Source organism: Hetaerina americana, unplaced genomic scaffold, assembly GCF_022747635.1.
Source record: "Hetaerina americana unplaced genomic scaffold, ioHetAmer1.1.p SCAF_7, whole genome shotgun sequence".
In the NCBI taxonomy this organism is placed as follows: Eukaryota; Metazoa; Arthropoda; class Insecta; order Odonata; family Calopterygidae; genus Hetaerina; species Hetaerina americana.
The window spans coordinates 7,550,049-7,652,530 of record NW_027287316.1 but is presented as its reverse complement, the minus strand read 5'-3'; the positions used below and the strand labels follow the sequence as shown (position 1 = coordinate 7,652,530).

At 37.5% G+C, this 102,482-nt stretch overlaps 6 protein-coding genes across 8 annotated transcripts; 3 read left to right on the top strand and 3 right to left on the bottom strand.

The window, feature by feature from the left end:
- Nucleotides 1–1,730: 1,730 nt before the first annotated feature.
- IFT54 (intraflagellar transport 54) lies at nucleotides 1,731–23,697 on the bottom strand. Its single transcript, XM_071595309.1, has 12 exons — nucleotides 23,450–23,697; nucleotides 23,258–23,377; nucleotides 14,032–14,129; nucleotides 13,340–13,438; nucleotides 11,353–11,570; nucleotides 10,521–10,964; nucleotides 8,200–8,566; nucleotides 6,075–6,266; nucleotides 4,623–4,653; nucleotides 4,358–4,497; nucleotides 4,040–4,254; nucleotides 1,731–1,911 (listed from the first exon to the last, which is right to left on the bottom strand). The coding sequence occupies exons 1-12, from the start codon at nucleotides 23,592–23,594 to the stop codon at nucleotides 1,731–1,733; spliced, it is 2,250 nt and encodes a 749-aa protein (XP_071451410.1). The 5' UTR covers nucleotides 23,595–23,697.
- A 224-nt stretch (nucleotides 23,698–23,921) lies between these two features.
- On the top strand, nucleotides 23,922–30,258 carry LOC139696518 (uncharacterized). Its single transcript, XM_071595308.1, has 7 exons — nucleotides 23,922–24,035; nucleotides 24,474–24,539; nucleotides 24,764–24,838; nucleotides 26,536–26,856; nucleotides 28,184–28,377; nucleotides 29,882–30,061; nucleotides 30,157–30,258. The coding sequence occupies exons 2-7, from the start codon at nucleotides 24,515–24,517 to the stop codon at nucleotides 30,256–30,258; spliced, it is 897 nt and encodes a 298-aa protein (XP_071451409.1). The 5' UTR covers nucleotides 23,922–24,035; nucleotides 24,474–24,514.
- su(Hw) (suppressor of Hairy wing) lies at nucleotides 30,250–58,209 on the top strand. 3 transcript variants are annotated; one of them, XM_071594730.1, is made up of 12 exons: nucleotides 30,250–30,416; nucleotides 31,065–31,165; nucleotides 33,644–33,812; nucleotides 37,107–37,225; nucleotides 39,627–39,783; nucleotides 40,626–40,877; nucleotides 42,959–42,973; nucleotides 44,715–44,894; nucleotides 47,457–47,533; nucleotides 48,425–48,692; nucleotides 51,172–51,478; nucleotides 55,905–58,209. In XM_071594730.1, the coding sequence occupies exons 1-12, from the start codon at nucleotides 30,296–30,298 to the stop codon at nucleotides 56,077–56,079; spliced, it is 1,941 nt and encodes a 646-aa protein (XP_071450831.1). In that variant the 5' UTR covers nucleotides 30,250–30,295; the 3' UTR covers nucleotides 56,080–58,209. The 3 variants fall into 3 exon arrangements, with proteins under 3 accessions (XP_071450831.1, XP_071450833.1, XP_071450834.1); XM_071594732.1 differs by lacking the exon at nucleotides 42,959–42,973 and having other exon boundaries at nucleotides 55,905–58,208; XM_071594733.1 differs by lacking the exon at nucleotides 44,715–44,894 and having other exon boundaries at nucleotides 55,905–58,208.
- A 92-nt stretch (nucleotides 58,210–58,301) lies between these two features.
- On the bottom strand, nucleotides 58,302–63,107 carry LOC139696139 (vesicle transport through interaction with t-SNAREs homolog 1B-like). Its single transcript, XM_071594735.1, has 4 exons — nucleotides 62,856–63,107; nucleotides 62,583–62,672; nucleotides 61,436–61,640; nucleotides 58,302–58,724 (listed from the first exon to the last, which is right to left on the bottom strand). Exons 2-4 carry the CDS (start codon nucleotides 62,650–62,652, stop codon nucleotides 58,550–58,552), a joined length of 450 nt encoding a protein of 149 aa, XP_071450836.1. The 5' UTR covers nucleotides 62,653–62,672; nucleotides 62,856–63,107; the 3' UTR covers nucleotides 58,302–58,549.
- Nucleotides 63,108–66,445: 3,338 nt separating this feature from the next.
- On the bottom strand, nucleotides 66,446–68,374 carry LOC139696138 (centrin-3-like). The gene is made up of 3 exons (XM_071594734.1): nucleotides 67,747–68,374; nucleotides 67,426–67,617; nucleotides 66,446–66,942 (listed from the first exon to the last, which is right to left on the bottom strand). Exons 1-3 carry the CDS (start codon nucleotides 67,994–67,996, stop codon nucleotides 66,899–66,901), a joined length of 486 nt encoding a protein of 161 aa, XP_071450835.1. The 5' UTR covers nucleotides 67,997–68,374; the 3' UTR covers nucleotides 66,446–66,898.
- Nucleotides 68,375–77,029: 8,655 nt separating this feature from the next.
- Nucleotides 77,030–102,115, top strand: Cdc42 (Cell division cycle 42). The gene is made up of 7 exons (XM_071594840.1): nucleotides 77,030–77,137; nucleotides 85,436–85,690; nucleotides 89,523–89,595; nucleotides 91,585–91,694; nucleotides 95,672–95,869; nucleotides 97,906–98,066; nucleotides 101,745–102,115. Exons 2-6 carry the CDS (start codon nucleotides 85,586–85,588, stop codon nucleotides 97,993–97,995), a joined length of 576 nt encoding a protein of 191 aa, XP_071450941.1. The 5' UTR covers nucleotides 77,030–77,137; nucleotides 85,436–85,585; the 3' UTR covers nucleotides 97,996–98,066; nucleotides 101,745–102,115.
- Nucleotides 102,116–102,482: the final 367 nt, after the last annotated feature.

The window sequence follows — 102,482 nt, the reverse complement described above, 5'->3', positions numbered from 1 at the left end:
TTGCCCTGAGGTCCAGTGGCTTTGTATGTCATCTAGCCCTTGTGTGAGTCAAGAAAACTCGGGGTCGTTAAGGTTAGATGCACGAGACGACCTTTGGCAGATATTTGGTGAATCGTCGTCCGCCGCTTCTTATCATCCAGCGAGTATATACAAAGGTCTCATTCTTTTAGCCGTCCTTGGGGGATACTTAAATTTTATCTGAGTGAAAACAACGGGACGGCTTACCCTCTCTGAAGTTCCCGAACCGAACAGATCAAGTGAAATGAGTAGTTCCAATATAAATTTGAATTCCTTGAAGCGCAAGATAATCAAATAATATGATTTTATTATTTGATTACGAATTGAATACAAATAATGTGAAGTTGCATATTGTGCTAAAATTTTCCATGCATGTTAATCATAGTGGTTTTTACGTCAGGCTCTGGGAAAAACCAATGAGAGCCTAGGCGTAACATCCAATTAAATATATGACGTTTTCGCAGCATAGTAGATGGTAGTTATATTTTCGTCCTCTGCAGAGGCGAAAAATATCGACCCGCATTGTTGACGCAGACGGAATCACCGTTACTCCGAATCATTTCGACCTCTTTTGAAAAGAGCCCAGTATAAAGCTTTGCACTCCGACATCATGCGGTATATCGTCTCGGAATAATTATTTGACCCATTCGATTAAAATCGAGCAATTTATTGTATCAATTTTTTGGGGTGCCTTATTTTTTAACCCCAATATAATTTCGTTAATTTTTTACAAAATATGAATTACATGCCCTTCCTTTCCATGGTTCTCCCCGTTCCAACTTTGTCTTTTGTTGATAAATCTATCCAATATTTTCCTAATCGGTTCCTCGTGTATTTCCCAATTTGTTGGACGTTATGCAAATATCCAAGGATAGCTTCCAGTTCGCTTCTTTCCTTCTTCATCATGCATTCACACGTCCCCTCCTTATTTTCCCTATTTTCTTGATGTATGATCTAAACTCCCCATGTCCTGTTAAAATTTGCGTAATTCCTATGTAAGTTTTAAAGTTGGTCTTCATTATTTCCTTCATGCTAGGTTGGAATTGTCTGGTTGATTTCCCATTTTCTAATGTTTCCCGTTCCCGTTTCTCCAGGAAATGCACTCTTATTAGCTTCCTGTCCCTGCTCCATTTCACGGTTAGAGACCAAGTTACATCTCATCGTCTAGGAATGGCCGCCCTGCAGACCTAGCTAACCAATATATCTAATTACATCTGGTGTCCCTTAGAGAGCTTGAATAATTAATAATATTATCGGCCGCCCCAGGTAGGATCAGGAAGTGGATAGTTCTTGGTGCTCCTTTATTCTTCGTTGACCATATTGTACCAAGAATAGCCAGGATGAGGCCCAAGACCATAAATATAACTTTGCATATTTCAATCTAAAATGGTTTTACATTGACTGACATTTTGGTCTCAAACAGTTCCTGCCAAGATATCTGAACAGTGACTAGTTGAGTGTGTCTGGCAACTGGGAATATGAAAGGAGCTAAAGGAGAAATGGTGGGCTTTATCTATGAGTAAACTCAAAGACAAGAACTGCTACCTTGTACTTCACATTATTTTAAACTTTTTTATCGCCATCCAATCACCAAGTGAGTGTTTGTAAAAAAAATGCTTGGCACTGGGAAAATAATGCAAGAAATTACAATTTTTTGAGAGTCTATTACTGTAAATATATACAAATGTAGGAAGTAAAAGTTGTTTCTAACCCTATGACACTTGAGCTACCTGACCCTGGGGGCTCCCTTTTGGGTCCAGCATCACATGAATCCGCCGCTCAGCCTTGAGAACACGAGCTTTGGCAGCAGACACAGCTTCCCTCTCCTCGATAACTCTCTGTTCCACCTCAGACAAGACTAGACGAAGGGGCTCCAATTCCAACTCCATCTGTCTGTGAAAGGTGATAAAGGAGTAATTCAGTCTAGTAATAAACTTTCCTTGGATGGCAGTTCCTCCCAATGGTGCTTTGGAAAGTCACTGTAATAGGTACGGGATGAGATTAAATCTAAACAGAACAAAGGTTATGTGGTTTTCCAGAAAGAGAAAGGCTAAATTAAACTTTAAAATATGAGAGCAAAAACTAGAGCAGGTAGAACAGTTTACCTATCTCAGAAGTGTTTTAGTCCAAAATGGCCAAAGTAGTAAGGAACTAGGGAGAAGAATTGCATTAAGGAAAGAAGCTTTTATAAGGAGGGAATTGATGACAGGTATGTTGAGGAAAGGATGTTAAGAAAAGGCTTGCCAAAACATTTATGGAGTGTGGTTTGGTATGGCACGGAAACAGGGTTATTGAAGCAGGATGATAATAATAATAATAATTATTATTTTATTTCCCCAATTGAAAAGTACATACCTGTAGTATGGAATAGAATATCATACAATTATGTAATTTTATAGGGTACGTCAAGAAGTACAGTAACTGGATTACTAGCCAGAGAAAAGAAAAATAAAATTACACCTGTGCACATAATGAAGAATTTACACAATATACAATTCAGAATTACCCAGAACTGAAGAAGTCGTAGTAGTAGTTTTTGAGGGGAGGCGACCGACAGCTGAGGTCATTTGCGCCATAGGGGATGGATAGGAAAGGATGAAGGGTGGAGAGAAACCCGGCGTCGGCATTAGCCTACTCTTTACGAAAGGCGCCAAGGGGTCCGCGGCTTAACGTCCCATCCGACGGACGGCGTACTCACTCAAAGTGCCCTCCACAAAGCACCTCAAGCAGGGATCGAGATACCTCTGAAAAATATTCAACACCGCCGGGATTTGAACCCGGGCCCTCTGGGTGGGAAGCCAGTACGCTAGCCCCCGCACCATCTCGATCCCCTGAAGAAGTCGTTCACACTGTAAAAACATTTTTCATTTTTGTACATAAATAACTTATTTTTTTAAATAGAGTGTGATTTCTCATTTTTTAAACTAATGGGAAGCCTGTTGAATATTTTGATGCCCAGAGAACGAGGTCTCTTGGACATCATTGTCATGCTAGCAGTCACTACACACAGATGATTTCTTGTCCTAGTCCCTTAGGCGTGTGTGCCATTATTTGATGGGAATAGATGCATGTTCTTTTTTACAAAAATTATCGAATTATAAATAAAAACATTAGGGGCTGTTAAGATGCCAAGGCTTTGAAAGAGAGGTCTGCAGTGGGCTCTATAGGGTTTATTGCACATGAACCTAAGCAATTTCTTTTGAATAATAAATATTTTATTTAACTTAGCTCCCACTTCCCCAGATTATGATACCTTATGATACAAGAGAATAAAATAGACCATAGTAGAGTGTTTTTAAAACATCCATACTAACAGTATGTTTCAGAATTGAAAGAAGATAGTACACGTATGAGTGTTAGAATAGTACACGTATGAGAGTTAGTAATAGAGTGTTGGTTTTTGAATGGTGGGGATGGAAAAGGTGAAGTAGACTGAAAGGAAAACAAACAAGGAAGTGCTTGGCATGGTGGGGGAGGGGAGGAGATATATGGCAGGAAAATGTAATTATGAATGCTAAGGACAATCCATATTGAGCGAGTAAGAGAACTTAAAATACTTGAATGAACCAATGGCTTTTGCCCTACTCATAATAAGCTCATCATCAAGCATAATCAGAAAATACCCCAAGTGAAAATTATAAGAAATAAGATAAGTAAATTTCATTTAAGAAACTCTGAGAAATTACATGTACATCATGTTTTGTGAAATATATTTCAAAGTAATGTTGCAGCATGATTTCCCTTGTGAATTATATGATGAATTTGTTTGAAATAAGGATCTTTTTAGTGGGACTCGGGTGAAAGATTTCACGTGCTCTCTACTTAATTGGCCAATGAAATTCACAAAACTTAAACACTAGGGAAATTTTAATAGTGCAAGTGCTTGCAACAGTAATTTTCTTCTATTTTTGAAGGAGTAAAACCATTCCTTCGCGAGGCGCATGGGTTCCTCAGGGAGAGGGGGGAGAGAGTGTGAGTGGAAGGGGTGTGGTTGGGGGGGGGGGGAGAGTGTGAGACTCACTTCTCCTCATCCTTGAGCTGCTTGAGTAGCTGCTCACCCTCAGCTCGCCACTTCCCCGTCTCCGATCGCATTGAGTCAACATTCTCTTGCAGAATTGCGAGCAGGGACCCAAGGGGGTGTGCGGCGCGCGCTATGGCCTGCACCATAGACTGGAGGTTCTCCGCCTCGCCCAATCCCCGGCGCCGACGCTCCCTCGCCTCTTCCTCGCCATACTCCTGTGCAATAGCATGAAATTATGGGCAAAATGACTTGAAAATTTCTAGTTATTGTCACATACAATCACAGTACATCATATAATGGAGGCCCCTACTCACTCACACACTCAAACGCATCTACTGCCACACTCTCACAAACATTCACATTTATTTTTGTTGGCCTCTTGACAGCACCATGGCCTCCCACCCTCTTGTGTAGGCAGCTGAAGAAGTGCAAGGCTGTGATGAACTCTTGGCAACATCCTGCTATAAAATTCACAATGGAAGTTGAACAACATTGTGTCCTGACCTTTCTGAATGTATTGGCCAGCAGAAGACCTAATGGTACCCTTGGCCATGCAGTGTATCGAAAGAAAACCCATACTGACCAGTATTTGGATGTGCGATCACACCACCATCCTGCCCAAAAGAGCTCACTAGTGAATACATTAGTTCATCATGCCCACAGTATCTAAGATGCCAAAATCGCTTCCCTTGGAGACACGACACATGATCTCAGTGCTGGAAATTAACAGATACGCGGAGCAAATGGTCCTAAAAAGGATGTCAAAGAAAGAAAAGGAACTGGTGAAAGACCATATTCTGGCCAGGAAAAAGACCCAAGGAGAAGTCTGAAAAGAAAAAACCGACTGCGAATGCACTATCCCATATGTCGCTTGAACAGTGGAAAAGATAAGCATGCTACTATGGAAATATAACGTGGTTACGAGGTTCTCCACAATGAAGAAAATCGGTGATATCAACCCATAACCTAAGACTGGAGTCCAATCTCATGTATGGAGAAAAGTATGGAGAATCCTACCTCGACCATACACAGGAAGGTCAATTAGATGAAGAATTAAGGAGCATCAATGGGCCACAGAAAAGGAACAGTGCCAACTCTCGGCAATGGCTGAACATGTGTGATCGGAACATGGACACAAAATTGAATTTTACCAAACAAAAGTGCTGGCAAGGGAAATCCACTCTTTCCCAAGAATCATGAGAGAAGTGGTAGAAATAATGAAGAGTCCAAAGAATGCCAACCGTGAGGATGTTTGCACCCTTACTTAGACGTGGAAAAGGGAATTTCCCCCTCACTAAGTACAGCCAAACACTCACTCACTCTGGGCCAGCCAGCGACTATGATGTATAGCGGTCAAATTGAAATAAAGATTACTTTGACCTTAAGATGCCTCCAGGACTGGGGGCAAAACTGTTGTCTAACAAGCCATCCTACAGGATGGTAATTCCCAGTAACAGCGCAGAACATCCATCAAACAGATGTCGCAGAAGTCTTTAAGATTAATGAGATAATGAGTTTTCAATAATTACCTGATCAGTAAGATAATGGAGTCATTACTCGTAGCTTATTTACCAGCATGATCAGGGACTACTTTTTTCTTGACAAAATTGTTCTTCAAACAATCTTCAATTCGGTAAAAAATTGCCTGACATTATGGAGAGAACACTGAAACAGAGTAGAATCAAAAATCATTTGACCATAGGACACCCAGTTGATTTGGCATGAAGAGGACATGCATCTGAAAAAGAGGGAAGATGAGAGAAGCAGGCAGTTGGAAGGGAAAATCAGAATAGGCTTGAGTGTGAAATGGGTGACTGAAGAGTATGTTTAGGTTGCTGGGGGTGCATGGTGTAGGTTCCAGACCAGGATGGAAAGTTAAGGGTGAGAACATTCAGGCCCAGTCTCAACTGTGGGTGCCCAGGTTTAAGACACTCTTCAGCAACAAATTGGATGCATCGAAGTGAGAGGGCAAGGCCTTGCCAGTCCCCCTACAGGTGGGGGACATAGTGGGGTGGAGCCTCGGTGGATTACTCACAATCTCGACCCTCTTGGCTTGGCCCGTGCCATGGCGGCTGCTGCTTCTGCTTCCCTCCTCGCCCTCCTCCACACCCGACTCCAGCTCTTTCTTTGTCTCAAGAATTTTGGCGACCAGGAGACCCTGCTGCTCCCTGCCCTGCTCTCCTGCAACCCCACCTTCCCGCCCACCCTCACCGCCACCGGACTCCATCTGCAAAGGGTTTATGCCAACTGTTAGGGAGCAAGGGTATGGGGACACGATTCAAATGCTGCATGGGTCAGTGGCACTCCTGCAAGGATTTAAAAACTATGTGCATCTGACAATTACTTAGTGATGCCAAGTAGTGACAAATTAAAGTCAGTGTTGGAACAAACATGAAGACCAATGCAACAATTTCAGAGTGTAAAAATCATTTTTACCCTCTGGTCAAGGTGAATGATTTTTAAATTCTAAAATTGTTGCATTGAAATGCATATTAGCAGATGGCTCCGTTAAAAGTTACTGTTATGGCAACTACCGCAGTTTTTTGGAAAACATGCAGACATTCACTTTGTGGGTTTCGGTAAGGATTCTTGGGCAAATTCCCTTATACAAGGGATTTCTAAAAGTTGCATATGGTGGTAGAATACCACTACTGACCAGAGGGCCTACATTTCATTCCTAGTGATAGCTCTGGGCACCCTCTGCTTAACCCAACGTAGAGCAGTGTGTGTCCATGATGTTTTGGATACCAATTCTTCTTGGAAAAGTGCAAGCAGCACAGGACTTGCCCTCCCTCGCCCGATTAATACTCCCTTCAAATATAATTTTCACACACTATTTTGGATTTGGTGAATTTGGATTTTGGACTCTCAACACATATAAAATCAGCCTTTGGGTGATTAGTCGCGGTGGTTAGTCGGGTGGAGTAGAGTCAGGTGAGTAGTCTGGTTGTTCAGATGAACAACCAGAAAGTGTAACTAACTATCTAGATAGTTTTGATATCTTTTGCATTTTTAGTTTTCATTATGTTTGCATCTTACATGTATTTCTTTTTCTGAAGATTCCTTTACCTGCATGCAGTGCATATATTTTCTGTGGAAAATAATAAGTAAATATCAAGCTAAACTACCAATCAATCAGGCAATGTCTCCAGTATACCAGGCTTATTGTAAGCATATCCAAAACACACATACTCACTTGAAAAGTCTACACATAAAAGGGATTTGGACTATAGGTCATAGCCAACCAGCAAATTCCATCAACACACAAAGAGATTCTCCGGTAAGCCAGGTCCACTGCAAGAAATTTCCTAAAATGCGTACTCATGAGGAAACGTTTGGTGGACAGAGGTCACTATAAGATTTCCGAAGAGCATTCACATGGACATCTTTTGACTGTAGAAATTTTCATAAATATTTCAGTCATAATCAAAAGCAAGTAATATGTAGGAGCTTCACCTACAAAACAGTCCTCTTCAAAGAGTTAAAAATACCATTCTGAGGGTTAGAGAAGTATGATTCAGTGACCATCATCAGAGCACAAATATATTAGTCTGAGATGTAAAGAATAAAGGAAAATTTTCTGTGTTGAAAAGCTTTTTGCATAAAACCATGCCCAATTGGTAAGATCATTATCATCTGGTGGAACTTGTTTTATATGAGCAAGCTCTCACATATCATGATAGCTAAATAGTAGAGGGAAAGGCAATGGAAGTGGTTGGGGAATGCAAAGTAAGGGGAGTTCCTTCTTGACTGGCATTGAGCCGGAGTTAATTATTGAAGAAAATAGGAAGTGTTTGCATTGAAACTGTAGTGTAAACTAAATTAGGATCTTGGCCAACCTAAGATTTTCGTTGTATGAAAAGGAGAAATGCACCAGAGAATTTTGGACCCACTTTCATACCAGTCAATACGTATTTGGGGATGAAATGCGATTGTGTATTGGAGGAAGCATTTGATGAATTTTACGGGTAATGAACGCAACCTATTGTGAGGGACTTTCCAGTAGGGACAAGAGTGGTCCCCAGTATGCGTGAAGTCTTTACTAGTTAGATTGGATATCACTGGGACACTGGAGTAGGTATTTCCCTTGGTTTTGCTTATATCTACCCCTCCCAGTGACTGGGATGGAGTGTGGTTAGGTGTCTTCAGCCAAGATTCACCTGTCTGATGGCTGCTGATGGTGAGGGTGGCCTCGCTTCTTCCACGAGGAACTCGGCTGCATCAGCATCTTCCACTGTGGCATCTGCCATGAGCCCTGCCACTTCCTGCTCCCCTGGGCCCCCTTTGCCCCCTGATGATGATGACGACGAAACCCTCCCTCCTCCCTTGGGGACGACCACGCTATCTGCTTCCTCGGCGGGGATGAGGCCACCGAGGGCGGAGCGCAAGCGTGGTGCATGGGGGCGAGCACTTCGGGGCCTGGACGCAGCCATGGACATGACGGACGCAGGGCGCACCACTGGCGTCGAAATGGCCACCCTCTGTACCGAACTGGCAGCAGATCTCAAATCCTCATTTGGCATGGCACTGTGGTTGAGGGAGAAGGTATGCATGTACTTCATAGAACTTTCAAGAACAAACTTCTTGGTTCCCATCTTTCACCCAATTGTGACCCTCTCATTAATTCACTCTCTCAAACCACAATTCCTGAAAAAACTTTTTTAAAGTCTTAATTGACATTATAGCAGTTTTCCGTCAAATAATGTTTGCATTAACCAAACCTCTTGAACAAATTCATTTAGGTTACAACAATAAATTCTATCATGCAATAAATAAAAAAGCTTGACATAATGACAGTTTAAGATCCCCCCCACCTCTTGTTTCAGTATTTTGATAACTCTTACAGCTGCCTTGCTAGGGTCACCAATAGTAAATAGATTACAGGGTAAGGGCCAAGCATGAGGTAGTCCATGTAGCATCTATTCCTCAGTGAGTTGGCTGCAAAGGCTTCAAAAAGTGTAGTCTGATCCTAATGCGATGGTCATTTAAGTGATGATGTCACATCACAAACCATTGCGAGGAAGGAGACAGGAAATATACTCAATAATTTCTCTCTTAATATTGTGATGAAAGCAAATGTGAAAATGTGTCCTGGCAATTATGGGACTCAGATCATAGGAGTAGGTATCATTCCCAGTTATCATCTCATGAATTCTTGCACAGATGAATTGACAGTGACAGCAAAAAGGAGAGACCATAAGAGAATTGCAGCTGTTAGAATAGGCGCTTGGAATGTTAGGCTGATTTCGAGGATAGAGAATTTAGAAAAAATCAAGCTCTTCCAATTCCTATAAAACCAGCCTTTGGGCAGTTGATTGTGGATCAAGGTATTTCTATAATTGATGGTAGGCTCCAACAAAAGTGTGAAAAAATAAGTAATTAGGTTGAAATTTAGGACAGGAAACCTAGGGAAGATCAAGTAGGAGATGGAGGGAGGAAATATACACATGATTGTCATGTGAAAGGTGAGTTGTAAAGATTACTAGGATTATTAAAATGATGGTTATAGAGTTATACACAGCAAAGAGGAAGATGGCCAAGCATAGAGGAAGTGAGTGATAGAATAATATCATAAGATATGCACATACAACTGATGAATTTGTTCTAATGCATGTTTATATGCCCACAATAAATCATAGGAAGTGATCATATTGTACAGTAATAAAAGATAGAATACTTAGTTCTTTTTCTTAGTTCACACAAATGTGTATTGAAAAGAAATATCTTTAATTATAAGCATTTACCACAATGTTCAACCCATTGCATATCATTATACTGCATGGTGTACTAGATCAATGATAGGAAATGATGGTGGGTGTTCCTGGAAGAAAAAATTTGATTGAGGTTGTTTCACTTTTATTTTTGGATGAATTCACTTTAAAAGATGAATAGAATAATTTCTAATTTTTAATGGATTTTTTTACAGCTAAATGGGTTGGGTTAGTTTAATTTTCTGTGTTTTCATTCATTGCAATGGAAATCAAATAGGTCTTTAAAGTCCAAAATATTTATTATCAACCTCCTTAATTGATTAGCCAACGTTCCTTCTTCTCTAGTGGACTGTTACATTTCAATTTCCTTTCATCTTACCAACCATTTCAGTGGCTTGGCGACCATTTTGTACCAGACCATTTTCAAGTTTTGAAATGCTCGCTGGCGATATACTTGTTTAATTACCTTGACAGTATTTAAAAAATATTACTTTGCTGAAATTTACGGAAGCATTATTTGTCATTCAGTGGGACAGAAGCAGGAATACTTGGTGGACTGTAAGTTGCCACTCAAAGTAGACCAACATCTTATTTCACCTGCCACCCACCTGTCCTCTACCATCAAACGCAACACATCTTCACCTGACTTCCTTTCCACCCAACATTCCTTTTACATTCTTCACTAACCTGGATTTTAAAGGCATCATCCACACCTAAACACCTGGTCACTATTAAGCAGCACACCAAATTTGAGAGCCATGAATACTTACGTCATTGCCTGCCTTCTCTTTTGTGAGCCTGTTCTGCTGGCGTTGCTGTCACCCATGGTGGCTCCATCCCCATGCCCCTCGTGGCCTCTTAGGGTCTCCTGAGCATTTGCCTGGGCATTGTCCTGCTCAGAAATGGGGGGTTCAAGGCTGGCAAAGGCATCTTCCACCTCTGCGATGTCAATGGCATCCAAGGAGGCTTTCTTGGTGGGTGGCTGCCTCACCATGGCCACGTCCTCCTCCACTACCATGTCTGCCCCCTCCCCCACAGCCTCCACAATGGTCTCCTTGGCAGCCTCAGCACTTGCAACGGCTGCCGATGACCCCCTCCTGCCCCTCTCGGATGCCTTCCCACTTGCCACCACTCTCCCCGCCTCCTCCCCTGCCTTTTTCTCCCGTTCCTTGGGGGCCCTCTCCTGGGATTCATGCTTTGCATCTTTGCTCGCACTGCAAGGGAGGCAGGGGAAGAATTTAACCCTTGTTTTAAATATTATTAAACATGCATCGCCCATTGTGTACAATATTTAGCCACTAAATGTACATTAAACTAAAAGAACTCTCTTTACAGCTCAAAAGTACATATTTAAAATTCCTGGCATCATAGATGGCACACAAATATAACCAAACGTAAACAGGGAAATGTAAAATATGGATAATTTTATGAATTTCCAGGTTCGTTTCATGCATCTTGATGTATTAATATTAGTGTTATAGTGTTTGAAAAGAATGAATAGTAGAAGAATTTCAGCAAAAAATGCATATTACAGAAATTTTGCTGAAGTAAATAATATTTCTGAGAAACATTATAGGAAATGGTTAAGTAATGCTCACTCACGCCACTTGTTTATCTTCACTCTTCTTTGGCTTCTTATCTTTTGTGGCATTGTGCAATTTCTTACTCTCTTCTCTATTTGTGGCAGTCGGCTTTTTCTCCTTTTCTTCTCCTTTGGCAGCTGTTGGTTTCTTCTGCTTTGAAGTATCACCCCCTGCTTTGTCCCTGGGCTGTTTCTTTTCAGGGGGTTGTGGCACTACTTTTTTTGTTTTCCCTTGCTCCTGAATAAAAACAGTATTCATAAAATTAAAATAAAGCAGTTCAACAGAAACCTTACCTCTCATTGTACAAAGATTATGCTTGCTTGGAGACTGTTGAAAATTTATTTCCAAGCAAATAATAAATTCATTATCTATCTGGATTATGTATCTAAATGAAACGATCAGTAGGAATAGACTTACTTACCATTAAGTCCTTGTTTATCTAGTAAGTATTCCTCAAGGAGTTTAGATATCCAAGAATACTATTGGTACCCATGTACTGCTATTTCCGGCTGTGCCGTGAATGGGTGTGTATGTATTTGGCGTCTATTGCTAAATTATCAAGTTCTTTCAATTAGAAAAGCCAATAACTGCAAACTCTAGAAAAGTAACCCTTGGATTTTTTTGGATGATAGAAAAATGAATTTCCTAAATTAATGTTATTGTTAGCCACTGTGATGGTCAAGGTTCACAGTTCCAGGCTTGATATGGTGGAAGGGTATCTTAGTGTAAAGTCAAAAGATAGATTGCAATTTTCCTCTTCAGGAAAATTGCATTTTCTTTTATATAGAATCATGGTTATCAGTTGTAATTAAAGCTGTTTCCGGAAGACCACTTGTTCATAGATTTTAATTTCACATTTTTTTAATGTTGAATAATAGGTAATTTACAATGAACTAAGACGTTTCCATGACATTTATTCGCAATAGTTAAGGCTTTCAGGCCATACTCTGCGTCAGGGTTTCTCTTGGTGAGAAGTTTCTCCAGCCACGCTGCTGGCATCTTCAGGTCAGAAGTGACGCTGCATCAATTCTGACCAAATTGGAGCATCGTCACTTCTAACCTGAAGATGCCAGCTGTTGGGCCAGCTTGGTGAGAAGTTTCTCCAGTATGGCTGGAGACTCTTCTCGTCAAAAGACACCCTGACGTTGAGTACGGTCCAAAACTCTTAACCATTGTAGCTGTTTTAAAGGTTTTTTACAGCTATCTACTCTTGTGCATATTATGTTGTCTTTTATGCAGCAAATAATGAGTTTGTATCTAAATGAACCGATCAGTAGGAAGAGACTTACTTACCATTAAGTCCTTGTTTATCTAGTAAGTATTTTGAACTGAAGTAATTTTTGTCTGCAGGAGTGCAGTTTATTTTATCAAGGTGAAGGAAAAAAGTTGACTGATGGTGACTGATCTGGTATTTGGGAGACAAGGTTTAGGAAAGATCTTCATCAGGAGACTACAAATCAAGAATTCATTGGGCAAACACACTGGCAAATCTTACATTTTCCAATGTTGCAGCGTTGTTATTAATAACTGTATTAAAGTTATGAAAAACTATTCAATTGGCATCAATGTTAGAATTCTAAAATTTGAAATTAGTTGTATTACTTAGTTATAGATGGATGGATGTAGTAAATAGTGGTGACAAGACGGCCAAAAGTAATAGGAATATAATGAAAATAATTGAATAGAAACAAAAGAAAATAAATAATGTAATTACAGAATGTAAGAATTCTTCTCTCACTGGATTCATACATCCTTTGGGGTTGCCATCTTGCGCACTACTTCAGATGACAACACACACCCTTAATGTAAACTTCAGTCACCATTCAAGACAGAATTTCAAAGTCTCACGAGTGTGACTTAACCTCTAGTATTCAATAATATAATAATTACTGAATTATTGTCAACATTCGAGAATATCATAAACAGATGCCAGACTATGATTGGTATGGTGTCCATGAGACATATATTGCTCCAAGACCCAAACTAAACCTCGATGGGAGCATTACCTCTTTCTTTGGGTGAGATTTCTTTGCAGTGGGCTGCTCTGCTTCTTTGGAGCCTTTTCCTTTGGCCAGCACTTTCTGGACTGCCTGGGATGAATCCATCTAAGAAGGATATACATTGTGTGCTAAATAGGCTATTCATATATAGCACTGGACCTCCTCAGTGTGTGCAACATAGCAAAGGAGTATTACATATCTTCGTCTCTGCATACTAAGTGGAGATACTTTGTATTATATAAGGGGTCACTCAGAACTATATGAAGTAAGAAGTGTTGTAAGCATAGCCAATATCAATGAAATACGTTAATTTCCCTCTCCAGCACATAGGACTTCTATTCATCAGTTCAGATATAATTAATAATTTAATGTTCGCGTTTTCGTTTACTTCCTTTTATGTACTTTTATTTTCCTTAATGTTTCTGGGTGTGTACCCAAACCAGAGGAAGTTATCTCTACTTTAATCAATTAAATCAAGGCACAGTAATACTTTTTGGTTGAAACACTTTTTCATTCAAAGGTATTGTTTCATTGGTGATAAAATAAAACTTAAAGAGCAAAGTTTATAATTAAATAATCAAAAATAGAGCTTGTAACCTTGTTACATGAATGCTATCAAATAGCACTGCTATTAATTTAGAGATAACATTGATGAAAAATATAATGTATGACCTGCTGAATGAAAGGAATGTTCTCACCTTCTTTTCGATGGCTCTCCCAATGATTTGTAGTAATTCATTTGTCTTCTCGGGCTCATAGCCAGCCACAATTTTTGCTGGTCTGACTGCCAGGGATACTCCACATGCAATATCTGTGACAGGATTGTTATGATTTCACTATGTTTTTCCACTATCTATGTACTTACTCAATACATGGCAATAAGAGCACGTTAGCAAAAATGATGTGGGTCATTATAATAATATGAATATCCACAAGGAAGCCAGTATAGAAAATGCTCTCTCGGGCCTTTGCTTATGACCATTTATTGTTTAGAGGTCTATTTACCAGATAGGGTTGCAGTCATCATTTGTAATGTTCACAAATTTATTGATATCCAAAAATTTATTACAGATAAGCGTATGTCGAAATGTGAAAATGTGTACTGTTGGTCTATTTACCAGATAGGGTTGCAGTCATCATTTGTAAAAATTTGTAATATTCACAAATTTATTGATATCCAAAAATTTATTACAGATAAGTGTATGTCGAAATGTGAAAATGAGTACTGTTGGCCCCTTCCACTGAGGATTGGCAACGCCACCAATGGAAAACCACTTGCCCAATGGGCATCAACAGCACAGAATGCAAGTATTCACATGAAGATGCATCCAAGACCAAAAAATAATAGTCTAAATACCCAAACTAAGTCTTTTGAGTGGGAACATTATGAACTAAGCAGGGATGTCTCACTCTAAACACTAGAGGCACATAGGTTAATCAAATTGGATTTAAGCTTAGGTTTTTAAATAAAAAATTGTGATATGACTTATATGTAGTTAAACTCCTTAGCAGGAAAACTCTGCAGATGGGCTTCAATGGGAGTAAAACAATTTTTTTCACCACCCAGCTTGATTAATCTGTTAATTTTACTCCAACATGTTATCCCAGTTTAACAGTAAATGCTCTAAATTCAAAACCAATATTATGTGATCAATGAAGTCAACTAGGGCAATGGGATGAATTGAGCTTCTATGCTGCAATAGGAATACTATTTACATTTCCGTTGAATACTTCAGCAGTATAATTGGTGGTTTCCGGCATAAATTTATGAAATCGATTCATATTGGAAATGAAAAATGGTAACTTTGTGATTCCACTGAAAAATTATTTATTATTTTTATTCCGAGACCACCTGGGTTTCAAAGTTATCATCAGGTGACAACTTTGACAGACATCCATCTATATATATTACACTCTGGTAGGGGTGGGGAGGTGAGAGGGTGGGTGGGGGAGGGAATTGAGCAATGATTGTTGGAGGGAAGGGTAGAAAACATGAGGCACCCTTTGAGGAGCATTCCTCATTACAGCGGAGGAAAGTGGGTGGGTTTTAATGGTTCATAGACATAAATTCAAATATCTTTTACACATCTCTGAGGTCAAGGGAGGGTGTGGGGGAAGTAGAGGGGTTCTTACCCTCATAAGCGCAGGTATCAAGAAATGGTAAGTTTAGGAGGGGGGAGTGGGAGGTGTACAAAAGGTCATTAACAATATTCTCTTTGGAGCATACACTTTTTAAAATTTCGAGCTGCTCTAAAGCTAAGTCTAGACTAAGTTCTTTCTTTTCTACATGTAAAATTTCAAATTCAAAGCCACTACCATGGTTACATTCCAATGAATGTTTCGCAAAATGTGGCATTAACTTTTTGTTCTGCAGGCTTGGTGCTCCTTCACCCGTTCTTGAAATTTTCGACCCGAGTATCCAATAGACACTGCATCACACTCACATCTTAACTTACACACTCCACTATTTTGAACAACCCAATGGCCTAGCCATGGGCTCCCCTTTGTCCCTGCTACTGGTGGATATTTACATGGAGCATTTTGAAAAAGGTTAGTTCTCCTCTCAAAATGGACTGACCAAAAATGTATTGTGTTGGCATCAATATGTAGACGAATGTGTTTTGGGTGTGGGTAGGTTCCAAAAGGCAATTTGAAATGTTTCTATCATATCTAAATTCATTGAATCACAATCTGGTATTCACTTGCGGAATAGAAGATAACAATTCCCTCAACTTCCTTGATTTCAATATTTCTAAAATCAACAACCACCTAGAGATCTCCAGCTTTCAAAAAAATTCTTATACTGACCAAGTGATTCAATTTCACTCAAGGCATTGTTTTTCCCAAAAGTTATCCGCTTTTCACAGGTTGGTGAATATTCCCATGTCAAAAACCAATTTCGAAAAAGAATTAGCTACAATAAAAACAATAGCCAGAAACAATGGATACAATGAGCAGCTCATTTTGTCATTTAAAAAACATAATAGGTTCACCCAAAGACAAAATTGAAATAATGCAACAAAGCAGGGTTTATAAACTCAATTTTGCAGACTGCAATGCAATCTAGATTGGACAGACAGGGAGGACATTTGATATTAGGATCAAAGAACACCAATCATGCTTCACAAAGAAAGACAACAGATCCCAATTCGCCAAACATCTCTTAGATAAAAATCACTTCTCATAAGTAACTTAACAGCAGACATTCTTCACACTGAAATAAAAGGACACAGGTTGAATGCTTTGGAGGAGTTGGAAATTTGGCAATCCCTTCAGTCTGACAGATTTGATGTGGTCAATGAAACAATATACCTCTCCCGTTCCCCCCTCCTAAAATTCTTAAAAGACTCCCAATGTCTTTCCATACCAACCCCACCCCCACCAAGGCAGTGATGATCATCGACCGTACCTTAATAAAGGTCAAACCATTGTAGACAAACACCCCTCCTAGTTAAATGTAGGACACAATGTGTTTTTTTTCCACCGCTATTTCTAAGAGTGAAGTGTTACATTGTGTTCTTCATTTAGCGATCATTTAATTAATATAAACTTTCACAAATTAGAGCCAGTAACCTTCCAATACATACCTTCCCCCTCTCCTGGACCACTATTGGGTTGCCACAACTGCACTCAACTTATCCCCTCTTTGAGCCTGACTATATAAGTTGAAAAGATGTTGATTTATGAAAACTGATGATGATACACAGCATCAAACCCATGGTCGTGAAATATTAAATCTTTATTGTGGAAATGTAAAGTTTCTTTTCACCCTCATAATGAAGGAATTCCACAAAGTTAAGCCTGAAACTATTATGTCTAAACTCTATCAGTTTCTGTGCAAAGATTAATGCTATACTTTGGATGAATTCATGTCTCTCGCTATTGATAAATAGTTTTATTCTTATGAATGCTGTTACTGCTGCTGTTTATTGTTTTCTTTTTTTATTTGCCATTATCATTTGTATTCAAACTCCAATTGCGTTTCCGCAATATTTGCAAGCTATGTGATCTGTTCATACATGTCTCAAATGCGTCTTTTAATGACTGATAAACAAAAATCAAAGCTGTAAAAATTGACCCAAAACAGCTGAAAAACACAGTGGAGCTCAACTGCTGAGGAACTGGGGTTGCCGAAAATGGATTCCAAATGTATTACTGGCTAGTAAAAGAAAAAGGAATATTTAAAAATTTTTATAATAATATATATAAATATTTTGATTTCTACAAACCAAAATTAGTAGACTAATTTCTTTACAGTCAATGAAAGAAAAATATGTGTTTCTAGGTGTTTGTTGAGAAGGGTTATTTTAATTTTATTCTGCTCCATTGCAACCATCACGAACTCATCAATCATTGATTTCTGGAATATGGAACATATGACCATGGGAAACTTGGAAAAACCGTACCCATCTAAATTTTTTATATCCAGCTGCCCTATATTTGAGTCTCCCGTTAAGGGATATAGGCAATGAAAAGCAACCAACCTAATGCACTCTCCCTAAAAATATGCAGATCAATGGACAGCTGAGGTCGAATCAAATCAATTTGACATTTTAATGAGCATGACGATTGGAAAAAACTATCACTGTATCTATTCGCCATGTGCCCTTTTCCCAAACAAATACTTTCGTATTGTGATGTTCTGCAAACAAGTATTTGACATCATATGTGTTTATTTGCAATCAGTGTGACATGTTTTAGGGACCAATAACTAGCATCATTCATTTCATGCAAGTGAAGTCAATGCGTATAGTTTTAAATCCATCTAGAGGTGAACAAGCACTTGTACAACGGAAGAATATCGCATCAATTAATATGAGTGACATACAAAGTGATAGAAATTAGAGGTTCAAATCAAATGCATCCAAAATGAGTGGGGTGAAAAAGAATAAGAGCCAAGGAGAGTGATATGAGAGGCAGATTTTTGCAGGATATAAAAAAGCTTACTCCAATTGAAACAAAGTAATCTTTAATGCATTTATTTGATAACAATGTAAAAGGTTTAAAACCAGTGCACTTGGTGCAGATACATGCAAATGTGTAAATTTTTACCAAAATAGGCACACAAGAAAGAAATCATTTAAATACTCTGAGATTCAAACTGTTCTAAAATTCATCATATGAATGCCATACCGTGAGCTGAGATTGACAATGAAACTAGTTTTGCACATTATACGGGACAACTCACTGCAATTAACATTTCCAACACAAGAGAAATGCCTTTAACAGAGAAACTGGTGACTCATGAGGATACAAATTCTGTGGTGAATTTACAGATCCAGTGAAATCACAAGTCATTTTGAAAACGGCTTGAGGATATCAATGACTTAAATTCACCCACACATGGTTACCATTTGTATAGGAAAGCAGAAACATTGATTAAATTAATATAATAATTAAAAAGGAAAAGTTTCACCACCAAGACTCCCCAACTTTATAATGGCGAGTGGCCACCTAACAAATTCCTCGATTAAATTTAAGACTAAGACTATAGTAAATCAGTATATTGCAAATTATTTCACAGTAAAATATAAATAATTCTTTGCTTGACTTCTCATGACTCATTTTTTTTATTAGATGTGATAGTCACTTTTTGGAGATATCACAATTATAACTTCAAATTATAATTACACGTGCCAATCACGCCTATCCCTATCTGGAAAGACTAAGTAAAAAATTCAATGGTTTCACAGGTTCAACATTGAGAAATTGAATAAGAAGATTCCATGATATCTTTTCACAACATAACTTATTTCATTTCATTTGCAACACCTTCAGGTACAAAGTTTTCAACAGGACATGGAGGTGCATGAATGAGAAAGACAAGGGAGGAGAAGAGCTTTTAGGGAAGGGTAATGGGAGTGAAGGTGATTATGGAGGGAGGGAGAGAAGAGAGAGAGAAGGGGTGGGTTAAGAAAGGATGTCCTTGGAGTTATGTGGGTGAAGTTGAGGGAAATGAGCAGCTAAAAAGGGTGTTCGGAGGGTTGAAAAGGGAATGGTTGGGCATCAGAAGGCAGGGGGTGGCGGAAGAAATAACGTCAGCCAGTGTCACCTAGGCTCTTTGCTGTCTTTGAGTCGGATGGGCATAGAGGAGACGGTAGGAAATTAATGAAATATTTTGTCATAAAAACCCTCAAATTAAAAAGCCTGATAAGAAATGATTCCATGAAACTTGGGCCATTTTCCTAATTTATTCCATACCACCCAATCTTGGCATACTTCTTCTCCCTCTGTCACACTCATATGTTGTTTCATGCATACTCTTCCCTTACTGAGACTACCAATAACCTTGTCTTGAGCATCTCTTCTATTTGGTGCACACATTCCCTCTCAACAGCATCAGACCAGCAAAGCACGCTACCATTATATTTGTCCATCACCAGAACACACAATCCACATTCTCCCTCAACCCATTTATTCCACACCTCTCCTTATCATGCGATGTCTTACATGCATGTCTGAAACATGTCTTTTAGGATCCAATACACATGAATCAATCAAATTCATTTGCTTTTAATGGTAATCACGCAACTACCACATTTAGTAAATATTCAAAGGTATTCTGGCATTTCCAAGTTCCACTTCTATACAATAATACTGGGAGGAGAACCTGTTTGTACACTACCATTTTTGCTGCCTGAAACACATTCATTTTTTGTTACAGCCTCTTCATACACTACCAATGACCTTTCTGCTGACATCCACATGCCCTTTAATATCTTCATTTATCCTGTAATTTGGCCTAGATATTAAAAAAAACATCAACTTGTTCAATTATTTTGCCAGTTACACTCACAGTGCAATTATTCTTTTTGCTGTGGTAACCTATGTTTAACATGTTCCCTCTCGGTTGGAACAGGAGAGGTGTGACTCAAAATGGCCCCTCCCACTCAAACGTGAACCCCTCAACTGCATGGCATCACCTGTTCCCGTTCATGATGATAGAGTAACTTCTGGGAGAAGAAGTTAACCCTCTATCAAGGCCTGACATAGGGTGAATGATCAGGTAGACGTACAGGGGATCTTGTTGCCTAGTAGATGACAAATGCCTCCAAAGAGAGACAAATCTGTAAGGAGAATTAGGATGGTGGCAATGGGATGCTAACCTGTTAAAAGCTCAAAATATTATCCCTTGAAAGCCTAAATGTGGTCAGTACCGAAAGAAAAAGTAAATCAATTCTTCACAAAATAAATTGTCCAGACTCCAAATTGTTTCCCATAAGAATCTTTTACAGTACAGTTTTGTTAAGAATTCAACAAAAAATGATATATGGCACATATTATTGAGTGTATATAAAATTGACAACTTTGAGAGAAAAATAAAACTATGCAACGTGGATCTGATTGGAATACATCAGACATGGAGAGAAGGTAATGGAGTGAGATTTGTACTCTTAAATTACTCGGGAGGTAAGAAAGGATGGAATGGAGTCATAATAATGCTGAATGGCATGATCAGAGAACAGTGTAAAGCATTAAGCACAAAACAGATGATAAGGAGAAAAAGGCCCCCATGGATCTATTGATAATACGTACAGACATATGTGCCCGCATCTGAACTAATGGATGTAGAAGATGTACTAGATGGTGGAGAGGGCATTGAACAAAAGAGTTTTTGTATTGGGAGTCTAGAAAGTGCTGGTCGGAGAGGAAAGATATGTAATAGGAACATATGTATTGAGAAAGAGAAGTGAAAGAAGGGAGAGACATACTTTGTATGGAAAAGAAGATGCAGATGGTAGCAAGCACGTGCTGCAAGAACCACAAATAAGATTATATAAAACATGAAAGGCTCCCAAGATGGAATTAGAAGGCAACCAAATAGAATATTATTTCTGTTAAAAGAGATTTTTTGCCACTTAATTACAGCATCTACTTGAGTGGAACAAGGGGAGTAGTAGTAGTTTTTAGGGGAGGCGACCGACAGCTAAGGTCATTTGCACCAAAGGGGATGGACAGGAAAGGATGAAGGGTGGAGAGAAACCCGGCGTCGGCATTAGCCTACTCTTTACGAAAGGCGCCAAGGGGTCCGCAGTTTAACGTCCCATCCGATGGACGGTGTACTCAATCAAAGTGCCCCCCACAAAGCACCTCAAGTAGGGATCGAGATACCTCTGAAAAATATTCAACATTACAGGGATTTGAACCCACGCCCTCAGGGTGGGAAGCCAGTACGTTAGCCCCCGCACCATCTCGATCCCCCGTGGAACAAGGATACTTAGTTCAAACTCTGTAGATGCTGAAACTAAGTGGCAAAAAAAAAATTCTTTTTCTAAATGATCAGCCCAGAAAGGTTATTGCACATATGACAAAATATAAAAAAAAGAGCAATTTTTTGCAATAAATCAAGCCTTATCAAGCTGCTTTCACACAACAAATACCAAGTGGAATAACTGACGTTCATCAGTTTAAAATCTAAGCTGGGTGGGCATACTGAATTGAATAAAGGAGGGAAAGATACAAAGGAGAAGAGGAAAGGCACTGGATGGGCTGAAAGGGTGGGAAGAGGCAGAAAAGTTTGAATTGATGGCCCTAGAGAGAAGAAGTAGAAGGATGTCGGGGACCAACCAGAAGGCAGAGAGCTATGGGTGGAAATAGCACTGGAAAACTGAAAGCAATAAAAATTGGGGACACTTTATGACATAATGAGAAGTTTAAATGGTTAACACACCTCATCACAGAAAAAGTTATATGAAAGAGAGGTAGTCCACTAAAAATACAGAGAAGAAAATTCAGGACACAACAGACAATAGTAGAAGTAGCAATTGAAGAACTATAATTTTTAACTTTGATAGTAACAGTAACTGTAATCAGTGCAGCAATACTGAAAAATTATGGAATTGACTCCACATTTAATTTAAAAAATGACACTCTTTCGACATTTACACGCATTTTCTTCGTTTCAAATGGGATTCATTGTCCAAGGCAAACCCACTGAAGTAGCAGCTCAAATACATTACAGGGTGGATGAGTTCTTTGATGACGAACTCAAAAGGAGAATCTTCAGTAATCAGTATCTGTAATATTATTACCTCCAATTATCCACTTTCCTATGTCATGTAAATAGTCCAATAATGAAAAGTTCTAAATCTTTTGACCATATACTATTATAATGCCTTGAACTGTAATATGGATTGATATTGATTATCAAATTGCATTGGTCGTACTAGACATTGGTTTTCCCAAAATTTAACTTAATTACACAAATCCTCTGATGTGATTGTTGAAAGATTTTAAAATCTCTGAAAACAGCCAAAGAGGCCCAATGCATGACAAAAATACAGATTGCATGTAAATTTATATTGATTGTACAACGAGTGCAAAACATTAACTACATAATGCTATTAAATTGACAGCTTCTCCGAGTGACGACATGAAAGCATTTTGGAATTTCATTAGGACCTCGAGAAAATGTGAACATTATCCAATGATAATTATCTATAGCGTTTCCCCTTCGAATTACATCCAACGTCTACTTTCCTCTAGTCCTGTGTATATTCCATTACTAAAGGAGAGCAAGATGAAATATTTCTTGGACGTGTATGGAATTCGGAATTCACCAAAATAGGTGACTACCCGGAAGAGTGATGGTCTAAGTCTTCGACATGACAATTGAAGCCGGCATACTACCATGTCAAAATGAAGATAACGTTGATATGAACTACATGAATACCAATTATTAACTTTATCGACTGCCAGATTGCCCCACCATCACTAGGTAATTTGCGTTGACCATCATTGTATGCATACTAACTCCGCTAGTATTAACGGAAGCACTTTAGAATATAAAACTGCGGCGGTTATTACTTAGGTTATCTCAGACAATGCAGTGCCTACTAAATTTGGCCGATACAACTTATCTGACCTTTATTACTACTGTTGTAATTTACCACGACAAAATAAGTGCACTCATAGGAATCAAACACTTACTAACTACATCGATCACTTTTTGTAAAAATGCCATTTTGCTCTCCTTGTCTGTCACATTTTCTGAGTTCATTTCTTCATCGGTGAATAGACCGTCAAAAAACTTAGTTTCGCGAACTACCTGTAAATAATATCATCCATTTAGTCCTCCCTCTTAACAATTTATAACAATATATTAAGGAGGTAAACTTGCCGTAGTTATTACGTCGTGTAGAAAGCGAAATGGTGGCTTTCGTAGAAGCTTTTCACTCAAAGGAGGTCTCTTAATGAATTTCCCTAATGTATCTTGGGTCTTTTTGATAACAGTTGGTTTTACTTCATCTCCCATCTTCATCTTAAGATATGTGCCTAATGCCGCTTGTTTCTTACTCGTGAATCCTTACCATTGGTTCCCGCCATAACATTCATTCGTTGCCATAGCAACCAAGACAAAATAATCCGTGATATTTACTTAAGTGATATTACTTCATAATATGACGATTTATAATTCATATTTAATTACAAGTAACTAATGTGAAATTGAGAAATCGCACTTATACACAACTTATGCCCCTTTTAATGATTTATCTACAGTCTTTTGTTTCGGGTGTAGGAATACACTAAAATAGCTGTAGGTGCTCCGTATTTCTGCGCCTGGGAAGTAGTCCTTGACAGTGTTAGAGGCGACGCGTAGGTTGACGACATTTCAGGGGCTTTGATAACGGTCCACAATATTTATACTGCATCTTTATAGGCCGTTCTGAAGTATGATTAGTGGTTTACGTTTTTACCCCAGGTATATATAAAAATTTCTTCTTGCCCAATACTAAGTTTCGGAAACGTACTAGTGATTGGTGTTGATCGCAACGAACGTTAGCAGTAATAGAGACGCCCTTTTTTGTTGGCGGCAATTGATGCCAATATAGTGAAATTCCTTTTGTAAGAGTTGTACGAATGATCTCCTTTCAAATAATCACAGAATTACAATGTTTCGTCTTGTTGAATACGAGCCATTTCTATGACGTAAATTATGCAGCTACCATTACATGCGTGCATGGTTGGGTTGTGGGCATGCGGATTTTGTGTAATTTTTCAGCTGAATTATAGTTGAACGTTTTATTTGACAAAGTTTCAAACAGCAGTGATATATAAGTTATTGTATTGGAATGATTTGGTAATAAGTTAATATTTAAATATATATGTTTTATTTTTATTTTGCTTTGTTTTTTTTCAGAGTTTTGATATTGTGAGACTTTTGTTTTGATAAAACAGACGATGGCGGAAAAGAGGAAAATGCCCGGTAAAGCCAAGACTACTTTTTTAATTTTATGATTTTATTATTGAATCTCTTAAGATGCTGCCATTTATCTGAGTTAACGTTTTATGTGCTTAGTGTTTTCTTTTGCTTTGCCTTCTATCTAAACGCTGATTATTGACTATACCAACCATAAATACACGATTATATGTACGGTTATGTGACTTTTTATAGCAAATCAAAACTAAAATGAATTGATTGTGTTACAGGCGAAAAGAGAAGTAGTTCTGTTGGAAAAGCGTTGCTATCTCCAACTAGATCATCGCCGAGAAATAAGGCAAACAGTAAGTTATACAATTGTACTTTATGGCTTGTAATAATTTCCCTGTGGACCTTTTATCATTTAAGCATAGCAGTGGAAATTGGAATTATTAGATTCTGTAGTACGGGCTTCGGTAGTGTTGAAAATTTTATTAACATTACAAAGGTAGAAAAAACATTACCGATTCACGCTCATGTTATGACTTTCTCATAGGTGACAACCTACTGAGGAGATGACGACGATTTGAATCTCTTGAGAAATACTTCTGTGATTTAAATACTGTGTGATCAGAATGTATTTGCTTTATTAAATTAGCCGAACTCTGGGGGACAATCAGGATTATTTTGCATATAGTAATGTATGAAGATATTTCAGGATTGCTCTTTTATCGGTTATCTTAGAAGATCGATGAATAAACTTCCAGTTGGATGGTGCTTTGGTACTTTTCTGTGGAAGTGTTGCCTGGAATGCAATGCAGAAGCAAGCAGTATAGCTGTAGTTAATTATCTTAAAGTACTGCCTAACTATGAGTTTCATGTGTGAACATTTAAATCGTGAAGTGAATCAATGAGTTAGGCGTGCATTTTTTCTCAATGCAAGAAAGGTCTGACATCCTCAGGTCACTGTCGTTAATTTTCTTCCAATGGCTCTTATAAAAAACCAAGGAACTGGTGGAATTCACTCATATGTATCTTAACCTCCGTATTAAGTGACATCATTTTCAATCGGCCACACTTCCGTCAATATCTCTCTACTCCAATTATTCATTGTGAATTTTTCAAGCAAGATATTGGACTTTTGCTCAGTTTAATTTCCCCATCTCTAGAATGAAAGTTGAAAGTGATTGTTGTTATGCATAATATGCTCGGTAACAAAGTGTGATTTCTTTTTGCTGAGTTCATTTTTTATTTTGTATATTTTTCATTACAATTTTCTTTATTAATCCGTGGTATAGTTTCGGTATTGATGGGTGCCATAATTTCAAATTACAATAAAAATTCAAATGCTATCTTTGCCCAATGCTTTGATTAAAATGGAAATATTAAAGTGAGTTTGTTCCAGAATTAAATTAAGCTGTTTTTCAGGCCTGGCATTAAATTTAAAATGATTCAATGTGTACTGTGTTGCATATGGTGACTGATGCTCAACCTTAATAATTTTAAGTTTTGAAAGTGTTTGCAGAATGAAGTGACACCTATGATTTGGTATTTGGAAGGGAGATTGGAGACATTGTAACAATAATATAATGGCATCAAAGGAAGAAGGGATCTGGCCAAGTCTGAAAGAAAAAGAGTGCAGTGCCATTGTGTGTGATTATGCCTGTGTTGTTAATTGTCCCTAGTTGAGTTTACTATGCGACTTCCTGTCAAATGGTATTGTAAAGACAATCTCATCTTTTAATGTAACAATTACCAGTATATATTACAATTGGCTGTTACTTGGTGGTATATAATATCGAATATATAGGTTTCTTTCTTCAAATACTTTATTTTTCCAAATTACATGCCTACAGCTTGTGAAGTGAATTTTCATCATCACTCACATTAAGGTGATTTTCAGTTGCCAATTGTGTGAAATTAGCAATGGTTCAATCAGGAAAATCCATTGTCTTAGGAAAATAAACTTGTTTGTTATTTTCCCATTATTTCTTGATTATTTTGATACATTTATGACTGTAGTCAGTCAACCCTCCTGATGTTGTTTTACACATTTTTGCAGACACTGAGAACGCATCTGCTGCTGAAGTTGCGAAAGAGGCCAGTAAGAGTAAGAGGACTCTGATTGATCACTTCAAACCGATGCCACGCACAACTAAAAAGCAGCCAGTCCAGGAGCCAGTGCCGGCAGTTCCCGACCCACCTGCTGTCACGGAGAGTGATGGAGGAGCTCCACCAGCAAAGAAGAGGGGCCGGAAGCCAGGACCAAAGAAGGCCAACAGTGAAGCCGTGGGGAAGGTGGGGAGCGGCAAGGATGATGGAGGGGGGGGGCCCAAGGGGGAAGTGAGCAGTGGTGGCAAGAAAGCTGACAGCGGTGTCAATGGTATGTGTGGTTTGCTTCCCACGTCATTGTATCTTGTGCTGTAACGCAAAGAAAGGATCTCTGAAGGGTTTATCTCCCTATGATCACACTTGCGCTATGGGCTACAGTACCATAGCATATTTCATACGGTCATCGCATTGGATAATTGAGCCTTTCATTGAAAGTTGGATACTATTTTTCTTGCTTTACTCTGTACAATTTGAAAATACATTACCTTTCCACTACTGTGTCGTGTTCATAAATATTAATAACATTTTCAAAGGAAATGTGGGAAATGAGTATAATTTGACTTATTTACGATTGAAATGAAGGAAGTACTATCATGAAAAAATTCATGAAATGGGTATAATATCATACAATCCAGAACATTTAGTTTTATGCATCTTTATTTCTGTACAACTGATGTATTAATTTGGTGTAAACCCACTTCTACCCCAGTAATTTATCTCCCCTAAATGTCATTCATTTAATTCATGTCCTTAGAACTTCTCTCTCCTCACAATGACATCCTATGACTTACATTTGATAAACTCCTATTACATTAATTGATGATCAGTGTAAATAAAAATGGTGCATGCATTAAGTTTAAAACAAAATTATAATCATCAATAACTTCAAAATGAAATAATATGGACCACATCTGTGAGAGAATAGTGAGAGGCAAATAAAAATACATTCTATATTTGCCCAATGATAAATATCCCAAAAATACACTGTTTCGTATCAGTCGGCTCATGTGTAGAAGGAGCAATTTCAACACATACAAATTGGACAATTTTAAAATGAATTTTCAAAAAGTAATATGTTACAAGGATATGAGAATTATCCCAAGAGGTAAATAAATATACTATTAACTCAAAAATCATAGAGGAATAGCACTTATGGTTTATCATCTAGCCCACAAAGTAATGTATTATTTAGATCGTAGATTGAGAAATATTATGGAAGGTGACACATGGCCATCTGGTTGCATTTTCAATGCTTTCCCTTAGAGTTGTAATGATCCCCAAGGAATCATGCTATATGAGGTGTGGACATAATATTCATCATAGCAAACTCTCAATGGGACAGTATTAAGTTTTCATATTGTATTTTCCCAAAGAGGAGCCACCTAAAAGTTAAACCTTGACCAAATCACTTTGTTGGCAAATGCTATGAGTCATTCTGATGCATTCAGCCTTCTCCATTCTGTAGTTCTTTGAGGAGCAATACTAAATTAGGGCCTGGTGTTCTGTATTTTTTTAATTTTTGATGTGATCAATTTATCCAAGACAGGAAAATTTAAAAGTGAAAGATGTATGATGGGCCAGATTGTCCTCTTTCCCAGGAGTTTATGAAAACATCATTTGGGCGAACTGTGAAGGTCCCAAGACTGCTCGAGGACCTGGGAAAAGAGCACAGCCCATCAAAGAAGCTGAGAGTTCATTGGAAGAGGCTGCTGAGGCAGCAACTGGTCCAAATCTGACTTACCCTGGCGACCTCAAGTGTGACTCCTGTCAGAGAACATTCAGTAATTCATCGGTGAGTGTTATTTCTTCCGCTTCCTTCGCTGCATGGCAGTAGATGCACCAGGGCAACTGTGGTCGCTTCCCACACAAAGAGGAGCCCAGATTTGATGGGGCACCTTGATTTTCAAGGGGTATAAAAGTGCAGTGCTAGGGATTATAATTATCTTTACTCAATTTAAGATGGTTACATCGATATTGTCTTGAGTATTAGTAGCACAAAGCAAATGTGTGCACAAATATGAGTTTCCACTTGCATGTGGATATACATTTGTTAAAGTGCACACATACATGACTTATATAGAGTGGAAACCAGTTAATTCAAAATTTATGTGGTCAATCCATAATTCATGGCAATGAGTTCCATGTGAATCAAACTTCTTGCTATCAGAATTCCATCCTAAATTTTCTGCCCCTTTTGAGGCACATGTTTAGGGCTGTTGTCAGCAGTTAATGCAATTTTTTGCTTTTGCTATGAAACAGCTGTTCAATGTGTTCTCCCAGTCTGTGAGAATGTTTCTTGCCAATTTTCCCTTGTGCCGAACATTTGACCTCTTTTGTATTCCCTTTCCCTGATTCCAGGATGTTATGAATGAAACGATTCAATTGTCTATCTTAAACCCATACTTGTAATAGCAGGGTATCTTCTTACTGTCAATAATGTATTGCTTAGGGTCATATGTTTGAAGGTTTTGCAGTGTATCCATGTCAAAGAAATCAGTGTATAATTTCTTATTTGACTTTATACTTTAGAGCTGTTTCTCTTTTCCTTCCTGGGGCAATAATATATTGCTCATGATCACGTCAGTTGTGTTAGGATCCATTTCTTAGTAATTAAAAGTGGTGCTTTGATTTCATTCTTTGCCTCCAATCGATTAGCCTCCCTTGCAAAAGTGAACAAATGCCAAGCACTATCACTACTAATTGTACTTGTGTCTGTGTTTCCAGGTAGTTATTTGAAATCCTTAATTAAAATGTTGCAAATCATAATTTATAAACTCTTCGTGTATGTTAATAAAGATATTTTTTATGTGAGGATGTTTGAATAATATAAATTAAAAATATAAATGAGATGGGAAACATCTCTTTCTTTGGGTATTTGGCCTGGTCAGGCATTACTGCAAAGTAGTTTCAGTGCCATACGAATTAAAATTTACAGGCTTCGTTCATGATGGGGTAATGCGTTTGCCTGTTACCAGGTGATAAGAAGCATGATTCTTATCTTAAGTGTGTTTTAGATAGTCACAAAATACCAACCTTTGTCTTGGTTGTTTTTATATCTTGTTTAGAAGTCCACTGTGGGCGTACATGGTTAACTATGGATTTGTTGTCAAATAAAATTAAATTCTAAATTAAAACAAAGGCTAAATTTATATCCAAGGTAAAGGATCACATCACCAAGTTAAATTTCATTTTTTGTAGAGTAATCTGTAAGGTTTAAAATGTTGCATAATGTCTCGTCACCTCTTAAAATGACTGTTATGAATCATGTGGTCCTTGTTTGTGCCTTTTCCTTGCAGGGTTTCAAGCGCCACCTTAAGTTTTGTTTGGACGCAGAGGGTCCTCCAGTTATAATGAAGATAAAGAAACCAGGAGCGAGTCCTGTGGTGAATGGTGCTGTGGGTGTCGGCAAGAGGGTCACCTTGATTGATAAGTACATGTCCAAGGTGAAAGGGGCCAGAGAGGAGGGGGGCGATGAGGTGATGGCAGGGGGGAGGAAGAAGGCAATGGGCAGTGGTGGAAGGACGAGCGTTCAGGGAAAGCTGGACACATTTGGGTTTGTGGATGCCCGGAGGAAGAAAGGGGGAGAGTTGGCGGAGAAGGGCAGTGGAGACGTGGGGGGGCGGTTCCCGAGAAGGGGCAGGAGGAGGGGTGCCAGGGTGGCAGTGGAGAGTGAGAAGGAGGAGGAGGATGACCCAGACGATTTTGGGGACATGGATGACTCTGAGGATGACGAGGGGTTGACGCTCAGCGACCTGGAGAACATGGAGGATGACGGGGAGTTGAGTGAAGGGGGGCAGGGCACAGAGAAGTCTTTGAGGGAGAAAATGAAGGGTAAGTTGGCTCGCCTTCTCCATTGTCAAGTGCTGGGGGTGCCACATTCTTTTGATTTCAATATGAGCTGGCTTGAAATGAGATTAATTGCTATAAAATGTCGAATCATTTTAAAATTGTCCTTTATTGATTGTGCATATTCATTTGATATTTTTACTCAATGTATTAATATTTTGCCATTAAGGTGGGTGGGGTCACCTGGGTGAAATTCTTAGTTTTTAATTCTTCTTTTTTGAATCTTATCCCTCTGTCTATGGTCAAGAGTATGTGACTGATGCTGAATCTTACAAGACTGATCTAACTTTTACCCGAAGAATAATTAACTCCTTTATTTGCTGTAATTTTCAGATGTTATTCATTCAATATGGACAGCATCTGAATTTTTTTCTCTGATGCCGAGAAAATGTGAAATCTTATGCAATGTAATGGGGAAAATAAAAAAAAACAGGCATTATGCTTGTGCATCATGGCTTTCATTGTTATTTGAGATACATTTTAATTCACCTTTGCTAATTCATAGCATGAATATTTCAATGCTAATGGTCAGGCACTGCATTTTCAACGAGTAACTAGTTATTTTTAATTGATTGGGATTGAAATAATGAGCTGTGACTGTGTGGTGTAATGGGGAATATTTTCTTATTCCAGATGTGATGTTGATCAAAGTGAATGAGCTAATTGATGAGACGTCTGCCACTGCTCCTGGAAAATGCCACTGCTGTGGAGAGGACTTGGAGACAGCACATTCGGTGAGTTGTGATTGTTTTGGGTAGGCCAGCAATGGTGAAACGTCACGGTATGAGGCCTAAACATGAGAGGGGAATAGGCTACCGGAACTATACAATGGAAATCAATGCTCAGCAGCATGTAGGTTGCAAGACTAAATGCTCTCAGGTTCTCTGTTTGCTTTCCATGTGGCATGCAGCCTTTGGTGGTGCAAAAGTTGATTACAGTATTAGGGAGTAATTGATAATAATTATCCCCAACTTAAAGTGACAGTCATTTAGTAGTCTTGGCGGTTGGCTCTCCTATTGAACCACTTCATAATGAACTAATGGTATATTCAAAATCTTAACGTGACGATGACATAATGCCTTGAAACCTAGGTTGTTGCAATTAATATTCACTGTGGCATTCACAAAGTTAGTTTCATTGCTGTCATTAAAAATCATGTTTGAGGCTGGTTACTGCTGAGCCTTTAATGTATTCATCAGGTGATTATTAATTATTCTTATGAATGCCATATGAAAATATTGCTTTAAATGTGTGGCGTTTTCTCAAAAGGGAATAGTCTCTCCTCTTCTCCTACTTACAAAATGTGATGTACAGGTTTGAGGAGTTAGGTTTATTCATGAAGTGTATTCAGATATTTGACCTCAAATTTAGCTTAGATATAAATTGTATGAAGATTTATGAAATTAGTTGACTCTCAAATTGCATGATTTTAAAGGGACTATAACTGCAAGTTGCAATTATGATAAGGGTTGTATAACTAAAGGAATTATTCGTAAATTTTTAATGTTGAGAGAAAAAAGCTACAGGGAAAGCAAAAAAAGATGTTTTGTTAATGATTCATTATGTTCATGTTGATCAAGATTCATTTACTCTTTAAATTATTGGAAAAGAATCCCTTGTCACCCTCCCCTATAATTTTAATATGGTATTATATCAGAATCTGAACTGAAAAAGCATATATATATAATATTTAGCTGCCTTTTGGAAATGACACGTGTATCATATTTTGTTAATTGTTGCCGTATTTCAAATTGGCTGACTATTCAATGAAACTGCTTGAGACAGTCGCTTTTAAAAGAGTCCTTTGCTAAATGTACAGTACACTCTGAAATTGGTGCATTGGCCGACTTTGATGAACTATGGTGCATTATCTGTCTCTGGCAAAATGCTTGTATTTTTAGCTTTAAACATTTAATTTAGCTTTGTAAGAATGATGCTACTTTACAATACCATGTGTTTAATACACAAATATCTGCTCTTCCCCGAATCTCATGTTATTACACTTGATCAATTGTTAACTAGATAAGAATGTCCTTGCAAAAAAAAAATTAACAAGTTTGATGATTTGTCATTTAAGAATCATTAAAATTTCAATTTTTTGGAAGAAACACTGCTTTGCACATCTTAAATGATGCCATAAATATAAATGTCATTCCTGAAAGCTCATGGTATCACTATTAGCAAAAAATATCAAAATAACAAGGAGTTTAGCAGGGAAAACTCTGATTCAGTTAGTCAATTATTTAACAATTCGAATAATTTATGATGTAATAAATTGTCATTGTTTGATATGCATGAAAATTGCTAAAAAGCATTGAGAATGAATTGAAAAAGCATTGAATTTTCTAACTTTACCTTGTCTGTATATTTATTACTTATGTATGTATGTTAAGGAAAATATGAAACAAGTCACTAATGCTCAAGTACATGGGCATAATACTTGGCATTGTTGATGTTCATTTATTCTGCCTCTCTTCTACTATGTTTAATAAGAGTCCCATTCCTGTGGCCAGCAAAATTTTCAACTCTCTGCCGCCAGGCATAAAATCTGCTCCTTCTAGGTGTACATTAAAGAAATATCTCAAGCATTTTCTGATAGATAAATGCTATTATAGTGTGGAAGAGTTTCTGGAGTCTTTGGAACTCTAAAACAGCTGATTGTTTGTTCCTTGACTTGTCCTATATTTGATTTTGTCAAGTCCTTGGACTAATAAATATTATTGTTATTAATGACTGGGATGACTGACAGCATGCGTAAGCATTTGCAAGAGGTTGAGTCGGAGGCCAGTGAGTCTGATCAGGGACACTTTCACATAATGCTCACGCTCAGAAACAACCTAATAGCATTATTCCTTGGGTATCATGTGAAGTTTAACTCATTAATTTGGTTCCTTAACAACATGTGAATTTGTAGTATACGTTCAATGTGTTTCAGTGAGGTGAATCTGTAAACTGATAGTGCTGGATGTAAAACAAAATGAGAAAAATGTGAAACCCCATGTTTTTTTCTTACTTTTATTCCATTTTTTTTATTTTTCCTGTAAATTTAATCACTCTCCCAAAGGAAAATCTCAAATATTATAATTAGAAGGGTATTAGCCAACTTATTACAAATACGCAATTGCTCTCGCGTGAATCTCTTGTTTCCAGCCCCCTCTTTCATGTGCTCCATTTCTCTCATCTTTCATTGTCATCGTGCGTGCATTCTGAAGGGTGGTGAGTTTGAATGTGATGATTGCGGGAAGCACTTCAAACTGCGAGCCAGTCTTGACCGCCACAGGCGTGTGATTCATCTCCAGGGCGAGACGCACGCTTGTCCCGAGTGCGATGCAAGGTGCCCAGACAAGGGCTCCCTAGCGAGGCACATGTACACACACACAGGTGAGTACGTGCTTACTGTGTCCAGTTGTCATCGCTTCTTGGGCTGATGGGTTTTTTTATTGGCTCTTGTGCTCATCCCCATTTCCAGACTTGATAATATTTTCCTATTAAAGGATTTCATTTTTTTTTCATTGATAAAATATTATATTACTTTTTTTATCAATTAAACAGAAAGAACACTTCATGTGCTACTGCTATTATCAAATCCATTATAATAATGTTAGATATTTTCTTGATTGACTTGAGATATTAATTGAAGTAATTGATACAAAATGATATCATAAGCTCATTATCAATTTATCTCTCATCTAGATTAATATGTAATATGTTTACAAGAGTACAACATTTTATGTTAAAATGTGTTTTAACACTTGTTATGCCTAGTTTTGTACTATTTTGAGCTAAAACTTTAACTCTAATCTGGATTAACTCTAATCTGGAAGTGTTTTTCTAGGGATTGAATTTGTACTTGTGCAGTTAAAATGTAATTTATCAATTTTTTGGACATAAATATGAATTTTATTTTGAACATACGTCAAAGCACTCTTCCTTCACAGTTAATATATTGGTACTCATTTTTAAATAGTGCATAAATTACAATGACATATACATACTACCTTGATCAAAAAGTTCCCGGAATAACCACCGTGTGGCGCTCCCATCGTTCCGATTTGAGTTCTGTTTTATTTGTTAAATTGGTACATCTGTTGTTGATATTCCCTTTAAATCTTAGTGTCATAACTTGACATTTGCAAAAGTTACGAGCCAAGAGTACATCTATCTCTGTGTGTGTTGGCGATTTTTTACAATTTCAGAAATGGATTTAAATTTGCAACAACGAACTTGTATTAAATTTTGCGTAAAAAACGGATTTAGTGGTGCACGGATGTTGGAAATGTTGGAAAAGTGTTTCGGCAACGATTCTCTAAAAAAAACGGTCGTTTACCAGTGGCACGAGCGGTTCAGAAGTGGTCGTGAGTCAATCGAAGATGATGAACGCAGTGGCAGACCATCGACATCGAAAGTCGGTGAAAAAATTGATAAAGTAAAAGAAATGTTGGTCAATAACCGCAAATTAACCATCAGAGAAATAGCGGAGGACTTGAACATTGCCTATGGATCCGCCCAAGACATTGTGGTTAATGATTTGGGTTTCCGTCGTGTAGCATGCCAAAAGACCTCAATTTCATGCAAAAAAGAGACCGTGTTGACGTCGCAAAAGACATGATTTGCGAGGCTGAATCCGATCCCACATTCATCAAAAGGATCATTACTGGAGACGAGACGTGGGTTTATGAGTACGACACGCAATCCAGACATCAGGCAAGTGAATGGCGTTCACCAAATGAGCCGAGACCAAAAAAACCACGTCGTTTTCAGTCAAAAAAGAAGGCAATGCTGACGGTTTTCATGGATTACAACGGTGTAGTGCATCATGAATTTTTGCCAGAAGGCCAGACAGTAAACAAAGAGTATTATTTGGGCGTTATGAGACGTTTGCGTGAAGCAATTCGCCGAAAGAGACCAGAAATGTGGGCAGAAAACTCGTGGATTTTGCACCATGATAACGCACCGTCGCACAGTGCTATCATTATTCGTAATTTTTTGATGAAAAATGCAACAAATACCATCCAACAGCCACCGAATTCACCTGATTTGGCTCCCTGTGACTTCTTTCTGTTCAATCGAGTTAAAAAACCATTACGGGGAACGCGTTTTAGCAGCCGAGAGGAAGTAATGGAAAAATCGCAGGAAGCACTGATGGACATACCGAAAACCGAATATAAAAAATGTTTCGAGGATTGGATCAAGCGCTGGCATAAGTGTGTTGCAGTCGATGGGGATTACTTTGAAGGGGACAATATAGATTTAGATGAATAAACTTGTATTTTTAATTTTCTGAATAAATTCCGGGAAATTTTTGATCAAGGTAGTATTCTACTCCAACTTCTTATCACATGATTAAAATGTTTTACCAGTTTCACCGCTGCTCTGTCATTCAATATTTACTCTCTGAAAGATTCACACGGGCATCTGCAGCTCGTCAAATAAATCAGTTGGCTAATTTGACTGCCTTGTGGCCATCATTCTCAATTGGTCAGCTGCAGAGTCTTTTGGATGACTTAAAACTCTTTAAGTAGCAAGTTTGGGCTATGCATTCCCTCTATGACCTCAAAATATGTCGATAGCCTCAAACCCAGAAACTCCTGAGTACGTCCCCTGATTCCCATTTCTCTTGCTTTGATATGCTGATAGGTGTCATCGTTGAAGAAGAAGTCGTTTCTTGAGAATTAATTCAGTCAATTTAGTAAGGAAAATAGTGATTTGACTTTTGAGAGAGTTTGGTCAGACAGACAGTGGAATAATGAATTCAAGCATGCACCATGGGAGATTGATGGAGCCTCGTGGACTACCATGGCCATGAGGACATTTATATTGGTCGAGTTTTGGTATTTTTGAGGATTTTCAGGAAGTGGTAGTAGTCATAGACATGAGAAATGAGACTTGTGTTCAGGAGTTTCAATGGAATTTCATATAGGCCATGATGTGCTCAGTAGAAAAATTCCTGTACACTTTATTACATTAGCTGAATTCATCCTGATGGTAAAACACTCCCTCTTCAATCCCAAATTTTTTAACATATCAAAGGAGGATGGCATTTAAAAGTTTCTCTCTTATGCCAACCCATTGCATGACGTGAAGAGAACGTCATTGGGCTACTTTATAACTTGTAACGGCTGCTGCTGATGCTATGCTAGAGTCAAATTAATCATGCTAAAAATAAAGTAAATTAACATTTTTCCTTGATAAGTTATTGTTAGTGAAAAGTTGATGATCACACTTTATGGATCAGACCTCGTATATTGGTTGCTTTGCTGATAGGTGTAAAATCAGAGTGATGAATCCCTGGACCAGTATTTTTGGCGGCGTTTCTTTTACTGGCACCAATGTGTTCAATGGCCACAAGTTAAAAGTTCCCCACCATGCTCTCTGGCTGGATCCATATGGCATTAGGGACGTTTTTATGCCAATTTGTGTTGAATATGATTTTTATGTTACATCCTTAGTTTAATCATGCATTAATGCAAAATGGACATTATACATCCAGATGTGAGACTTCCATGCATTGTGATGCTAAACGATTTTACTAATGACTTACTTCATGTTTGGTTGTTCCATTTAAATGCGCAATGGTCATTAGGTATTTTTGTAACAACTTAATTGACTTAGCCTCTGAACATTTATCATGTTTCTATTTTTAATATTTTTTTTCATTTCTTTTAACTGTTTAAGGCCTCAAGCCTTATTCATGTGTCCGCTGTAAAAAGCAGTTTAGCAGGAAATATCATCTTGAGAGGCATATTGTCCAAACAGGCTGTGATGGCAACCCCAAACCCACATATCCATGTCAGGTATGTCAAATATGCAATTTCATTTTAATGCCTTCTTTATCGATGGAAAATATATAATAATTGTCAAATTTACTGTGTGTGTGACTTTTACAATTTCATCCAGAGTTCTTTGTACGTCTAGTTAAACATGTCTCTGTTATCTTATTAATATGCACACCTTGTCTTAAGGAACACATTGCGTGCAAGTGTGCAGTAAAACATATGACATGCAATGGAATCTTGATAAAAAGGTGTTTGCACAACCCAAGGAATCACTTGCTACATTGAGTGCTCATAACTAGGAAAACTAGCAAGCCAAGGAAAGCCTTTTAGGGTATGCCCAGAAATTGTGAACCAAGACCAGACCAAGGCAATGGAAAATACGTAGCTGTCAATTATGCGTGCATTTTTATGATTTCTCAGTTTACATGAATATTAAATCACTTGTAATACGAGGGTCATCCGGAAAGTAGTACCCGTTCGTGCCGCATGAAGTGCTGACGACGCGAGTAGCCGCTGGACGAGGTCAGATAGCTTCAGTGGCTTGTCTGCCTTCTCTGAGCCAAGTTGCGTGACGCTAGCATTGCCTGTGTTGTTTCTGTGATTGTTTACAATGTTTAAAAAAATTGAGAACGCCGCCAGTTGTGAAGTGAGGGCAGTGATTAAATTCCTCAATGCAAGAAACGTTCGCCCATGTGATATTCATCGCCAATTAAAGGAGGTGTATGGAGACAATGTAATGGACGAGTCGTCTGTTCGGCGGTGGTGTCGCAACTTCAACATGGGGAGGGGGAACACACACGACGATGAGCGTTCGGGGAGACCGTCTGTCATTACAGACCAACTGGTGAGCTCAGTTGACGAATTCGTGAGGAACGATCGGCGCGTCACAATTGATGACATCTGTGAGCATTTTCCCAATGTTTCTCGAACAATTGTTCATGAAATTGTTAAACACCATCTGCATTATGCAAAAATTTGTGCAAGATGGGTCCCTCGCGTATCTCAATGAGCTGGCGGCGAAGGACTATGCAGCAGGAATACAGAAACTTGTCACACGTTATGACAAATGCCTTAATTTGCTTGGAGATTATGTTGAGAAGTAGTTTAAAGTATCCTCTTTCAAATAAAATTTTTTATGTTTGTTAATATTTACTTTTGTGTCTTTATTTCACGAACGGGTACTACTTTCCGGATGACCCTCGTATTTAATGGCCAACATTCGTGCATTATTACTCCTCATCATACCAAGATTCTTGTTCAGTGCAGTACTCATCTCAGGATTCCATTCAACACCTGAAAATTACGGGCAAACTAGTGATTTGGAAACTTTATGCACTTGGTCTTGAAACATGGATGCATTATTAATTTTCCACACATATAACAGCACTTAATCAGTGACTGCCACAATTGGGGCTCATAATTATCATCGTAAATCTTAAGGCAAAAAGATGTGCCTTGGACATTATATAGTAACTCCTTGACTTACTATAATATTTGAAGAAACAATGTTACTTACAATACTACATGTGTTATATGATCTTGGTTAGAGCATTGGCCCGGCAGGTCAAAAGAGCCATGTTTCAAGTCCCAGTCGAGTAAATTTTTTTGCGCTTTTGATCTGCTCGTTTTCACCTTCCCCACTTCTCCTGTGTTTGTCCTTCATGTGTGTTCCTATCCCTTTTACTTATATGGATATCCATGTGAATGAATATGCTTGTATATATGAATAGTCTGACCTGAAGAAGGCCAAAACCTCAAACTTTCTAAAATGCATCCTTTTACATGTTTTCTATTTTATTTTTGTGCTCTGTTGTGCCGTCCAAATGGTCTATTGCTTTCATGAGTACTTCTACATCATCGATATATAATATATATATGCGCACACACACACATTTATATAGTGGGTCGCGTTAGTCCAGGGGGTAGAGTAGAGTGTTGGACTACTGACCCGAGGGGCCCGGGTTCGATTCTTGGGCAAGCCTTTCTGAGCACCCTCAGCACCACCCAAGATTTGTGATTTTTCAGGTATCAAGTCTTCCTGGGAAACCATAACTGGTACAAGGAAAGGAACTGGCCCCCCTACCATGATGTGTGAATTTCACATGCCTTCAGGCTTAGTACTGGGTGAACTCTACATCACTTACCAAACTGACCTTTCGGGTTGATTACTGTGCTCATGGTTTCTTTTTACATATATATATATAATGGTGCTGCTGAGGGTGCTCAGAGAGGCTTGCCCAAGAATCGAACCCGGGTCCTCCCGTCAGTAGTCCAACGCTTTACCCCTGGACGACTGCTATAAATACATTTGTATATTTTGGGGAAATATCATAATGTCCATTTTCTATCTGTTTTCCAATGTTTATCCTCTGCTAGAGAGTTTCATTGGTGGGTTCAGTTGAGAATTTTTTATTGTCAGGTTTGTGGTCGGATGTTCAGCCGCAAAGACAACCTGCGTGAGCATCTGCGTGCGCATGCAGGGCAAGTGAAGAGGAAGAAGAAATACTCATGCGAGTACTGCTTGAAGGAGTTCCATGGTACTTCACTCCTACGCATCCATGTTCGGACACATACTGGTATGTACTGAGTATTGTTGTGTTGTCACAATAAATTAGCCAAAATAAGCTAGTATCTATGGTTGAGATGATTCCTTTTTTGTTTTCTGTATTCACACAATTTCGAAACATATTAATGACTAATTTTATATTAAAAGGGTAGACTTTCTGAATAAATTCCAGTAATGGCATGGTTTTGGGTTTGACTGCTGTATTTCATTGGTGTGTATTGATCTAATTCTATTTAGTATATATCTATATGACTATGTTGCAGTGACATACCTGACTGACAGACCTATAGAATAAATAAATATGCTTGTGGATATAACATTTAGAACACCATGATACAACACCAATTTGGTGACAGGTTGCTAGCCCTCTAAAGCTGTATCCATCTTAAGTGTTTGAAGATGAATACTTTGAAACATTACCCAACATTTATTGGAGTCCAATATATGTTTCAGCACCTGGACGTAATATTCGATCCACTAAAAACAGGGACTCATTCAAGGAAACATGTGCATGTCTGGATTTAAGCTCCTCACCCTGTATATTTCGACAGGTGGAAGTTTTATATGTAGGTAGGAAAAGTGTTGATTTATCTTTGTGTCCCATTCCATATGCAGAATATTGTTAGCAGAATATGGCGTAAATGGACTACTAGTCCATCTAAATGTTACTCATTAATTACTACCTATTAATGGCAGTGCACAAATATGTACAATGCGTCGCCTTTCTTTTAAAGCTTGGATGGTGGTTGTAGAAATGCAATGGAGAGGTTTCATTGTTGTCAATTGTCTGATCTGCGATCTCCCCCATCCCTCTCTCTTCCCTTCTCTGTTTGCATGGCATCCATCTTCAAGGCGAGCGCCCATTTGTGTGCGATTTCTGCCAGAAGGGCTTCCCATCATCTGGCGCCATGAAGAAGCACCGTCGCATGCACACGGGTGAGCGTCCCTACGAATGCAAGGACTGCTTCGCCAAGTTCTCAGCCAAGGAGACGCTGAACCGCCATGCCCGCACACACACTGGCCTCAAGCCTCATGTCTGCAACTATTGTGGAAAGTCATTCATCCAAGCATCACAGCTACGTGCACATGTCTTCCACCACACAGGTGAGCACATCAGAGGGCAAGGGGCTTGGTTCTTGCACATCCATCCAGGGTGATTTGAAAACAATGTATCTATGGCCTTTTAAGGAAGAGGTGTGGTACCTATGTCGCTACTAACCAGAGGCCTTGTGAGCTCTTGACTACTGAACCAAGGGTCCAGAGTAATGCTTTTGGAACACCCCATGTAATAAATCAAAGATGTGTGATTTTATGGTTGTTAGAACTTTGAGGGAGACCAAGGTGTGGAGGAGGTCAGATACAGTAGGGATTATTATAGGGGTCATCTGTCTGTTTTGCTCTTTAGTTGTGTTCCGTCAGCAAACCGGTGCATACCCCTACTTCAGAAATCTCTGTACTTGGCCCAACTTTCCTAATGCTTCCTTGTGCAAGATAGAGGTTTTTATTTGTTTCAAGACCCATTAATGTCCATCTGTTACGTCTGCATATAATTGCTGTGGTCTGTTGCTTCTATCAGGCAATTTTTCTGTAATAGTTAAAAAAAGTCATGATGACTATGCTATTTTAATTGTGGCAGATACCATAAGTAAATGAAGCTTCATGAAATAGCATGTTGCTTTAATTACCATGGCAGAAGTAACTTACAGAACATGTATTTCCTACTCATAATAAGACTAGATTTTGGTCAATGCTATTCCTTCATTTATATTATCATTTCCAATGAGGGAAATTAATTGTCAGGGCTTGGAAAATGTGTCGTGTCAATTGAGGATTTTACGAGGCAGTTTAGAAAAGACACAAAACAACGGAATCACATTTCACTGCCAATCCCTGGCTTAGAGGGTTCATGGAGAAGGCCAAGAAATGGTTACAGTGTTGCAAGACACTTATCTCAATGTGTGTTTTTAAAGTAGTACCAGTAAATTCTTATCTCAATGTGTGTTTTCAAAGTAGTACCAGTAAATTCTTCCAAAGCAATGGTTTGCATTTCCTTTCATCCATTCAATGCAACAATTGACTCCGTTAAAAGTTACTGTTGCGGCATCTCCCGCAGTTTCTTTGGAATTTTTCATCCATTCGTTTTGTTCCAATTGACACATTTTTTTCAGCAGTTGTTGTGATGCCTTCAACTTCTTGCAAGTATCTTCCAACAGGCCATTATTTGCATTGGATAAGGCCCTGTGAGATTATTAATCCATGGTATCGCCATGCGTTGAAAGTATCCTCTGTTAGTATTTTTGCCCATCTATTGGATGTTGTTTTTCAATAAAGAATGGGAAATGTGGAAAAGGTGTCGGTTTTTATTTTGCAGCGAAGCAAATTTTCACATCTTGTCAGTGTCTTTTTGTTCACAGTGAAGGCTACCAGAAAATTAGCCCTATGACATTTGCATATTCAGTGGCAGAGAATATTTTTGTAATCACTGAGAATTATAGTTTTTCTTGCTTATAACTTGCTGTGGTAAATTTTTTCATTCGAGGAAACATGCCTTGAATGTTATTAGCAAACTATCTTAGGTGTCAGTGCTTGCAGTGATAGATGATGTTGTGATGAATTCTGTTTTATTGGCCTTGAAATTGTGGTAAACTATGGATTATCATATTATCTATCATCTATTCTCAAAGATCACCATTAGAAATAGCCGTTATCAGAGCTGGCAGCTGTTTACTTCAATCAAAATTTCTGAGTTCAATCTTTATCTGTTTTATAAATTGTCTTCATTTATTTCTGCGCATGTGTTTATATGTGTGGTACTAGTATAATGATGGCAGTAGGAGGGCATTCATGCACACAAAAGTAAACTGCATGCAAGGTATATGGTCAACTTTTATGTGTATACTTTTGCTGTTCTCGTTTATTGTCATTGATAGTTGAAGCACTTTCACCAAGTGCCAACATTACTTTTAAACAATTTTGAATGTGCATAAATATCCATGAACAAGTATAAACATGCAGATGTGTGCATGGGCTATTAAAAGTGGCATTTAAATTATACTCATCTTTAGAAAATGTACTTCAGATTGGAGAACTTCCTAATACATTGACGTTAATTGTGACTGGTTTTTTCCTGTTGATCATATTTATAAATATCTGAAATGTTATTTTACTTTTCTCTCCCCTGTTAGCTGAGGAAGCTGAAGGTAATTACTGTTCTGTTAATTGTCTGGTGTTTGCTAGAATTGTTTCTTTTATTTATTTGAATGTTATATAATTAGTATGAAAATCACACTCTTTAGTTTTGAAAGCACAAGATCCTGAAGGCTTAATGTGGAGACATGTAATTTTGAGTGTTATATTATCTTGATCATTGTATACCTTTCTGCTTTTGTATGTATGTTGTATAATTGCATACTTTAATTAGGCTTGGGCGATGGAATAGATGACATGCATGCAGGACAACCCCCTTTAATATTTCTTGTGAGGAAATTTAAGTTATAATTGGAGTGGATAGGACTTGTCCAAAATGCCTGGAAATAAGGCTGTGTTTCACTCAGGCTTCCCAAAAGCCTTTGAGCATAGCATTTCACATTTACAGTATCAAGGCCTTGAATATTGGAAGCTCTTGCTGTAAGAACCTTTTTTCTTAATCTTTCAACCTTTTTCTGTGTAGTCCCTCAAATGTTCATTGTGAGTCATTATTTTATTGAGGATAGCATATTTTTCATGAAATCTGTATCTTCAATTCACATGGTACTCTTCATGATATATGGTAGGGTGATCATTATATTCTATATATGCTATATATAACTATATTTTCCATGCCTAGTAGAATTAAAAAGTTACTGATGATCACATTAAACCTTAAAGGGAAGTGTTTATATAAATAAATGATGAAACCAGGAGTTGTATTGGCCAGAGGAAGTTTGCTTTGCAATCCAGGGGTCTAGCTCTTGAGGATTTTGCACTTTCCCTCCAAGGGCTGGCTTGTAAAATAACTCAAAACACATGTAATTCTGAGCTCCAAAGTGGAATGGGGTCACAAAGCTAGTCAATCTTTGAAGTTGAAGTGATGAGCACAAGCCAGACCATATAATGAAATACCCCTTCTATTTAGTTCCTTCATATCTTGGTCATGAGTTGACCTAAATTTCACAGATACACTATTCATGATGGAAAATCATTGATTATCCTCCAGGTGATGTGCAAATTCAGCGTGTTTATGAAAATCTATCTCATTGTGATGCAGTATTGACCTGAATTCTAATTTCTGAATGTAGCTTACTTGTAAACATTAGTTTGCAACGGCTCTTTGTTTACTATCGTAAAGGGATTCACTCCTTGAGAACTGTATACTTTGGAATGATTCTAACGTGGCAGGTGACTCTGGACCAGCTATCCAAGGGGGGAATGCTTTAGAGTGTAGGGAGAGAGAGATTGAGTTGCTTGTTAGTGTGGCCAGCCAATTCTGGGGTGGGCGGCAGTCTCTCCCTTTCATTCCAAGCCGGGACAGGAATCCCTGACGGCATCTTAGTACGGCCTCAAAGGAAACTGGGTTGCAGATCTTAGTTCATGTCTTCCCTGTTTTTACCCTTTCACATCCAGCTCCGTTACATATATATCATAGTAAATGCTAGCTGTGTTGCTTTTTAAGTAATAGTATAATTTTAGAATTTATATCCTTTTGAGTTCAGATTCATTTCGTGCATTGTGGAAAGCTACTTGTACAGTTTAGCATACACAGCATTTTATTTTTCCATTTGTGCTCTCAACATAGCGCTATGTGTCTTATTTGTGGGCAGCAGTGAATGTGCACTTCAGAGCTTGTATTTTAATGCTCTTTTTTTTATGTTTTTGTTCACAATCCATGTTTTGTTAATTTTGATTTATTGCATGATCATTGATACATCCTTTCCATTGTTGCACTGTCTTGATCCGATGCAGGTGAGAATGGCTTTACATGTGACCACTGTGGGAAGGCTTTTAACAGGCGTGCTCGCCTTCATATGCACGTCAAGTATGTTCATGAAGGTGCAAGGCCTTTTGAGTGCACCAACTGTGGGAAGACGTTTGTGCGCAAGGAAGACCTTGTGCGGCACACTGTACTTCACTCGGGAGTCAAAGGTAAGCAAGAAATGGAAGAGCATTCAGTGAACCTGTCTGTGTGTGTGCGTAGAGGTATGTAACACATTATGCTATGTTTTTGTCATTCATTATTATTTCTAAGAGGAAACTGCATTCTGGGATCCGGATTAGGTTCCTAGATCTCCTTTTCTGTGCTCATCAATGTAATTTGATTACCACAGGAATTGAGGTCATCCATGGCACTAATTGTGTTTTTGCATTGCACCTAAGACTGAAGTGTAATACCTCTTTCCCCAATTGATCTGCATCCATGAAATAAAAATGTGGAGTTGTCCCATAGACATGGCAGGAGATGATGAATGAGGAAGAGGAATGGAAGGATGAAGGAAAGCTGATAGGGGAACAAATTGAATGAATAGGATTTTGCATGATGTAATTTTGATAGTAGCAGTTGTAGAGGAAGCGACCGACAGTCGAGTTCATTTGCACCATTGGGGATGGATGGGAAAGGAGGAAGAGTGGAGAAAAACCCGGCAACCACATTATCTTACTCTTAGCGAAATATGCCTAGGTGTGTGCAGTTGGATAGGTTGTTAAGGCCCAGCCAACAAATCGTGTGCTTGCTCAAAGTGCTCTTCACAAACCAGCTTTCTGAAGTAGGGATTGGGATATCAGTAAAAAATATGTGCCATCTCCAGGATTTGAACTTGGGCCCTCTCGATAGGAAGCCAGTCACTGCACCATCTCAATCCCCTTTTGATTTGTAATCATTTCTTGACTAGAATCATCAGCAGTGTACCATCCTTATATTATATCAAAAATTTAACACCCTGTTGAATGATAAAACAATAGATGTGTTTAGCAATGATATTGTCGAATGCTTTAAGTTGTGCCCCAATGTTATGGTCAAGCATTATGATTTATTGGCCTCACGTTTATTGTTCAGCTTTTACTGTAATGTGAAGTATGAATCATTTAGGTAGTTAACACCAATGATGAAAAATTGAACAGTGCAGTGGTTACTATGAAATGGCAAAATACTAATTCACTGAGCCATCATAGTTCTTGTATGGTTGGAATATTACTCAACACTCTAATGAAACAGATGCACACCATCAGTCGGACTCAGTAATGTCTGGCTGCAAGAGAGCAGACCAAAATGTGCCAGAGTGGTAATATTCTGCCTTCAGTGCATGCATAGTCAGTCTTACTACAATTGTGCTCAAGCTTTATTTTAAGTACTAATCTTCTCAAGTCTAAAAGCAGTGGTGCTTGGTTAACTTTACGTCAATAGAACTTGAAATTACAGGTTTAATGTCTACTTTTTATTATTTATCATATTTAAGGTACAAATTAATATTAAATTTAGCAGAGTACACATTCCTGTTATCATCTCCTTGCAAGATTACTTCTAGTTCTTCCATCAATATCTCATGAGAATGATAATTTATACTTTGTTTTGGTCCCACCTCACATTTTCTTGGGTAATGTGGTGTCATTTGAATTATTACCTTTAATGTATCATTAATGCAATAATAATCATCCTATATTGGGATTTTAATTTGTTTCATATGCTCATAAATCATAGTAATTTATGATGCCAACATCAATGCTTTGTTATGAAATACCATGACAAACACATTTAATTATTTCAGTTAATTTGGAAGGATTTTTCTTTGTTAAATTTTAGCAGCATCATTTTTGAATGCATATTCCTCTTTCTTAAATCTCTTTACGAAACAACATTTTCTGATTGTTCAATGGCTACATTAAGACTGCATGAAAATTAGCATGCTTCATGGTGTGATTCACAAATCCTTAGGATTATGTTTCGTTATCATATGTATATACATATGTACCTTGCTTGATTATGTAATTTGATTTCTTTGTCAACAATTCATTCAAAATCATACTCCTGTCCGATTTAGCATCTTTATAAAGTATGCTAGTGAATTGAAAAATACTAAATTGTTTGAAAGACCAGCCTTTGGTTCATTATATTGTCAACTAATGGCATAGTTAATGAGTGTGTAGATCTTTGTGTCCACAATTTCTGAAAAAATGATAGAATTTAATGCATTTTATGTATGCATTTATGTCATAAAGAGGCTTTGAATTTTGTTTGTAAAAAATGTCTTCAAATAATTTGTATATATAATTTAGATTGTTCATGGAAAACATGAACTGATTGCAGGTAAAGCAATTAAAGGGGGATGCTCAATGAAATTTATTTTCAAATATCGCCGTACATCATTGTATTTTGCCAGAAGTTTGTACCACTGGCTGATCTTGGTGCTATTGTATATTCCTGGTGGTTTTATGTGAGGACAAAGGAATTGTTGCTGATGACATTGTTTTAATGAAAATTAAACCAAAATAACAAGAAGGAATGTAGCCAAATTTATTGCCTCTTTTTCATTGTTCATGTGATAAGTTAACTATATATTTCCATGAATTAAATGCCAGAAAACATTCATTTATATTAGTGTTTTCTCAAAGTTGCTGACTTAAATTGATAAAAGAGGGGTAAAAAATATTTAATGTGATATTCATAATGTTTGTGTTCAATGAATTTCAGCAAATTCTTTTTTGACTTTTCAGCTCATAAATGCCCCATATGTGAGAAGTCCTTCGCAATGAAATCTTCCCTGAAAATTCATCTTCTGACTCATACAAAGGTAAGCCCTGGGATTTTTATCAGAATTGGTTGCACTGGAACTAAATGTTACGGCCCGTTTGTGTCCCGTGATGATAAATTGTGCAATCCTCCAAACTTGAGAAAGGTGCATGGTGATGTATATGCAGTGCAAATTATCTAACACAAAATCTTGATTGAAACCAACAGCGGCATTAAATATGGCACAAATTAAGATTGATACTTCATTAAAGAGAAGCCGTTTATGCTTGTTCAACCAAATCTCGGGGAATGAATCTAATGTATCATCAGTGTGACAGCAGTCCACTCAAAACATTAGGACTTAATGATAGGTGCAAATAGCAATGATTTAGTCAATCCATTTGACTGGACAATGGTTTTGCTGGCATTGCTCTTCCCATCCGAGGTGACCAGCAGATACTGTCTGTAACATCAGTGAAACTGTTGTCTCGCCAAAGAAGTGCAATTTAAGCATTATAAGAAAATCAAGTTGAAAGTTTTATGGGATTGCATTTATTGTACTTCAAGCTTGACAAAATCGTTATTTAATTTTTAAACAGTCATTTTTATGGTTTAAAATACTCTGTAATTGACATGTATTAATATAAAAATGAAGTATATTTTAAATGCTGAGCCAGTGTGCCCTAGTCTTAAAATTGGCCTTTTGAATTTTTTTGCCTTTGGACCACACTTACGAGATATTCTATCTTGAGAATAGTCACAACGAGACCTCTATCACAGTGCTGAAGGCTGAAACAGTGGCATTGACTCTGGAATGTGTTTCCCTGCATGGTGAAGCCTGGGAACTATTCCTCGGACGAAGTGGGCGTTGCACTTGCTATTTTGATGGCAGGTTGAGGGATATTCATTGTAGAGGTTCAGAGTGGCATCATTTTGGCGTTGTTTGTTGCAGGAGCCACCTCGTTCCTGTGACGAATGTGGCCGGGCCTTCATCCGCCAGGACTGCTTGCTGCGTCACATGCGCTCCAAGCACCGTGAGATGCTGGAGGAGATCCTTGCGGAGGCGGAGAAGAAGAAGCTGCAGCAGCAGTTGCTGGCAGCCACAGCAATGGCCTCGCGCATAGTGGTTCGTGGCGAGAGGTCAAGAGGGGTCACCCATCTGGGTGACGATGACCTCGAGGAGGAAGATGATGATGAAATGGACGATGTGCCTGAAGCAGGTGAGGGAGGAGGCCTCCATCTAAAATATGCACTCAATCTTTTTAAGTCTAAAAGTGAGCTCCGAAAGCTCATACCCCACCATCAGTGAATGAAGAAATGTAGTCGTGGAGATTAGCCGATTGTGGATCTTTTCAATAATACATCTACCCTTGGAATTTAAACTAACTTAGAAACTAAAGCCGTTTACATCACCTAGTGGAAACATTAATTGTAAATTCTGTGCAAAAATTGCAAATAGCAAACGAACTGAAATTCAATGCTCTGCAATTGAAATTAGGTCCGTGACACATCACTCACATTGAACAACCATAAAATGGCTTTATAATGTAGCATTACAGTAAACACCCAATTTTTTTTTGTAGTGTAAGCCTTCTGCCCTCTTTGTATTTAATGTAGTACCGGGCGGATGCTCTTAACCAGTTGAGCTATCGAGGATATGTAATTTACCCTGAGATCCGTGGGTCTTATATGTCGCCAAGCGCCCCGATTCTTTAGCCAAGAGATGGCGTCAGGGGGCTGTTTCACCCACCAAAGGAGAAATAGGCAATACACAAGAGGAAAGGTATGATGTTGTATGAATTCTAACCACTGTCCTTTCCTCTTGTGTATTGTCTATTTCTCCTTTGGTGGGTGAAACAGCCCCCTGACGCCATCTCTTGGCTAAAGAATCGGGGCGCTTGGCGACATATAAGACCCACGGATCTCAGGGTAAATTACATATCCTCGATAGCTCAAGTGGTTAAGAGCATCCGCCCGGCAAGTGGAAAGATCCGGTGTTCGAGTCCCGGTTGAGGAAATATTTTTACTCTTGTGATCCGTTCGATTCCGCCTTCCCCACCTCTATTGTGTTCGTCCTTTATACGTGTTCCTATCCCTTTTCCTTATATATGTTTCTGTATATATGAGTATTTATTCGCCGTTTGGCGGGATTTCGTGTTTGAATGTGTATATATATATATATATATATATATATATATAATTATTATTTTATTTATTAGGTAATCTACCGGTTACGGTAGGTTTTTGGATGGACGTAATTACTAATTAAATAATTTGTGGCCGCTAGCAAAACACAAACTCCTACTCTACATCAGGTCCCTCTTCAGCTCCGAGTACTTTCTTCCCCCCTTCATCCGGTCCAACATCCCTATCCTGTTCCTTCCCTTTCCTCGTTTGCCTAACATTCTCCCCTCTATTACAGTCTTCAACATCCCACTGCCGGTCAATACACCCCCTTCATCCACTTTTCCTGCCTCCATAGGATTGCTCCCAACAAACCCCTCTCTTCGCCCACCATACCAAGTACTTCCTCGTTTGTTTTCTTCTCTGTCCATTTCACCTTCTCCATTCTTCTCCACGCCCACATTTCAAAAGCCTCCAGTCTACGTCTATCCTCCTGCTTCAATGACCATGTTTCCGCACCGTGCATAGCTACGCTCCATATCAAAGTTCTTACGAGTCTTTTCTTAACATCCTTACTCAACGTCCCTGTCATTAACTCCCTCCTCCTTGTGAAAACCTCTTTGCCTAGCGCAATTCTTCTCCTTACGATCCTACTAATTTGACCGTGTTGGTCCAAAACACTACCGAGATACGTAAACTGTTCTACCTGCTCTAGTTTTTGCCCTCCTATTTTAATGTTAAGCTTAGCCTTTTTCTTTATAGAAAATCGCATAACCTTTGTTTTATTAACATTGATTCTCATCCCATACCTGTTGCACTGAATTTCCAATTCACTCAGCAATCCTTGCAGCCCCTTGGCTGACTGACAAACTAAAGCTTGGTCATCAGCAACCTAACTGATTTTACGAATTCCCCGCCCACTTTCATTCCTACCTCCAGTTGTTCCCATGCCTCTTTGATCATTTCCTCTGCATACAGGTTGAACAGCAACGGTGATAATGGGCAACCCTGCCTTACACCTCTTCCTAACACTGCCCATCCGGACTCCCCATTCCCCACTCGCACCTGAGCAGTCTGAGACAAGTACAGGTTGTGGATTAGCCTCCTTTCCCTCCAATCTATTCCTATTTTCTGCAGAATACTCATTAGTTTTTCCCAATTCACTCTATCAAACGTTTTTTCGAAATCTACGAAACAGGCAAATACCTCCTGGTTGTGTTCTATATTCCTCTCGATTAATGATCTCATTACTGCAATTGCATCACGCGTACCTCTCCCCTTCCTAAACCCAAACTGATCATCCCCTAAGTAATCGTTTGCCTACTCTCTATCCTTTTGTTTATGATCCTGAGGACCACTTTAGCTGCGTGGGATATCAAACTTATTTTCCTGACACTTTCATATTATATGAATAAATAAATGAATAAATATTTTTTAGATTTATTTTGTGTGTATTGTGACAAATAAGTTCATGATTGAATTTTGTGTCAGATTGAGATTGTCAGTTGTACGTATGCTTATAACTGGGAGGGGTCTCAGTGAAAATGACTCAATTGGTGGCCACTTCTTTGATAGGAGCAATAGATCGTGTGCTGGGAATGTCGGGATCAGACAGTGCCAAAGCTGGTGCTCTGCTTCAGCACCTTACAGCCATGGGGGAGACACCGGGTGCAAATCCCATGCCGCGGATGGAAGCTTCGGCATCGTCTTCAAACACAAGGCTGGGTTCCAATCACCACCAGGGTGGCGGGAGCCTCTCGGAGACGGCCTTGGCAGACTCGGTGAGAGAGCTCCTCACGCTGTTGGTGGATGATGCGACCCTGCGTGCCTTTGGATGGCCCGATGCCCCTGTCGACAAGCTCCTCGAGGCCGTCATCAGAAGGTAATTATTCAGCATCCTATTCTATCATTTGTGAAAGAAGAATTTTCTGGGAAATAGTATACCTTTCTTTTTAAAGTTTAAATTGTGTGGTGTTACGAGGATGATCTCTGAGCCTCCATTCGTAGTCTGAGGCTTTTTGTCTTCATGGAGTTCCCTGTTTACTCATTCATTACCCCTGGGCTCTCGCTCAGCCCATTTATGCTGGCAAGAAAATCACTTGAAGAAAAACTTTCAGATTTTAATTATATTCAGGAATAATTATACGTAAAAAATCCATCTGATGGAAATAACTTGTTTTCAACAATTAGTTAACCTTTTATTGATTAAATCAACAATTTTATTAATTTCTAAGAAACAAATTTCTGCCCTCAAATGAGAATGGTGACAGTGGCAGGGTAAATTGCAAAACAGCTTCTTTCCTGGAACAGGGTTTACACAAATTCTTCGGGAATACCTATTTTTCCTGTGACATAAAGCGCATTTTAATTACTTATCTAATTTTGCTGGAAAATGATTTATCAGGCTCTGGTTTTATACCACTTATTTCATTTTTGTTGTACCTATGATTAAGATATCAGGCCTCATCTTGGGCAATGCTTCTATGTACGTATGTATTGGGTGATGGTTCTAGTTTATGATGGAAATTGAATTCAAATGCCATGGATTTGTGGCACATGTCTAGTGCTTATTTAAGCAAAACACAACTTCTTTTCCATTACTACCACATGCTGGATAGGCTTATAAAATGACATGAATGCCCATAGCACCTATGCTTGCATTTATTACATAAATCAAAACAAGTGAGTTTTTGAATATTCATTGAAAGTTTTTCTACTTTCAACCAAAATTTGGCTCATCAAAATTGAAGTTTTGTGTTGCCTAACTAGAAATGTATGTCTCTCACAAACAAATCACTATCTTATGTCTGCTTAAAATGTTTGCCATTAGTAGTTGCTTCTTCTGATAGAAAGCTTTCTTTGCTGTTTTAATACTGCTTACTATATCTCTCTTTCTTCTTCCATAACTTGTGATCCTGCTGCCTAAATGGCAAAATTCTTCCACTTATTCCGGTGTTTTTTTTCCCTTGTCTTAGTTGGAGATTTTCTTCTCCAATTCAACTGCAGACCCTAGTTTTAAGTTGTTTATCTTGAAGTTGTGCTTAGGAATCCCCTGAGCTCATTAATTGCCTTCTCAAGATACACATTACATATCAATGGCGTTAATCAACAGCCCTGCTTTACTCATTTCATTACTGATATCAAAGGATCTAATCACTCCTTTCTGCTCCCTATATGGAGCGTTTATCAATCTCCTGTCATATTTGTACATTCCAGTTTCATTTAAGGTAAGGAATTGGTTAAATAATGATATGGGTCAGTTTATCTTTCTAGAGACCTTTTTGTGTGGTAGGTCTGAGAGTGAGAATAGCATCTATTGTTCCTCCTTTTCCTTTAAATCCTAATTGGTCTTCATTTAAATGCTCTTCCATTCCCTGTGATTCTTCGGGATATCATTCTTGCCATAATTTTCAATGAATGGATCATCAGACTGATTGCTCAGATGTTTTCACATTTTTCTGGCCTTTTTCTTTATTCGTTTTGGGACAATTGCTTAAAGTTTATTGATATTTCTCCTCTGATATAAACCTCACACATGCTAGTTTGTTTAGATATGTCAAATTCTTACATCCTGAATTTTTTTACGAGTTCCAATGATGCATCGTCAACCCCAGGGCCTGAATAAATCTTCCGGGGCTAGGCTTCATTCACTTAGTGGAAAATATAGCTAATGCAACTCCTATTTTTGGAAGTGGCTACTGGGATGAAGCAAGTAATTGCAGGTCTATCTCCCTCATATTCATGTCATGCAAGGCCATGGAATGTATGAATGTTATTTCAGTAATGAGTCAACTTGATATTCTGGAGTTAGGTTGATGAAAACCCAGGATGGTTTCTGAAATGGTAGATTCTGTGAGCAGCAAGTTGCCTTTTTTATTCATTATATTTTGGGCTTCTTTATACTTTGCGCTTGGGGAGAAAGTAATGTTCCAGCAGATAAAGTAAAAAGGGTGATGTTAGCTCTAGTGCAGTCAAAGTCATTTCAGTGTTTTCCAGGTGAGTGTCATTGGATATCTTTTATTCCTTGTTTACGTTCAGGACATTAACTCTGTGCCGACAGTTAAATATGCTTGGTTGAAAAAGACACATTGCTTCACAGGGATTCTGTAGCATTAGCACATGACCTGAATGCACAAAATTGCCCTTAAAATCCCTTCTGGTTGAAACATACACAGGGATTATGTGGAAAAACAAGCAAATACGAGGGTCATCCGGAAAGTAGTACCCGTTCGTGAAATAAAGACACAAAAGTAAATATTAACAAACATAAAAAATTTTATTTGAAAGAGGATACTTTAAACTACTTCTCAACATAATCTCCAAGCAAATTAAGGCATTTGTCATAACGTGTGACAAGTTTCTGTATTCCTGCTGCATAGTCCTTCGCCGCCAGCTCATTGAGATACGCGAGGGACCCATCTTGCACAAATTTTTGCATAATGCAGATGGTGTTTAACAATTTCATGAACAATTGTTCGAGAAACATTGGGAAAATGCTCACAGATGTCATCAATTGTGACGCGCCGATCGTTCCTCACGAATTCGTCAACTGAGCTCACCAGTTGGTCTGTAATGACAGACGGTCTCCCAGAACGCTCATCGTCGTGTGTGTTCCCCCTCCCCATGTTGAAGTTGCGACACCACCGCCGAACAGACGACTCGTCCATTACATTGTCTCCATACACCTCCTTTAATTGGCGATGAATATCACATGGGCGAACGTTTCTTGCATTGAGGAATTTAATCACTGCCCTCACTTCACAACTGGCGGCGTTCTCAATTTTTTTAAACATTGTAAACAATCACAGAAACAACACAGGCAATGCTAGCGTCACGCAACTTGGCTCAGAGAAGGCAGACAAGCCACTGAAGCTATCTGACCTCGTCCAGCGGCTACTCGCGTCGTCAGCACTTCATGCGGCACGAACGGGTACTACGGATGCTATGATGCATAGAGGAACTAAATTGGAATTACAGGGCAATGGTGAAATTACAAATTAAATCTCTTGCATAAATTGGAAGGATGTTTCTTTAGCGATGATGTGGAAATTGTGTTATTAGTCCTATTGTACTACAGTAGGAGGAATAAAATATAACAAGATTATGGAATCAAACTTAGATAGATTTAAGATGTAATTTTTCACACGAACAAGAAGGGATCAGAATAAATGTAAACGACTGGGTTGGATGGGGAAAAGGATTTTTTTCATTCAAGTAGCCTAGTACATAGTCATAATTTCATCCTACCTTAGTTTGTTCACCTTCTGATAACTTTTACTGACCTTCTCGTATATTTCATCAAGGTAAAGTGTAGTTATCAATTTGAGATACTCAAAAAAAATATTAGAATTACTTTGTTACTGATACAGTTTTGTAAAGTATTGTAAGGTCACTTGTTTGTAGAGATAACTCCATTACAGTCTGTTCATCACCAGACTTGATTTGGCCCCCAACAGGTGTAACATTATCCTTCGGATGTCCTCACTTCTATTTCGGCTCCTTGTTGCTCCTCTAAAATACCTCAGGACTTCCACGAACACTGGATTCAATTTTTTGCTTATTTTGACATCAAGAGTCAAAACGTAGAAAACTCCTGCCCCAAACTTTTCCAACTATTTGAATTACTATCACTTGTTTGTGCTCAGTCAGTTACTCTATGCGATGTCTTTTTTATCCTTGATTTGTCAGCCATTTTGAGAAGTGATAACGGTGCCACTTTCAACAATTTGAGTCCTTGATTACTATTGGTTATCGAATACTTGTAAACATGTCTTAAAGTCACTGTCATGAATTTCCTCTCCTTGTGGAAGTAAATATTTGAAATAATCGCCTTTCATTAAGGCTACATGTCATCTTCCGTGAAACACAAAGAAGAAAAACTATTCATGATTTAAATTCAAAGAAATTGCTGCAGCAGTAACTTAAGTAGAGTCACCATGTGCTGATGGGCGCACCAATGTGAAAATTTCATCTCATAATATTCCATATCTGAAGTAGGAGTAATTACTGAAAACATATTACGGGGTGCACAAGATTAATTTATTGGAGAATTCCTTAAAATGAATAACGAGAATGTAAGACAAGTAGCGTCAGCCATTTACTCATTTCAGAGTAATTTTGTCTGTGCCGTAATAGCGAGGAATTCTTAATATTCTAAGACAAATCTTTACAAGATCTATATGTGAATGTTAATGCTTTCTTTTATTAGGTAAAATATTGATGTTGGTATTCTGAGCCACCATGGCCAGACTGCTTTTCCTCGTAAATTTTTCTCGTGTCCCAGCACCAATCGCATGTTTGCATTACAGGTGTGGACACCAGCCTGCTTCACCCGAGGATTACTCGAGACCTTCGGATAGACTTAGGGAGAATGCAAAGCTGCTCTTCACCGTGGTGATTGATGACTCGGCCGTGAAAACACTGCTTAATAACCAAACAGTAGATGAGGTGATACTGCATGTTCTACGGCTTGCCAAGTCATGAGCAATTTACTGTGGTGGCAGGAGACAACACCTGCCACATGTCAGTTGTGCAGGTTTTTTCCCTCAAAAATTTGGTATTCCTTTACTTAGGTTTTTTTTGGAAGTGTTCAAGTTACATTTCTTTCCATTTTTGTTGGTACTTTTGAAGTGCACAAAAGATTCTTAATGCAGTTACTTTGAACTGACGAATGTTTGTAATGAAACATTAAAATCACGTTAGAGACCCAGGTGCTCCAGTAGAGTTGGGTTTAGAATTTTTTATCTCATGCGTTTGATCCTTAATTTGTCACGTGTCTGTTGAAGTTTTCTGGAGTCGTCTCCAGAATCTAAAGAGAATGTATTTGTTATTTTTATAAAGTGTAGAATTATATTTGTAATCTTAGGCAGTTTTGTGCATTTAATACTCAAGCTTATTCTCATTGAAGTTGTAAGAATGGAATGTTTAACATATACTCTTGAGCAATATTGGCTACTCATATTCTTTTTTTTTATTTTGCAAAGGCTTATTGTAATTTTATGGCTATTATATTTTTTAGTGGGTGTTAATGTGACCAGGAGTACATAAAGCACAGCTGGAGTGAAATTCACTTTGCTGCCAATTTATTGTCTTTTGAATATTTCAGTAAGAAGTACTGTTTTTGAAGCGAGTCTATTATGTCCAAAAAAGCAATCATAGGATGGTGTGACTATGATAGTTTTTTTGAGATTGGGATTATAAATAGTGTCATGTTGTTCACTATTGTGTAGCTTAAAAGCATAACCCTGAGTATGCTGCAGTTTATATTTTTTACTTAAAGATCATGGAAGTTCATTGTGATTATGGAAATACTTGCTTTCATATTCAATATTTTTGTAGAACTAAATTATTAATGCTAATTAATAATGGCAAATTAAGTCTGATAATGGATTTAAATTGGGGTCGTGTAAAATTTGCAAGTCGAATGAACTTGGAACCACTTATAGCATCCTGTAGGCAAAAGAACCTTGAAGTAGTACAATTAAGTTTTATTCTGAAATGTTATTATTATTATTATTCTTTGTCACTTGTGATATTTCCAACTTTCGTCAACAAGGACTTATGCATAGATGGAAATCAAGAGTGTACAAGTTGTATTTACTTTGTCGAACCCAGGTTGAAATTTATTTTGGGTGCATATTTTATTGCCTCTTTCTTACCAGTGGAATCAAGTGTCTACTCAAGGAACTCATTTACATCAGCTCCATATTTATTACCTGAAAACTTTGTGGGCACATTTAGGGGTTGCATTGTCAAATGCATATGCACTGTGGATTTTGGAACATTTTGTTCCTGTATGACGGTGTAATATCTCGTCTAATTAGGCATTAGAAGTAGGGAGTCTGTGATGAAAAACTTTGCAAGCTTAAAACTTTGGTGCCTTACTAGCATGTGGACGTCTTGGTTACATTGTGTCAAAAGCCAAGTGACCACACTCTCTTGAAACACTTGCTTTCATTTTGGTGTAGTATGGAATATTAATGAATCCTATTAATGATAAATTAGCTATCATTCTTGGATGAACCTAATTTGATTTCATGTCATCTTAAAGTTCTTCGTGTAAACACGGTGACTCTTCTTTGTGTAATTGCAAATAACATCGATTTATACTTTATTTTTTCTGTGACTAATGTTAGGTGCTCAACTGTTGAAACTTAAAAATGTATCATTGCCTAATCACCTAATGTGTGTAGAACTATGTAGGAAGTAATTGTGTAAATAGACTTATAATCCTATTAACTAACTCAACATCTCAATGACCTTATTCATACTTAATATTTAGTAAATAATGACAAATGAGAAATTATGCAACCAAAAGTTTAAAGTAGAATTTGTTGTGGTTTTTAAGGTGGAAGTGTATTTGATTTACTAACCTTGATCAAAGAGTGAAATGATTGGCTGTATTTCATTGTTAATGTTTATTTTTAGAATTTTTTGAGAGGCAATATAAACTATTTTAAAGGTAGAATACTTTCCTGTACTTTCAGCTCACCGTTTTCATGTGCCTTACACCACAAGTGAAAACTTGTACTTGAGATTTTTCATAATATGTTGGCTTCCAGTTCAATGAACATTAATAAAATATTGTACATCATTTGTACTTCCTTATACAATGTTTATGAATAAATAATATATACATTTTTTAAAATGAAAACACAATCTGGAACTTTTCAAAACAATATTTTTCATAAATGATCTTGTTTAAAATGAAAATACTTTGGTCCCTCATAAAAATTAATTCATTATAAAAATCAAAATAAGCAGAATACATTTGGTTAACTAGATTATGTAGTGATTAAATATAAAAATAAAGACAGCACTTAGGAGGATAAAGTTTTGAAACAATCCACTACATAAATTACATGCACTTAGGCCTCTAGATTTCAAGAATATAAGAATGTTCAAATTAACAGCTGTGAATAACAATGCTTGGAATTTATTAACATACTTTGAATCATGAATTTTTCATTAAAAATCTTACATAGACAAGAGCAACAATAATCACTATTTCAAGAAAGATTAACAAGCCAAGGATTAATTTGTTGGCAATTACTCGGGTGTACATAGTCCTCAGCAGCCGTCTCGTGCGACTCAAGTCTTGATTTACATCCTCGAGCCTCTGACGAGTCCTGAAAACAGACAGGCACGGTATTCAACAAGTTAATGTTCGAATCACATTATCTCTACCACAAATCTGCACTCAAGTCACACTTAAATCTAAAAAATTCATACAAAGTATCAGGGTGTCAATTTTGTATCTATAAAATCATCTTAAACAGAATCCTCCATCCATTATTAATGTATCATGTTGTAAAGTAATTCTGAATAAAATTTGCAAAATGCATGGTTTCCCATCCGAGTAATACAGTGACATCATTAGTTTGAAATATGGCAAAAAATAGAAAAAAGTCATAAGGGCTAAGGAAAGAAAAACAATACGTATTATTGCAATATATATTTGTAATATGAGTTTAAAAATCCCTAGGCATCTTTTTGAAAAGTTTCAAGGAAATATTCCAATATATTTCTGGAGGTATTTCTTTCAACAGTGATATTTGGGATAATGATGGTATTTTCAATTGGTGGAAAAATACAATAATTTTTTTATGGGTTACAGTAAACCACCTAGAAATCAATTGCCAGAACTATACCAGTGGCAGTCAAAGATGGAGGTGCCTTGAATTATTCAGTTAGTGGTGGAGAAGTAGTATTTAGTGGCAGGCATAATAGGGCTGGGAAATACAGGGTCTGTCCGGAAAGGATCCAGCCATGAAATATTTGAAGAAAAATAGCCTGCCTAGAAAAATGAGACCTTTGTCCCATTTGAAGTTCTCTTTTTGGGACCTCACACACTTATTGCAGCATCTTTTCCACTTTTCAAAACAATTAGCAGTCTTTTATGGGAATGGTCATTAGCTGCCTTGTCTCACACTCTTTTATCTCATCAACATCAAGAACTTCGTGCTGAATGTGCAGGGGACTGGCTCCAAGTCATGGGTCTACAGCTATGACCCTGAAACAAAAGCCCAGTCTCCCCAACCGTCGTTAATGAGATCAAGGAGAATGCGATGAGGCAGATGATGACCATTCTGATGAAGGACTGCCGATTGTTTGGAAAACAATTTAGGTCCCAAGTGGAGCACTTTTTAAAGGGGACTCCTAAGATATCATTGTTCTAGGTACACTATTTATCTCAAAATATTGAATGGCTGGATAGTTTCCGGATAGACCTCACCATTTAATGAGAAACTTGTCGAAATGCTTGTTATAATGTGACAAAAATAATTTTTATTTATGTCTACAGCTGTATAGGTAAACTTCATGAAAGATTACAGAAAATAAATTCAATGATAGCTTTTATGGAGATAACCTTAATGTAAACATACATATTAGAATTGGGTACATGGAACCATCAAATTTTTGGTCTGGTTGAGCTAAGCATTTATGTTCTTTACGTAAGAATGTTTCCCAATACTTCCTGTGTATCGTACAATAATGAGACAATAAGTCCAGTTACCCTAAAATTTGTTCAGTTTGGGTGGAACTTAAGTGATTCTCCCTCTAGCTTCTACATATGATCCACTCATCTCTTGAGAAAATGACCGGATCAAGTGATCAAAAACAGCACACCCCAACTTATCGAAATGATCTCGGGAAGATGGGTAGAAAGTCCGGGTGAAACTATCCGACAGAACTGAGGCTTGCTACTGTTCTTCCTGTGATCATCTAACAGCTGGGTTGTTGTCAAAGATGCTGCTTGTACAGCAGAGATCATGGAGTATCTTAACATCATATTTTAAAAAACCCAAATATTTATCATAGCTTGTTTCAGGTGGTAGAAACATTTGAGTTGATAAAAGAGGAAAACTAAAAATGCATATAATTTGGTCACATGATTTTCCGTAAAAGTGAGCATAGGTGAGTCCATCGACTCACGCGACAGTAATTCCCAGAAGCAGTATGGGTTCAAAAGTGAGCATAAGTAAAATGTTAAAAAAACTATTTAAATCTAAAATAAATTGAAGTTGAATTTCCTGTAATGAGGCGGCATGCATGATTTACCATCGACTGTGTATCCTGATACACACGTAGCCCCTAGTGATGAAGCATATCAAGTGTGAATGGAGTTGAGTTGTGAGTGAATTGATTGTGTTTCCTGAGATCAACATGTATGATCACTAAAACTGTAGCTGTACTTGAGAAGAACTTGGCTTCATGATGCTTGCATACAGTTTTTCCTCGTCTAATCAACAGTTTGTCCTTCCAGTTCAAAGCTATCAAGGCATTCAAGATGGAGGTGAATGCTGTACTAAAAAATGACAGGATATGGGCAAATAAGTATGCAGTACTTGAAATTACTTGCATGGATGAGAAACATTGAGCATCACTTTCCAGGCCAGGAGCAAGAGGTGAAAGTTTCATATAAAACGAAGATAAGGCAATCAGGAGAATTATACAGGAAAAAAAAAGATGGATTAAGCACTTCTTGAGATAATGGATTTGTTGTGGTTACCATCAAGAATATGGTTGAGGGAAGAACTATCATGGTATGTTAGTGAATTGGCATTTGGAAGAGAAGAATTAAGAACTGTAGCCAAGCAAGTTATCCGTGGATAAATAAGTAATGTAAAAATACAAACAATAATATGATGTAGGTAGGCTGCACTTAAAAAACTTAGTGACCTTTCAGGCACCTGGCATATATTTCAGGAGGCAATTCCAAAAATATAATAAAATGAGTGTAATTATGACTTTGGGGCACTCTTCACATGCTAAGTCCTCTTAGTAGTCTCTATACTATAGTATTCTCTTGGTATTGGATGAAGGAGGAGGGTTATACCTGAGTAGAGACTCTCTCTGTTCACCAAGTTCCCCAGCAACCTCAGCTCCAATGGCCTCCGTCTCTTCGGCCACCTGGATCGAGTGGGCGAGGGAGGCAGATGTTCGGTTGAGGGCTGCCGTTCCCTCACTCAGCCTCTTCCTTGTGTCCTCATCAATGTCTTGGGAAGACGAAGGAAGTCCCCACCCCGGTGCACCTCCCATTCCTTGAGGAAGGTCCCAGAAAAAATTAATGGCTGAAGTCTGAAACATGTGTCATAGCAGGCCTTGCATAATGGTCAAAACATTGTATTCTAGTATTGCGTGTTCTAACACATGTGATACAGGCAGGGTGGAATGATCAAGGAAGCTGATTTGATTAGATATTTGTTCTATTATCACTTGAATATGGTACCAATCCCACCTGAAGTGGTGTATGGGTTCCGACTTGGTCATGTGTGTTGACAAACAGAGTATAGATTATCCAGTGCAGATTTAATTTTCCCACTTTACCAAAGAGGGCTACTCATTGATCGGCACTTAAAACCCTTTTCAGAGATTGTATTAGTAAAAAAAGTGGGAGGCATGCAAACCACCTAGCATCAATAAGCAGTGGGTAACTTGACATTGGTAAGAAGCAGTGGTGAATATATTTAAACAACTCTTTTGGTGTACTGTGTAGTCAACTCATTTCTCAAAACTACCAATGGACTTCTTACTGTGGACCATTACCTCGGTTTTACTTTTTGAGAAACTTTTACAGCTTGCTTTATTCAGAATTCGACTGCACAATGCTTAATTTTTTATGCAAATCTTCACTGCACTTGAGCTATTTTTTCCCACCGCCCTTTCGGGCGCATCTAATGGAAAGTGATGAAAACCAATTTTGTCTTCGATCATCTTTCTTGGAGATGGGTCAACATCCTTCACCCAAAAAGACGGCTAAGAAGTTACTAAGAAGAACTAGTCATATCACTGCTGGCGAGGTGTTTTTCAAAGGTTGCCTCGCAGTCCTCCTGTAGGACCTTCTCACATTACATAATTGTATTTTTTTGCAAAGCCCGCTTCAACGGCACACTTACAGAAACTGCAGTGTTAGTTGCAAGGGCTTTGTAACTTCTTTAGAAAAGAAATTAATATGAATTGCGTTGGTTAAATATAACAATTACCTGGAGAATCTCTATACGGAGTACTCCATCGAGGTAACCTGTCATTAAATGCCCCAGTTGGTCTTTCCATGATTTCCTTGATTTAATACACTGAAGAAGAAAAAAGCGAGTAATAGAACAGAAAATATCCTTTATCCGACAAAACCAATATTTACTATATGTGGTACATTGTGAAATAACGTTGAGAGTTCACTGGGTATACGAAAAAATTACAATTACGGAGTCATAATATAATGTGTCCATTTAATACACTCACAATAAATTTGTACGCACCTATTCCAACCACAAATTGATAGTTAAGGTATAAAAATTGCAAGTTTCATTGTCTGTACAAATAAGTATGTGTCAACAAGATAATCCAAGGAATGAACGTAGAATTTCACAAATAAGCTGATTTCATTGTGATTTTCTTCCTAGTACAACCACTATTACTGGATCAATATAATCAGTTATTAATTGCAAGGATAATGTTCAATTACTCACAAAGAAAACCTTGCTAGTGAACGGACAACAAATTAGCACATTAATAACAACTGACATACGAAAACATTCGAGTGCGGGAAAACTAGCGCTACTTTTAAATTATTCAGGCTGAGGTGAAAGTTTATTCTAACCTTATCAAATAGCAAGTGCTTCAAAAAATAACAATTTTTGTTGAAAAATTTATTTTTGAGTGTAAAAATTACACTTGATATGAGATTGTATTGCAAATCTTTGACTAGTATTCTTGTGCAGTTTTGCTGCTTAGGACTAAGGCCAACATTAACACCTACACCGAAATTATTTTGGACTTACTTACGAAAATGTGAGATAAATACTAATTTTTAACTGATTTTTGACGAGATATATAGATTTGTGTTGCTTTTATGGCCAGTAAAATTATTATTACTGTAAAACTCCCTATGTTTCCTTCTTGTACCAAAGACACTACTCAAGTGTCCTTTACCCACTGTGTTTAGTCAACATTTATGATTATCCAGCCATAACAAATTTCACTTCCATACATTTATGAAGACAGGAGTACTCTTTCATGCACAGGAAACTTGGTACCCCATTCAGTCATTTTTTTCTATACATACTTAGCCTGCTAACAAGTGTATCAATCAGCATTTGCATGTCTTTTAACTTGCCATACTGCCTTTTAATAATCATTGTGCCAATATTTACTATTTTTTCCACTTGTTCCATTATTTTGCTGCATATTCAAAATAATCTATCATATTTTCTATCCTTATGGAAAACAGTTTTATTTGAGATACAATTACCTATCATTAATTTAATTATCTCTTATAACTTATTGAAGATATCTAGGGTCCCCTTTAGATTTTATAGGTGCTCAATTACCAGTACTGATAGTTGTGTATTGAATAACAATTATTTTAACATCATCATCAGTATTTCAACCCTAGGAATGGTTCACTGCAGCCCTCCCTTCTACTCTATTTAATGTCAATGCCCTCAATCCTTGATACCTTCTCTGTTTTACGTCCTCCTTAATTTGTCCTATGTACACGTCTCTCGGTCTTCCTCGTGGAATCTTCCCTTCTATTATGTTTCTAACTAATCCATTGTGCCTCAATCTGCACCGAATCCATCTAGTTCTTCTTTGCCATTGAGTTCTCCATATGGTACTATCCTCTTCTATATACTTCCTTATTCCTCACTTTGTCTGTCCATTTAATCTTCAGCATTCTCCTCCAGCACCATGTTTCAAAGGCTTCTATTTTAACATTTACATTAGTAAAGTATGTATCTATACCTAAATTACACAACCAGACACCAGGAAGCATGATCTTATCTAGGGTCCAGTGTGAACTTCAGACAATTATAAATGTCAAGATAGACTGGGGTAATTTTATGTCTGGTTCATAGAGTCATGCTTTTTTGTACTGATTGGAGTCCAAGCATATACATGTATTGTTATCCATATCAAACTCATTTCCCAGGTGTGGTTGGCAAGCCCCTTCCATCTTGGTAGTACTTTCCCTCCGTCACTCCTTGCCAGCGGCCCCTTTTTCCTTCCTTGTCAGTTTTACTTTGGTCAATACATCTTGGATTCCTGTATTCCATTGACTTAGCATGACTGAGTCAGTTGAGTTTTAGCTGGCTTTAGTATTTTATTCATTCTAATGATGAAAGGAATGAGCTACTTGTTTTATTTCAAGTGAGTCAGATCTTCAAGCTCCAATGCATACACAACTTCCTGAATTTGGGCATGGCATCTTGATAGTATAGCGATAGGTAGACATTCACAAATTTTCTTGCTTGGTACACTGTTGTAAGCCTTTTCCAGAACAACAAACATGAGAGTGAGCTTTTTGTTCTTTTCCCAGTTTTTCAAAATCAATCACAAGCTAAATGTTACATCTGAGATTTACTGCTTTCCATAAAATTTTCACTATGTATATTCTCAGTTCCTGGACATTTCAGTGAAAATTCATTGCCAGACCTATTTAGTCATGAGGCTGGATCCTTTTTTCTTTCTAACTCTGTCTAGTTCTTGTTAGTATTTTATCTTCTCTGTCAATATCTTTGATTTGCTTACACTGTTGGCATTTTCCTTTCATGACTTATAAGTAATTTTTGTAACTCTTAGCACCTTCAAGTTTTCTTTGGGTAAATCCAGTCAATTTTCTTCTTCTCTTTTCTTTTTATCACAATAATTCTCTGAGCAACATATAAATGCAGAATATTGGTGAAGGGAGCATGTCCAGTGTCTAAAATAGGTTTGTTGATGTTGCTCTATTTTCATAGTCAGTGGCAAAATAATGCTTGCTGCTTTATACATAAGGATGCAGACAGAAGTGCTGTCGATGCATGATAAAATTAAAGGTGTCATGTACCGAAATTTCATCATCTGAAAGTTCATTGACTGCCCAAACGGGCGAGTAAAAACCGTCCCAGCGAGTGAAGTCTCACCTTTACCGGTCATTGTACATAAGAAATGCATGGCATTGAAAGAAAGAAACATGGCTGAAGTGAAAGTGTGGTTTGCGAGAAGGTGAAACTTAAAACTAGGAATAAAATAAGAAATCTTAACCTAACAAATAAGGAAAGCCAACAGGGAATGGCTTTTTACAAACAAGTACAATTTGAACGTCAATAACAGCACTAACTGCCCACCAGCACACTCTGAGCATGGTGTAAATTCTCAACTGCCAAGTGGAGACAATTGACCTTGCGTGTCAAATTCTGCAGCCACGTATGATTTTTAGTAGTTGAAATGTGCTCAATAATGACTGATAATAATGACAACTGTCTTACTTATAAGTTTGTAATGATTTCTTGTGAAAACTATGATGATGCTAGAGACCAGTTGAAAAAGTCCAGAAAATGATAAATAATTTTCCCAACAAAATCTCATAGGTAACTCATCTATAGGCAACCTGATTCTACAAGAGTATGCAATTATGCATGACATGTAGTTTCCCAACACATACTTAATTGGAATTATGTATAGGATTTGAGGAAGCTGAAGAAAAAGACTAAATATAATTTTTTCTAATTCAAAAACAACTTACAGGTATTTAACGGAAATACTTTGAAACACATAATGGTATGGGATGATGCTTTACTTTGATTCTCAAAAGAATACCTAATATATCACAAGCCAAAGACGTTTTTTAAATATATTTAACACTCTGAGAAATCTGCCTTCACGCCTACCTCACCAAGCCAAGCACATATAGGCAGGCCACTGGTTCAGCAACAGGTTAGCCAAGGATGGGCACAGATGTGAGCATCCTTGTGGTTTGGGATGGAGCAGCACACTTTCTCGAGCAGAAAGAGGTATGTAGCCCAGAAATATACAACTTTAGTGATTTTTGCACCTCTCATGGAAGACCAGGGAGTGAAATATTAAATCCATGTTTTACAGCGTTTTACTTATTTTCCATAAATCAGCAGTACAATCGTATAGTTCATATATGCATACATAATATCAATACTGAGCAATTTTATAAGGAATTAAACAATGCAGCATAGAAAAGTAAAATAATTTAAGTTTAACTCATAAACACATTTTAAACAATCACTCAGTCTTACATTCAATCAGTTGTAAATGCAAGTGCTATTGTACATTGTAATCACCTTCCTAAAGGTAGTTCAAGAGAACCAAAACATAGATCATAATCATAAATATGAACACCAAGTATCAACCATAAGAAGGTTAATTAGAAAGTTTGGTTTAAACCTTAAATATGATCGTCAAGCACCACCGAAAATTAAAATCAATTATTTTTTTAATGTACATTTTAAACCACATACACTGCGGTAGCATATCTATGAAGACTCGATTTCCAAGAGAAAGCAATTCTTCAGTCCGCATCCAACATTATGGCTAGAAATTCTTGCTCATTGACTGAAAGTAGACATTATGTGCAATTAGGCACAACTGGAAGCACACACAACTAGACTAATTATTTACCCATTTAATTTTTTATAACCTCAAAAGAAGTACCACTTCGCTCACTCACAAATTAGATATGCAGGACATTTTAAAGTGAAAACTTCTCATTTATATACATTAAGAGTTATCGTTACAACTTGCGCGCCTGGTAAGCAGCAGAATGATTGATTTACAAAAGTAGGCTCTAAATTGAAATTTTACAACACATTATTCAAGATTTCTGGCCTAAAGTAATTGCGAAAGAAATAATATATTGATTTCCATTGATCACACTAGTGGCTTAAACAATTTTCTTTACTTAAAGAATACCTTCATTTCTTCACACAACAATTTAGTTTTGTTGCCCGTTAATATTAATATGGTGCATTTCTACTTCTAAAAACATTTTCAATGTATCGTGTGACACGGATGAATAAATAAATATTATTAACATACTTTTTCCATCTCCATCATGATCAAATTCCATTATCATCCCCTGAATTTCTTCTTCGGTCAGATTTTCATTTACTGATTGTGCAGCCTTTTTAAGCTGGAGGAAACCAATTCCATCAGAATTGTCATCCAGGAAGAGACTATATGCATACTTCATTTCATCCTCTGGATCTCGTTTGATCGTCATATCTGCAACTACAGTAACGAAAGAGAGCCGAAACGACTAGGTTATCAACTGAATAAGTAGACAGTCGTTAAATGAATGGCATAACATACTATTGCTAGATACTTTAACTGCATATAACGTAGAGACTTTTTACTTACGAACATCATAAAAATCGCTGTACCCTATTTTTCGGCCGTTGGGTTTATCGTAAGTTTTTAATATTTTCTTTACAGCTTCTTTCTTTATAGGGAACCCCAATGCTCGTATAGCTGCTTTGAGCTCGTAATAATCAATGAAACCATCTTCATCGCCATCAAATATCCTAAAAGCTTCATGAATATTTTTCTTACACTCTTCGGAAATAACGTTGAGCCTTCGACGTTTAGGACTTGTCTTAATTGATGCCATTCCAACTAATTAATTACGAAGGCTGTCCTGGATGCCCACAGCTTCTTTCTTTGGGGGCAGTTATTCTTGGCTTGTTTATAATGCGAAATTTAAAGAGTTTACAGAAGTTTGACACATTGCCGACCGTTGAATTCGACACCGTCTGTGAGCCATTATTGTTGTCTTGAGGGAAGATATATTATGGAAGAGCCAGGAAGACCTCAATAATCTGTTGTCCTATTTCAGGACACTGGCACTACATCATACACATTTTCTTTGATAGTGAAAGGAAACTTAAAATAATAAGAGAAGGTGGCTGCCTAACCTAGATTGGTGAGGGTGGGTTTAAGGATAACATGGTTGAGTGGAGTTGCTTTATGGGACAGTTAGTTTTGTGCGTAAAATCAGTGCGAAAGTCGATGAATGTGGTGGAATTTCAGGATACACATACAAGACAATCTTGCGCTGCCATCAATGATTATTTTTCCTTTCGAGTCTCGGGTAACGTATTCTTAGTGAGGTTGTATCGTACAACTGAGGGTTATTTGTAATGTCCAAAAAGGTTTATAATAGTAAATTATATCATTAATATTTAATTGATAAGCATGTTTTTCTTCCAATCTTTTGGTTCATTATTATTTTCTTTAGATTATTTCCGATGTTTTTTAAGTGTTTACATGAGTGGATTTTATGTAAATAAAACACTTATATTTGTAAAATTTTAAGAAAAGATTGATCGGGACAGAACCAAAGCCTACACCAAGGTAGGGCCCATGAGTACTCAAAGGTCCTACTCTAAGCAAAGCATAAGAGGGAGCAAGGAGTCTGACAGGCCCTGAATCTCCCGGTGTCTGGCTGAACAAGCCTCTCGAAATTATCGGTGTAGACGTGGGTGGGCTCCAGGTTGTGCGCATGGTGGGCACAGTGTAGTCAGGTAATCGTGCGGCACTCAAAGGTTTGACTATTATGACAGGTTCACAAGGAGAACAACTATTGCACGAAAACCTGTTCCCACTTTTGTCTGCAATCTTACGCTCCGCAGCAGGGATCTTGATGGATAAATTGTATGGCACCTTTCTCATTTGTCTCGTATGTGAAACAATGATAGTCAATGATTAGTGGGTCAACAATTCAAGAGTAGCTTTATATCAGGTCCATATTTAGCTTCTTCTTTCTATCCTATTGCATGCAAATTTCTTCCTCGTTCCCAGCGCTCACCTCTTTCATTGCCTGCTTCTCATAATCGTCCTGACCTTCTGCAGTTCTTCTCATCGGTATTCCCTCTACTTTTGTGCTTCGGTAAACAATTTTATTCTCCGTTCGACATTTACTATCGAATGACAGGCCACGATCAAATATACACTAATTCTAACTTTCAAACGGGCACAGAGTAATCTAGAAAATATTTTATCTTTCATCCTCACGTTCATATTGCCTCTTGTTCTTGAGTCAAACCCAAACTTGACAACCAAATACCCTCTAAGTTAATCCACATAAGTCTTCTTCAGCTTCTGAAAATTCCACAATTTATATGGAATTCTAACACCAATAGTTGGTGATGAACATAAATTCCATGAGTATTATAACGCGAGTTTTGTTACGCCTTTCCCCAATTACGGATAGGCTAGCCAGAGCGTATGAGTAAACATCTTGTCACATTTTATAAGGTTTGGTTTAGCTGTTCGGTCATTCCATTTTGCTGATGTGCATATGTAACAGAGACCCAGTGAATAGCTCCATTGATTTCTAGATACTTTTTAAGATTCAATCCCAGTGTCCGTTTGAAATTCCTTTGTCTTGCTCTTCAAACGCTACAGCGACATTCCCCCTGCATTTCTTAAAAAAACACACCCCAACATCCAACCTCAGTACGTTAGGTCCCTTTCAATTCTACATACTTCCTTCCTCCTTTCATTCTGACCAACATTTCAATCGTATTCCTGCCCCTTCCTCGCTTGAGGACCTCCTCTATCACAGTCTTCAATATTCGCCAGCCAATCAATATGCTTTGCATCCACATTTTCTGCCTCCTTTGATTCCTCTCAGCAATCCCTTCTCCTCCCCCACCATACCCAGCACTTCCACGTTTGTTTCCCTTTCAGTCAAATTCACCTTCTCCATCCTTCTCCACACCCACATTTCAAAAATCTTCAATATACGCTTATCATCCTGCTTTCATGACCATGCTTCCACATCGTACAAAACCACGCTCCAAATCAAAGTGTTAACGATCTTTTCCAAACAATCCTTACTCCGTCACCAATTCCGTCCATGTGTAAACTTCATTGCCTGTCACTTCTTCACTTGCCAAGCGTTCTCCCTTTTAAGTCTTCGCTGTAGCTCTCTTACCCTATTTTCTGCCATCTTTCCTTGTTCGATTAGAGATAAAAACAGATATAATAGCCAGTGCGATGAAGATAATTATTATTGATTATTAGGTTGTCGCTTTATTTTGTCCATATCATTCAACCATTTTGAATATACCCATTTTTATGACATTGTTCCCTCGTGATTTGAATAATGTCCTGTTAATGAATATTTTTGCATATATGTTATACCTCTTTGATGGCGATTTACTTTGTTCTATTGCATGCTCGAACTATTATCTGCGTAGATCTAAATGTATTAGATGTGCAGGTATGGCTGGTGACCTAACTCCCCAAGTCGCATATTTTTTCCATCTCTCTTGAAAATTTCTTGGTTCATTTTTTCAATCTATCTTCGATTTTCTGTACGAATTTTCCCTTCTAATTCTTAGATAGTGCTTTACCCCTCCGGTTCAGCGCACAAATGTCATCTTCTTATGTAAACTATCCACATCCCCGCACTGCGTCTTCCACCATGCTAAATATTTCGAGTTTCTCATTCAATTCATTGTACTTCCTTCTACCTTATTTTGGGTTTACTTTCTTACTTTTCCTTCTCTCCTGTCGCATACGAATCATATAGTCTGAATTAAACGGTTACTCTTTTTTATTTGTTGTTCTTGTAGTTTCCATTGCTCACGTAACTTTCGATATCCTTTTCATGAGGGGGATCGAGATGGTGCGGGGGCTAACGTACTGGCTTCCCACCCTGAGGGCGCGGGTTCAAATCCCGGCGGTGTTGAATATTTTTCAGAGGTATCTCGATCCCTAACTTGAGGTGCTTTGTGGAGGGCACTTTGAGTGAGTACGTCGTCCGTCGGATGGGACGTTAAGCCGCGGACCCCTTGGCGCCTTTCGTAAAGAGTAGGCTAATGCCGACGCCGGGTTTCTCTCCACCCTTCATCCTTTCCTGTCCTTCCCCTATGGCGCAAATGACCTTAGCTGTCGGTCGCCTCCCCTCAAAACTACTACCCCCTTTTCATGAGAAGTGTCTATCTTGCGGTCCTCGCTGGCCATTTTTCCACTATATCTTGGTTCTCTTTCCTTTTCATCTTGTTTAAGGCTTCTACATTCCATTTCCTCAAACGTGTTCCATTTTTAGTCTCTCAAATGTGGGTTTACACTTCATTAGTATTAGGTTTTGACCTGAATCCGCATCCGCTTCCGGGAAACTGCGTATTATTCACGCTGTTTTTGAATTTGGGCTTAACCATAATAGAGCCCCGGGGTTTTCCATGGGTATTATTGTTACGTAATCTACCGGTTAAGGTAGGTTTTGGATGGACACCACTACCATATAAATATTTTGAGACTCCTAACAAAACACAATCCAGCAACCTACTCCACATCATGTCCCTCTTCATCTTCGAATACCTCCTTCCTCCCGTCTAACATCCCTATCCTGTTCCTGCCCTTTCCTCGTTTGCCTAACATTCTCCCCTCTATTACCGTCTTCAACATCCCACTGCCGATCAACATCTTCATCCATTTTTCCTGCCTCCATAGGATTCCTCCCAACAAACCCCTCTCTTCGCCCACCATACCAAGTACTTCCTCATTTGTTTTCCTTTCGGTCCATTTCACCTTATCCATTCTTCTCCACACCCACATTTCAAAAGCCTCCAGTCTACGTCTATCCTCCTGCTTCAATGTCCACGTTTCCTCACCGTACATAGCTACGCTCCATATCAAAGTTTGAACGAGCCCTACATGGCGTGTGAAATTCACATATCAGGAAGGGGGGGCGCGGTTATGATTAATAGCCTTTCTCTTTCATAGCGGCTATGATTTCTCAGGAAGGTGTAATATCTGAAAAATCAAACCGCTTCCGTGGAACTGAGGGTACTCAGTGAGGCTTGCCCGGGAATCGAACCCAGGCAAGCCTCCATTCAGCAGTCCCACCTCCGGTCAGTAGTCTAACGCTTTGCCCATGGACTACAGCGACCCTATCTTCGTAGATGCTTGAGGAAATATTTACAAATTGCAAGGAATAAATAAAATTAACAAAAATATGTCGTGCTTTCGAAAGCATTATAGATAGAGATTGACGATTTGATGAGGACGGAGTTAAACTATTTATTTAGACCAATGTAAGTCGTAGGCTAAAAAAATACAATGAATTAACATTAATTATACACATTTTAATGCATAAAAAATATATTTGAGGTTAGAAAATCAACAAATCATGTGAGTAAATTAGGAAATGTAGCGGCAGCATGGTCTTTAAGTGATGTGATATAAAAACATTCTAAATGAATTAAAATAATTAGACATTGTTTCACAAGTAAGCAAAAATGAGACAAAAAATATAGCCAATAAATAATTATACTTCAATTAAAAAATACCGTTTTCGGTATTTGGGATTACTTAATATCAGTAAAAAAGAACATATACTTGCTTGATCCATATATTTATCACTCTAATTTGCACAGAAATCGAAATTCATTCAGGCGACTAAATCCCCCGATTTAGGGTGAACACCCTATTGAAGTGTGTCCAAACTCGATAGGCAGCGAGAAGGCGCAATGTAGGCACCTTATTTGGACCTGGGATTTAGGACAGATGAAGTGTATCCTGAATCCGCCATATTTCAACCACGGAATTCCAAGTGCTAGGAGCGAGACAGCTAGCAGAAGAGTAATCGCCATGGCGGGAGTGCATACTATATATGTATGTTGGTCACAGCAACATTGGTTATTTCTTCTAGAATGTACAATGTAACTCGTTGAAAAAACGAATGCTTTATGAATACGAGTAGGGGAAAGGCGGAGCTTTCATTGGGCAAGAGAGATTTGACGTTTTCCGTATGAGTGTTGTTTATTTCTAGTAATAACTTTATTTTATCAAGTTATTGAATACAGTTATTTGAAATATAGTGGTAAGAACAAATGTCTTTTTTGGGTGCTTCATTACATGACTAAGAACATCGTCTTTGTCGTCGTGGAGGTATCCATGCCTTTTTGTGTGCTTGTTAAATCTTATTTTGGTGTATTAACATTACGGAAAATAATCTGAGTGTAACTTTGTGTTTGAAGAGTGTACGCATTTAGTAATGTTCTTAGTAAAAAGATAGTTTTCTGCATGAATCCAACTGATAAATCATAGGCCGTTCGCCAAAACTCTGCAAAAGAATCATCGTTTCACGACGTAAGCCCACAGAGTAATGAAAACAACGAAAATGAAAAAATGCAGACCAAGACTAATTGTAGAATAATAAACGCACGACACAGGGTCCAATACTCAACTAACCCTCTCTCCCTTACTTCCCCTACTTTCCTCCACTCTTGGGCCAGGGTATATAAGTTGAAACATTTTTATTATATGCCACCTGATGATGATGTACATAATCGAAATCATGGCCATGTGAAACATTACATCTTCATGTGGAAATGCAAAGTTTCTTTTTCTACTCTCATCGTGAAGGTATTCCACAAAGTCAAACCCAAAACTGTTAATTTTAGGAAAATAGGCTCATATAAAATAAAATATTCACTCACACATAATATGATGTTGGATGGGCTGAATGCTTCTATGAATATCATTAAAGAACATATATTGCTTTAAAAACATCCCCCTTGAGTAAGCTTAATGTAGCATTATGTAGTAATGGAAAATTAAATTTTAAAAATTTTCAAAATATTGAAGATGAATTAAAGTAACTGAAAACGAGGATGGAATAACTGTGATATTCCAGCATATTTCTTCAATGAAGGATCTCAGGGTGCCATCGTCTTCAGGGTGAAGTTGACAAGTTGTCAACTTCACCCTGAAGACGATGGCAGAGTCAGCCTTCGAAACGTCTTTGTACTGCAACCTGACCCGGTGGGAAAAACTGAGAGAACCTCTTGAATATTTCTTCAATATTGGTGGTGATATAATTACTGTAGTGATACTCAAATATTATTAATGCAACGCCAAATCATTTGCATGATGAGACCTATGGTGAGATTTATTAAAAAATTAAAGATGTATCTCATTCAAAGGTAAGGCTCGATGACTCTAACATGCTTATGTATTCAATCTAAATGTTCTAGCATATTTAACTATTATGTGCACATTTTGCCTAATTCAAGAATCTAGCTTTTAAATATATCAATCTTTGTGAAGAAAGTAGAAATAAGTAACACATAAAGAGCCACTATCTGGCTCAGTAGGACTTCTAACTAGACGAGTAGAGTTTGTGAGTGGAATGCATAATCTCTTTGCAACGAGTTTTCTGATAAAGGCTAGTTCTTTCACGTTCAAATGCAAATATATTCGTTTTTGCCATCCAAACATCCCATCCTAGGTTATCCACTTTTATTTAATGCTAGTAATCTTTCCCAATTAGATCTATTTGCTCTCTCAATACCTTCTCAAGTGTCCATGAAGCCTATTGCTTCTACATTGGCCAACTTGTACCCTTCCCTCATTCTGGTGAGAAATTCATTACTGCTTGTTAATCCAAAGTATCATAAACATAGGCACGGGAGCATTCAAGCAATGAAATTTCCTCTCCTTTTCTAGGATGGCTCAGCTTTTAACTCGGTGCAGTGCTACGATTAGCATATAGGCTTATATGAAATATTTCAAATTATATATTTAATCAAGTGGTCGACTGGCCCGTTTATTGTTTTCTGTTGCTTCTGTCATTGGGTACTTTCATTTACCTCGGTCCAGAACTGCTACAATGCTTGTTTGTCCAGGTTATTTCAATTGCCACCAGCACATTGAAAAAATCGAATTTTCTGGCTTTTCCTAGGATGTCCCTGCTTTCCACCCTCTACCATGTGATTATCTGTTAATAAGATTACATAAACTGTTGCATGGATGCCTTGATCCCTTCTCATTTTGACAGTCTGCTTTTGATATGAAGTACTTGTTTGGCCTTGCCTACTGTTGCCCAATTTAGAACTGGTCCTGGTCCTATACTTTTATTTATGTTCTTTTACTCCTAGAGCTTAGTCAAATTCTGTCTGAATACAATTGATCTGTATATATTTCTTCTTTATACAATTCGTTCCATCTTAATGGAAATTCCTCTGCACCAATAATTACTTCTTCAATTTTCTCCTCAAAGGTATGTGAAGCAATGAAGAGAGCTTTTTTTGTCTTTCCCTTAGGCATAATTGCCGCAATACCTCTACATTTGTCCTCAGTCCATTTTCCTCTTCATTTCTTGTTCATTATTTACTGCAACCTGTGTATCATTACATTCATCTAGTTCCTTATGAATTTTACTATTTTCTTCATTATTCTAAGAGATTTACCTTGAATCCACCATATCTATGTGGCCCTTGTGTATTTAATACTGTCTTTTTTTTAGTGTTCGGCGTGATATATTTGTTTTTGGATCCTTATGTGTGTTCATTTTACTCTCTATTGTTTAATTTATTTAATATTTATTGATTTATCTTTGTAAAATATTTGTGACTTTTTTGTCAATAAAATAAACTTTGAAAATTGTCTGAAATTCACCAAACTTGTTTATTCGACATCTATCAGAAGATGTGTTCGAAATCCTGTCTCTCCCTTAGATAAAACAAAATCAGTCATGTTTGCTGTCAGCATTGATGACAGGTTGAGCGTTACTTTTCTCGTCGTTATCTCACATTGACACGAAGTTTGCGATGCATAGATAAACGAATCATAAGGCCAAAACGTGTGTAATAATCCTTCATAAACCATCGTTGCGTTGCTTTCTTCATTGATTCAGGCATCAGAGGACCGTCATGTCAGTAGAGAAGCTTAAATAACACGACCGATTTTCTCCAGAGAAATTATTATAGGTAAAATTCATATGATGAACTATAAAAGAGAGAAATGATGCTGCAGGATGATAGTTCACTAACCTGATTAAGTTCTTTCATCTGAAAATGAATGATAGTCTATATATTTTCGTCCAAGATGTCAAACCATTTTAATCCCTTCTTCGCCGCATCTACTATATTAATCAACAATAGTACACATATTAATTTGGTCTACGTTGTCAAAAATAATAAAAATATATATACCTATTTCTTGAGAAGTTCCGGTATACCATTTCGTCTGCTAATTGATGGGCTAATATATCTTTTGGATTGTATGAAAGAGATAATTTTCATACATACGAAGGTTACGGTTGCAAATAAAACCCTTTAAGTAATCACAGTGACGGGCGTTGAGACTACGGACGGCTCACTCGAAGTAATAGCAGGTGAATTACAATGTGACTTCAGTAAACCCCGCTCAACGAAATAAAATAAACTTTGAAATTTGATTCTGTATAAATAAACGATTCCCTCTCCTAAGTTCGCAACAACCCCTACAAGAAATATATTTTGATTAAATGTTGGCATTTCGTTACGATATTAGTCATTAAAATACTTTCATTACATTTTCCTAATAATCTTATCTATAATAGAGAGATCCAGAGGTGTTGCACATTGCGATGCTTTTCTCAATGCTCTTCCAAAAACGAGATAACAACTTAATGCTACATTTGAATATTTATTTCACCACCTACGCAGTCAGAAAACGTGAAGATAGGAAATTATTAAAACACTAATATGCCGATAAGTATGATTCATCGTCCTAGTGCGATCGTTCAGGTTACCTCGTAAATACTTGAAATTAGATTGATTGGATGTTTACAGGTAAAATTATTAATGAATATACCATAATTTAATTAAACCTTGCACGATTCAAGCTCTCAAGCACACATCGTGATCGGGATTTACGCTTCAACTCGCTGGAAGTCATAGTTATATTTCTGCCACCAGAGCGAGACAGTTGAGCGAAGTTGAGTCAAGATTCAGGAGTTGACGCCCTTTACGCTGTGAGTAATTGTTTGGTATTATTGTAATATAGTAGTGTTGTAGTGTAATCCCGGAAAGTACTGTTGGGCTCCTGAAACCGTTAAGTAGTTTTTCTGTGAAAGAGTTACCGTAGGTAAAGTATTGCGAGTGATTTGCCTTTATGCGGGTTTCCGGAAGAAGTCGTGATCAACAGCAATCAAAATGGCCTCCACACCCATTAGTTTCGTTAGTTATTTTTATTAGAGTTGCTTTCGTAGTTGGGGCAAGGGCCAATTATTTATCGGTTGAAGTTATATAGTACTATATTCATTCATTGACGTAAGTGTCGAAATAGTTATATCACGTCGGGGGGTCAGAGTTACTGCTGTTGTCCGAAGTGAGTGTTTCATGTTATTATTGAAGCCGAATTACAGTGTCGCAACGGATATTTAATAACAGTTAAGACTGAAATTTGGTATTTAAGGCATGATGATGCGTATATTTTAGACGAAGTATTGTGGCAATCATTGTGTCAAAGCTCAAACAAGTCTAAATTGTGTAGAGAGTTGACTGGATGTAATGACGTCCGACATGAATTTTTCTGTTCCCTACCGTAATTATTGGTTTTTAAATTAAGGGAAATTGTTTTAAGCTGTAATATTTCTAAATAATTTTCTTAATTTTGAGGTTTATACCCTCGCATTTAAAATGGGTAGTTGTTTGATGTTGCATCTTGGGTCTATCGTCGTAATTGGCTTCATTGTGCAAATTTCCTGCTAGTTGATAAATTTCTTTCAGTCGTAGTTATGCATTTGCATATCATATTTGTGTTTGCACTTGGCGGTTCTTTTGTGTAGCAAAGGATAATAATTACATAGCGTGTAATTTTGATTTGATTCACCTGTTTCCGGTTGCTCTTACCACTGCTGGATATGCGACAATTCACTGAGAAGAATCATACATAGATAGGTAAAGGACTTTCATTGGGAGCAATTATAACCGTATCTGGTTCAAATTACTTAATTTATCGTATATGATGAGCCAACGTGCAACAAACATTCAGTTAAGGGTTGTTGTATTCTTATGCAGGGTACGGTTGTCAGGTGGGCAGAATTGTTTCAGGAAGCCAAAATTATGATTGCCGTTGACGCTCGTAGAAAACTTAGCAAATTATTCATTTGAAAAACTCATGGAATAGTTCTGCTTAAGTATATCCTTCGAATATTGCAATTCCGCATTCATTTGGTCATGTTGCACTTCAATTTAGTTTGCTAGAGACAATAGTGTGCCGAGAAGTGCGTAACGTAAGTAGTCCACATAAACTAATTTTTCAAGATTCGGGATGAAGCATTGATTTTTCACCAAGGTGTTGTTTTGTCGTCCCCCTAAGCCCCCTCGTAGGTCCCATTGCGTTTATTCATGCCAATCGACCGTTGTCACTAGAAAGGCTTGTTTTTATTTTGATTCCTCCTTCATTGTCTTGCTGTTTTATGTTTTCGCAGGCGAGTCGTTAAATTGATTACGATGGTTTTTACGGAGGTAGTTTCGAGCAGAAAAGTAATACACAATTGGCCGGTTATCCGTATACATATATGTGAATTATTTCGACTAGGACGCAGAATGGCCAAAATGAATATTAATGTTAAGGTGTAGTTGCATTTTTCTCAAGTTCCAAAAGGATTTTTAATTTCGTTATTTCTACCACTCGGGTTTTCGATGAAACCTCGGAAGTATTATCGTGGATGCGATTACTTGTTAAACATCAAATCGTATAATTCCCTCGGGAACCGAATAACTGCTGTGCGTATAGGTAGGATGAAGGTATTAGTTTCAATAGCGACGTTTTAAATTAATTACCCTGTATTATGACAGTTTTTCTTAACGTGACTTAAAATTTGATCAATCGGAATCATTATTGTGTAGCATGTCCCTCTAATTTATGCGCTGTGTTTAATATGTCTAAGCTTACTTAACGTGCGGTAAACACAAATGAATCATTGTGTTTGAGTTTGTTTGCTAACACCGAAGCCGTTAAACTATGCCACCGACCCGAATGATCTAAAGCTTCGAAGTCGTCTCTGTGTACTAAGGATTTGTGAGGCATGCAAGTATGGAACGTTCACTCCCATTGTGAGTAAACGGTGTCCTAGCAACCGGAATCCTAACAACTGTGGGAGTATCGGGTTTTAAGGTTGTGTGGAATTTTTGTCTAAGGTTTCGAAGATTTCATTGTTTTCATCTTCAAAGAACACATTGCTTGTTATGCATACGTTGTAACCCATCTCATGTAATCTGCCTGTGGTCAATGGGTTTGCGGCAGTTTTCGCCGGTTTGATTTTTTGTAGGTTGTCAATCTGTGTCCCCTCATCAAAATCTAATGTTTTATATAGTTTTAGTATCCCCTAAATTCTTGGATGGAATGACGTCATTTATTTCTTTAAATTTGAAAAATGTGTTGTTTGCTTGAAAATCTATTTTTTATTTAATTTTTTCCCTGTATTTCGCCCTTTTTAAGAGGCACCTGCATTTATTTCCTGCTAATTGGCTTTCATTAGACTAACTTGAGGTTCTTGAAGCCTCGATCATAATGTGCGTATGCTGTGTTACGAGTAATATAATGTCATAATTAGGATTTCTTTCTAGAAATATCCAATCAATTGCCTAGAACATGACCAACGGTCAACAGAACCAAAGTGAACCAAACGAACTGGAATAGGTAACTTATTTTGTCCACTTTTTATGTATCGTGTTCTGCAAGACCCACGTTTCATTTTGCCCGAGGTCTAAATAACGATGAGAGCGATAAGTGGGGTGTGTGCCAAAGTTTTCAATGCGTGCCTTTAATTTTATTCTCTTTTAATTGCTAACAATGCCATTTATTTTACGTATAAAACAGTCCTTCAGTCAGTGTCGCGGTACAACGCTTTGAATGGCCATGGATTCTTTATTTTTTTACGTATATTTATGAAATTTTAGTATATTATTCAGTTTTCAAGTTGTAGGAATAGCTTAACACGATCGTTATCGTACTGTCTTCGATTTACCTCTCAATAGTAAAGCCACGCCCAGTTGTGGGGAGTATTTGTCCGTGCCGTGTAATTTCGAGGTGGCCAGCCTAATCAACGGCACGCATTTAAGCTAACGGTTTCCGGAGGTTATCAATTATTTAATTTTAGTTGAGGATCGTACCACAGTGGCAGTAAGCTGATGGCACTGTGGCATGCCGCAGTCCCTTCAGCCGTTATTCCTCTTACACTGTAATTGGCGTATGCTATTTTATTCGCATATCGGATAGTATGCCTCAGTCGCCATACATTTATAAAAAAAGATAATTTTACTCTTTCGACGGAGCGGAACTCATTTGTGATAAATTTGATCCAAAGGAAAATTCTTCGTTCTATATTCCTTTTAGACTTGGGCCAATATTTCAGGCCAAAACGTAATTTTATTATATCGGTGTGCTAATTATGTAGAGGATTCAGAAACATTTTTTCCCAATGGCCTCATTTTGAAAATGAAGAAGCAATAACATCGCTTAAATGTTACAAATTGCTAGTTGTGACAGATCACATTATCGTTAATGTTCTCATTGTTAGCCTTTAGCAAACTTCCAACCAATGAGGGTGAGATTATTTTCATGGAAATCTCCAAATAGAAAGCATTACTTGAGCCTATTTAGTTAGAATTGTCAAATGAGGATATAACATCCTGAAATTATGGCATGTGCAAACTTGAACCTGATTATAAAATTTTAAATATGAAACTTTTCTTAAATTTAAGAATATGAAATTTAAAATATCAAATAAATAACAGCCAGATTGAGTCACTTTTTTAGCACCCGTTCCATTGGTCACATTGGACATGACTGAATACCCCAATGTACATATGTCTAAATGACATTGGAAACATGTTAGTATTTTAAAAGGATTCCTGTTGTTTTATTTTAATAGCTCCTCTGGTTGTGATTTTTTCAATAAACTTTAGCCAATCAATTATATTAATGATAATAATTCTCAGAGAAGCTCATGAACTCAAGCAAACTACTTAATCATGTATGTTATGAATGTTAACATTATGTTATCAAAGTTATGGGCTATAATATTTAGGAGCAGGCTAAATGCTTAAGAAATCTAGTTATTAATATTGAACGTAATTTTTTATTTCCTGTAAAAGTTGCCTGATAGATATGAAAAACTTTTTATTGACATTCATCTTAAGAATATTAAGGTGTAAATAATTTGGAGTTCGGATTAACACAAATTTCACTGTTCTACTGATTAAAACAGTAAACATATTGATTTAAATATATTACTGCATATAAAGTTAAATAGAAATAATGGCATGAATTTAGAAAAATAACCCATTTTAATATTCACCGACCTGGAAATAACGCTTGATTAATTTTGCTCTTCTGCAAAAGTCTGGGAATTGCGGGATAACCGGAATAAATCATTATTTGACATTGAGTGCAGGTAGGTTCCTCAACTTTCATTTCGAGATGTACTTCTTATTGACCCCTAGGTATTTCTGTTTTTCTTCTCCGTCATTGCTGCTTCCTCTTTCACTCTGGATTAAGAGAGACCACATTGAAATATCAAATGGTAGTTTTCCTTGCCCCAGAGAAAAATAAGGGGTTAAAAGCACTGAAAATATGTCCTAGAAAAGCTGGAAATCCCTGAATGTCTTGAGTTATAAAAAAACGATAAGATTTCATTGAATATAGGTTGGCGAAATTGTAAATTACCACAATAATTTGATATTCTTTGTTTTATCTCCAATTTTTAAGGTTCTTAAGTTACTGCTCAATCCTGTTCTCTTTCAGAGTTGAAACACTCTTAAAACTTTGCACTTTGCTCACCTATGCGGATGCTTTCTTCTTATTTTTCTAATTTATCACCGCTACTCTTTTCAAAACTTGTAATTCCGATGTTAACTTTAGGAAACTTTTCATTTTTGTTAAAAAAGTTGTTTATCAATTGTTCATAAGGTAAATAATCATAAGATCTCAACACTAGGGTATTCTGCCTCCTGGCTGCTAATGGTAGCCCTTTTCCTTGACTGTAATTGATTCACTTGCTCTGCCTTCACTCATGCTGAGGAACAAAGAAAGAACACTCTTATGACACTATTCTGTATTTTATTTCAAGAAATTCTTTCTCAGCAACATATTTGTCCGTCAACAATTGTGCATGCTTGAACAAAGGTTAACTTTGAAAAAATGTTAATTATTTCTATGAATGTGAACGGTTCTACCCGTGGCGTGTTAAATCTGGTATTCATAAAGAATGCTGGGAACTATTGAGGATTGAAATATGGGGGAGAGTGTTGAGGAAAGTCTCAATGTCTTCAAATGAAGGAGAACACGCTGCCAGTCCATCCTCTGGTATACTAATGTCAGGGAATTAGCAATATCATTGCAGTCCAGTTCCATTGTCTTGTCATGTGTGCAGTCTTCGAAGATGCTGAGAATGAACATGGCATAGAGAGACTGTAATTATTTTTCATTGGTATGAAGGAGTGCAAGTTCTATGTGTCTAAAGCAGTCTGGGAAAGTAGCCTTGAGTTATTTAAGATAAATTCCCTTATCCTTGTACCAAATGTTAAGATGCATGGAGGACTGATGTGGACTCTTGCCTTTCTACAATACTCGATTTGCTTGTTGGAATTAATGTCGAAGGCTCTCCCTTGCAAATCGGTCATTTAAAAATCTCATTGTCTGAACTTTTTCCACATGAGGCTGTGAAGAAGTGCTGCTTCAAACCAAAATCTTCCTCTCACCAAATGGAGAAATCAAGCATGTTCTTCTAGTGATGCACTCTTCTTTGGCAGAAAAGGAACATGAAACTGATTAAGTCTATGACAACCTGTTTGAAAAAATAAACAGCAGTGGGACATTAAGTCTTGAAGAAAGAAAATTGTGTGCTGTAGGTCTTATTACATATATTAATTTAGACTTTGTCCGAAAACAGCACTTTTTGGCCTTTACATCGGACTATTAACAGTGAAAACAATGGAGACGATTGGAAACACCCTAGTCCTCCGTGGAGGAAAACCCACTCTGGTGGGAATTGAACCAGCGACCTTTGGATTGGCAGATGAGGATGTAACCCCGCTGCCACCAAGGCCGGCAATGCCAGCATGATTTTCCCAGCACATACATTTATGGAATGGATGATTGCTACTTGAAAATTCTTCCAATGACACTCCTGGATGACGTTGCAGGCCTAAGGAATAGCCATCTACAGAGTCATAATTATCACTTCTGTTTAGCTCAATCACACCTTTTACTGTAAGAAAATTGAGGCCATTGTTTAGTGCAAATTTGAAAATTTTGGGATGCAATTCAAGGAAAACAATTATTAAACCCTCATATGATTTATTGATGGCTTTCCAATCTAGTGTGTACCTGTAGCTCCTACCAGAAGTAATTGCTTTTGACCATACTTGCAAAATTTAAAATCCAATTTGAATACCTGGGTACAAAGTTGCAAACAAATCGGGTAAATAATGAAGTGAATGTAGATCTAAAGATATTTCAGCCATATTCATCAGGTCATAAGTTATTGTATGATTAGATGATTCTATGTGAAAGAATTGTGGGAAATCATAATATCTTTGATTTTCCTCAATTATGAATGGTTCTTTGTTGTTATTGAATGTGCTCATACAAATGTACAAAGAAGGAATAAATGATTGGTGTTCCAAATGGAAAGATTTATCTCAGCCTTGATATAATACATTGTAGTATAGTATATCACTCCAATGACTACGATAGAAACTTTGTCCGTGTTGTCAGATGGTGACTATTGTTGCCACATATTGAATAATTGCTGTTCTGACACGGAGTGAGCACTTTGACACAACTGAAAGTCTTTTCCCCCAGAGGGAGTCAATTTAAAGTAGTTGTTAATGTACTCTCAACAAACAATATGCTTCCTTAACAAATGAGAGAACTGTTGGATGTATGGAGAGAATATGGGAAGATTTTGAGGGAAATTATGGAGGATGTGGAAAACTATATGGAGATGAGATACTTAAAGAGGTGAGGTGGGATGCAGAAGAATGCAGGTCGTGAAAAATCACTTTTTCAATGCGCATCAGTGAAATGGACCATCTATGCTCCCTGTCAATTTTTCTCTTTATTCCACCACTTTTTTGAAGTGTAGAAACATATTGTTTTTAATTGTGAATGCAAGTATGAGGATACAATTGTTATTTCTTTTTATTACACCTCAATCCCGGCCTTGCTATTCCCACTCAGTATCTGGCCACTGATTTTGAAGATTTTTTTTATTGAAGTGGGTATTGCATATTAAATGCTCAAAGAAGCTCGGATGGAAATGTTTGGAGAAAACCAGAAACAGGACTTCCCTCTCCAAAATATATTGATCAAGAAGAGAAAGACAGTGATTGTCTAACTAAAACTTGGATGTTGTATTCTTTTTTTTGTTTCAAGTTTTTTTTAAAGTAAGAATTTAACAGAGCATAAGAAATATAGTATTTGTTACCGGCCAGATGGTTGTACAAAATGATAAATGTTAGTAGTGGTCATTAAATAGGCCTTGTGGCATTAGTTTAGAAAATTTATCCAATGGCCATTAAGAACAACTTAGTGTCATGTACAGATATCCACACAGCAGTAATTAGGATTATAAAATTCTTTGGGTAATTTTAATGAGATTTTAAGGGATCCTGGTGAGGTAGACAATAGGTTGATAGAATCACAAATGTTGGCATCTGTAACAATCAGGTAATGGGCAAGTAGTTAGTGTAATTTTTATGCATGATGTCTAATCTCAACGAGTACTTCATACCTTGTGTTATTTGAAGGTACTCGGAAAGATAATGCACTTAGGAATCAATCTTGTTTGAAGTTATTACACTCACTTTATCAATTTTTGAAATGAAAATGTTACTGTATTGTCACTTTTTTTCTATATAAAGTGTCAATTAGTCACTTTTTGCCAAAAAAAAACCTGTTTTAACCCCTGAGAATGTGGTGAAGGAGAAAGTTGAGTAAGAGCTGAAGACTGGAATTGAAGCGAGATTTTTTGAGGTGCAGATAGTAGGTGAAGTTTAAGTAGGAAATGGTGAAAATCAGAAAAGAAGTTTAGTTGTATGGAAGTGCTTTAAAAGTTTGCAATTGATATATTATTATGTTATGGACCATGCAGAACCATTTAACTGTAATCAGTAGGATTTTCCTGTTGAATACAATTCCATATCCATGCTAGTGCACATAATATCTTTCTTATTTACTGCTTTAAGCAAACTGTGATTGTGGTTTATCTTTGTTTATTGATATTTTTGAATTTTAATGTTTTGCTGTTTCTGTCCAGCTTTCAGGCTATCCCTTTTGGATTTTCCGTGCTTCAGGGAGCCTGAAGTGAGATCCTGAGGGGGTTTACTGTGCTAGGTTGTCGATCACCCACAGGCAACATCCACAAAGCTTGTTTCAAGTGTGAGGGGGACAGGGAGCAGAAGAAGAGATGCAGACGATCAAGTGTGTGGTGGTGGGCGATGGTGCTGTGGGAAAGACCTGCCTCCTTATCTCATACACCACGAACAAGTTCCCTTCGGAGTATGTGCCCACAGTAAGTGATACATCCTCTTACATCCACAAGTTCCTTGGGAATTGATCGATTTCAGTTTATTTCACATTTATGGGAGGAAGTTTGATTGCAGTTTTAGACATACAAAAGCATTCTCCCATTTATTAATTCTCTAAAAACATCTCAGAATCATTTTATTTAAATGACTCCAAGGGCATAGGGTATTTTTCTTTAAAAGGTAATAGAGTGAATACTTTTCTTAAAAAATCATCAAATGACTATTATTCCTGACATCTTCATCACATGATCCCAATATTAATCCTAAGATAGGTGTACTGCATTACGTATTGGTTTCCAAATAATCCATTTTGCCCCAAGTTGTGCTCAATCCACCTAGTTCTTCTTTAACGTGGAGTTCTCAATATGGTCCTTTCCTCTTCTGCCCTTTCTTCATACTTTCTCTTTCTTCACTTAGTTCATTTCATTTCAGTATTCTTCTTCAGCACCATGTTAAATTCTTTGCTGGTCCACTCTTCTGATGTTCCATGTCTCTGATCCATAGATTGTCTTTCACCATGCAAACGAATGGGGGAATTGCTTCCTTGTTTCCAACCTCAGGTTCATTGAGCATAGTAGTTGCCTCTGCTTCATGAATGCCTTTTTAGATTTAGCTTTTCTTCCCTTGGTGTCAGTCCAACTTCTACCCTCCCAAGTTAAACTACTTCCCAGGCAGATGAAGTATTTATCCAGTTGTCGACTTAAAATGTTTAATCATTTCTCTGGAAATACACTTAGGAGTCTTTCGTCCATATTTAAATGGAACTTATTGCCTGGTGTTTCAGTTTGTTTAGGCTATGGTACATTGTTGGAGTAGTAAGATATGATAAACATGGATAAATGAGAACACAAGTATGACTTGTAAATATCTTGGAATACCACCATTGTTGTAGCATGTAAAATAAAAATAGCAAATTATACTAAGCACGTGAATGTGCAAATCAGGTTTGAAATTAGGAAGTATGCAATTATTATATTGGTGGCATAACTTAGAGGTATGTAATTTATGACTTAATTACTTATTACTGCCCATTCTGTGTAGCTTATTGGAAAATAATTATAATTCACTTTTCTTTTAACATTGAAAAAATGCACATATAGCTGGTTGAGTAAATACATCATTATTCTGATGTTATGTTAACGATTTGATAACCTTTCATTGCATTCTGTGTGTATATGAATTCCATTATTTACTTAGTCCTGTGAAATAATCAACTCAATTCAAGTAGTGGGTTAATTTACACCCAGCGCAATTGAAGTAATTAATCTTTAACAAGTCCATGCTGTATTCTATGGTATTATTTCTTAGCATTTCTGTGAATAATTTAATTTTATGACTGATTGAAAATTCTGGTCTCTAGTTGGGCATTATTTTGGGCTTTCACATCTATATCCAGTTCATTCCACGTCTCATTTCCTCCGCATATACATTGGAAGGCACAGGTGATAATGGACACCCCCTGCCTTACTCCTCTTCATAACACTTATCACCCATCCTGACTCTCCATCCACCACTCTCACCTGGGCAGTCTGACACATGTCATGGTTGTGGATGAGTCTCCTATCCCTCCAATCTACTCCTATTTTTGGCAATATTTTCATTACTCTTACCCTATTCACTCTTATCAAATGACTTCTTAAAATCTATTAAACAAATATCCTAGTTGTATTGTCTTCCTTTCTATTGGTGACCTCATTGCTGTCTATGGTAACACATGCAAGTACCACCTTGGCTGCATGTGGAATCAAACTCATTGTTTATTGTGTAATTCAATGTATTTCACTGAAATATGTAAATTAGTATTTTAATAAAAAATCAATTATAGCAAATCTCAAATCACCCATTAGTGTGCGTGAAGTCCCATATCCTTCACAGATGGTAGCCCACTCCTTGTGGCATTGTAATTTTTGAAGATTTTCCTTTTTTAGTCATAAATATTTTGCTTAGGATTCATTTGAATAAGTAGTAAGGCTTAAAAAATCCATTTTGCAAAGAATATTGTTGCTACTTTGAATGCTCAATTTTTAAATGTGGTGGGTGTGGTAATACTATGATGCAAGGTGCATTGACCTTTTGAATGCCCAATATTTGAATTTGGCCGTGTGTACAAAGCATGGGTACTAATTACTTTTAACTCTTTGACCTGATATCAGTAAATGCTAATGCATGAAAAGTAGTGATAATTCCTTCTTTGGATTAAAGGACATATTAATATCAATTCTTGACATGCAATAAATGTCTTAATTCTGAAGAAAAATGTTATTTTCTTTTTAAATGAGCCGTATTTATATAAAATTTGCTTTAGAATGCATTTAATTCTGCATGCTAATATTTTGGCACACTTCTCCCACCATTTCTATGGAGCATTATTTTTCCCAAATTTTGCATCTGAAAAACTCAACCACCTAGTCAATTCAGTCCCTTCTTAAATTTTGAGTCACCATGATACGTTTTAATCTCTGAATAGTGAATTTTGGGCATATCAATGGTATACTATAGATCCACCAACAGCACCTCCCACAACAGCTATTTTTCTGTTGCCTAATGATTTGTATGTGACTGAGAGTACTTTCGTTCCGTTTAGATTTCAAATGTGGCTTTATAATTTGCTACCACATATTACACGTGACCAGAGTGCATTGAACTTCACATTCAGAAGGAAAATACTCCTGTGGCCTCAGTTTTAATTGTTTTTCATGATCAATCCCTTATTTTAGCATAACCTTTTCCGCAGTGAATTCAGCCTTGTGAAGCTATTAAAATAAATGAAGCATATGTATTATTACCATGTTTAGATTATTTTTAATTTTTAAAAACCGCTTAAAATGTTTACACCGTGACCAAAAATTGAATTATAATTTATTTGAGTTAAATAAAAATAATATGCCATGCAGAAAGCAGGTTAATCTTTGAAACCTGAATTAATGATTACGAAATGAATGTTCTCAATGCTTAGTGCATATCCTATAGGTTTCTGGAATTAATTTATTCCTCAGAGAATTGAGAAATGCCCTTTTATGGGGAAATTATCGGCCCAATATTTATTGAGAAGATTTTGGTGGATTTTTTGTACTATTCAAAAAAAGACACCCTTTCAATTACTCATCAAAGAGTTGAGATTATTTATGCTGCCTGTTGGACATATTTTTCAAACTAATGGACTGGCATGGACAATGTGTTAATGCCAGAATTCCATAGGCATCTGGGAATGATACCAATGCTGAAGTTAAGTAATTAGAGGGAAAGATGGTTACTTCCTGCCATCATCAATTTACTTTGTGCATTGTACAATACTTAAGAACTGGTTGAAGTTTATCATTGAGTCCTGTGAATCAGTGGTTAATATTTTTTAAGGTTAATGGGTGAGGAAAAGTGAAACCCATTTACTTTTGACAAGATGTCATTCCATTTCCTTGATGTCTGTGGCAATGGTAATGACATGGCCTGATGTATAAATTTTGGTATTATGGTGTGCACTTCCTTTGGTGTTGAATTTAATTACTGTCATTGGATATGAGTGCTGTATATGATTCTTTTGTGATAGCTATATAGTAGTCACCCCTCGAGGATCACTTAGATGACTTCGCAACTCTCACGCTATCCTTGAATTTTTGCTTGCTTTCTTATCTGTGTTTCAGCTGTGGATCTTTGATGAAGTATTGGGTTTGTTTTTAACCGTGTAAAGCATCATCAGGGAAGTGCTTTGGTGTTTGAAGTCACAATTTTAATGATATTTTTCTAGTGCATTATGCAGTTAGCAGGAACTACTTTGGCTGAAGTAACTTGGTGCTCACACTGGCTTGTATCTTATTTTAGGTTTTTGACAACTATGCGGTTACTGTGATGATAGGTGGTGAGCCATACACCCTTGGGCTTTTTGACACAGCAGGTAAGTGCAGCAACAGTTCTGGAAGAATTTAATTAATTGATTTATTTTAATTATTGGCATAACAGCCATTAGCCATTAGATTGCCTTGTAATTGATGTAAAGGAGATATGAGAATGTTCCACCTTCACTTGCTTGTTGAAACACTCGCTAGGTAATGGGCAGCTGAAATGTGTGGATGCAGAGAATTGCTAGGGTCGTCCAAATCCAGTTAGATTTATGTTTGCATTCTTTACTTTTGAATTAGGTTTGAAACGAGACAAACAAATGTTTTATTTTGATGTTTTTGATCATTTTGGTCTAATTTGCTGAGGAGTGTCTCTTAAGCTTGCTGCCAGATAGTGGTTTTGCTGGAAATATCTCGCAGTGAATGGGATCCGAGTGATTTACATGTTGCGGACGTATTTCTGATTTGTGTGCATTCATTAGCTTTAAAGTTAACTTTTATGCAAAAATGTATTCCATGCCTTCTTTATTATCATTGCATGAAAAAATGTAAATACATGCTGGGTGATTTTGCACCATAAATATGATTACAAATATTACTTGACAATATAGACCATCCTGTAAGTTATCGTTACACATGTATTCCCAAGTGAAATATGGATTTTAAAGAAATAAGTAAAAATTTTTAAGTTTTAACAAATTTTAGGTTTTAATTCAAGTCAATTTTAATTATTATTCAAGGGAATTTGATATATTACATTCTCAACTGATCCCCAAGACGCGAACACTTGATGCATGCCCTTAAGCCATAGTAATGATGTGCCATAGTCTTGGTTTCTAACTGGTCTAGTCATGAAGGTTGACTGCAAAGATTTTTGTGCATATTAATGGCCGACAATCCTGTAAAATAAATGGTAAATATTAATCATTCTCTCTGTGATATCGTTTTTACTATGAGTAAAAATATCAACCATGATGGTTGTGCTATCCTGGAAAGTTAGTAGAAATTAGCTAATGAGTGACTATATTAAAATCACTATCAGTATTAACAGGAACTACATATTGTGCAATTTTTTTAAGGGACTATGAGCTTCATTATGTCAAAATTCCACTGTAATGTGAACACCCCAAAGCATATCTATTTATCGGATGGGTACATATTTCTCGGAAGATCTATGAGCCGACAATCATGTTACCAACAAGTTGTTGTTTCTGTCTTTTAGACAGGGAGTACATTTATCTTAATATGTTCCTCTTATGAGGTTTTGTCAAATGACGTATTGTTCTAAATAAATGATTTAAGGTAATAACAGGAGTGGAAAGTATCACTGTGGCGACATAGTTCACACATTCACAGTAGTTTTGTTGCTTGCCAAGATAAAAAACCATAGGCACAGTAATCAACCCAAAGGTCGGTTTGGTGGGTGATGGCAGAGTTCACCCAGTAGTAAGCTCGACCGCATGTGAAATTCCCACATTAAGGTTGGGGGGCCAGTTCCTTTTTCTGTGTTAGTTATGGTTTCCCAGGAAGATCTGGTGCCCGAAAAACACAGCTTGGGTGGAGCTGTAGGGTGCCCAGAGAGGCTTGACTGGGAATCGAACCCAGGCTCTCCCTCTTGTCAGTAGTCCAATGCTCTACCCCTGGCATCGATATGCACGGTTAAAAAGTGAGACAATAATTTGTCAATAAATGCACCAACAGTCATCAATTTGTTTGTGAAGGGAATTTGAATTCACTCAAGACAGTGCAATATTTCATATTTATCTGAAGTTAAATTTTAAGCATCATTTTCATGCCAAATTAATATAATCCAGTATCGATGGAAGTATGAAGATGAGAGACATGCAACCACACATTACGTAAATCTATAAGCATTACTAAAACCTAATAAGCTGAAGACCTTAAAGATTCCAATAGTTTTAGCCTTTGTTGAATGTTTTTAATTCTAATTTGTTTCACTGGAGCTTGTATTTTAGGGCCATGATTATCTTAATACTGTGTTAGCTTGCAGCAGTGATTTGACTTCCATGTTTCTGTCTTTGCAGGCCAGGAAGATTACGACAGACTAAGGCCCCTAAGCTATCCACAGACAGATGTGTTTTTAGTATGTTTTTCAGTTGTCTCCCCATCGTCATTTGAGAACGTCAAAGAAAAGGTGAGCTTTGAATCTATTGTTGTAACAAATATTGCGAGTATGGAATATTTTATACATAATGTAAATGTTAACGCTGATTTGATTTCTGTTCATTTATGGTTCCCATCACCAAGCAAGGGTTTCTTCTCCATTCAATACTATTTAATATGTGCATAATAAATGGCAGGTTAATGGCATGTATGCATGCATAAGGAATACTTGTGAAATGGATGTTGTGTGGATTGGTAAAACATTATCCTTGAGTGGGAATAGGGGATAGGTCAGTGTTGGTTTTTTTATTGTAAAGTTCTTTCTACAGTCAAAATGCCATTACAGAGTACCCAGTGGTCTGGCAATGAGGTGGGAAGAGGGAAGAGGGAAAGACACTCCTTCCAGTGGCCGCTGGCTTGGGGTTAGAACTTGGCCTTATGAAATGTTGCATTGGGCTGAGGGCTGCTTATGATGTGTACAGGTAGCGGGGTTGGTCATCCACTAGGCATGGAAAATGGAAAATTTGTGGTGATCTTGTCTTATACAAGAGAAGAAGATAATTTACACTAACCTTTTTAGGAGTTGAAGTGGATTGCCACGTCAGGATTAATTGAAAGGGACTTGGATTGGCATTGGATCAGCAAGGGTTCTGTAAAACACTTGAGTGCATCGATGCAGGAGTGTTTCAAGGAGTATTGAATTGAGGGCTTGTCTAGGGGAGGGTGGAGTGAATGATGGGGAAGGGGGGGTAAATAAATATGGGGGTTGGGGTTGCTGTTTTTGGCTTCTCTTTGCTCTCCTCTCTCTCGCGGTCAGAGCACTCTGGGATCATAGGTGGGCATTCATCCACCATGGGAGCATTAATGTTCATGGAAGCCGTTACCATCGGATGAAGTATTCATAGAATATCAATTGAGAATATGCTCAGTGAAAGTTTTGTTGTGGTGATGGCCGTTATAGCATTTAAATTGGTGATTTGGGTAGTTTGGAAAAAGTTATTTCATTAAACCTTAAGTTATATTTGTGTGATAGAAAGGGTGTGCATTGCATTACCAAAATGCTTAGTACTCTTTATACTACGGCCAGTGTGTGAAAACAACATAAAATGCCCAATTCAAAGCCAAGGCTTCTTAAAAATATTTGTGGATGATGAAAAAGATGAATTATATTGAACTGTGTGTCCTGTTTTGTTGGCATTATCAGATTCACCAAATAAGGAATTACGGATTTTTTTAGTTTTTCTTGCATCTTTTTTTACTTGTGACTAGGAATTACAACTTTTAGAATGTAGGACCAATGTGTTTGCTTGCCTTTTTCTAGCAAATTTTTTGTTTCTTTTAGCATTTTATTCTCAGGTTGGGTATTGGCAGGCATGCGAGCATAGATTTGATTAAAAACATTGTTCTCCTTGGAAATACAGGGGAACCAAGATGAATGGGATGGTCTTACTAGGAACAGACTTATGTTCCGACCGACACGTCATGACTGACTGTCTGACTTAAACCCCTTATCTGCACTTTTCTTGTGACCCCAGGAAAAAAAGTGTACCATGTGGGTAAAGGAGAATTTTCACCATTGAAAATTTTCTTTTTTGCCTCATTTCTCAATTGTCAAGAAGGATAATTCTTAAGTTACTGAGTTGTTGAGGAACACATAATGCATGAGAATCTGAGCTACCTCGTCGCTTGACTGGTGCAAATAGTTGTCCAACTTCAAAATTGTATGAAGAAAATATAATTAGTTTTTATTCTGTATAGTTTTGATGCAGAGAAGGAAGTTTCTGTACTTTTTAATGTTATGCATGAGCCCAAAACTGTTATTTCGGTGGCATAGAGGCAGTGCAACAGATTCCAGTTGTCAGTCACCAGTTCTGGCATTTTTCATGCTTCATCATGTTTGGTTGAAAGTCATTTTCATTCCTCATTATTTTAAATTATGTATGATATGAATAGTCTCCCTGTGTTATTCATAAATTCCATGGCTTACTTCTAGTTGTACAATGTATTCATGCCATAGAAAGAATTGTTTCCTGGCAATTGAGAGTTCACATTTCCGTCACTAGGTACTCTGTACTGCCCTGCCATATTCAAATCGTCAACATAACTGCTCTCTCTTTCATCTTCTTAAGGTATATTTGTATGAAATTCATTAAAAAAGTTTTTTTATAAGACTGATGTATCTGAATAACGGTTTTAAAATTTGAATAATTTAAATCCAGTTAAGTTATTCAAGTAGCGGGAAAACTGAAAATGAAATCTTATAAATGTGAGGTTCCACATGCAATGGAGAAATAGGAATTTGTTCGGGACGTAATAAAAAATGTGGTACATTGTGGTAAAATGTAAATTCCGGCAATGCAAATACAGAGTTTTGCTTGAGAATGGTCTGTGGCCCATGGAGTGTGGAGCTAACAGAGCCAAGCAAATCTGGAATTCAATCTTCTGGGATTATTAAGGGGCGGAGAAGAAGTTCTGGGGAGCTGTGGGGCTAGTGTTTGATTTGTCTTCTGGCCAGGAAAAATTATTGATCCTTTTCACTGAAAAGTGATGTCCAAGGCTGCATTTTGGGCGGGAAAGAAGTGCACTGCTCTGTTGTACATCATATGATGGTGCGTAGAATGCCTTTTTATTAAAGGCCCTGTAATTTGGCCATTGAGTGTTCCACGGCACATGATTCATAGAGGTATGCATAAAGCACATATTTTTAGACAGACTGACTCCATTGTCCTGAGCGTTGAATGATTCACTATTAGTATTGAATTAAGTGTGGCTTAGTCCTTCCTTGTAAGGCTTACTCACGGCTAGTTTTGGGCAAGTATGGTGATGTGAGGTTATCAAGGTATTATTGATTGTACTTAATTGTCGAGTGACATTCATTCTAGAGTTGTATTTCAATAGTCCTAATGGTTCCGCTGCCCTCAGTTGCTGATGTTTTTTTTACTATGAAACATAACCAACAGTAAATTATTGATAATCAATGTTTAATGGATGCTTGACAAAGCCGAAATAATTGGAAAATACGGATAGCCATGATTTGCTGAAAATATGGTTGTCATTTCAATGGAGACTCTCCTGAAACATTCCTTGTGATTAATTCTTTTTTTATTAAAATTTAGTTCTCAATGCACAAGTGCAATTTTTTCCATTTTTCAATCATTTTTATAAGGGTGGAATTAATAGTTTTGCTAGGACATGGAACTGTCTTAGAGTTAAAGGCAGAAAATATTTTCCTCAGAAAATTTAACTAAATGCGTAGCCTGGAGATAACAAATGAGTGGCATTGGACAGATATTAACAAAGGATGCACACACACACACGATGGTGTAAGGCTTGACTGTGTGGAAATACAATGTACCCGAGGATGATACCAATGCGTTGAAACTAGTTGTGCCAAATGAAAAGTTTTTTTGGAACAAACCTAGTACTCTTCTTTCTGTCAATTAACAAAGGATCACTGATACAAATTCGTATTCTTCATATTATATCAATAAATATAATGCTGTGTGGATAGTTAATGACTGCTTAGTATGCGTGAATAGTAAAACTATATACATATATGCTAGCCTTAAAGGAGAATGGGAAATTCTCAGAATAAGGGGAGGAAATGATAATGGGAAAGAAGGATAGTTCAAAAGTTTACATTAAAACATTAAATACTATTGGCTTTTTATTTTGTGAAATTAAAAATGCTAAGGAAGCTGAGGTATTTCAAACAAGTATGTAAAAAGAAGGATATTGCAGTTTCAAATTATTTCAAAGTACGAGTATAACTTTATTAAATTGTTGAGGTGGTATGGTAAGCTATTCTCATCCGAGATTTTGTGAAGATTCATCCTCCACTTGGAAAAGTACTTCCTAGAATGTAATTCACTTTAGTGTTAAAATATCCACAAGGATGCATCTTGTGTGGGAAATGACTGCATTCTGCCATGTTCTGTCTTCATTTCTTATCTTATTGTTATCCATTTGTCGTCACTATTTACCGTCACTGAGATTGTTATATTGCAGTGGGTACCAGAAATAACACATCACTGCCAGAAAACACCGTTCCTCCTAGTGGGCACCCAGATAGACCTTCGCGAGGATGCAGCCACAGTTGAGAAGTTAGCAAAAAATAAACAGAAGCCAATCACGTTTGAGCAGGGAGAGAAGCTGGCCAAAGAGTTGAAGGCTGTGAAGTATGTGGAGTGCTCAGCTCTTACACAGGTGAGCGTGACTCATTGGCAGTGCTCTGGTTCAATGGTGGAACTCCGATAACAGTTTCCCCTCTACGTTCTGTGTACTCACAGGTGATACTGTTTGCTGAGACCTTATTTTGCTAGCAATGGCGTAAAGGAATGTAATAAATTGATGGTGTAATTTGTTTAGTGGTAAAATTATTCGTTAAAAGGTTTTGAGTAAAATTTAAATTGATTTGATCGGGATTTAATTTGATTCATTTTAGTTATTTTTCCAAAATTACAAAAATACCACGATATATGAAGTCATTTGCCTTACTAATGGTTTCCCTTCTTTCTAAAAATTCTTGATCGTTGCCTTAACAAATGAACTTTGCATTAAAATAATAAAAGCGGAAAATTGTGCAGTCTGTCTCAGTCCCATGCTTTGAACCTGTGACCTCATCTAAGTCATTATAAAAATTGAAATGAGCATGCTGGTAGACATCTCATCAGTTATCTTCTATGTTTAATAAAGGCCCAGGTGGCTAGTATCAAACTGGGTAGCACATCTCCTCCTACTACCCATAATATTAAGTCTTTAATCCCTTCAATGGGGAAGACCTCATTAGGTGTGCCCTGGAGACGAGGGGGGGGGCATCCATAGACACATTTTATGAAATGATTTTTCCCTCCTCTGGGAATTCTTCTAAAGATTCAGTTCCTTTGGATGTGTGTCCTTCGTGGTTCTGCCATCTAGTGTTTTTTTTAAACTTGCAGGCCATTGTAGTTTAGACTTAGAAATTCTTTACTGCAGTAAAAGTTCTGTGGTCTTCTGAAGGCAAAGGAAGCTTATATTATAATTCTTCTTTTCCTTAACTCTGTTCTAAGGGAAGTAGATTTAGTTTTGGTGTTTATTCTTGGTGGATGAATGTGTTTATATTTTTTGGTGTTCATTCCCAGTTCTTTTTGTGCTAATTGTTACTTTTGTACTTTGAACATTTGAAAATTCTTTGATTTCCGCTCTTACTTTTTGAGTGGACTTAATAACAGGCAGTGTTTCTCATGTTTTGTTGCTATTTTGAGTTACGTTTCTTCCATGTTGAGGGTAGACATGTGTAACCCATTATTAAGTATTCCCACCTTGTTATTTTGTGATTTTGGTGTATCTTACCATTAAAGTGCTCGACTGCCTTCTTTGCTGCTGTCATAGCACTTGCTATCAGTGTGTGGTTTGAGTTTTGAATGCCTCCCTTTAGTGATATTTTGACTTTTTCATAAAAATTTCAATCGGTGTGTAGCTATTACTCAGTAGTAGTGAATTTTTTTATTCTTTCATAGAACTTTAGTTTTGTGTGGAGTTCATAACTTTCTGTCCTTAGTCTAAGTTGGCCATAAAATGACTAAGAGACAACCTACATTGTGTGATGGTTAATGACATGTTGAAGCTTTAGATGAAAGATTTTTAGTGATTTTTTTCTCATGAGCAGAGGAGGGAAACAATGTGCTGCTGCAGAGAGTTCTACTCTGTTCTGCTCTGTGCTTCCGTGTGTACCACACTCAAATGCAGTCCTCGGTGAAACATGGAACAGTGTAAATAATGCTTAAAAAACTATGATCAATGGTATCAATAATGAAGTAGCCTTATTGGCAAAGAACATATGTTTCTCAATTTCATTGCATGAAAATAGCATAATGTTGTTAACAAAATTGTGTAAGTAGTTTAGCTTGTTGTTCTAAAAACATTTTCACTCGGAAGTCAATAGCATTATATTCCACCAAATATCAACTATATCTATTGGCAGATAAAAAAATCCGAACTGGGGAGTCATTTTTAGAATGTGTACCTATTAAAGGGTTTAAGATTTTAGGGCCTCAGTCCGCAGCCTGGCAGTTATGTTTCAGATTTGTATGTTGTCTGGAAGGAATGGGGCAAAAGACAGACTGTTTTAGGATTGATCATAAGCATATGTGATCCCTGGTTTAGATTGTCGTTGCGCGAGAAAATTATATGAAACTGATCTTTAAAGTGTTCCTTTTAAGGCATTCATTAAAAAACTGTCTCCCCCCTCTCTCTCAATGCAGAAAGGACTGAAGAATGTTTTCGACGAAGCAATATTAGCAGCATTGGAACCACCTGAACCTGTTAAAAGGAGAAAGTGCATCCTGCTGTAAGGTCTAGTGGAGTTGAGTCAAAACACACACACCTGTAATTTCCTGAAGCAGTCCCTGCTCTCTCACTTGCAGTAAGTGTTTAAAGGTCACCAAGACAACTCACATTTATGAACCCAATAATGTTTTGGACAGCTCTCCATATGGGGCCAAGGGCAATCAAATTACGTAAAATCTCATTGCTTAACTGAGATGGCGCACCTATTTTTACCATATTTTCACCACGTTTTGTGTGTTAAGAGTTTTGTCTTCTAATTATATGTATTGGTTCCTTACAATTAGGCTTTGGTAATGATTTGCCCACTGTGCTGCTCATTAATGGATGATTAAAATTAGACGAGAGCAGTTGTATGCCAGGGAAGTAACCTCAAGTGTATGAAACATTACAGATTTGTTTTTGTGGCCGGAATTTTTTTCACTCGCTTTAATACAAGACTACAGCTGTTGAATGAAATTGGATGGGTAGTATTTCATTTTAACATCAATTAATATTCCTTTTAATAAGTGAAATTACCAAATAATAACTGAAATATTAATGTACTGTGAAATGTCATAATTCTAGTCGTTTGAAAGAAACTGCAGGATATGCCTTAACTGTAGATTTAGTGGATTTACCAAATGCTGTGCACAAAAATGGAAGAATTTGACTGTAAAAAAATTATTTTGCCAAATCTGAACTCAATTTCAGATCATATTTGTGGTTTATGATTTTACTGCTGTGAAATTCTAGATTTTCAGTTTTTGATCTCCATAAATGCACGACATAATTTATGCCAAAAACATATTGTCTTTGACTATAGTCTATGTATAATGGCTTGAATGGATAATTCCAAGACTAAAATTTTAGACTTATTGTGTAAATTCGCTTTTGAAATATCAGTAGTGTGGGGCAAATGTTAGCATGTCAATCTTTCAATCTTATTTCCAAGACTGCCCATCTTATTTATTGAGTGGAATTTTCTACTGCAAAACACCTGAAAGAATTAAAATCATATTTATTATGTAAAATTGAGCAATTTCCATGTTGACATAATTTTACAAAATATCTTATTGCCACACATTGGATTATTGGTCCAAAAAACCAATTTTAAAATTGCTAATGCAGCAATAAAAAAATTTGTGGTTAACTTTTAATCTTATTCAAATTAATTGTGTAGATGCTGAAACTGTATGGTCTGAATTGATACGTAGGCTAGTGATGTTAATGCTGCTCAGGTCCTGCCCATTGCTCGATATGTTCTCAAATGACACTTTTCCTCATTATTCGATGAAATATCTCCATTTAATAGTTAATAGAAACACCGAAATCACACGACTTATTGTGACATTGTCGCATTTCTAGTATCTATTACGACACAGAGCAAAACTTTGGTACAGACTCTTAATATGATGGGACCACGGCATCCAACCAAAATTGTTGCCACAGTGAGTTTCAGTGATGGTGATTCAATAATCCCTCATCAGCTTTTCCTAAGAACTTTCAGAATATTATAGTGTATGCTGTGTGTGCATGCTATATCATAAGAGTATTCTCCTGGAAATGATTGATAATAATTTCATTTTTCCGTTGCTTATTCAGTACGGTACTTAACATTTTCATCAATACGGCAGTATGGTTGCAAACTTAAATGCCACTATCTGCTAAATGCTGATGACTAAACATTAAAGTTACAAACATGAAGATAAAAGCTATAATTCTGCTTTTGCTATTCTAATTATGTGGAAATATGTTTCTGGTCTTTAGGACTACTGAAGGTAATTGATATTGTTTCCCTTGGCATTGCAAAAATCTTATGTTACCACCACTCGGCAACGTTGAGCTCCTGTATCTATTTTGCCTGGAAACTGATTGTGGAATTTTCCTATTTTATCTCCTTTGTGTAAAACAAATGATTGTTATTTTAAAAATATCCTCTTTGGATCGGGTTTCGTAAGTGTGCAACCCAATCTATCTATGCTTTTTCTCTTAAGCAAGTTAGTCAGATGTCAGAACATTTAATCACTTACTAATTTACTCTGCTTTGACCGTAATTGGAGGGTTAATTTATATGCTGGTACTTTATACACTTAACGAGGTAATGGTCTTCGTTGACCAAATCAATGGGAAAGGGCAAATTTGGTAAAGTCCTTAAATCTAATGTGAATCTGTGCGCCAGTGGTGATGGTGCTACAGCCCAACTGAAAGTAAGCCCCATGGTATACAAATGGACTGCAGATGCACACATCCCCAGAAATTATCAATAGAGTGCCTTAGACAGTGGAAACAAAATCTGTGCTTGGTCAAAAAATAGAGATGTAATTTACGGTATTCATGTTTGTACTGGTTTTGAATGAATCTTAATATCGTACAACCACTGAAGTTGCCATAAGCAGACCTCCCTATGGCATTTGTAATTCACAAGTAAATCAGAGGTCAATAAAACTGTACCTTAGGTATTGCTCAATATACTGAGATTCTCATTATAGGCTATAATCATTATATCAGAAGTTGACTGTTCTTAATGAATCCTACCTTCTGTTGGCTGGTGATGGTGAGAGATTAGAGAGATCTACAGGGTTCGTCCGGAAAATAAGTGTACTGAGCTCAGGAAAAAAAATTTATTGCACTTTTACATATCTTAAGCTAATATTCCTCAAAATAGGACCCTTGTGAGTCGATACACTTGTTCCAGCGGCGGTCCCATTCCTGGAACGCTCCCGCGAAGGCATCATCGGGAACCTCTCGAAGACTCGTCGTCGACCTCTTCTCTGCCCTCCACGAATATCTTGTGCCACCGAAAGATCATGTTTCTGGACATGGCTGACTCCCCGTAAGCCTGGTTAATCATACCGACAGTTTTGGTAGACGATTTCCCAAGCTTTACCGCAAATTTGATGGAATAACGCTGCTCCAAAAACTTCGGCATCTCGTTCCGTGACGTGGGTCGAGCGTGGAGGTTCGCGTTAACAGAGCTCCTCACTACACCACAGCTCTGAGCCGACTGCCTTTTTCAGCGTCGCTTGCCAACATACCCCCCTCCAATCGCAGCCCGTCAGAGCGGTGCTGGGCTCGCCTGGAGCGGCGCGCCCAGCCCAGGAGTCAGTACACTTATTTTCCGGACGAACCCTGTATATCAAAGTGCATGGTTAAGCTTTTGTTGCCAATCTCAATATTATATGGAAAGATAATTTCTACTCTTGAAGGTGGATGAATTTATTTTCCAAAAGGCATAATTTTGATGAGATGTCCACATAGTTACATGTCTATGTTCCTATCAGCGCACCCAGTATTTGCTTTATCAGGAATGAAAAGATAAGTCCGGCTAATATTAAGCACCAAATCTAGAGTATTTATCTGTCTCTAGGCAGATTAGAAAGGGTGGTGGATTGTGTGGATGTTTTGTATTTTAATCTAAATTATTTTCAAAGCCATGACATAACTGCTATCTGGCTGAAATAATTGAGCCTGTTTGAAAAAGGCAGGAAAAGCAGGTGTTTCCTTAAATTGTGTGTGTGCTGTCTCAGATGGTGGGACACTGGGCCGTGAAATGTAGGTGCAATGTATTGATTCATATGTTAAAACACACGCGCACACATCTACTGAATCACCAATGCATAGTTTCGGATAACTACTGTCTGCAACAAATTGCCTTATTCGTTATGTACTACCAATATATGTAGTATTTTTTTGGTATAACTCATCATTTGGATTTGTGAAGCTGTATCTGATAGATTTTCCACTTCATCATTTCTCTCTTCTTTTTTTTTTGCAGAAAATGAAGATAAGAACAGTTCTGCTTAGGCCACCGCCAAATGCATTGCTGATGGAACTCAGGAAGGGCTCTTGAAGAAATAAAAGTGGGATATACATACACACACACACACACTTTCACACAACACACATTTACACAAATAGAACTGTAATTTTGTATTTCAACATTTCTGCCCATTGTCTCATGAAACCTTTTACCTATTTTATTTTTGTAAAGTGAACTTTTTCTTCCCGATATTGGTTTTTTTTTGTGCATGAGAGAGGACAGAATTGATGCATTTTGTCAGGTGTGGATTTCCATTTTTCGAGTCGAGAGAGGTTGCAAAGAGACATTGATATCAGAAATACAAAAAATGAAGTGGAAACGTGGTGTTGGGGAGGGGGGGTGGAAGGAGGGAGGGAGGGGGACGCAGAGGGGGGGGGAGAGAGAGAGAGAGAGGTATAAGGAGAGGAGCTTTTATAAATTTTATGCCATCGCAGGCTGGGTAACAGTTTGAAGGAAAGAAAACGAGGCCATAATTTTTTTTAATGCTGTTCGCAAGACGGCATCTTTTTCTACATGCATAGAGTGAATGTTTTTGTGAGTGGATGTCAGTTGAGCATGGTTGTGGATATAGTAAATGGGAAGCGTATTTGTGTACGTGTGTGTTTGCGTGTGTGTGTGTGGGTGTTTAAGCTGTGAAGAGGTTGATTGTGTGTGTGTTTAGTGTGTGAGATAGAAAAATAAATGTACGTGAAA

What these genes read in the sequence shown, in the direction of transcription:
- IFT54 (XM_071595309.1), bottom strand. Translation starts at nt 23,594, where the DNA reads ATGAAGATGGGAGATGAAGTAAAACCAACTGTTATCAAAAAGACCCAA. An exon ending in GATCGATGTAGTTAGTAAGT is followed by an intron (nt 14,130 to 23,257) that starts GTTTGATTCCTA and finishes TTGCATGTGGAG; the next exon opens with TATCCCTGGCAGTCAGACCA. An exon ending in CATCAGCAGCCATCAGACAG is followed by an intron (nt 6,267 to 8,199) that starts GTGAATCTTGGC and finishes AACCCTTTGCAG; the next exon opens with ATGGAGTCCGGTGGCGGTGA.
- LOC139696518 (XM_071595308.1), top strand. Translation starts at nt 24,515, where the DNA reads ATGGCGGAAAAGAGGAAAATGCCCG. An exon ending in AGCTGACAGCGGTGTCAATG is followed by an intron (nt 26,857 to 28,183) that starts GTATGTGTGGTT and finishes CCTCTTTCCCAG; the next exon opens with GAGTTTATGAAAACATCATT. An exon ending in GAGAGGAGGGGGGCGATGAG is followed by an intron (nt 30,062 to 30,156) that starts GTGATGGCAGGG and finishes GGATGCCCGGAG; the next exon opens with GAAGAAAGGGGGAGAGTTGG.
- LOC139696139 (XM_071594735.1), bottom strand. Translation starts at nt 62,652, where the DNA reads ATGGAAAGACCAACTGGGGCATTTAATGACAGGTTACCTCGATGGAGT. An exon ending in TCCGTATAGAGATTCTCCAG is followed by an intron (nt 61,641 to 62,582) that starts GTAATTGTTATA and finishes ACCTTCCTCAAG; the next exon opens with GAATGGGAGGTGCACCGGGG. An exon ending in CAGAGAGAGTCTCTACTCAG is followed by an intron (nt 58,725 to 61,435) that starts GTATAACCCTCC and finishes GTCTGTTTTCAG; the next exon opens with GACTCGTCAGAGGCTCGAGG.
- LOC139696138 (XM_071594734.1), bottom strand. Translation starts at nt 67,996, where the DNA reads ATGGCATCAATTAAGACAAGTCCTAAACGTCGAAGGCTCAACGTTATT. An exon ending in CAGCGATTTTTATGATGTTC is followed by an intron (nt 67,618 to 67,746) that starts GTAAGTAAAAAG and finishes TCGTTACTGTAG; the next exon opens with TTGCAGATATGACGATCAAA. An exon ending in TCATGATGGAGATGGAAAAA is followed by an intron (nt 66,943 to 67,425) that starts GTATGTTAATAA and finishes GTCTACTTTCAG; the next exon opens with TCAATGAGCAAGAATTTCTA.
- Cdc42 (XM_071594840.1), top strand. Translation starts at nt 85,586, where the DNA reads ATGCAGACGATCAAGTGTGTGGTGGTGGGCGATGGTGCTGTGGGAAAG. An exon ending in TTGAGAACGTCAAAGAAAAG is followed by an intron (nt 91,695 to 95,671) that starts GTGAGCTTTGAA and finishes GTTATATTGCAG; the next exon opens with TGGGTACCAGAAATAACACA. An exon ending in AGTGCTCAGCTCTTACACAG is followed by an intron (nt 95,870 to 97,905) that starts GTGAGCGTGACT and finishes CTCTCAATGCAG; the next exon opens with AAAGGACTGAAGAATGTTTT.